The following is a 144,179-nucleotide window of genomic DNA, read 5'->3' as shown; positions in this document are numbered from 1 at the left end:
TAATGTTAGATTAGTTTTCAAGCTGGAATATTACAAATTTTCAGCTCGCGCTTCGCACTCTCAATTATTCGATTGGTGAAATTTTATTTTCATTTCTCATTTAAATGCCCTAAAGTTTTAGCTTGTGATTCACGCTCGCAACACCTCGTAATAATGCCATTTTAACAATAATTGACCCCCAAAAAAGAGTTTTACAACTTCAGCTTTGATTTTTTTTCTCCAAACCGCTCGCTCATTATACTCTCTCGCGAAAAATAAAGCCTAACTATACATCTTTACTTAATCAGAAGTCACATCAAAAAGGCTTTTCTCTACTTAATTACTATAAAACACACGAAGACTTCACGCAGATGATAATCTCAAGGTGAAAATATCACCAAAGTGCCCATTTTGACGTATAAGTTTCATTTTTGGCTTTGCCACCAAACGAAAATTCGTTCGGCCGCCCTTGCCTTCCCATCCTCACAACAATTGAACAGCAACGGTGTTTCTCTCCCCCTCTCCCCACTTGCCCCTGCCTCTGCTTTCCCGGTTTTCATTTTTCGGATTAACGAACCTTCGGAATAAAGAACCATATTTTGTTTTCGGATTAACGAACCTTCGGAATAACGAATCTTATTTTGTTTTCGGATTAACGAACATTCGGAGTAACGAATCTTATTTTGTTTTCAGGGTAAAGAACCATCGGAACAACGGATCTTATTTCGTTTTCGGATTAACGAACTTTCGGAATAACGAACCTTATTTAGTTTTCGAATTAACGAACCTTCGGAACAACGAACCTTATTTTGTTTTCGGATTAACGAACCTTCGGAACAACGAACCTTATTTCGTTTTCGGATTAACGAACCTTCGGAACAACGAACCTTATTTCATTTTCGGATTATCGAACCTTCGGAACAACGAACCTTATTTCGTTTTCGGATTATCGAACCTTCGGAATAACGCCACAAATGTTCGGATTAACGAACCCTTTTTCGTTTTCGGATTAACGAACATCGAGGTATAGGCAATCTACGTGTTTCGGAATAAAGAACCTTCGGAATTACGAAGTGTAACCGGTGGCCGGGGGGGGGGGGCAAGAGCCCAACATTTTTCGGTCATATTATCATGGTATGATCAGGCGTTATGGTGTAATGAGGCGACGATTTTGAGAGGGCCAGACATTGCGTAGGCAGAATTTATCTTAAAAAAAAAAAGTTGCGAGCGAGCAAAAATTTTGACATTTTAAATACAAAAATCAAATTTTGTGATAGATTTTGACATGATGTCCAGAGAATGATATATTTCACTCTTCTATCCTTCCATTCCTGTTTTTGTGTGGTCTGTACGCCACTGTGAACAGGGTTCTTTGCGGCAGTAGCGTGAAGAGTAGAAAATAAAAAACGAGGGGCGCAGTATAGCGCATGTGCTAAAAAGCTGCTTAATATAAGTCTCGAGCGAGCGAAGCGAGCGAGAAAAAAGTCACATTTTCATCAGAATCTAACTTTGAGATATTTTAGACATTATATTCAGTAAATAAATTCATATCCTATACTTTTCCTTTGCTTTTCTTTTCTTCTTTTTTTCTTGGTTGTAGAACTTTTGGGGACCATGGCCCAACCATTCCATACGGCAGTGTTTTGCGGTTAGGGTCCGGGGCGGAGCCCCCGGAACTTTTTGATATCAAAGCCATTTAAACCTCGCTGATTGCCATCTTTAATCAAATCGCGGGTATATACAGAATATAGCTTTTACACAACACATATATTTAACCCAGTTGAACCAAATATTTCGAGGGGGCAAAACATAGCATTGTGGGATAATTTGTAAAAAGTTTCCAGCGAGCAAAGCGAGCTGGAAAAAAAATTGCCTATTGAAATTAAATTCTAATTATGTGATAGATTTTTTCCATTATATTCAGCAAATAACACAGTTCATTTATATTTCCATTCAATTCATTATACGTTGTCTCCTATAATTTCTTTCTTGGGTGTGGAACCAAGACCCCCCCCCCCGCCTGTACGCCAGTGATTGAACGTAAAGCTTAATGTAGGAAGGGCCCCTACAGGGGGGGGCGTTATATGTAGAGCCATTTGAAAGTTATAGATGAAGAGCCTCTACTGCCTCAGTGGGGTCTGGGACATAGCCCCGGTAACTTTAGCTTATTTACATATAATTTAGCAAGCTTATAGCACAATGTTGTATGCAGTCGATTTTTCTTCCCGCTCTTTATTTTCAATCCTCGGCAGCCCGGTCGTGTTATTAATTTTTTTTCTCGTCCCTTTTCTTTGTTTTCCAATTTAGCTTTTCACTAATTCCATTCTACCTTTATTTCCCGCTATTGTTTGCCATTTTGTCATCTTTTAATTTACTTCCCATCATGCTATTGCATTACATAGGCCTATTTCGGAATGATTTGTTCTTTCTCAAATGTTCTTCTTTCGTTCCTTTTCCCGCTTTACTTCCTTTTCCATTCCGTTTTCCCCGTCTTTTTATTTTCCCGGTGAAATCCGACAAGGGGGGGGGGGGGGCAGCTTGCCCCCTGCCCCCCCCCCCCGCCTGTTACGCCAACGTCCCTGATATGTAATATAGAACCATCTAGGCAAAGGTCTTTCTGTCCGAAATGTATAAAATCTGACAATTTTTTCTTTATTACTGATTTAAAGCAAATTTAAATAATCGTGAGTGATATTCGTTACAAAACAAAATAACATTCCAGGCTATTAATGGCAATAGACTTTGAAAAAGCATTCGACTCTGTGTCCCATTCATTTTTACAAAATGTTCTACGTCATGTCGGTTTTGGAGTATCTGGTGTAGGTGGATTAAAACATTATAAGCCTCAAGCTGTGTTTTTAATGGAGGCATATCTACAGGGTATTTCTGCGTTGAAAAGGGTGTAAGGCAGGGGGACCCCCTCTCTCCCTATGTATTTATGATTATTATGTATCGAGGTCTTAGCTCATTCGATTCGTAAAAATTCCGATATAAGTGGAAATCACTTTGGTGATTTTGAAGTTAAACAAATACTTTATGCAGACGATATGACCCTTTTTGTAAAAGATCCATTATCAATAGATAACATAGAAAAATCCTTTGAAAATTTTGAAAAAATATCAGGTTTGAGAATAAAAGACAAAACTTTTATTTTGCTGTTAGGCCCCCTCTCAGAGGAAAACGTTAGAATGCCTTTGGTAAAATAGTAGAAGTCATGAAAATATTGGGTATAACTGTTTCATTGGATGTGGAGGTACAGGAAAGGATAAATTATAAAGAGATCTTATAGATAAGCAAAATTTAAAGTTTGTTGAATAATTGGTGGAAACGGAGAGATCTCACTCTAAAGGGAAAAATTCAATTGTTGAAAACATTTGCACTCTCGAAAATAATTTTTGTATCGTCACTCACCCCAGTACATGAGTACAACCTTGGGGTTTTCATGATATTGAAACGTTAGTGTTTGAATTTTTGTGGAATGGGAAAGACAAAATGAAATGAAACGTTATGATCATGGATTACGAAAAGGGAGGGCTTAGAATGATAGATTTTCACCGTTTTATTTGCACAAAGGATTATGTGGTTAAAGAGACTCATACTCGGAGATTCGAAAATAGGATGGAGACGATTTTTTATAAATAGGACACGTAAGAAGATAATGTGTGGAGTTCCGCAAGGGTCCTTGTTAGGGCCTTTGTTATTTATATTGTACATAAAGGATATTGCAAATGTTTCAAATATCCCATCATTCATACTATATGCTGATGATACAAATATATTGTTTAGTGGTAAAGATCTAACTTTCTTGCAAAGACAAGTAAATGATAATCTCTCTCAACTGTACATGTGGTTCCAGTCAAATAGGCTATCTGTCAATCCCCGTAAGTGTATAACTTCATTGTTTTCAGTAATCGTAACAAGCAATATGACACTGATTGTTTTAAATTACAAATGAATAGCATTGAGATTCCTAAAGTTGAAAAAACAAAATTTCTTGGTGTAACCATTGATTCAAAATTAACTTGGAAATTTCACATACAAAATATAGAAAAGAAATATCAAAGAATATTGGTATTATATCCAGATTAAGTTACTTTTTACCAGCTTATATATTGCGAATGTTGTATTCTACATATTGCCATATTTGTCTTACTGTAACTTAGTTTGGGGTAGTGACTTTTCCGTCTAAACTAAAGAAACTTGTTACAAAACAAAATAAAATAGTTAGAATCATAGCTGGAGCAAACCCAAGATCTAAAGTTGGTACATTATACTCGGAGTTTAAACTGCTTACTTTAGAAGAAATTACAACCTACCAACAATGTATTTTTATTTATCAATGTATCAATCGGCTTATGCCTGCTAATTTTTCTGAATTGTTTGATACAAATCACAATTTATATAAATACAATACACGCTCCTCTTCTTTAATTCATTTGCCAAGACACAGGACTTGTTCTTATCAATATAATATTCGTTTTATAGGCCCAAAAAAGTGGAACAATTTACCTACAGACATCAGAATGCAAGTCAACTTTAAATAACTTTAAGACAAAACTTTAAAAAAACTTACGTCTGGTCCCTAAATTGTGAGATTTGCCTTATATATTTAGTTGTGGGATGATTGGTTTGACGATTTATTTTCTGTTTCAGATGACATATTAGTATTTTATATAAAGTTGCCCTGCCCCCCCCCCCCCATTTTCCCCCTTGTTTTAGGCCTACTTTGTTTAGATAAGTTTCTTTCATGTGCTATGTATATTTATTGTTTTTGTCAAGGTGCACTCATCACAAGCTGTGCTTTCTGAGTTGCTACCTCCATTGTTTTGTTCAAGTTTATAAAATGTATTGTTGCTTTTATTATTGAAATGTACTTCATTCATTCATTCAAGTGTGGAGGTTTACTGATACTTTTTAGTAATGTAACGATCCCGCAACAAGGATCGTGACGTAAACAATCAGCCCTGCGCATGACTATTATTCATAGCTGTCGCGAGAATTTATTCAACCGTGAGTATTATGTCCTTCGGTTATTATTAGAAATTACTTAAGATTTCATATTCCAAAATGATTAATGTATTAGGTTTGTAAATGAGGCCTGAGTTTTTAATGAAGAAATGTTAGGAGATAAGTTGATTTGCAGTTTTATATGATCGAATTGGTGTAGATATAGATTGAATACTAGTAATTCATCACTGGCTGTGTTTATGAACGTACATAATTTGCATGAATGTGCTATCTGAAATCCGAACTCGCGCGCTCGGCGCACCGTTTTCACCTACGTCCGCAATTTGTCCATGGGGCTGGCACAACAACGGAAAATCTGACTGAAGAAGACTTGCCACGGGGAAGATGTTGGGAAGCATATATAGAAAAGACGCAAACAAAAATCAGGGAAATTATTTAGGAATAAGATGTTAATATAATTAAAGAGAACAGGGAAGGAGAGAGAGCGGGGGGGGGGGGGTTTCAAGAGGAACGATAGGAGAAATTGAAAGTAAAAAGAGCTGTGAGAAAAGTACAGAGGAAAAGAACTTGGAAGAATATCCAATTTATTTGAATGTGCTCTGTGTCTATCAGTGTGTGGGATGAGTGTGTGCGTTTCTATGCAAAATATGGTTAGGATATTTCTATTTAAAAAAAAATATTGAAATTTGCAACAGCCCACTTCGGATGCGGCGCCACTGTATTTGGTGTCATCAGTCTAATCGTTGTAACATTTTTTGGTTTCACCTTGGTTGTGTAGATTTCTTCAGAGACTATGGTATGATTTCGTTAGACCATAGAGCTATTACAGAGAGCTCTATGGTTAGACGATGACGTGAGAGGGGGGATGGGGTGTCCGATTTCGTAGCATTATGAAAAGCATTTTTGCAAACTATTTCCAGTCTAATAGTAATAATACTCCGGCAGAAGCTGAAATGCTATCTAAAAAATTGATAATGAATAGTTGAATGAATGAATGAACAAATTAAAAAAGGAACAATTATATTCATTAATTGATTATACCCTCGTAGCAAAAAATACAACAACAGACAAACGCCAACCCCCCCCCCCCCAAAAAAAGGGGGTGAACGTGAGCGAGAAAATAAAAAGGTATAGGAGAACGTAAGACGAGCGAGAGAAGACAAGGAATAAATCAAGGGATCGTCACAGCTTCTCTCTCCATGCATGATCCCCCCCCCCCGGGAAAATCTGAGTCACAAACCCCTGTGTCTTTCTTTACTGTGTACCCCCATAGTCATATATTTTGACGAAACGACCCTTAAATGCAAATAATCTATAGTGAGCCGCTCTAGCATTTTCTTCCACTCTTATAATAATTCTCTTGGAAACTGCATGCTCGGAAGGTATTGAGATAGACAAAATGGAAATAGACAAAAGCTCAGGTGATCCATCACAGACTGAACACTATCCTGACGTAGAGGTCGGAATGGAAGAAATAAGCGAGAGCGGCGGCCTCTATGTACAGTAACATATGTTTAAATTTGTGCAGATTGTCCCTACCAAGCTTTTACGTAAACATGTTGGAAATGTGGGGTGCTACGAAAGAAATATTGCTTAAAAAGGAAACGTCGAAAAGGAATGAGATATTCTTCAATAATAAGTTTATACGTTTGGACGGAAATATGCTATTTAAAGAAAGCTTATTTCTTAGAAATATTTATAAATTACATTTTAGTTGATGACAGGGGTAATTTTAAATCATCTGGAGCCTTCCTGAGGATGGGATTAAAAGAAGATGAGATAGAATATCTCCACAAAGTATATGAAAATATTCCACATGCAGGGACACAGCTTTAAATTTCGAATTTATGTTTTCATGGAAATGTGAACACCATAGCTAATATTACATAAAAGAAAATCTATAAAGCTTTGTTAAACATGAAATCTGAGAGGTCATGCGCTGTTAAAAACATTGAAAGAATATATGACTTTTCCGAAAAAGATACTGATACAATATTTTAAGACCCAGGGGAGTTTCAATTTAAGTTGTTATATGAACTTGTATATACTAAAATATATATATATATATATTTAATTATCAACACATAATCTATGTTCGTTCTGTGGTAAATGTGAAGAGACATTATGAGCACATATTCTTCACCTGTGAATACATAAAACTTTATGGAGAGACTGTGGTTATTTATTTAAATTAAACGTTAATTGGAAGGATATTCATATCGGAGTTAAGGTTTTTGATATAGGGAAGGAACAATTACTAAATCATATTATTTTTCTAATTAAATTTATGATCTTTGAGCACAGTAAGGCTAAAAGAAGACCCCAACCCCTCAAGAGATTAGGAAAAAAATATTGGAAAATGAAAAGGAGGAAAAAAGAATAGCAGAGGCACGTGGAAAATTATCCGGTCACCTGAGGAAGTGGGAAAACTTTTACACTTCATGACGACGAGGCACTCCGAATCCATTTGTTTTTTTTAATAAATGCATGACATGCAGTAATTTTCATGACAGTTGCCTTAACACTTATGCATGATGAAATACATTTGATCTGGTGGATGTATGTATGTGTGTGTGTGTAAGGGTGTGTGGCAGGGGGTGTTTGTGCTTGAATCCGTGTTGAGTGTGATGGGAGTGGGATGTGAGTGTGCGGGAAGGTCCGAAGATTATGAACAGTAAATCTTCTCTCATAAATCTCACTAGGATTTTAATAACTTAAGGTTTCTTTACAGAGTTTTTTTTTGTGATACAACCATCAAGAAATGGTGAATAATTTGATTTTAGGTTGTACTTTTTTTTCAATTAGACATATGTATTATGTATGTATAAAAATTTAAGAGAAAAGAATGTGTATATCAGATATTTTGACAACAAATTGCATTGATTTAGAATTTATTTATGACATTGTTTTACTTCATTTTTGTTAAGAATTGTCAAATGCATGGATGTGTTGATCACAATATTTGTACGCTCAAATCAAACTTTGTAATTATGGGTAATTTGATTTGATATCGCTTTTTAATTTATGATCATGAATGTTATATTTTACTATATGTTAAATTTTGTTTTATGAATGAAGAGAATAAAAGATTACTAAAAAAATATTAAAAAATGTTACGCTCTGGGCCGTTTTTAATTTGGGACTTTAATCCCCCCGACTGGATCAAAGCAAAAACATGTTCGTCAAATTACCGGTACCCTTACATAGTTACATAGGCCTTACAAGCTTAGATATATATATATATATGTATATATATATATATATATATATATATATATATTATATCCAATTATTAAATACTTATCAAACTAGCTGCCATTAATGGCAAGACATGTGCTAGGCTAGGGCTCGCTTAGGCTAGCGCATTAACTTTACCTCAAATCTGGACCTGTCTAATGCCTAGTACTAATCAGTGTTGTAGTGCCTTGATGCTCGGCCTTGGCCTTAAGGCGCCTTAAGGACGTTCCACAGTTATATTTGTGCGCATTATGATCTGCGCATATTTTACACTCTGCGCGCTGACGTCACAATGGATGAACATGTGATTAATTAGCTGTAGGTATGAGCTAATATTTCTCCTTATCTGCTCTAGCTGCAAATACGATGCGTTATTTTATGAAGCTAAAAAATTTGCATTATTCCATGGACCATTTTTAAAAATTATCTCTACAATTTCATAATACTTTACTTTGCAGTGCTGCAAAATGTGATGAATATGACCCCGAGTTTGAATAAATGGACGAGTGGTTTTTAATTTTTCTTCAGATGGATACAAAGCATTTGGCGCGTTTTTTGTGTTTTAAAAAGCACATTTGCTCTAATAAAAGTGCTGATAGTTTGAAAACAAGCACATGAACCCCTATTTTTCATTGTTTGCACCTCTTAAGTATACCTTCCTCTACAACTTTGCAAAGTTTGGTTAAACTGACATGGATTTTTAATAAAGTGCAGCATTTATTGCACTTTCTAGTTTGTTATTGAAACTTCACATTTTTTTAGATTAGGTTTTTGTTATCTTTTACGCTATTTTTTAAGAACTGATAGTGCTGTTAGACTTAAAACAGTCAACAAATAGCACTATAAATAGATTCCCAATCTTAAAGATACAATTATTAACTCTCTTGCGAAATTTGATGGGATTTTCATGGATTTTGACTGAGTAATAAAGGTTTAAACTCACTGTAGTGCATCTCGTGAGGTCTAAAAATGCCAAATTCTTTTGAATGCGCAATTCTTGAGAACATCCATTTCAGTGAACTTTGAAGCTCTATAGCAAAAAATCAAGCACATGGACCCATGTTAATTTATGCATATTTCGATTATTCAGGTTCTAAAGTATCTATGTGCAAAGTTTGGTGAAAATGACATGGATTTCACTTTAACTGTGGAACGTCCTTAAGGCCTACTTTTTCAAAGCATTGGCCTAGAACATTCAAGCCTTGGCCTTGAGGATTTTGAGCCTTGAAATTTCAAGGCATTTTCAAGGCCTTTTCAATGCATTTTGTATTTTGTTCTTTCATTGGTTTTTAATAAGTAATTATAAATGTTTCAATTTGTTTTTTTATATTTAATGACACTAATGGTCAATACTACCAGTCACCAGTAACATTAGCAGCAGCGGTAATAAGTGTACTAGCAGTGTCATTAATTGTAATTGTCACCATTATCAAGAATTTTCAAACAAAGAATACATCAGTTATGAAAAATAGCATTATGTATTGGTAATATGTTGTAATCATGACTAATGATAATAATGACAGTAAATAATAATGATCATGATCAAGATAATAGTGACAGTAAATATGACAAGAATAAATTTGACATCTGACTGCAATTTTGACAATTTTCATACGTTAAACATAGCTAACTCTAAAGAACGATAACAAGGTTGATTTCTATTCCATTAGGATTTTCCTTGTATTATTTTCTTTGGCCAACAAGAATGTTTTAAGTCTTAATGATATTCTGAAAAGATTTGGTAAACTTGAACAGTCTTCAATTTTGTCAAATCCAAATGGGTTATGTCAATGGCATGATGAGCCAGAAACGTTGAGGGGCCAAGCATGGCATATAGAGCAAAATTTCTGTCAAAAAAAGAAGAAAGCGATTGAAGCGAGCGAGTGAACAAAATTTGTCCCCCTCTTTCTATAGGAAAAGCTAATTTTGCGATAGATTGTTTAAAAAATAATATCACATTTACTCCATCTTTTCCTCCCCCCCCCCTTGTCTAAGTTTATTCTTGGTGGTGGAACTTCTTTTTCTCTCTATCTCTTTTCTTAATTGTATATTTGTTTTGGGTCAGATTGACAAAACAAAGGGGAAAAAATGTTTACTTCTTTTTAATCATATATCGTTCAACAGTGAATTTCAATCTCTACAGTTTCAAGGAAATAAACAACGTATTTGTTTTTGTGTCAATATGGTTTCAAGAAATAAAAATTAATAAAAAATAATAATAATTGAATAATTGATAATTATCAATAATATCAATAAGTATTAATAATTAATGATTGATTAACTGTTTAAAGAAATAATTAAGATTTACCCTCTCCCAACTAAGGGTATGGGGTGCGCCCTGTTTATTTTATATCCTTTTGAATATAACTTTATTTTGTTAGTATTCTTTATTCGGTTTTTTTTAAGGTAAAATAAGTGTAGAAGATACAAGAAATGAGAATTGAAATTTAAAAGTGGTTGTAAGCAGAAAAAATATGAAAACTGACAAGAGTCCTAAAAATGACTCATTTTCAGTTTAAGCATTTGAAAATTTTAGCTTGCGCTTTGTGTTCTCTTGCCCCCGCCCCCCCCAAAAAAAAATAAAAAAATTCCCTGTAGGATTTATTTTTTTCAAAATGAAATATGCCTTTAAAAAAAAAGAAATATACCTTCTTTAATAATAAAACATAATACATTTTAGGTTCGAAAATCACAGATTTTGAATCGTGCTTGCATCAATTATTGTTTAGTACAGTACTAATCCTGCTCATGGTTACAAAAATGTATAGAATGTTGCTTTATGGTTGGAATATCACACATTTTTGGCTCGCTTCCTGCACTCGCATCAATTATTGTACTCGTTCTCTTCCCGTTCACAAAAAAAATGCTTAGAATGTCCAGTTTTCAGGTTGAAATATCACAAATTTTTGAGCTCGCGCTTTGCGCTCGCATTATTTTTATTGGTGAGTTATGTATCATATTTAAAATGCAGTAATTAATTGCCTCCTTTACTGGTCAGTATATAAAAAAAAAATTAGCGGGCGTAAAGTTATTTTTTAGTTAGATACACATCTTTTTCATGATTACAAAACCAGCTCAGAATATTTAATTTTAATGTCTTATTACACGACATGTCAAGAAGTTTGAGCTGGTGGTTCGCGCTGGCAATATTGCGCAAGGATGCCCTTTTAACAATAATTAGCCCCATAATTGACCATAAGTTAAGTTTTACAACTTCAGAATTGATTTTTTTTTCAAAACCGCTTGCTCGCCATGCTTTGTCGCTGAGAAGTACAACCTAAATCAAAATATCTATCTAATAATTAAAAATCACTTTAGAAAGCCTTTGCTCAACTTAATTTCTACAAAACACACAATTACTTCACGCAGTTCATGATCTCATTTTGAAAATACATGTATCTGTTTGCACAAAAAAAAACTCATTTTGATAAATGAGTGCCCTTTTGGCGTTGACCCCCCCCCCCCCCAATAATGATTTTTCTGCTGCCCCGGTCCCAGGGAGTGGAGAAAAACATACGTTGAGAATGCTAGGATCAGATGACCGTGGTAATAATAATTAGTGCAATGTAAATCGCCTAGAAAAATTATGGATTATCTATACACAGGTAACTATATCATTATTTTAATATGTCTCTATCATGAAATTATTTTTGTTTTAAATGTACAAAGGTTAATTTTTTTCTCACTCAGTCCCCTCGCTCACATACATTTTACCATGTGTGATGTCTGCCGCATAAGTATTGTTAGTTCATTGTTCTGTATATCGTAAGTTTGAAATGCCTAATTGGCCTTGAGGTTTTTAGGCCTTGGCCTTGGGTTTCCATGCCTTGGCCTTGGCCTTTGGTATTGAAGCCTTGGCCTTTGCCTTGGAGGTTTGAGCCTTGACTACAATACTGAATAGCCGACTAATGCCATGGTTAACTTCGAACTGGTTAATTCCGAAGTTTACGTTTAATTAGGTTTAGACAAATGTTGGCTTATTTGCCATGGTTTGTCTAGTCCGTATACAAAACCAGTCCTAGATCTAAAATTTTTTTATCTTAGTTCGAGTCTAGTCTCTAGATCTAGACTCTGATCTACGCTGCATCAGCATGGAACCACTAGTGTACCAAAGGGGGGGGGGGGGGCAGACTGCCCCTCTGACGAGTCACAACTGATTCAGGGGACGTGCCCCCCCCCCCACTTTGTGAAGCCAAATTAATAGTTTGTAATGTAAAAATGCAATGAAAAAGACGTATGTCCCCTCTTTTGAACGTGAAGATCTTTTTTTTTTTTTTGGGGGGGGGGCTTGTCACATTTTTTCGCGGACGAAATATCCTCCAAAAATTTGCCCCCCTTTTGGAAAATCCTAGGTACGCCAGTGCATCAGTGGCGTAGCTACGGGGGGGGGGGTCTGGGGGGCATGTGCCCCCCCCCCTGAGATTTGGTGTGCCCCCGCAGAAAAAAATTGGCAGAGCAAAAAAAAGGGGAGAAAGAAGAAAAGGAAAGGAAAAGAAGAATAAAGACAGAAGAAAAAAAAAGAAGAGGAAAAAAGGGGAGGAAGGCGAGTGAATGAAATAATGTGAGGGGAAGACTTGAAAAAAAGAATCTTTCATATTACTATATAAAATTTTTGCTTGCAGTTCGCACCAGAATTGCCTGTTCGATGAGATTCATATCTTGCTCAATAGGCTGATATGGAGCAAGTTTTGAAGTCAATATACAAAACATATTTTAGCTCGGACTTCGTTCGAGCTTTCAATATTTTTTTTTTCATTTACAAATTTAAGTTCAAAATGTCTACGTGTATTCCACAATGTTCCATTAAACAAATGTATTCAGAATGCCCAGATTCTAGGTCTAAATCTAAAACATGCGCGATAGCCTGCATGTTCTTTATTTAAAAATGTACTTAAATTATCCAGTTTCACATCAGAATATCAATAATTGTCTGCTCACGCTTCACGATCCCATTATTAATGATACCCAATTAACTATATCCTATTTATGATTACAAAAATGAATAGAGAGTCCTACTTTTAGGTCTAAAATCTCAATTTTCTTCCTCTCGCGCTTCGCGCTCGCATCAATTGTTAAGTTACATACCTATCCCATTAATTAATACAAAAAGTGCTTAGAATGACCATTTTTTAGGTCGGAATGTCAAAAATTGCTCGCGCTTCGCGCTCGCTTTATTGAAATATATACCGTCTTCGTGGGTAACTGAAAGCAGTCCTTAACAGATCCCTTTTCGATAATGCTAGGACAGTTAATACAAATTTCTGCTCGTGCTTGGCGTTTGCAGTAACCATCTAGTTACATACAAAATCTTGTTCAGGATCACACATACCATTGCCCATAATATTTTTTAAAAAAGTGCTCGCGCTTCGCGCTCACATTTTTTATAAGGCTTATGAGATTATTTCATGTTTATGTTGTTTTATAAGAATAAAACTAAGAAGTGACTGATCGGGGAAAATATAGCTGAAGATAATTTCGGGCCCCGTCCCCTATAGGCGAAAGTCCGATCCGCCCTTGTGACACATACACACACACCAGAAAAAATGGCCGGTGCCCCCCCCCCCCTGAAAAAGCAAGGACCCCCCAGTGCCCCCCCAGGAAAGAAAATCCTAGCTACGCCACTGCAGTGCATGGAACGTATTCTAACGTCAGGCACAAACTAACGTCTATGATCTTGATCCCCGTCTTCACCCCAAATTAAGGATTTCTTAGCTGAAAAAAAAATTGACAAGCAAAAAAAAAAGATCTTCACGTTCAAAAGAGGGGACATAAATCTTTTTTTTTTGTTGCATTTGACATTACAAATTATTAATTTGGCTTCTCAAAGGGGGGGGCACGTCCCCTGGATCAGTTGTAAATCGTCAGGGGGGCAGTCTGCCCCCCCCCCCCCCCTTGGTACACTAGTTGTTCCATGCTGATACAGCGTAGATCAGAGTCTAGATCTAGAGACTAGACTAAGATATTTTTTTTTAGATCTAGGACTGGTTCTGTATACGGACTAGACATATTAAACCATGGTAAATAAAATCAAACGTAAAGTTCGGAATTGACCGGTTCGAAGTTAACCATGGCATTAGTCGGCTATTAGTATTAGGCATTAGACAGGTCTAGATTTGAGGTAAAGTTAATGCGCTAGCCTAAGCTAGCCCTTATAGCCTAGCACATGTCTTGCCATTAATGGCCGCTAGTTTGATAGGTGTTTAAGAATTTGATGTTTATATATATATATATATATATACAGTGGCGGATCCAGGGGGTGGCGCAGGGGGCGCGCCCCCCCCCCTAATATTTGAGCGGCGCCTAAAAAAAAAGTAATAGAAAGAAAAGGCGCTGCTTGAAAAAATAAAAATAAAGGAAAGAAAAGAAAAGGCGCCGCTTAAAAAGATTATACACTGATTAAATATTAGCAACAGTAAGGAAAGACTATCCCCCAGCAAAGCACAATCATATCATCTTCCTTATCTTTTCTTTTAACTACCCTTTTCCCAACAACTTCGCGGGTTAAAAATAATCAGCAGTGCGCTGCCTGCATATAACTGCTGCGCCACCTAAATCTAAATCGGCACCAGATAAAAATAATCGGCGCCATCTGGTTATAAATCGGCGCCGGTACAGAAAAATCGACGCTGCCTGAATTCTTAACCGGCGCCGATCAAGGATAATCAGCGCCACCTAAATCTAAATCGGGGCCGGCCAAGAATAATCAGTGCCATCTGGTTATAAATCGGCGCTGCCTGAGTCTTAACCGGCGCCGATCAAGAATAATCAGCTCCACCTAAATCTAAATCGGCGCCGGACAAGAATAATCAGCACCACCTGGTTAAATTTATGAAGATGATTCGATATTTTAGCCCAAAACTTTGCTAAAAGCCGTTGCTAGTACCGGGAGTGTATAATTACGCAACCAGTCGTATATTGAGATTGAGCTACACAACTCGTTTTTTTATTTAAAATCGTGCTTAAATTATCCGCTTCTCAGATTGGAATATAAACAATTTCAGGTCGCGCTTCGCGCTTGCATCATTTCTGTAGCAAAACCCCATACTTTTCATGATTAAATAGGTAAATAGAATGTCCCTTTTTTCAGGACTAAACGTCAAAAGAACTCCCGCTTCGATTTGCAATAATCTTTTGCTGGATATAATCTTGTTCTTTATTACAAACGTCCATTAAACTGTCATATTTTTTCAGATCGAAATATCAAAATTCGAGCATCTATTGTTTTTTTAGATACCCATCTTAATCATTGGTACCAAAAATGCATAGAATATCAAGCCTTCTGGTCAGAATATAAAGAAATTTCATCTCGCCCTTGGCACTCGCATTATCTGTGTAGTGAGATATGTATCCTCCTCATGAGTTACTACAAACACGCACCTTTTTCCTGTTTTCAGGTCAGTATACTAAAAAAATTTAGCTCGGGCTTCGCGCTCGCATTAATTTGTTGGTGAGATATTTGTTTCTATCTCATGAGTCATATAAATATATATATGCATATGTGTGTGTGTTTGTGTGAGTTTGTTTGTTTTTTGTGATATCGAGCGCCTTTGGAAAGTTGATTCATGATTTTGCCCCCCAAATCTTAAAAAAAGGATCGACGCCCCTGTGTTTATATATATATATACATATAGTAAAAAAAACTTGTATCTCTATTAATATACAAAAGTATTGGCCTCATTGCAATAAAAGGGTTAATACACGAGATTTTGAAATCGCACATAACATGCATAATTTGTGTTACTTTTTGCTTGTTTCTTTCTTAAATAAGTTTTTCAATCTCTCTCTATATATGTTTTAGAAAGATTATATGTTTAAATTGATGTATATTTCTGTTATAATGAGATGTGTTTAAGTGGACTTCAGGGAATGGTCGTACGCAGCAAGGGGGACGGGGGGGGCACATTCGCGATCTGCTGTTGTGAAAAACAATTTTTTTTCCTTAACATTTCATGAAAACTATGAAAAATGTGCAAATGTGAGATGTGCACCAAATTTTCGAGTCTTGTCCCCCCCCCCCCGGAAATATTATCTGCGTGTGGTCATGCAAAATGGCATGACTGGAAATCCTACATTTTGAAAAGAGCATTTGACAGGGTCAGACTTTACCCCTTTTTCAACATTTTCTTTTATGGCGCCGGTGAAGTGCAAAAATATGTGCGCCGCTCGGCAGTGCGCCCCCCCCCCCCTTTTCGCCAAAAGCTGGATCCGCCTATGAATACTGTGTATATAGTTTTCACCCAAAGCACATGCACATTATAGGTTTAAAATACCAAGAATTGGATAGAGTTTTAACCAATTATTGTTGTGTGGACAATATGTTGCCTAACATTTTTAAGAGTGTGATTATTTTTGCGGCATTACTCCAAATTAAAGGTTCGTCAATCCGGAATAATTTTGTTTAGCCTTTTGTCCAATTTTTAAACCAACAATACAATAAGACTCGCTATTTCGAAAGTTTGATTGGTTGAAAATTAAAAAAAGTATGGTTTGTATGAAAATAACTAATAACCGTTATTTCATTAACTGATTATCAGCTCTTCGGAATAACGAATCTTATCACGTTCCCGAAATAACTATGGGGCGCCAAGTGTCCGCCAGTATTTTCCGTCCAAATCACGCCATTCCGTACACAAAATATGTTTTTATTCAGACGAAAATCATTTCGTCATGACGCTGTTTTATTTCGTATACAAAATTTATTTTTTGTCACACGAAATCAATTTCGTCGAGACGAAATGTAATTGCGTCCACAAAATTAATTTCGTACCATACGAAATTAATTTCGTCGAGACGAAATGTAATTGCGTCCACAAAATATATTTTGTACCATACAAAATTAATTTTGTCGAGACGAAATGTAATTGTGTCCACAAAAATTTATTTCGTACTAACGAAATAAATTTTGATCAAACGAAATGGCGCACCAAGTGTCCGACGGTAAATTCTGTCCAATTCACGCCATTCCGTACACAAGAAAGTTGTTATTCAGACGAAAATCATTTCGTCAAAACGCAGTTTTATTTCGTATACGAAATCTATTTTTTGTCACACGAAATCAATTTCGTCAAGACGAAATGTAATTGCGTCTACAAAAATTATTTTGTACCAAACGAAATGAATTTCGTTGAGACGAAATGTAATTGCGTCTACAAAATTTATTTCGTACCATTCGAAATGAATTTCGTTGAGACGAAATGTAATTGCGTCGACAAAATTCATTTCGTACCATATGAAATGAATTTTGCTATAACGAAATAGATTGCGCCGACGAAATGAACTTCCTGTGATGGCAAAGAATCATAGTACATTTTCGGTATCACACACCTTCGGTTTGGCAAACCATCTGATTAATGATCTTTCCGAACATTGGAGTATTCGAATCTTTGGAACAATCCCCCAACGAAAACTCCTCACCAGCTCTCCCATGGATGAATAATCTCTCTCGCCCTCTCCCTCCTTCTCTCTCTCTCTCTTGCTACCCTTCTTTCTGTCTCTCTTCTTGTTCTCTCCCTCTATATCTCTATCTCTATCCATCTATCTCTCTCGAACACACACACCCCCACCCATACCCTCACCCAAACACACTACTACCACCCTCTTCCTTCTCTAATTCTAATTCGCCCAATCTCCTCTTCCATTTTCTTTTAAAAAATCTTATTTTATCTCCCTATTTCGTAAAACTTGTTTCACAAAATACATTGAATACGGCATATAATTGTTTTTTCGCATAAATTTATTAAATAATTCTATTTACAAGATATTATATTCATGATGTTTTATGACTTGATGAAGTAATCAATATCAAGAAAAATAATGTACAAACATAAAAACACTGAATTTATATTAGATCGGGATCCCGTTTCTTATGGACTTGTAGTAATAGCAAAATCATTAGCAAGTTTTATCAGTAGTCAAACAAATCGAATGATTGCAGTACCCATTATTTTGGCAATAACTCTAAATGTGTTATCATAACAAGTTTGGTGAAACAGGCTCCCGGGATTTTTCTAGCTGAGGATTAGTCTTTAGTTGGCGGTGAACCAGACCTCGTTGTGTCGGTTGAAGATTGTGAAAGGGCTGTCATAACCGGCAGTGTAAAAGTAAGAACTATCGTATGATTTAGAAGCGGCTTCCAAAGCCTGACCCAGTTCTGTACCGGCCTGGATCCAGTCGTTCTGGGAGGCGAAACCACCAAAAGATCTGAGTTTGGAAATTAAAAAAATTTAAAGGGAAGGATTAGTCAAGTTATCGAGATCACAAGAATGGTCCAGGACTCCAGGTCATTGCATAAAATAATGAAGCCTGCATACTTATATGTTACAATCTCAGCCATACAAAAATATACCGATACATTTCAATCCTAGTTAAAACAGAGGGTTAAAATCAATATAGGGGCAACCTGGGCCAATGATAGGGTCGGATAGGGCCCTATATAGATGGCGGTTTTATTTCAACTATTCAGGTTGCACGGCGGGGGTCATGAATGAGAAAGGGCCCCATATCGTTTTTTATGTGCATTGTTTTGGGTATATAGGGACTAAAGACGGGGTGGATCCGGGGTTTGATATGGGTAGGGTTGGCATATTCCAAGGATATGTACAGTATTTCCCTCCCAGGTGAATTTACTGGGAAAAACTAGCAAATTCTATGATATGTAAATTCTAGAATATGATTGAAAAAAAACCTGGACCACAACTGAAAATATCCAAAATGTGCACTCTTAAAAAAGTATTGGGTGAAAATGCCCCATGGGGGTGATTATGTGTCCGCACCAAAATTGGGCATTTCTTTGGGGCATTTTTATTTAGCCAGTGTGGTGAAAATTTTGCCCACTTATTAAGTAATTGCTGTTCATTTTTTAACCCTACTGGACAATATGCTTCCGTATTGGGTATAAACACTGCCCCAAATTGGTTTGACACTATTCACAACCGTAATGGATTTATAATAAACCCCATGTCATTTTAGAGTGTATAAAGTTTGACAGTATATTAACAATGAAAATATTAATCTTACTTGACGTATGCACGATGAGCTGGGATAGTACTAAAGAAGACATCGGAATCGCTTGGAATGGGTGGGTTGGCGCTGTGTTGAGCCGGGATGAAGAATGATACGGTGAAGTTGCTCTCACAAGCGGGGCCCTGTCCCGGGATGACACGGGTAGCGACTGGTGCAGTCATGGCAACCTTTTGCTCTGTAAATAAGAAAACAAAATTATTATTTGAATATTATCTTTAGCACCAGGAGTGTTTTAAAACTAATTTTTATAACACTATTTTTCAAGGATTGTGCATGTTAAATTATTTTGTTTCTTTATGATGTGAGACTATAATAACCTCTATAGTCTATCATATATTTTGTTCTTTCAGCTAGAGAGCTTCTGTTTTAGTGTTTTTGTTGATACATTAAGCCTATGCATACATACATCAATTAGATGATGGAAATCTGTTTTCGGTAGAATGATAAACCACAAAAGGTTAAATGGTTGATACTTTGTCCTAATTCCGTCAAAATGACAGAAACCCAAATTGAGCAATAGAGGTGTATCTACCCATCAATAAAACTTGGAGAAAAGTGGCCCATTTCAAAAAGACTTATGATCTTAGTTACTTTACCATTATGGTCATTACCATGGTAGTTTCCGCATACTTATACACAGTAAAAACGCTGTTTAAGATTTTATACAACGCTGTTTACTATAATTAACATTACAGTATTTGTTTAACCGTTTAAACAATCATGTTTAATTTATTGAAGATTAGATATTGAAAAAATCAACTTTGTTGCTTAAGATTTAAACACTTGTTTAAACTGTTTAAACAATTACTGTAAGGTTCATATAGTAAACAACGTTGTATAATTTTTTGTTTACTGTGTACGACAATCATTAGTTTTCTAGGAAAGAGCTGTTCAGGCTATATACACGAATACAGATACGAGGAAATTATACAAGGTAAAATAATTCTTAAGTCCGTTACTCTAACAACAATTAAGCTAATGTCACTCTAAACTTTTAAACAATAATCGTTTAAACTATTTTGACATTTATAAAACATTTTTTTAACAACTTGCTTTAAACCTTTTTAAAGAGTTTTTTTTTTAACAACTACAAGTTTAGATCCTTTCCAACAACTTGTTCAAATATTTTGTACAATAGTTGTTATAGTGACGGGCTTACTTCTTTTTTTCAAAAGTGATTTTAATTCAGGTGGGAAAAAGAGGGCGCTCTATACTTACTCTGGTCATTGTGACCGTCGATGTAGTTGAAAAGACGTTCGAATCCTTGGCTTGTCGCAGATTCGTAATCCATGCTCATAATTTCAGTGCTTACCCATTTTGATTCGCTGTACTGACGTTCATCGTACCCCTGCATAGGAGATCAAACATTGCATTAATCTACATTTTCCTTTACTTAATGTTTTTATTGTTTTATTTTTATTTCTGTGTTCACAATACTAATCCATAATGTATACAATATAAAGATAATGCATAATTAGACAAAAATGGTGTGGGCATAATACTTCACATTTTGATAATAATAAAGAGGAATATTAACAAATGAACGCAGGAGACCGCCATCGTGAGCGGTTAAGTTTGTAATTGATGACGGCTTTGTAATTTATGATATCATAGAAATTCATTCAAAATATTTTGTGAGAAGAATTATTATCACGATTGTTAATTATAATTTTTTTTTAATTAATTGAATAGAATTTATTTTCACATTATGTAAACATTTACATTAATTCTGTCCATTATTTTTCATAAATTTTGCTATTTCAATGTTTGTCGGACACAAAGTCATTATAAGCAGTTTGAATGATGTGACCATCCAAATGTGGTATGACACCAATTGGTGTCCCAATTAAGAGGAACACACTCTTTAGTGTTGAAGTAACACCCTACACAGCAAAAACTGCGGTGTTAACCGGTGTACATAGAGGACCACACCAGTTATTTTACACCGGTGTTAAATTGACAGCGTTAGTTTAGCACCTATAGGTGTTATTGTAACACCTTTGGTTGTTACATGTACACTCTTTGGTGTTATATTCAATCTCTAGGGTGTAATTTTAACACCAGAGGGTGTGGTCCTCTATTTACACCCACTGGTATCAGTTTTAACACCACAGTTTTTACAGTGTAGAGTTAAGCATAACAAGACTTACAGGTGCTGTGAATGCCATGGGGTGTTGAGTAAATCATACACCAACAAATAAACACCAGTGCAAAACGACTTGTGTATTCTTCGTACACCGGTTATACACCACAGTTTTTTGTTCAGTGTCGAACTGATCGAGGGAGATTATAATAAGGAATGAAATGAAATATGAAAACTTACCTCAGCTGAGTGGACAGTGGTGAACTCCGGACACTCCAAACCCCTACAAAACCCTGGTTTTGATTCGGTGCTTAGAGCACGTGCTTGCTGTGCCACCACCGTAGCTGAGAGAGACAGCTGGGCTGAAGAGACCAACATAAGAACTGCTTTTAAAAACTTAGCCATGTCTGTTGATGATGTCGTCGTTGAGGCCGAGGTTGAGATCGGTAGCTTGATTCGATAGCTAATCCTGGGTTCTCTGATGATGTGATGACGAGCTGGTACATCGCTCCGTTTTTATAGACTTGTCCGATTTGAGCAGTTATAAAAGCACCTATACATGTTTACTTAATTGCTTACTTTACGTAAATACCACGGACGCGTCATAATTATTTGTTTTATTTTATATATAAGATAGGATAAGATGCGTGTTATGAAATATTTGTTTATCCACACTGAGATGCAACAATCAGCATGATCAGTGTAGTAAGATTTTATTTGGATTTAGGATTTGTCTTAAGTCACGTTTAGAAACATGCTTCTTTTTAAATAGTTCATGTAATCGATTTCCTAATTAAATCGAGGGAACGTTTTTATGCTACGAGCTCGAGGGGATTGTATTTTGTTTGTTTGATTATGTTTTTTATGCAACCATTAAAATGATACTGAACAATTTGAAGCTTGATCCACATGTTCGTCTGCATTAAGACATAATATAGAAATAAGCCTAGTGGCAGTGGCGTTACGATTCGGGGGCACACAGCGGCGTAATAGGGGTTTTCTTCATAATCGCGAGTGAGCGAAGCAAGCAAACATTTAAAAAAAAGGAAGTGTAACATTGTGACAGAAAATCAAACGCATATTAATTACTGTGACTAGTTCCTCTCGGTTTTTTTCCACCTCTCGACCAAGGATTTTTTTTTTTGGGGGGTGGGCCACAAGTCATGCTCCCCCAAGTGCCATCTGCACGTCAATTCAATTTAATTCAATTCAATACGTATTGGTAATCATAAACAGAAAAGATATGGTCATTGGCTGAGCCAGGGAATTTCATGAGTTTGCAAGAATATCCAAAACGAAAACTCTGTGTGTGTGTAGGGGGGGGGGGGGTAATAGAAAATATATCTTTATGGGGTTAATATGTAATTAAAACGATCACTCATTGATGCTCATCCCTGATATTTCTTTTCCCTTTTCTCTTTCTTTATCATTCTATTAAAAAAAGATTTTAAGGCGATCGCGTCTATCACTTTTTCTCCCATATCTGCTTAAATATCTCAAGCTTTGTTAAAGGTTGAATAAAAAAATAGTATCATTTTACCAAGAAATTGACAAATAACCTTTATAATCAGGAGAGGTGATCCCGGGGGCGGGAACCCTCCGATTCGATTTTGTAATGGGGGGGGGGGAGCTGCCCCTAAAATTTAAAAGCATGCTATCTTTATCATAATTTCCTACACAGTAAAACCACTGTTTAAGATAACAACGCCGTTTACTTTATGAACCTTAAAGTAGTTGTTTAACAATCTAACCATTTTTTTCTATGTACGCTTAAGTTATTCAGAATTAAATCTGAAAAAAATAAGCTTTAAAGATTTTAAACACTTGTTAGAAGTAGTTTGATGGAAACTACTTTACGAACATGGAATATTTTTCAAGTTCAACTTCCTTTTCTTTTCTTCCCCTTTGTGACTGTTGTACCGTTTTTAGAAGGAATCGAAGTTTATATGTGTGATGTTCAACTAAAAATATGTCTGAATCATTATTATTCAAAGAATTCTCCTATATCCTTTTTTTTTTTTTTTTGGGGGGGGTCAAGTTCCCTCAGTATATCAATAATCTTGCCCCCTCAAGTTATGACTTGTAATCATCTGAAATTTTGCTTGGGTGTTTTTTTTTATATTATTAATAAACATGGTTTTATTTGGAGCTTTTATATTAACTCTGAAAATCTAAGCGTTTATGACTATCACGCAGGTCCCTAGGAACGATATTTTTTTTACTGGGGGTGCAAAGAATGAAGATCATTTTTTTTACATTTATCAATTTTTTCAGGGCCATGCTATCACGGTCTGAGGACTAACTAATTTTTCAATATGTTTGATTAACATCCTCTTTTGATTTGCTGAATACAATTTTGTATCTACCGTACGGACGCTTTGAAGTGCCTCGACTTGACGAGATGGCGAAATATCTTACGGTGCCATGAAAACATATAACTGCTTGTACGTCAAACTGCAGGGTAACGTACATTAAGCACAATAGATATAAGTTTGAAAGTCGACTTGGTGAGATAACGTTTCTTGTCATATTGGCATGATAAGGTTAATATATCGACATAATATATATAATATTTCGCCATCTTGTCAAGTCAAGTCGAGGGAACTTTAAAGCTTCCATATACCAACGTATAATAATTTACATAATTTATCCAGCAATGGTGCCAGGATGGGAAGGGGACACATACCCTCCCATGACCTATATCTTGCGCTTAAATGGGAAATTCACCCTGACAACAGTTTTCTTTTGTAAAAAGATCAGAAAAACGAATGAAAACATTGGTGAAGGTTGGATTGATTTTATTTTATTTTTTTTCATTTTTCCAACATAAATTATTAACAAAATAAATACAAATAGTAATTCAATGGCATAAAATGTATATAGATAGTATTAGTTTGCAATATTATAAGTTGTACATTGTTGAGTAGACAAAAAAAAATGCTGGAGACCGCTACCATAAGCAGTGCTTGACTAGGGTAGCGGCCTCAAACGTAATAGCGAAATAAACAAAAAAAGAAAACGAAGTCAATTACAAATCGGGCATTGACTTACATAACTCATAAACAGATATTATTAATACGATATTTACATGCAAGGACCTTGTATGCCTGATATTATGTGCACAGTTGACGTGTGTGCATGTGTTTGTGCATGTGCAAACGTGTGCGTGTGTGCAAATGTATATTTAAAATTGTGTGTGTATTGTATAAGTGTGTGTGTGTCGATATATGAGGGCGTGGGGGTAGTATTAATTAGGAATTATTGAATGGTTCCAGGATTACAGCTTGAAATGATAGAAAAGTTTGATACTATGACTATACTTTTTTCAATACATGAATTTTTCTGATGTAACAGTTTATGAGATCAGATAGAAATTAAAAATTGACCAAGAAAATTGAAAATTTACCAAGACCCGAAGAACTCTTTTTATATATATTTATGTATTAATCAGAATTGTATTTGCGTATCATAATTTTTTTAAAGGATGATTTTAATGAGTTAAGAGAGGTACACTGTTTTAAGTATTGTGGTAAGGAATTCCAGGTATCTGGTCCATGATGGCGAACTGATTTTTGAGCAAGAATAAGTTTGGGGTTGTGTAAATGATAATCGGAAGAATGGCGGGTTGGATATGCATGTATATTTGAATTTAAATTGAATAGATTTTGGAATAATGATGGAAGATTATTGTAAGTGTATCTAAACATAAATATACCTGTTTGTAGAGTGTGAATATCCTGTATTTTAAGTGCATTTAAACGCTGAAATAGAGGTTCTGTGTGGGAAAAATAATGTGTATGAGTAACGTTACGAATTGCTCGTTTTTGAAGAAGTAGAAGAGAGTTTATTTTCGTTATACTACAATTACCCCATACACTATTGCAATACATCATATGTGAAAGTACTAGGGAGTTATATAGAACCAATGATGATTTTTCAGAAAGAAAGTCTTTTAATTTGTAAATTATTCCTATGTTTCTTGATATAGATGTATGTACATTGTGTATGTGTTCATTCCACGTTAGATTGGAGTCAATTGTTACTCCCAAGAATTTGGTAGAGTGCTTTTCAGTAAGAGGTAAACCGTCAATTGATAAATTGGGAGCTGGTAAGTGTGGATTAGCTTCTCGAAAGTGTATAAAATTGATTTTGCTTATGTTAAGTGAAAGTTTGTTTGTTTTAAACCATTGGGATATTTTAGAGAGTTCTGAATTAAGAATATGAGATAGAGTATCTAAATTAGCATGGGAATATAAAATACTGGTATCGTCGGCAAAAATTATGAAATTTAGAATTGGGGATGAATTTATGATATCATTGATATAGATAATAAAAAGTAGGGGTCCCAGAATTGATACCTGTGGAACGCCGCACTTGATATTTTGTTTTGGTGAGTTTTGAGATTAGAAATGTACGTATTGTTGTCGATTATATAAATAGTCTTCAAACCAGGATAATGCTTGTCCCCTTATTCCATATGATTTTAATTTATGAATTAATATTTTGTGGTCGATTGTATCGAAAGCTTTCGAAAGATCCATGTAAATTCCAATCAAATGTTCCTTTCTGGTGAAAGCTTCAATAATTTTGTCGTACATATATAATAAGGCATAATCTGTTGAGTGTCCTTCTCTATAACCGAACTAATTAAGAATCAAAATATCATTGTTTTTCAGAAAAGTAAAGAGTCGTTTATAAATAATTTTTTTAATAAATTTACATATTGATGGTAGTAAAGATATGGGCCTATAATTGCTGATTAAGGAGGAATCTTCTTTTTTATAAATTGGTATTACTTTTGCGAGTTTCAGGGAATCCGGGCATTTGCCTGTTGAAAGAGAGAGATAAAATATATTGGATAGTGGATGAGCAATGTAATGAATAATTTGTTTAAGCAAATAAACGCCAATTCCGTCATGCCCACAAGACTTGCTAGATTTCAGTTGTTGAACAATACTAATTATTTTAAGTTCATTAGTTGGTCTTAAATAGAGTGAGTTTTCACATGCTGGAGATAGGAATTTAGTGAAATGTGAATCATTAACATGAATGTTTGAGGCCAGATTGGGACCTACATTAGTGAAATAATCATTAAATGCATTTGAAATTGTTTCTGGGTTAGTAATTTCTTGACCATCAACATTAAAACTATTTGCAATATCATGTTTTTTCTTACCTAAGAGATCGTTGACAGTTTTCCATTAAAAAGTAACATTATTTCCGTTTTCCATTATATTTTTTTAATAGTACAGTTTTCGAGATAGACGAATAATGGATGTCAATTTATTTCTATATTTTTTATATTTGTCAATTTTTTCCTTACATTGAGGTTTTAGAGCTTGCTTATAGAGTTTATTCCGTGTTGATATTGATCGTTTAATGCCCTTTGTGATCAATGGCTGTTTATTATTTTTTAAGGACCTTATCTTTTACAAGAGGTATGTTTTTGTTATAATAATGTAAGAGTTTTTGAATAAATATTTCATAAGCAACATCAGCCTTAGTTTCGTTCAAAACTTCATTCCAATCTTCTTCAGCTAAATCAGTTTTTAGTGCATCGATGTTGCGTTGGGTTTCTTTTCTGTGCATTTCTTTTTTGTTTTTATTTGTATGTTAATGAATATTAGCTTGATTAAAAATAACAAATATATTAAGTAAATGGTCCGAAATGTCAGAATAAATTATGCCATTTATGAAGTTTTTGTTAGTTACATTGGAAATGATATTGTCAATGAGGGTTTTAGACTTACTTGATATTCGTGTCGGATTACTAATGTGCAGGTGGAAAGAGTATGAAAGCAATGAGCTAGTAAATTTTAGAGTGTAATTATTGTCAGTATTAATAAGATTAATGTTATAATGGATGAGAATACATTGAACGGTTAAAGATTCAAAAAACGTATTAGAACTTTAATTCTTGGATTTGTGACGTCATATGCAAGAAGGTTTCCCAGATATCGTGTGGTAAAATATCAATGAAACGTCATTTTCTCAAAGAATTAAAAATCGTGGGCCTATTTATTGTACGTTGACTATGTCAACAGACAAATCATTTCACACCCGCTCCTGAAAGAAACAATATTTTAGTCATCATGAACGATTGCAAATTTAAATTTGTGCATTTTATATCACATGAGGGGGGGGGGGGCTACTCGTGTATGACGTCACAAATCAAAACTTAAAAACTGTCTTAATCTTTTATGGATTTACCTCAAACCTCCACCATTATTTATTTAATTTTTTAATGGTATTTTTACAACAGACTTTTCGTCAGAGTAAACTTCCCCGTTAATCATGTTAATAACTGCTTTAAAATGACTTGTAAATAAGAATAATTATCGCTTGGGTCCGTGTGTATAGTGTATTTAGTGTTTGTACATATGGTATTTTGTTTTGTTAACTAACTCTAAATAATATAGCTTGAGCTTGATGCTCCTGTTCTTAGCGACTATAATTATTATTAGTCAATTATGCCTGACTTGTTTTTACTCTTTCTTATGTGCCTATTTGTTATTATTATAGGAAAACATATATAATGCTTCCTTTTTAACATTGCTTATTTTCAATTTTATTGGTAGCCTGTGACTTCATCGACAAAACGTTGTGCTCATATGGAGAAATGTTGGCCTACATTGTAGAAAGAAAACTACATTGAAAGCGTACACTGTTAACGATAATTTAAACAACGCTGTTTACTACACAGTAAAAAATAAATTATACAAAGCTGTTTACTATATGAACCTTACATCAATTGTTTAAACAGTTTAAACAATTGTTTAAATCTTAAGCAACAAAGTTTCATTTTCAATATCTAATCTTCAATAAATTAAACATGATTGTTTAAACGGTTAAACAAACACTGTAAGGTTCATATAGCAAACAGCGTTGTATAAAATCTTAAACAGCGTTTTTACTGTGTATGTGAATCGCACAGTAGTTGTTTAAACGGTTTGAACAAGTGTTTTAAATCTTAAACAACCATGCTTAAATAATGATAATTAAATATTTGAATTTAAACTTTGTTTAAGATTTTGAACACTTGTTTAAAATGTTTAAACAACTACTGTGCGATTTACATAGTAAACAGCGTTGTTTAAATCATTTTTAACAGTGTACTATATAAAAAAAATAGATCATCGAGAGAAAAATGTTAGCACGAAACATGAATATGGAGCAACAGGGTAAATATTGCTAAGACAAACCTTATTGGGATCTTAATTTCCTCAAAAATTAGGCCGAGCTTCCACGAGGCTAAGGATTACCTTTGTCTAAATGAAAATTATATTCTGCTGAGCTAGCCTTGCTCTTGGTTTCAAATCATGCCCCGATGGTCGGGTGTATAGTCGCCTTCTGCTTGGTTGAAATGACTAAAGTGTTTTCGACAGTGCATATTTCCGTTAACATTGAAGTTTCGATTAATCAGAACATATTTTGATGTCGATAAATCGGATAAACTACATAACACTTGGCCTCGTGAATCCTAATTGGGCTCGTGACCTCTCCCCTCATAGCCTACGCATATTTCTGAGACCTCATGTATTATAGGCTTGTCAACGTATGTCTGTTTTACTTTTATTTGCAGTCCCGGGATAACTATTTTGAAAAACTGCTTATTCTAGTTACCAAATAGTTATATAAAAGTATTCAATGTGAGTAATTGTAAAGTACAGTTGTTCTTTCTTTTAACGATTTGATTGATGCAACCTGTCTTGTCAGAACCCCCACCCCCGTGGCAGAGCGAGGGGTAGGCGAAGCCCTTCCGTTGTTATAGGACCCAATTAACCTTTCTTACATATTGTGTTTTTTATATTAAAAATTTCTTTTGATAATTTATTTTGGGTGACCATTTATTTTCCAAAAGCAATAATACTATACAGTAATATACGTATATAATTACGAATGCAAAGTACTAAAATAGTGAGCTCATAATATAGATGTATTATCAAATTCATAAGTAAATGAGTTCTATGCAAATTGTGAAGTGTCTTTACAATTCAGATCCAAGTATTTAGTAATAAGATATCTAGTACAATTTGAAACGTAAAAAATAATGAAAACAATTTTTGATTGACGAAAAAATATTGTTTTTTTAGTTTCTAAGTACTAGTATATTGGATATTTAGTACTTCGATACATGTTGTTATGTATTTCGATTTAAACGTGTATGAAATCTGAATTTTCAGTTTGTACTGGACTATTTTGTAAATAAATATACATGTATACGATGTGATAATTGAATAATGAATAATGATATGACAGTTCTATGTGCTCAGTTTAGTTTTTGACTCGCAAAATGGTTGACTCCCCTCCCTTATTTACCCGTCTCTCCCCTTTCTTTTTTTTCCTTTTTTTTCTTCCTTTCTTTCATTTTCTTGTCCTTCACTCCATCCTTCCTTCCGTCCTTCCATCTCCTCCTTCTCCTCCTTTTTCTTCTTCTTCTTCTTTGTCTTCTTCTTCTTTCTCTTCTTCTTCTTCTTCTTCTTCTCCTTCTTCTTTTTATTTTTCTCCTTCTTCTTCTTCTTCCTATTGGTATATAATTAGATGTGCATTATAGGTAATTAGGTGTGCACTTGTCTTTAAAAATAGGGTCTTATACATGTTAGGTCAAGGGTTAGGTTTTGGATAGAGTTGCTTATTAAATTTGTGGTGGAATAAAGGGAACATGACATGTTTGTTGGGTAAAATTCATGATACCTTTGATACTGTATAAATCTTTAACCAATTTTGCTTTGCAATTAACCTAAGAAACATGCATTTTGCCCAATATGGGACAAAAACTTACTCAACAAATTTATAAGCATGTTCCTTTCCACCCAATATTTTTATTTTCATTTTTGATTTGTTTTTTTACTCAATCTTGCAAATCGCACACAAAGATGTCTGTTAGTAGTTTTATCTGAGCATTATTATTTTCGTAGCATTACTCCAAAGGTTCGTCAGTCCGGAATGAAAATAATATTTTGTTTGTCATTATGTTCAGTGTTTAAACCGACAATACAATAAGACTATTCCGAAGGTTTGATTGGCCGAAAATTTAAGAAGTATGGTTTGTGTGAAAGTAATTAATAACTGTTACTAGTGATTATCGGGTCTTCGGAATGACGAATCTTATCACGTTCCCGGAATAACGAATCATATTACATTTTCGGAATAACACACCTTCGGTTCATTGGCGAACCGTCTGATTAATGATCTTTCCGAACATTTAGAGTATTCAAATCTTCGGAACAATCCAGGGACCGCGGAACGGTTTTCAAGGGGGGGAGGCTGAGCCAAAAGTGGGGGGCTGACCATGCAAAAAATCACAATCTTATGGTCATTTTTGCGTTATTGTACAGTTTTGGAAAAAAGTGGGGGGGGGGGGCTCAAGCCCCCAGCCCCCCCCCCCCCCCACGGCCCCTGCAATCCCCTAACGAAATCTCCTCACCATGTTCACCAGCTCTCCCATGGATGAATAATCTCTCCCCCCCTCTATCTCCTTCTCTCTCCCTCTCTCTCTTCCTCCCCTTCTTTCTTTCTCTCTTCTTGTTCTCTTCCTCTATATCTCTTCTCTTTCTCTATCCATCTATCTCTCTCGAACACCCACACCCTCACCCACACACACCCTCACACAAATACACTTCTTCCACCCTCTCCCTTCTCTAATCCTATCTCCCAATCTCCTATTCCATTTTCTAAAAAAAAAATCTTATTTCATCTCCCTATTTCGTAAAACTTGTTTCACAAAATACATTGAGTACGGCCTATAATTGTTTTTTCGCATAAATTTATTAAATAATTCTATTTACAAGATATTATATTCATACTGTTTTATGACTTGTTGAAGTAATCAATATCAAGAAAAATAATGTACAAACATAAAAACACTTAATTTATATTAGATCATGCAGGATCCCGTTTCTTATAGACTTGTAATAATAACAAAATCATTAGCAAGTTTTATCAATCGAATGATTGCAGTACTCATTTGGCAAAAGCTTTAAATATGTTATCATGACAAGTTTGGTGAAACAGGCTCCCGGCATTTTTCTAGCTGAAGATTAGTCTTTAGTTGGCGGTGAACCAGACCTCGTTGTGTCGGTTGAAGATTGTGTAAGGGCCGTCATAACCGGCAGTGTAAAAGTAAGAACCATCGTATGTTTTAGAAGCGGTTTCCAAAGCCTGGCCGAGTTCTGTACCGGCCTGGATCCAGTCGTTCTGGGAGGCGAAACCACCAAAAGATCTGAGTTTGAAAATAAAATCAATTTAAAGGGAAGGATTAGTCAAGTTATCGAGATAACAAGAATGGTCCAGGTCATTGCATAAAAAAATAATGAAGCCGGCTTATAATTTATGTTACAATCTAAGCCATACAAACTATACCAATATATTTCAATCTTAGTTGATTTATACAGAGGGTTAAAAGCAAAGCGTTTCTTGTCATATTCAATGCACCCGGTAATAATAATATAGGGGCAGCCTTGGCCAATGATAGGGTCGGATATATATAGGACCCTAGATGGCGGTTTTATTTCAACCAACGAACTGCCGTGTGTTGCTGCCCTCTACGTTCGTTGATTTCAACAACTAGATATTCAGGTTGCACGGCGGGGGCACGGGGGCGGGGGGTCATGAATAGAAAGGGCCCCATTCCGGGTTTTTTTTTATGTGCATTTTTTGGGTATATAGGGCCTAAAGACGGGGTGGATCCGGGGTTAGATATGGGCAGGGTTGGCATATTCCAGGAAATGTACAGTATTTCCCTCCCAGGTGGGATTAATGGGAAAAACTGGTAAATTTTATACAGGTAAATGCTAAAATATGCTTGAGGAAAACCTGGACAATAACTGAAAATATCCAAAATGTGCACTCTTAAAAAAGTATTGGGTAAAAATGCCCCATGGGGGTAATTATGTGTCCGACCAACATTGGGCATTTCTTTCGGGCATTTTTATTTAGACAGTGTGGTGAAAATTTTGCCCACTTATTAAGTAATTGCTGTTCATTTTTTAACCCTACTGGACAATGCGCTTCCCGTATTGGGTAAAATACTGCCCCGAATTGGTTTGACACTATTCACAACCGTAATGGATTTATAATAAATCCCATGTCTTTTTAGAGTGTATATAGTTTGACAGTATATTAACAGTGAATAAATCAAACTTACTTGACGTATGCACGATGAGCTGGGATAGTACTAAAGAAGACATCGGAATCGCTTGGAATGGGTGGGTTGGCGCTGTGTTGAGCCGGGATGAAGAATGATACGGTGAAGTTGCTCTCACAAGCGGGGCCCTGGCCCGGGATGACACGGGTAGCGACTGGTGCAGTCATGGCAACCTTTTGCTCTGTAAATAAGAAAACAAAATTATTATTTGAATATTATCTTTAGCACCAGGAGTGTTTTAAAACTAATTTTGATAATACAATTTTTCAAGGATTGTGCATGTTAAATTATTTTGTTTGTTTATGATGTGAGACTATAATAGCCTCTATAGTCTATCATATATTTTGTTCTTTCAGCTAGAGAGCTTCTGTTTTAGTGTTTTTGTTGATACATTAGGCCTATGCATACATACATCAATTAGAAGATGGAAATCTGTTTTCGGTAGAATGATAAACCACAGAAGGTTAACGGGTTGATACCGGCTTTGACTTAATTCATTCAAAATGACAGAAACTCGTTACTTTACCATTATGGTTATTACCATGTTACTTGCCGCATAATACGACAATCATTAGTTTTCTAGGAAAGAGCTGTTCAGGCTATATACACGAATACAGATACGAGGAAATTATACACGGTAAAATAATTCTTCAGTCCATCATTCTAACAACAATTACGCTAATGTCACTCTAAACTTTTAAACAATAATCGTTTAAACTCTTTTGACATTTATAAAAACATTTTTTAAACAACTTGCTTTAAACCTTTTTAAAGAGTTTTTTTTTAAACAACTACAAGTTAAGATTCTTTCCAACAACTTGTTCAAATATTGTGGACAATAGTTGTTATAGTGACGGGCTTACTTTTTTTCAAAAGTGATTTTAATTCAGGTGGGAAAAAGAGGGCGCTCTATACTTACTCTGGTCATTGTGACCGTCGATGTAGTTGAAAAGCCGATCGAATCCTTGGCTTTTCGCGGATTCGTAATCCATGCTCATAATTTCAGTGCTAACCCATTTTGATTCGCTGTACTGACGTTCATCATATCCCTGTATAGAAAAATCAAACGTTGAGACATTGCATTAATCTGCATTTTCCTTTATGATATCATTGAAATTCATTAAAAAACATTTTGTGAGAAGAATTATTAGTCACGATTATTAATCTATTCATTTGATATTGAAATTGAACTTACTTGAATAGAATTAATTTTCACATTCAACGTTTATCCGGCACAAAGTCAATATAAGCAGTTTCAATAATATTTTGACCATCCAAATGGGGTATCTGATACCCGGCTGTTTTGGTGTCCTAATTAAGAGGAACACACTCTTTAGTGTTGAAATTACACCCTAGAGTTAAGCATAGGCCTAATACCAAAGACTGTTAAGAAAGCAACTATATAGGTGATGTAATAATGCTATGTGGTGTTGAGTAAATTATACACCAACAAAATACAGAGCAAAACTACTTGTGTCTTCTTCTTTGTACACCGGTTATACACTACATTTTTTCTGTGTCGAATTGATCGAGGGAATTATTATATGGAATAATATGAATAATAATATAATAATTGTATTTCATTTTAAGACTGTTCGCAGCAAGAGCTGAATTGTACAGATTCCACTTTTACATTAAAAAAACAATATAAAACATAACTACAGTAATACTTAATAAGAAATATCAAAGTACTATTATACAAATATACAAAGCATGACGAAATATAAAATCATTGATACTTTGGGGGTTAATATGAAGCAACAGAATATTATCAATGGGTCAATTGTAAAGACTATAAGTAATTGCAAAACTTTCAAAATTGGCTTAAACGATATTATACAGTTCGGCGGAATTCAGGGAAGGATTTGTGATGTGAATGAATTGGATGGGATAAATTTGTCTGTATAGATATCAACATTTTATAAGTGACGTATAAGAAAATTGAGAAGTGGAGATTATAATATGGGTAAATGAATTAGAATTGAATTTTAAAGACATAGAGTTTTATATGGTTATTTCATTCTACTGAAACATTACAGATAGTCGCTGATTAGTCAAAATGAAAAATGAAAACTTACCTCAGCTGAATGGACAGTGGTGAACTCCGGACACTCTAGACCCTTACAAAACGCTGGTCTTGATTGGGTGCTACGTGCTTGCTGTGCCACCACCGTAGCCGAGAGAGACAGCTGGGCTGAAGAGACCAACATAAGAACTGCTCTTAAAAACTTAGCCATGTCTGTTGATGATGTCGTCGTTGAGGCCGAGGTTGAGATCGGTAGCTTGATTCGATAGCTAATCCTGGGTTCTCTGATGATGTGATGACGAGCTGGTACATCGCTCCGTTTTTATAGATTTGTCCGGTTTGAGCAGTTATAAAATCACCTGCACATGTTTACTTTATTGCTTACTTTATGTAAATACCACGGACACGTCATAATTATTTGTTTTATTTTATAAATAAGATATAATAAGATGCGTGTTATAAAAGATTTCTTTATCCACATTGAGAGTGAGATGTAACAATCAGCATGATCAGTGTTTTGTAAGAGTATTAACTGAAGTAAGATTGTATTTGATTTTAGGATTTGTCTTTTAAGTCACGCTCAGAAACATGCTTCTTTTTAAATAGTTCATGTAATCGATTTCCAAATTAAATCGAGGGAACATTATTATGCTACGAGCTCGAGGGGATTGTATTTTGTTTGTTTGATTATGTTTTTTATGCAACCATTAAAATGATACTGAACAATTTGAAGCTTGATCCACATGTTCGTCTGCATTAAGACATATATAGAAATAAGCCTAGTGGCAGTGGTGTTGCGATTCGGGGGCACACAGCGGCATAATAAGGGGTTTTCTTTATAATCGCGAGTGAGCGAAGCAAGCAAACATTTTAAAAATTGGAAGTGTATCTTTGTGACAGAAAATCAAAACGCGTATTAGTTACTCTGACTGGTTCCTTTCGTTTTCTTTTTCCACCTCACGACCAAGGATTTTTTTTTATTATATATATTTTTTTATGGGGTTAATAATATGTAGTAAAACGATCACTCATTTATGCTCATTCCTGATATTTCTTTTCCCTTTATTCTTTCTTTATCATTCTATTAAAAAGATTTCAAGGCGATCGCGTCTATCAATTTTTCTCCCATAATAGACTTCAAAATCTGTTTAAATATCTAAAGCTTTGTTAAAGGTTGAAAAAAAAAGTATTATTTTACCATTCCAATTTTACCAAGAAATTGACAGATACTATAATCAGGAAAGGTAATTCGGGGGGCGTGGGGACCCGTCCCATTCGATTTTGTTATGGGGGGCGGGTGGAGTTACCCCTCAAATTTGAAAGCATGCTATCTTTATCATAATCTCCTTACGCAGTAAAGCCACTGTTTAATATAACAACGATGTTTACTTCATAATCATTAAAGTAGTTGTTTAACAATCTAAATAACCATAATTTGTTTTATGTACGATTATAAGTTATTTGGAATTAAATATGAAAAAATAAGCTCTGCTGTTTTTAAATATTTTAAAAAAATGTTAGAAGTAGTAGCTAGTAGTCCTTCAGAAGTCAATCATGAGTATGAGTTGCACAAGATGCTTATTCGGAACATTCTTCGAAAACAGAGGTTTTTATATAAAGAGGTTTTTTTTTTTTGCCTGCCCCGTATCAGGAACCTTAAAAGGTTCTGAATTACCTCCGACCAGTAACTTTGGAACCTCCTTAGGTTCTTTATCAATCAATTTACTTTCTTGAGTGCCCATAATATATAGACCCTCTTTGGTAATCCATAATTTTTCTCGAGGGTTCCAATAGGCATGGGGGCCTTCGGGGCAATTTAGTTCCAATTCCCACCTTGTTTTCCTCTAAGAGTTACACGTGCAGGAAATTGTGACAATATTTACACTTGAGATAAGCCATATGCCTAGATGTTAGGCTTATCTTTGCACGATGTGGACGAAGGCCTATTTAACGCAGTCCTGTACTTTTTGAACTACATGAATGCCAAAATAAAGTAGGATAATTAGATTAATTTTCTAAACAGATTGTTGATGAGATATTAAATCTAATGAGATATTCTAAAAATCATCCTGCCAAATTATGGATTTCTAACAATATACAATTATTTAATTTAGTGTTTATTTTTTATTTCTTTCCTTTTGCAATTCTTATGCATTTTCTCTTTATTCTGCGCTAGCTTTCCCTTTTTTTTTTTTTTGGGGGGGGGGGCGGGGGGGGGGGGGGGGTCGCAAATGGGTGGATGCGTCCACACGGCCCCCTGGATCTGCCTATATATTTTTCCATGTCTTATCCTAATCTATTAATTTTGGTACATTAGAGGAGGCAATGAATTTTCGGTTCCCATAAATTCAGAATTATATGTGAAAATAAACAATTTGTAGATTTCTTACACGCTCTGTAAATTGTTGTTTTCTTTTCTGCTTCCTCGTATTCACTTTTCCCTTTTCCTCCTTATTCGTTTTTTTTTCTTTTCGCATCTTCCGTTTATCTCCCTCTCCTATATTTTCCTTTCGATCTTTTCTTCCTTTCCTTTCTTTCTTTCTTCTGTCTTTCTTTCTTTCTGTCTTTCTTTCTTTCTTTCTTTCTTATACAATATTTCAGTTTTTTTATTTGACCATGAGGACCGACTTGACTGAACCATAAAATGTTGAAATAACGCGGTAATTCCAAATGTTCATAATGGAGGAATAAAACTTTGTTTCTATTAATGAGTAGAAAACAAGAATATTTCGTATTTTATACAATAGTATGCAAAGGAAATAGTGAGTGACATCATCAGTCCCCTCATTTGCATACCGACCAGGATGTGCATATAACTGTTTTGTGAAATTAAACTTAACTTAAAGCTGTCGTAACTTTCTAGTTTTACATCCACTTTTGATGAAATTTTCAGGGTTATAAAAAAGAAGAAAAAAAAGAAAAAATCCATATCAAGCATATTTATGCTTGATGGATTTTTTTCTTTTTGGGGTGAACTTGTCCTTTAAGAACCTATCCTTGATATCAACCAGCCTTCAAGGGAAGAGGTCGTCCCAATTTGCAATTTCAACTTTGATTCCCCTAAATTTAAAAACAAGATACAGGGAACACCTAAAAAAAGAACTCAAACACCCCCCCCCCCCCCTCCCACAAAAAAAAGTAGGCCTTTTTTTTCTTTCTTTTTTTCTTTTTTATTAACTTTTTAACTTCACCATATCATTCAGAGCTGTCCCCAATTCCCGACATTTTCGTCGCATTTCGATACAGTTTTTGACATATTTTTCATCCATTCCGGTGAGTAAGATAGAGTATGTTTAGTGCATTTCGTGTATATCATGGTTTTAATCATTTTATGTACCAATATCAATGAATTTGCACATTTATTTGAGAACAAATCGATTTTTAAAAGCTCCACTGCAATTGATGTGCCAGGGAAGTGATCTGCTGCCTGAGTGATGTGTGTGATGAGTGCTGTCTGTAATGTAACTGTACAGCTGTAAGCTACGCGTTTGGTCGGGTCGGGCGGGTGATGGGTTTTTATTTTGCAAAGCCAAAGGGCGATGCCGGTGCGATGGGAGCTTCCACTGTCAAGTGCTGCTCTTGGGGTATCAGGCCGCTGCGACCGTATCCAAACGAACCTCCCGTTTTTCGGCCAAATTGCAGTTTTGCAGTCTTGTGTGTAGGCTAGATGATAGATCATCATTCATACACAGTCAACAGAAACGCACGCCAGTTGTTACATGTAATTATTGTCACAACTAACATCGGAAATGACGGCGAAGCATAATCAACTTCTAAATTAAATAAATTTAGACTAAAGTCTAAGACAAAAGAGTAAACTGTAAAGTCCTAAACTTTCTTAAAATTTGCCCTTGGGCTTGGCTTTGAACTGAAAGTTTAACGTTAATAAAACATATTAGAATCTATTAAGACTATTGCTTAGACTAAGACGTAAGAGTAAGACTAAGTACGCGTGTACGTAAACTTTGTAAAGTGATCAAGACACAATACCTGACATGCCTGATTACCATAGACAAATGAGAAGGATTTCCTCAATGGCAACCATGGCAACGCCATTCCTAAAGGCTTTTGTCAGTCCAAAATCAATGAACCAAAAACTACAGAAGCATGTTTGTAATGTCGGCTTAACGTTAGCTATATAGACCAAAAGCTTCGGTCTCTGTTATGTTGGCTGTTCTGCCGAACTCTGTTGGCTCCACTCACCAAATACAGAGACCGAAGTTCTAGCTCGATCTGTACAGGGACTCAATGGCCATATGTTTATGTATACTATTAAGTTTGGATAAAACAGGGAAGTGAAGTTGTGCGACAGCCGAAGTTAGTCACTGTTTTTTCCCCGTTTTGGTGCATTTCAGGCCAAAACGGAATTTATTTTGGTAGTTCTTTTTATATATTTTTATGAAACAAAGAAAAAAAACGGGGGGATTTTGCATTGTTAACCCCCTAATGGTGGCTGCACGATAGCGAACCGTCTGTGTACGAGGAGAAAAAAAAAAAATGTTAAAAAACTCCTCGAAACAGACGGCTGCCAGCTGTCTATGTTAGCTAGTGCTATGCATGTAACGTTTCTACGAACGCCATGTACGAGGCATGTTTACATTTTCGCTAGCGATTGGAACGACAGTGGTGATAGTGATTGGCAAATTCCATGCTGAGGTATCTTGGCTGGTCTGAACACTAATTTTGCCGCTCAGTACTGTTGTACTTTTCGGCGGGTCGGGGGAATTAATTTCTCATGATTGAGGGACCCCCTGCTGAGATTTTACAGACGTTCCGTTCGACCGTTCCCATCGTGCTTGCAAAAACCTGCTTTTGCTGTGGCAGGCCCGCAGGCCAGGGTACCAGCCAACCCCCAAAATACTTTTAACGAGGGTTTTTGTCTCACCTGCATAGCAGAGTGAGACTATAGGCGCCGCTTTTCCGACGGCGGCGGCGACGGCGGCGGCGGCGGCGGCGGCGACGGCGGCGTCAACACCAAATCTTAACCTGAGGTTAAGTTTTTGAAATGACAGCATAACTTAGAAAGTATATGGACCTAGTTCATAAAACTTGGCCATAAGGTTAATCAAGTATTACTGAACATCCTGCCTGAGTTTCATGTCACATGACCAAGGTCAAAGGTCATTTAGGGTCAATGAACTTAGACCATGTTGGGGGAATCAACATCAAAATCTTAACCTAAGGTTAAGTTTTTGAAATGTCATCATAACTTAGAAAATATATGGACCTAGTTCATGAAACTTATACATAAGGTTAATCAAGTATCACTGAACATCCTGCTTGAGTTTCACGTCACATGACCAAGGTCAAAGGTCATTTAGGGTCAATGAACTTTGGCCGAATTGGGGGTATCTGTTGAATTACCATCATAACTTTGAAAGTTTATGGATCTGATTCATGAAACTTGGACATAATAGTAATCAAGTATTACTGAACATCCTGTGCAAGTTTCAGGTCACATGATCAAGGTCAAAGGTCATTTAGGGTCAATGAACTTTGGCCAAATTGGGGTATTTGTTGAATTACAGCCATAAATTTGAAAGTGTGTTGGTCTAGTTCATAAAACTTGGACATAATAGTAATCAAGTATCACTGAACATCCTGTGCGAGTTTCAGGTCACATGATCAAGGTCAAAGGTCATGTAAGGTCAAAGAACTTTGGCCACATTGGGGGTATTTGTTGAATTGCCATCATATCTCTATAAGTGTATTGGTCTAGTTCATAAAACATGGAAATAAGAGTAACCAAGTATCACTGAACGTCTTGTGCGAGTTATAGTAGTTTTCAAAATCAGCACTGCTGCTATATTGAATCGCGTGATGCAGGTGAGACGGCCAGAGGCATTCCACTTGTTTTTAATAGATATTCCCACTGATGAATAGCCACCGTTAATAATAATGTAATATGCAGTTGCTATTTGGAGCTCATGGGGGCTCTTTTTAAAAATTCTTATTTCTGTTCCACGAGTATTGCAGACATACAGAGTTTCAGACACTCATGGTTTATTTAATTTCACTTGTAACTAAAACTTATTAAATGCTACAAGAAAAATTAGTTTTCTCAAAAAAAAAAGAAAAATGATTTTTTTTTTTAGGGTGTCAGCGATGAAACAGAGGACGTGACCAAGGGGGGGGGGTGAAAGGACAGTAGGAAGGAAATGAAAAAAAAAAATAATAATAATGAATGACAGTAGGAAAGAAAAAAGCAAACAAGAGAAAGAAGGAAAGAAAGAAACTAAAGAAAGAATGTAAGAAGAATGAAGGAAAGTATGGAGAAAGACAACAAAAAGAAAGGAAAGAAAGAAAAGAGGAAGGAAAGATAGGAAGAAAGAGGAAAAGAAAAAGGAAAGAAAATAAAGAAAGAATGAAGGAAAGAAATACTGTAAGGAAAATAAATGAGAATGTACATGTAGAAAAGAAAAATAGTAAAGAAAGAAGGAAAGAAAGAAGGAAGGATTGAAGGAAAAATAACAAAGAAAGATACTAAAGAATAAAAGAAGAATGAAGGAAAGTATCAGAGTGAGACGAGACAAAACGGAAAGGCAGGAAAGAAAGAAAAGAAAAAAACAAAAGGAAGGAAAGAAAGGAAGAAAGAAAAGAAAAAGGACAGAAATAAAAGAAAGAAAGAATGAATGCAGAAAAGAAAAAAAAATGATGAAAAGAAGGAATAGGGGAGAAATAGAGGGGAAGAAAGGAAAGAGGAAAAGGAAAGAAAAAGAAGGAATAGCAAAGAAAGAATGAAGGAAAGAGATAAGGAAAATTATTAAGAGTGTAGAAAAGAAAAAAGTAGAAAAAGAACTTAGAAACGAAAGGAGGAAGGAATAAAAGAAGAAAAAAAAAAAAAGAAACAAAGGTAGATAGAAAGAAGATCAGCATTTATTTTATTAGTTTCATTGCATTACTTGTCTACAAAAACGTGACAAGAACATGTACACACTAAACACACATTAAAGTTATTACTAATATGTTCTCGGACACGCCCATATTTGGCTTATTTGAGCCCACGCCCACCCAGATCAGATTTTTGGGCAGCACCTCATTTTTTGGCGGATTTCAATAAAAATTGTACTGCATCAAATAAGCTGGTGCCATAGGAATTTGAAACGTCACCCTTTTCTTACCCCTGTATAGCCCACCTCTGCTAGATTAGAGATTTCACTTAAACTTTTAACAGGGAACATCAATTTATGACGGGGGCGATTTTTCAGTGTATGTAGTTTTTTTTTTGCCCTTGTCTTTTGTTACTACCGTGGCGATTTCAGGGGCCACCATCGCCATCGTGCATTTTTTTTTTGGGTACCAGCCCAAGTTGGTTTGTTGGTTGGTTTAGTGATGATGGTGTCAAGGGCCAAGGCCTAATGATTTGAATTTAGGAATTTAAAAAATATATGCATGTCCATCATCTTGAAAAAATAAATGACCCACCCATGGCCATGCAGGCATCAATTCATTATGTGATTCAATTTTTCCATGTTGGGTCTAACGGGAATAGGATTGTGGAAAATATATGGGACCCACCCAGCCACCCTGTCCTTTGTTTTTTTATTTCTGGAATATAATGTGTTTTTGTATTGTACTGAGCCTGCTATTCTGGTGGGTGTTTCATACATGTAAACTTCGTAAGTTAACAGCGACTTTAAGAATGAATGGGGATCCTTTCCTATGGTAAATGGTATATTCATTGGCGATGGTTTAGCGCGTAAGAAAGGATCACCAGTCGTTCTTAAAGTCGCTCTTAACTTACGAACAGCTTTATGAAACAGCCACCTGGATAAAGATTTGTAGTAAATACAAAATAAATAAAGACTTTTGAAAGCATGCAATTAATTGATTTTTCATTTTCTTGTTGTTTTCCAAAATAGCCTCCTGGGGTTTCATGTTGGGGAGGCAATGGACTACAACTACTTGAACCAGCCGGGCAACCCTAGCCAGCATCATCACCCTGTCACCGAGTACATGCACCCTTCAACCGCACACTCCCAGCATGTGTTGTACCAGCAGTCCTTGCTCCCGCACCAGATGCCCTACCCCGGTGGTATGCTGCCTCCTGAATTCAGGGGGGTCGGTGGTGGGCCCGATCAGTGCTCTCAGGTTGCGGAAGTCGCCAGGAATGAAAATGTTGTGACTATGGTGAGCGTATCAGGTAGGTTGGAGGTGGCGCGACACTTGCTCCTGCGACATTTGCCCTGGTCTTGAGTAATATCTCAGAGAGCTTTTTAATTTACATGTATTCATCTTAAAGTTTGTCTTATCATCATCATCATCAGTCATCATCTTCTTCATCATCACCATCATCATCTTCATCATTCATCATCATCACTATCATCTTCATCATCATCATCACCATCATCATTATCATCATCACCATCATCATCATCATTATCATCATCATTCTTCTTTTCATCACTTTATTCATTGTCCTATAAAACACTATCCTATATTGTCTACTAAGTGTGACTCACTTGTACATGTATTCTCTATTTCATTTACTCTGTTTTGGGCGTTCATAGTTTCAAGATTGCTTATAATATCAGTCCTTCTTTTGCATTTAAATGAAATATACTAATCTAATATTTTGAATTGTATCCTTACTGTTTGTACATGTATGATTATCAGTACGAAAATTAATATCCTGTCTTTGAGTTATTTTCAATCACAGCTTGAAAATAGTATAATTTTATGAATGCAGAAGATGAAAATATTGGCTGGTAGCCTGGTAAAGTTGCAAAATTAGAGATGGCATTGAGTTAGTTTTCAGGCACAAAAATCGTCGGATCATGGAAATGCCATCAGAGCTTTATGAGAATTTATAAATAGGTCATTAATGGTTGTATGTATTGATTTTCTTACTCAGAACAAGATGTCCACACGACACTCCTTCAGATGCAAAATGCTTTATCAGGCAACAGCACCATCGGATACAACACACAAACCAGTGCTGGACACCCCCACACTTCAAGGTCACCACCAAATAGACCCAGAACCCAACCAACTCAAGCCATGGGCACTGCTGCACAACGCACCGCAACCATCCAACCACAGGCAGCACCTGCAGAAGAGCAGTCAGCGCCGCAGAACCTGGTGGCATCTGAGCAACCCGAGGCACCGGTAGAGTCGCAGGGTACCGGCAATGAAGGGGAAGAACCGGAGGAGCCTCCGTTGGGTGGTCCTCTACCTGAGGGTTTGGCCTATAGGAAGCTTGGCCCAAAGACGATCTGCGTGGTGGCTGATAGGGAGATCCCTGCAGGGGTGCGCTTCGGTCCGTTCAAGGGTTCCTTTGGCAAGGGACCCATCCACTTCAATAACATCTTATCTTGGGAGGTAGGTGATGGTTACAGAGCTGGTAACTAATACTGATCTTCAGTAATTAGTACTGAGAAATGAGAATACCGATGTTTCAAGCAAAATACTGATGTCCAAAGTGTTATCTCATGGTGCTTCTTTGAAAAATACTTATTTCCTCACCAGAATACTGATTTTCAGCTTTTAAGATACTGATATGTTCTTGTTCAGGTTAGCAGCTCTTTGGTAGGAATTGACAAATACATGTGTTTCTCTTGTAGATTTTATACCTCCTTTCTTTTCTCACTTCCCCTTTCTTCTTTTGATCAGCTCTTGTTCTGTATTTTCTTTATTTTTTTTTCTCTCTATAGATCCACTTCTTTCACATCCTCATACACCTTCTCTCTTCCTGACTGCACTGTTCTCTTTACTTAACTTTCATCTAGGCTACCAATGCTCCAACTTTGTTTTTTCCATTTATCACCATCCATTTCTATTCAAGGCTTCATTGCATGCAGGTCTTGGGACCTTTTTAGGTGTGCCTCACGAGCAATTTATTTAAAGGTCAAGTCCACCTCAGAAAAATGTTGATTTGAATCTATAGAGAAAAATCAGACAAGCACAATGCTGATAATTTCATCAAAATCGGATGTAAAATAAGAAAGTTATGACATTTTAAAATTTTTCGTTATTTTTCACAAAATGGTTATATGAACGAGTCAGTTACATCCAAATGAGAGAGTCGATGATGTCACTCACTATTTCTTTTGTTTTTTATTGTTTGAATTATACAATATTTCAATTTTTACAAATTTGACAATTAGGACCTCCTTGCCTGAACCACAAAATGTTAAAATAATGGAATTCCACGTGTTCAGGGAGGAATGAAACTTCATTTCACATGGCAATGACGAGAAAATCAAAATATTTCATATTTCATACAATAAAATACAAAAGAAATAGTGAGTGAGTGATGTCATCAGTTCCCTCATTTGCATACCGACCGAGATGTGCATATAACTGTTTTGTGAAATGAAGCAAAACTTTAAAATTTCATAACTTTCTTATTTTACATCCGATTTTGATGAAATTTTCAGCATTATGCTTGTTGGATTTTTCTGTTTTTATTCGAATCAAGTTTTTGTTGGGGTGGACTTGTCCTTTAAAGTGGAACAAAATGTTGCCATGTTTTTGCTGTCAAAAAAAGTTTGTTTTTATTTGTGTATTCTTTTCATTACTTCAATGATTGAGCTTTTTTCATGCTCAACATGTACATAAGTCAACCTTCCAGGAGCCGAATAATGACCTTAGTCAAAGCAATCTTTTGACCAGATTCTGCAACATGTGGGTTATACCTGAAGTGGAATTTGAACAGATTTCTTTGGTCCCAAAATATTCAACATAAGCAAAGTTATAAATGATAATGATGATAGATGGGATTTATTATGCGCCAAATCCACTCTGCAGAGTACCCATGGAATGTACATGATTTTGTCTCACCTGTATAGCAGAGTGAGACTATAGGCGCCGCTTTTCCGAGGGTGACGGCGGTGTCGTCAACACCAAATCTTAACTGAAGTATCACTGACAAGTCTTAAGTTATAGTAGTGTTATGTGTGCTGCTATATTGACTCGCGTGATGCTGGTGAGACTGCCAGAGGCGCTCCACTTGTTTTTTTATAGTATGTGTAAGGAAGTTGAAATTGAAAAAAAACAAAAAACAAACAAACACTTGACTCTTTCCTTTATCTTCAGATGACCCTCGAGGGAAGAGTGGTCGGTTTCCTGAGTCCAGTCAAGGGTGACAAGGCTTGGACCACCAAAGTCAGAGCTGCCCAGCATCTCGGGGAGCTGACCGCCGAGGCTGACCAGTACAACGGACGTATCTACTTCACGACAATCAAGGAGCTGCAACCCGGGGAGGAATTCAAAGTGTTCTATAGTGCAGACTACAGGGAGAGCTGCGGGTTCAAGATTGGCCTCCATGACCTCAAATACAATCAAGGTATGATTTATTAGTCTTTTCTGAATTTATCAATGATATCAATAGGTTGATAGAGCTTCCATGCGCTCTTTTGAGACCACTGGAAAGGATAAAAGTACTCCGAAAGGTCAAGCGCGCACAAAGTTCGACACTTTTTTCTATTGGGTGTGCGTACATGGAGCACTTTACCTGTTGGTGTGGCCCCATATACTGTTTATTGTGTCATGGAGTAATTTTCCTCAGCCTCAAATGTCGTGTGTGGGAGCGTGCGTCACATTTGTGGTTTAAAAAAATGTACCTTTGAACAGTAGGGTGACGTCAGAATATAATCCAATTCATTGCGCTAGGTAAATGCAGGTAAATCATGGTTTCTTCATTTTCATAAAATACTGGAGGGAAAAACAATTTTCTATGTATTCATATTTTCATTAATAACTCTGCAAGCATTTTACAACTCAAATAGGGAATTCATTTTGTCCAATGGGAATTGAGATTTAGCATTCAGTGAAAGAGAGATGCTCTTTAACTCTGCTACACGTCATTTAGGTGGGCATCTTTCTGTCGTCTCATGTGAAATCTTGTACCATCGCACTTGTGCCTATTTGCAATTGTATACTATCACACCAACAAAATAGAATTAACAGACTCCAAACCTACAGATGGTATGCCATTGAAAACAATGTAATATCTGTGGTGAGGTTGGATTCGTGTAGCATTTCTATTTTACCAAAGTCATTTGTTTAGATTCCACCATTTACATCTCTAGATCCTGGTATATTTTGGCTACATGTATATTGATGATTAGATTGCTTTGTTATTGAACTTATACATGTACTTATAGGTACAATTATGTACTGTATTTAGTGCAAGGGCTAGGGTTAATTAACCCTTTGGTAGCACTCGTGTCCAGTTAAAACACCCCCCCCCCCCCCGAAGGTGCATTATTGACTAATAGTAATACTAGTAGACCCTGGCTGGATTTTGATATTCAACAAGGTCAAGTGAGGGTTGTGGCATTGCAAGGAAAAGCTTACAAAAAAGGTAAATTATCTTGCATTGTAACAGAGGTTTTCACATGTCATCACAGCAATCTGATGAACCTTTTTTTTTGGTTTATTTTCTTTTTCCATGTTTTGAACCTGTGGTATAATATTAGCCTTTCATCACTTAATATTCTGTTTTCTTTTGATACAGAATCCAAAGGTTTCGAGTGCATCTTCTGCCCGTGCCACTGCAGCAACCCAAAGAGCCTCTTGCGACACATGAAGCTCTTCCACCACAAAGACAAGCGACCGGAAATTGATGTTGAAGTACAACAGATGAATGAGGATAGAGATTCTTCAGAAGAGAGAGATGACAGGGATGTGCTGATCGGTGAAGGAGAGGAAGATGTCATTGGAGTGTCATCTGGAAAGCGGTTTCCAAGTGAGGGACCTCTGATCATACATGAGAATTTCCATCAGAAATTGGGCATTGGTGGAAATGCAGGCGGAGAGGCAGGCAACATGGAAGACTGCCTCACTTGTGAGAAATGTGGCTTCATTTGCCCCGACAAGGCAGCTCTAGAGAATCATGTACTTGGTCACAAGAAGGCACCCTTCGGATGTGACGAATGTGGACGTGTCTTCATGTCACATCAGGGCTTGACTGGCCACAAGAGGACAGATCATGGAACAGCCTCTAAAGACCGATTAAAAATCAAGCTGCGGGTACGGAGGAATGGTTCTGGCAGGAACTTCTGCAAGACCTGCGGCTACACCTGTGCTGGCCCAAAGGAGTATCAGAGCCATATCAATGGGCACAAGCAGTATCCCTTTGGGTGTCCCGAGTGTGGATGTCTCTATGAACAAAAAACTGCTCTCTTGGTCCACCTCAAGGAAAGGCATAGTACGACCAGCGGAAAAGGACAACCAATTCTGATGTCTCTGAAGACGAAAGGTGGTGACAAGCTAAGATGCTCTAAATGTGGGTTCAACTGCCCTAATGAAAACTCTTTCAACGTCCACATGAAGAATCATGATAAGGCTCCGTATGGATGTGACATCTGTGGGCTGATGTATACACAGAAGCAATTTGTCATGCGGCATAAACGTGCTAAACATGGTATACCCACCCCTGAGAAGCCTGTCTACATGAGGCTGTCGCCACCATTTTCTTGCACAGATTGCAACAAGACATATGTCAATCCGAAGAGCTTCATGAAGCACCAGAAAGAGAAGCATGGGTGGCCTGCTGATCCTCAAGATAAGTTAGGTAGTGCCAACGTACAAAGGCCTGGAGACTTTGAATGTGACCTTTGTCCAGAGACTTTCTCAACACCGACAGCCTTTAATTCACATCTTCAAGAAGCACATGGTATTGAGCCACATCCCAGTGACTTGAAGAAGGGAGGAGCCAAAAGGAGGAATTCAGCAGCCCAGCCACAAGGAACTAGTGGGTCTTCAAAGGACACACAGGGCAGTGTTCTCGGGTCAACAAGATGCTACATCTGTGGCAAGACATTCATCAAGTACAGCTTCCTGCATGATCATCTGAGGCAGCATCATGGCATTGAGCCTTTGACCAGAGGTGGTTCTCAGGGAGCAGAGACATCCCAGGCTAACCAGAATGAAGAACAGAATGGAGCACCCCTTGCAGAAGAACAAGATAAGGGAGAGCAGATTGACATGCTTGGGAAACCTATGGACTACTATAACCGCCCTCGTCCTTTCAAGTGCAAGCATTGCCCTCGAAGGTTTGTCTACCGCCATCGTCTCAGACGCCATGAGTACAAGGTCCATCTAGGAGGTGCCAAATTCAGCTGCAGCTTTTGCACCAAAGGCTTTGACATGGAAAGTCAACTCTTGGTCCACGTGCAGAAGCACACCAACAACCGACCATTCAAATGCACCCTGTGCACCAAATCCTTTGCCTCTCAGAGTGCTCTTGACAATCATCAGAAGGAACATACCGGGGAGAAACCTCACAAGTGCGATGTCTGCGAACGTGGCTTCGGCACCCGTAAACTAATGACCAAACACAAACTCCGCGTCCACAGCAACAAGGAGAAGAAGTTTGTCTGCTCTTTTTGCGGTAAGAGATTCTTGGCCGGTAAAGACCACAAGATTCATGAAAGGCGACACAAGGGTATCCGGCCCTTCGTGTGCCTATCCTGCGGCAGGGCTTTCAAGGACAAGCATTGCCGAGATGTTCATATGCGCATCCATACTGGTGAGAAGCCTTACGTCTGCAAGCAGTGTGGCAAGGCCTTTCCACTTCCTCACCGACTCACTGATCATATTGTCATGCACCAAAAGGAGAACATGGAGCAGCAGGCAGCAGCCGCGGCGGAGGCGGCCTCGACTTTAACCAACCTACCTGTACAGCCATAATGCGAAGCAATCAAGAATGATGTAGTAGTAACGTAGTTAGTTTCGATAGAGAATGTCTGAAATTTGACATTATAGAGGGAAGAAAATTGGCTTTTTTGTAGTGGGTTGATTTGTTGGAGAAGGGGATGGTGAGGAGGAGAAAGGGAGAGGAGAAGGGGAGGAAGAGGAGAAAAACAGCTCGAGGGGGAGGAGGAGCAGGAGAATAGGAGGGGAGAAGAATGAGAGGAGACAGAAGGAGAGAGGAGGGGAAGAAGAGAAGGGGAGGAAGAAATGATAGGACACACACAAAAAAGAAGAGGTATAAGTGGGAAAGGGAGGAAAAGACAAGGAAGTTTAGTGAAAATGAAGTTGCAAAATAAGAAGCAACGTAGCAGGATAACAACGGAAAGCAAAAGAATTGTACAGTTGATCCCTCATTCAGATGACACTGTGACAGAAGATGAGTATGACAATTTTCTATGGGCCTTTCAAGGCTATAATTCCACGTAGCTGTATCATAAATTCTATGCCTGAAACATCATTGTATTTTGTAATTTTCCTGTTGCATGTACATGTACATACAAGTAGAAAGGTATATATTCTGCTTTTGCAGCAAGTTAAATCTTGAAAATCAAGAATGGTATACCCTAAAATTTTTAACAAATTTTAATTTCTAAATTGGACCAATTTGCCTATTTGTTGTATTTTGCAATATTTTGTCCTGTTCATGTATTAAACCATTGAGGTTTCATGTAAAATATTGTTTCCCCAAAATTGCTTCAACACATGAATGTATCTATGCTTGTTCCTGAATGGCTTACATTCTTATCCCCCCTCAAGTTCTTGCTATTCAATCAAAAGATTGCAACGCAGGAAGTTGACACAACTCTATTGAGTATTCTAAAAAGATAACAGAATATTTTTATTCTACATTTTTTAATGAATTGTAGCTGTCAAATTCTGCAAGATCAAGTGAACAGATTGTATGTAGCTGTAGTTGTAAACATTCCTTTTCTTTACAAAATTGATTGCATGAATAATCATTGTAAATGATTTTAGTGTTTCAGGGAAATTCATTTTAAAGAAGATACTATATCCAGTGATAATATGAGGTGCTTGATGTCTTTGGGCCACGTTGCATAAAAGCTACCATTATAATTGAATAGCAGCAAAACCTTTATAATTTGCATTGAAAACTAGTAGTACAGTATTAATCAATAGGTGTCCACACTCCAGCATCAGCTATGACAAAGAAATGTACGGGTCCAATGGGCCGGCCCATAGACTATTGTCCCCAGACAGTTGGGCCCATGAAATGCTTTGTAGGATCTGATGCTGGATACACGCCTGATAATGTGCGTCTGTCCATTTCATTTTTACTCTTGCCCATCTACTGGTAATTGCGAACCAGTATGCCATAGATATAACCCTTATTAGTACAGACCTAAGGTCATTATTTTTGGAACAAAAAGGAGGCGCGTTAGCTCAGTCGGTAGAGCGGGGGACTCGTATTCCGGTGACCCCGGTTCGATTCCCACTTGGTGCGCTAGTGCCCTTTGGTAAGGCATTAATCCTCAGTACCAGGTCCTTCGGAGAGGACCTTAAGCCGTCAGTCCTCTGGTTGCTTGCTTACAAGCATTCATGCTTTCTTAGCAATCAGGTAAAAAATCACCACCACCAATACCAATCTCCATACAATGTTTTGACACATTTCAACTCTTGCAGGATCTGGGTTTGCTCTGAAAAAAAAAATGCATGTTGATATAAATTATTAAAACATTTTAAGTGTGTATCTTTCAATGTTGAATACAGTATGTATGTATTGAAAAAAAAAGAAATTGTTATGTAATTGTACCACAATAGTTTAAGAGTTGTCTTGCAAGTTTGTATATAGGCATGATGTATATCGTTCAAATTATTAATTTAGTTGCTGGATTTTAGCACTTATGTGTTTTTTTATTCTCTGACAGAAAATGATAAATGTCAATGTTAAGTGGCATTGAAGCTTTGGAATACCATATATCGTATCCACATTGGGGAGTTTTGCTTTCTTCTTCTTTTTCAGTATTATTCACTGACAAATTCATTCTCAGCCAATGGCATTCAAGCGAGCGTTTCAAAAGCTTATAACAGTCATAGGTGATTCTGGTTTATTGAAATACTCTTGTAGTTTCAAATGATGGAGTTTGAAGATTCTTATTTTGCTCATTTCTCGGCAGTTATGCATTTTCTTCTAGAGCTATTTGGCACATTTTATTTCATTTATACATAAAGATACTTTAGTGGTAATTTTATTGGATTCTGTTCGAACTCATTTTGATATCGTTACCACAACTGGTATTTATCTTTAAAGGTCCTATGACACAAAAACCATCTTATTTTGGATATATATCTATTCTTGGGTAGTTTTACTTGAAAAATACGAATTTGCCATCGGTTTCTGTGTACAACGAACCGGTGTTGAGTTATTCCATGGAAATGAACTTCAACGGGAACGCCCACTAAAATTTTCGAAAAGTCGGCCGATCGACCTGTCAATCATCGTGACGTCATCGAAAGATAGCTTTCTCAGCTGTGCAGCCGGACCCCTAGTTATTGCACATGTAAATCCACACGTGCAACCACAATAGGCACTTCACGCACCAAACGTCAGCAACAATCAGCAGATTCTTTCCCTGACGTCATAATTGTCACGTGATATACGAAACCAAATCGGGCTGAATTTTTTGTGGGCGTGGCGAATTTGGCTCAATTTTAATATAAAACTGCCTTTGAATCCGATGTGGGATGTTTTTCGGGTAAAATTTTGATGGAATCGTTATTAGTAACCACTAAGCTAACGAATAAATCAACATCTTTGCTGTATTTCATAGGACCTTTAAGCTGTTAATGCAATTTTATTAAACAAGTTTTACGAAATAGGCCCCTATTCCTTTTTAATGTATTTGTTAGTGTAAGACAAAATATAGATCATGTTCTTTATTCAGTGCCACATTCCAAAAATCTTTTTGTTCTATAAGCTACATGTATTGCTGAATCACCCATAGAGACTCTTGGATCTGGAATTGTTCACAGGAAAAAACCATTAGTAAACAAGGCCACTATGAAATAAACATGAACCTATTTATGTACAATGCGTCCTACAAAAAAGGAGACAAAGTTCTTTGGTAGTTTTCTCAGCACAAGCAAATGGTTTGATATACTAGTAATGTCTGTATAATATCGTCAAGTTCATTGTTTATTCATTATTTTGATACCTTATTTGACACACAGCTTACGCATCAGTGGGTTTTGGAGAGTTTGGAATTACGATTTCAGTATCAAGTTGTGCAGAAAATTGGTCAATATTTATATTTATGTATTATACAGGGGTTCTAAGTTAGAGAGGGATGGCTCAATAACGTTTCTTTGGTTCTTAGTTGTTTTTTTCACTGATTATGTTAATGAGGGAATGGAGATTCAAGCACAGATTCATTGTTGTCAGACCTGTTTATATTGGTCGTAACCTACCATAAGGGATCCTCAGAATTTTTTCTTGAATGAAAGAAGAGATTTTCTCAAGTGTTAAATTTGAAACCTGAACATATTTGAAAATAGGGATATTTATCCCTGAAAGAGGTTTTCCTTGATTCTAGGACGCAGTATATATATCAAAACTTTGCTTTTCTATATTGGTATGGAATAAGTGAAATTCAAATAGAAGAATGAAATAAATGAGGCATTTCATCACTTTCTTATTGTTTTGTTGGTTTTAATTTTTGTTTCAATGACATGTGCATAGTAATTTGTATATTATATATCAACTCTTAAGGTTTAAATTCTGCTTTGAAGGTAAAAAAAAAATCAATTTAGGTGTTTATGTTATGTCCTGCTAATATTGTATATTGCATCAACGATTATCAAATAAATGTATGATCTAGATGAAGGTAAAAAATATGTGAGTCTGCTTATTTTCTCGTCTTCAGATTCTACAGTTGATAGCCGTAGGGGGTATTCTGATTTGAGCATATTTTAGCATCCACTTTGCAGACGCTTTTTAGAACTATGAGAGTCTATTGAAAATGCCCGTCAAATCACAATGGACAAATTAGAGGTCATTGTCGAAAGTTGGTGGACCGGAACAGCACATCGTTTTAAGATTTGGACCAGACCAAAAATTTGAAACATGTTCGTTGTCCAGAGTCAAGGACGACACTGCTGTTATTATTCACTGATTTCCGGCAAAGGCCGCTTTACTATGAAGGGCTTTTGACGAAGATTATCAGTGTTGTAGAAAGTGTCTGGAAAGTGATTGCTAAAATTCCCTAATGAAACACATCTTTAATACAAGAGCAAACAATTTTACACTTCTATGTGCCGAGACAACCTTTCATTTTTTGTTGTATAAAATTTCTGGGATTCCCCTGAAATCGCTGTCGATGGAATATTTGTTAACATAGCAACAACAGATACCAAATTGTTATGGATTGCTAGATGAAAACTCATTTCCCAAGCAGAAATAATTTTAAATCTGCAGTAAAAGGATACCCCCAATTTTTTTTTCTCCACAGACAAAAAAATGTAATATTGAGGAATGTCATGTAAGCATGATAAATTGCAGCCTTATGGATGCCATATGTGTGCACTTAAAATAAATACCAATTTGTAATAGTATTGAACTGGGAGGAAAGGATACATGAGAATGGAATAAATTTCAATTCACTATCTCGTCATGAATAATGAAGAAAGAATATCACAGACTAGCATTTCAGAAAAGTGCTGGTGATTGAAATCTTACAAGTAGATCCCTAATCTGAAGTCCAGTTCAACTAAGACTGCTAAAATTATGCGAAGCCAAAATGCCTAAATTTTGTTTGTATTTCTTGCATTCAATGTAGTCTTTATTCATGCTTTAATGGTGAGGACAATGGTATTGAACCTCTCTATTGGCTGTTCAGGCTTACCCACAACCTGTAGATCAGAGTGTAAATCAAACCTGAGTTCAGAATACGGGCCTTAGTGTTGAAACACTGGGGCCCGAATTCACAAAGGTGGTTTTGAAAACCCACGGTTGAGTCTATGGTTTATGCAGATTTCATGTATAAATTACGCTTATTTTACCGCGTATATTAAAAAATGTCCAATGCTGATGCGCGCTTTTGTCACAGAGCGCCAAATTGACGCCTGTTGCCGTGGTTATCCACGCTATTTTATTCATGAGTCCACTGTTTTGAATTAATGAGTCCACTCTTCAAACAGCAGACTCATGAATACAATAGCGTATCTAACCATGGTAACAGGCAACAAATTGGCGCACTGTGACAAAAGCGCACATCAGATCGGCATTGGACATTTTTTTATACACTCGCCCGATGCGCTAAATTAAGCGTAATTTATACAGGAAATCTGCATAAACCATGGTTTCAACCGTGAGTTTTCAAAACCACCTTAATTCAGGCCTGGGTGTTTCACAAAGCTTTTTGTAAGTTACGTGTGACTTTACAAACGACTGGTGACCCTATCCTGTGGTAATCATCAATGATTCACTGGTGGTTTAATTCCTAAGAAAGGGTCACCAGTTGTTTGTTAAGTAACTCATAACTTACGAACAGCATTGTGAAACACACACCTTGAGGCAGTTTCATAAAGCTGCTTGTATGTTATGCAGAACGTAAATCTCCACTGGTGACCCTTCCTTGTAGTAAATGACATACCAAATGTAACCAACTTGTCACCCAGGAAAATGTACCAGTCTTGCGAAAAGTCATGCGCAACTTTACGAACAGCTTTATGAAACGGGCCACAGTGCCCAATGAAAGGGTCTTTGCATTGACAGTCTTTCGTGTTGCTGATTTACTATGCTGCAGCTTGCAAGATGCCTTTTCTAAATTCTTTACAAATCTATTACATAATGTCAAAGTAAGTATTTTTCTAAAGAATTGTTTCTGTCCACTTTTGTGGATAACATGGTTTGCAAATAATTTCTTAATGTGTCTCATATGGCACATCATAATAAATCAACAACGTGGAAAACGGTCCTTTGCAAGGCCATGTCGTGCAATCGGCCCCTGAATTCTACCTGGAGTGTGCTTAAAAAGTAACAATTTAGGAAAAAAAATCAACTTGCTTCAGGTTATTTTTTTTATTAACCATATTATATAAGATGACATCTTTATTTATAAATACAATGCAAATACTGTCCATCTGCAACGGGACAGACATGATCATTTGGCTTTTTGACAGGTTATGTAAGATCTTATTAGAACATTACACATGCTAAAAAAATTGCTATAGATAAGATACAATATAGTTAAATATACGACATGATCCTCTATAATTTCACTAGTCTTGGCACAAAACAATAACTGTTGTAGTTAAAAGTTCAATTTTCTAGTCCCACAGGGTAAAAATAATACTACAAATTTTCTATTCCATAGCCCTACTGTTTTATCTATATTTTCATCAACATTTGGGTTTCTTTTTGGCATATCAACAACTCATAGGTATTTTTGTAGCATTTTAAGCAATGCTTCATCAATTGATATAAAGGATTTTACAATTAAAAAAAATCCTTCATATCACAACGGCAAGAAGAATGCAAGGTATAGAGATAGATGTATATTGCATAAATATCTTTGAGAGTTGGTAAATGTCTAAGTTTGTACACACAGGAGCAGTACAGGATATTTTGATGGGGGGGGGGGGGGGGGGCGGCAGGAGGTGAAAAGACAACCTAAATGTCACATTTTTACCAATGATGTTATAAAGTATTTTCGGAGTTATTCCACCCAAGGATAAACCTTTCCTTTTTTTTGTTTTTTTGTTTCGTCTTCCTTCTTTCTTCCTTTTTCTCCTCTCATTTTTTCACCCCCCGTGAGTTACTCGAAAAATCACAGGGGGGAGATGTCAGTGGGCAACTTCACCCCCCCTGGCACTGGCCCTGTGTATGCAACTATTAACACTTATCAATAAAGTGATAATAGAAACATCAATGCATAAAATGACACTGAAAGGTGAAATTAATCCTGGCATGAAATTGGATAAACAAATGGAAGAAAAAAAATGAATGTTTGGCAAAATGCGTCAAGGAATATAACAGAGTTATTAATGCTTTAAGCATATTGTGATGCCACATGACATCAATTCAATATTTGGTCATAGGATAAATGGCAAGCTAAAACAAGTGGAATGCCTCTGGCCGTCTCACCTGGATCACGCGATTCAATATAGCAGCAGTGCTGATTTTGAAAACTACTATAACTTGCACAAGATGTTCAGTGATACTTGGTTACTCTTATTTCCACGTGCTATGAACTAGACCAATACACTTATAGAGATATGATGGCAATTCAACAAAAACCCCCAACGTGGCCAAAGTTCTTTGACCTTACATGACCTTTGACCTTGATCATGTGACCTGAAACTCGCACAGGATGTTCAGTGATACTTGATTAGTCTTATATCCAAGTTTCAAGAGTCAGATCCATCAACTTTCAAAGTTATGATGGTAATTCAACAGATACTCCCATTGTGCCCAAAGTTCATTGACCTTTGACCTTGGTCATGTGACCTAAAATGTGCACAGGATGTTCAGTGATACTTGATTACTCTTATATCCAAGTTTTATGAACTAGACCAACGCACTTTCAAATTTATGGCTGTAATTCAACAAATACCCCAATTTGGCCAAAGTTCATTGACCCTAAATGACCTTTGACCTTGATCATGTGACCTGAAACTTGCACAGGATGTTCAGTAATACTTGATTACTATTATGTCCAAGTTTCATGAATCAGATCCATAAACTTTCAAAGTTATGATGGTAATTCAACAGATACCCCCAATTCGGCCAAAGTTCATTGACCCTAAATGACCTTTGACCTTGGTCATGTGATGTCAAACTCTTGCAGGATGTTCAGTGATACTTGATTAACCTTATGTATAAGTTTCATGAACTAGGTCCATATATTTTCTAAGTTATGATGACATTTCAAAAACTTAACCTTAGGTTAAGATTTTGATGTTGATTCCCCCAACATGGTCTAAGTTCATTGACCCTAAATGACCTTTGACCTTGGTCATGTAACATGAAACTCAGGCAGGATGTTCAGTAATACTTGATTAACCTTATGGCCAAGTTTCATGAACTAGGTCCATATACTTTCTAAGTTATGCTGTCATTTCAAAAACTTAACCTCAGGTTAAGATTTGGTGTTGACGCCGCCGCCGCCGCCGTCGGAAAAGCGGCGCCTATAGTCTCACTCTGCTATGCAGGTGAGACAAAAACCTTGAATATCAAGATATTTCTGTATGAATATATGACATAAAACTATATTATAAAAAAAAAAACAAATACAAATAGAATAGTGCTTTCAGAGACTATAGCAATTTACCTATAAAAATGCCATGTTCTCTCTCTCAAGCTCTAAATCAAAAGCAAAAATATTATACGTATTGTTTATATACAATATCCCTGTAAATCTCTAAGAAACACAGGATTGTTTCATGCATAGTTAAAAAATGAAATAACAAGAGCCACAAATGGGGCATGGCAAGATTCACAGTTGATAAAATTTTGTTCTGGTTTGACTTATAGGCAAGTGTATTGGAGTTATTGTGAAAGGCTGTTTATATAAATGATCTAAGAACTTCACTGAAAAGCAATGGAGTCATGAAATAATAAATTAGTCAATTCTTATGGAGGTCACACGCACAATACATGGATAAGCGTGTATCGGCCCAAAAGTTTCAGCCATTATTCAGAATATTTTCAATATACTTGTAAAAAGTAGACATTGGATGAGCAACCATACTCCTATATTCTTTTAAAATATCATAAGAATTTGATAGCTCACAATGAACATTTCCAATGAGGCAACAACTTCTGTTTTCAGTTGTCATAATTTTGTTTTTTCATACTTCACTATCCTACGATGGAGATTGGAAGCAGAGTGAAGTGACATTTTTCAGGGGAAAAGAAAAAAAATTCAAAGGAAATTGAACATCTAGGAGCTCTGTCATATATACATGCCCCGAGCAATAAGACAGCATTTGGAATACATGTATACCCTTTCATAAAACAATCAGAAAAAAAGCTTAAATATTGATCACAATGATGGCGAATCAATCTTTATTAGGAGCAATTTAGAATTGCTTGGAAGCATACTATAAACATATTTGTTTCTTGAAAATATTATGATAAGAACGTTGAAAAGAGCAGTGGATTTTTGTTCTCATCAGCATATATTCAAACTTTTCAAAGACTATGTTTTATCATGTTGCATTCTAGGTATTAAGAACCCGGGAACAGGGTTATTAATGTCTAAGGTACAGAATGGGTTGAACAAGTACGACCCAAATTTGGTAATGTCACTCGATTGGTTCCACCAATGCAAGGAAGTGACCATTCTTTCTTTTCTTATTGTGTTCAAATTTCTGACATCCATCTATAAGTATAGGAATACCAGTTTGTAACTGGTACTATGAAATTGGAATCTGGATGGAACATTTTTAAAAATAACTCAGCCCTGCAAGGAAGAATGGGAAGTTTACTGAGTTTTTACTGCAGACCCATAGATCTCATCAGTTTCCTGTTACAACCTAACGATTAATTTCGATAGGTTTAATCCATTCCTCAAACATCAACTGGGTCTTTATCTGAAGGAGCAGCTAAAGCTTTGCGATCATGGCGAATCATGTGGGTGGACAGATGGTGGCTTAGGGCAAATTTCTGTTGACACACTGGACATTCGAATGGCTTCTCACCGGTATGTATGTGCATGTGAGACTGCAGTGAGCACTTGGTCCCAAAGGCACGTCCACACGTCAGGCAAACATGGGGTCGGATTCCTTTGTGGCACTTCTCGTGTCGCGACAGCGCTGTCTTATGCTTGAATGTCTTGTCGCAGAAGCTACAGTTAAGGAATACTGTCGGTGCCATGTGAACACGTCTCTTGTGTGTTGTCATGTATTTCCGTGTTCGGAATCCCTTGCCACAGATGTCACACTGGTAGGGTCGTTCACCGCGGTGTTCTGGAAGGTGGTTCTTGAGGGCGCTCTCTGAAGAGAAGGAACGTGGGCACTCCTCGCACTTGAAGGGGCGATCCAATGTGTGTTTTCGCCTGTGCACCATAAACCTGGTCTTTTCGATAAACGTCTGGGGACAAAACTCACACTTGTAACGACCACTGTTCGTATGCACAGTCATTTCGTGCTTGTACACCAAGTTGTGGGCAGAAAACTTCTTTGGACAGTACTTACATTTGAAGACCTTTGGTTTCTTGCTGGTAATTAGTATTCGCTTTCCAAGCATGTCCTTGGGGAGTTCTGGATGGAAAGGTTGAGGAGATTCCTCAGTCTCCTCTTCAGGTCCGACATACCTTGTCATCTGATCCTCAATGCTTCCTCTCATCCAACGAGTCCCAACAAAGATCTTATGGTCGTGTCGAAGGTGGTAAACATAACATCCTTTCCGCTTGAAGAACTTGTGGCACTTCTGACACTGGAATGATGACGAATCATGAGATAGCATGTGCTGTTTGAGAGCCCTTTGGTGCTTACACTCCAGTCCACACACCTCACAGATTGGTTTGATGTCTTTGGTCTCTTGGTGGAATGCTGAATGTTCTCTGAGGTGTCCTTCCGATGGGAATAGCTTACCGCATCTCTTACAAGAGAATCTCTTCATAAGGTCTCTTTTCTTACTTCTGTTAGCTCGACTGTCCCCAGCAGTGCTCTGTTTCCCGGTTTTCAAAGGAACATACTTCACTTGCAGGAACTTCTTGCTCTTCTCTTCTGTCAAGTTTTTCTTTGGTGTGTCCTCAGCAACAGGTTCCTCTGCTGCTGCATTCCCAGTTCTTGCCTCCTTCTTGCGGAAGGAAGTGATAAACTCGAGCCTCGGTGATGTGAAGATTTGAGATTGAACATTGACCTTCAAGTCGGCCACATTCCGTAAGTTCTCCTTGTCATGCTCAAACTTGAGATGTCTAGAGAGGCTCTTGGCGTTGGTGTAACGGCACTTACAATCTTGACATTGGAACATTTGGTTATCTGTTTGCAGAAAAAAGAGAAAAAGAGTATAGACGAATATGAACAGATAAAAAAATAAAAACAGAACAAAAACAATTAGTCAGCGGGACATCACCTTAGGGCTACATCCTTACTTATGGATCCTGCTGAGTATTGTCATAGAAGTAGGAGTGCATGTGTAGATGCAATCCAATATAAGAACCAAACACTTTGTACATGCATGTACGACAAACATTTTTCTCCATGTATCCTTCATTTTATGAACTTGCGAATAATAGTATACAAATAGCGAATAGGCATGAGTGCGATGGCGTAAGATTTCGCATGAGGTAAAAGAAAGATGAATAGAGTGTTTCTTTCTTTCACCGAATGCAAAATCTTGCACCATTGCAAGAATAAGAATATTCGCTATTATTTGTGTTGTACAACGCCTCGGAATCTAGCGAAAATATGCAAAAACAAGAGTTTTTCCCTGCAGTAATCTATGAAAAGGGAGCAAAAATATTGATAGCGAAAAGCCAAATCCCACAAGAGCACATGACCTATCCTAGTGCAGCATTGCGCATTTAGCCAGCAGGCTATGTACGCATATTTCATCTTCATTTTTTACTGAGCACAATGAATTGAATCGCATTATGTCATCACCTCCTAAAGCCGTGCAACGGTACATGTTGGACTGTACATTTTGGATGGTACGTCGTGTGTGCAACGGTACAAATGTTTGACATTCAGTCTCCCATTTGCTCGCGTACAACGAGCTAAGTAGGCGTTGTACAATGAGAAATGACCCATGATAACTGTCAAATATTATACAGAAACAAGAAAGAAGAAACAAATTGAGATGAGTCATTAGAGGAAGATCATCAAGGTAGGTCAGACATAAATATTCATGGGATTGCTCGCATACCCAAATCTACAAGAACATATGACATGTCACTCACTTCATGTGTAAGAGGAAAGATTTTCAGACTAGAACTGAATTATTAATATACACTTCCCTACACCTTCCTAAATGACAGTAGTCATTAGAACATCTATTTCATACTGCAACATCCATTAAATGAAGATTTTGAATATAGAAACTTTCATGAATTTCAGACCGGTTTAATGCAAACATATGTTTACAAGAATACAGAAAGGAAGTTGATATAAAATCATTGAGATATGAAAATTGCTTTATTCCTCCAAAATCTGAAATCTTAATTGAGGCATTTATCCAGCCAGATTTTACCTTGGTCTACCTGAAGTTCATCCAGACTGGTCTGGAATCCAACCCTCTTCCTGTACTCTGGACTATAGAAGACTCTAAGCTCTGTTCCTGATTTGATAGGTTTGGTGATACGGAAGTAGATATCCCCATAGGACTGAAAAGCTTCCATGTTCAGTTCCTTGGTGTTCCTGGCATACTGGACATGGTGCATCCAATTATCAGGGTCCATGGATCCGTCAAGATAGAACCAAGCTCTGCCTCGTACACATACCTGAGAGAAAAAGAATATGAGCAATGACTCTAAATGGCATAACCTAACCGATATCTACAATACTGCACTTCCGAGCAAGGCTGTAACTCAACTTCTCAAAAGGCTGGGCTGACTCAACCTAGTAGTCTATCCTTCCGATATACCGACCTGACCAATAAACTATCAGAATAACAAACCTGACTAATGAAAGAGACAGATTTGAACAAGAATAAAACAGTACAAGGGAGGTTGCTGTGCGATTGGATTTCAGTGTTACATATGAAACAATGCAGTATCACAGCTTCACAATCATGCTTCATAGTAGCATCCCCATTTGCTAAATGGAAAGGGGTACCACATGGCTCAGTTTTTGTACCTTTGCTATTCAATAAGGAAATTGTGATAGAATTGCTGTGATGAACTGATGGCAAAAGATGTTGATATGCACATGAGACAGGCACTCTCAATCCTTCTTGTATCCCATATTTTCATAGGATGCTGCCAAGGGCACTTTCATCTAAAAGTTCATCTTCACGAATTGTAGAGGTTTGCAAACATGACACGTATAAAAAAAAGGGGAGCACCAGTCACTTAGATAGCAAGTCACAGAAGTTGTATTGCAAATCCAATGCTGCTTATCATCTATAAAGTGACATACTGTGTAGAGCTTTACAACAGTATGGCTATACATATGATGGAGCACTGATTTACACAGAGACGTACTGGGCAAAATGGAGAATACATTTACTGCTGACACACGAGTCAATTGCACATTTATGATCTAGGACTTACTTCCCACGTTGATGGGTTGTAACAGCCTAAACCTTCTTTCACAAACTCTCCAGTGTACGGCCCAAACGTTTCTCCTTCTTCCAAGTCCTTTTGAGAAGTCACACCCTTTATCTTATTCTCCTCGCCCACCGATTGGATGAATGCCAGACCCGAAGGAAGACTCGATGGCTCTGCCCTCACACCTTCGGATTTCCAAATCTCGTCAAACAAAGGTTCTGTTTGACAGTACTTGGTGAAACTTGGGACATATTCCTTACGCCTGTGGTGCTGAACCTGAGGTTCAACAATCTGAACCATCGGTTGTGGAAGACTGTCCCTCTTTGTTCTTGTTCGAGGAGGACCCTTCTTCTTGCTGATGAGAGTTGTTGGTGAGACAGGATTTATATTGCTCACAGCAGGGTTGCAGTGAGGTGGTGTGGCATGCATGGTGCTTTGGGTTGCAGCAACACTGTTGCGTGTTGAGTTGGAGAGGTCTTCAATGAGGTAGCTTGGATCTTGTGAGGAGTTGAGAGTTGATGGCGGTTGCAGGGATGGTGGGGTTGCAACAGTGGCAGGCAGTGTTGTTGGAACCTGCTGGGGTTGTACAGCACCACTGGAAAGAGCTGCCTGGTAGTGAAGTGATGTGCTGTCCACTGATAATACAAACAGAATCAATGACTAGTGTAAGGTACAACTCCTCATTAATTACATGTATGTGTAAAATCTGAAGATTTCCTGAGATTTTACATCCAATGTTTACTTTAAAATTGTGCAGTTCATGGGCGAAGGCATTACTTCTGGTACATATAATTTCTCTTTTAATGTGAGGATCTCAAATTTTATAAGTTTTGTCCCCTGTTTTTCAGGTTTCCAAAAGTTTACCTTGCATAGCAGCTGCAAGGACATGATCATAGTTATGTCCTCTTTGTCCGGGGCTTTCCCTGTTGGTGATGGTCGTTGATCCCGAGGTGACAGAACTTCGAGACAGGTGAAGGCCTTCTGAACTGGGCACCTGTCCCGCCAGAGAAACTGGAGCTTGAAGAGAGTTGATGTATGGGGCCAATCTAGAATTAATGAAAGAGAGATAGAGAGATGAGAGACGGGAAATGTGAAGGACGAATGCCCGCGTCGAAGTGACCGAAGTTCTTCTCTGCAAATAAACTGAAATTCATCAGAACTCATGTGTGGAATAGTAATTGATTTCACATATAAAAAAAACAAGGTGGACCAGTGACTTAATCTACATGTCGGAAAGAAATAGTGCCAGGGGCAAGAGCTAAAACTTGCGGTGCCCCTTTTAACATCTGCCATTGGGAGCAAGCACTGTGAAACTTTCACCTTTTGATATTCGTAACTTCCTGGCCTGGTTGTTCATGACTATTTCAAGGAATTCTTTTTTGAATTAAAATCCTCTTTCTATCATTTTTTGGGGTTATCCCTCAATTTTTGCACCTCAAAGTTATGTCACCAAGGTAGGCAATCGACAGACATTTGTTTGTTCTAGCTAACCGGAGTCCATGGTACCCTGTCTGTATAGCATGGTGTGTTGGAGGGTACTGCTGGTGATGATAGTGTATACTGAGTCCATGGTATCCTGTCTGTATAGTATGGTGTGTTGGAGGGTACTGCTGGTGATGGTATAGTATACTACCCCACGTCAATGGTACCTTGTCAGTATAGCATGGTGTGTTGGAGGGTACTGCTGGTGATGGTAATGTTTAATAACGTGAGTCTATATTTATGGTACCCTGACTGGATAGCATGGTGTGTTGGAGGGTACTGCTGGTGTAGGTAAGGTATAGCCTACCCGAATCCATGGCACCCTGTCATTATAGAATGGTTTTATAGAGGGTACTGCTGGTGATGGTATTGTATACTAACCTAAGTCCATGGTACCCTGACTGGATAGCATGGTGTGGTGGTGGAGGATACTGCTGGTGATGATGGTACTGAAGTGGAGGCTGAATCTGAGGTTGCCCTTGGCCGCTTTCTTGGTTCGAACGGGTTTCCTGCTGGTCATGAATGTAATTGTACTCCATTGCCCAAACAGAGACCCTGCCTCTGCTGTTTTAAACTGAAAAATAAAGAGAGAATAGAAATAATTATGTGGGGTGTAATAATAATAACAATCCTTACTATAATTTGGCTAATCTTGTGTGTCCTTCCGTTTGTTTGACGGCGCTTTTCTACGTGGATTTCCACTCCATCGAGCAGGAATTTTTTTCTAAACATGGTTAAATTGTTCGCAGATTGTCATGAGGGGTTTGTTTGTGGTATTTTGGTCGCATTATTTAATTTTTTTTTAATTCATAACTATTTTGCATTCCTATTCGCAGCCCTGAGTAGAGCTTCAAAGTTCCCAGTCCCTTTTACCTCTCTCGGGTCAGCGAAATACAAAGCATGCATGGAATCATGCCGACCGTTGATTATCCAGGATTTCAAAAATTCTAATTGGAAAGGCTTGATTAAAGCACAACTTGTTGAAAGTAGAGGGCAGCAACACACGGCTGCCATTTTTTCCTCTCCGGCAGAAATTTTTTTTAAAGGAATAAATCGTCGGTAATGTATATTTTAGATATTTTCTTAGAATATGTATAGTATCAAAAGCAAGATTGGAGTCTAACAAAAATGTCAGAAGTTGTTAAATAAATCCCCTGGGGGGGCCACTTACATTGACGAGGGGATACCATGCGCGACCAAAAAAAACACGTAAAAAGGATGTCTTTTTCAAGATATGGCACGTTACGTACGTAACGTGATAAGGGTGTCAAAAACACAAAAATAATGAAAAAAAAATCTATTTCGCTAGGAAAGCTACCTGTTTAGGGTCAAATTTGCGGGGATGATAAAACAAAATTAAAATGTTTTATAAAGGATGTCCTTTTTGCACCAACACTACGTGTGTAGAGTCCGATTTGCGCGAGGTGTGGAAGCTGGGGCCGTACTAAACCAAATGGTGTGTAAACTGTAAAGGTAAAACTGACGACCGACGGACCCGTGACATAACAATAAAATATCGCTGTACTTGTTTAGGGGTTCACTTCAGGGAATACTTGCCAAGATTATCGGTTTGTTTCCAATACTTGTTAAGGGTAGGGTTTCAGACGCCAATACTTGTTAAGGGGTGCATTTTCAGAATATGGAAAATACGTGTTTTGGGTACTTTTCGAGACCCCTTGGTTGCGCATGGTATCCACCCGTCAATGGAAGTGGTCCCCCCCCCCCCCCCCCGGATAAATCCCCAGAAATGACGGAAATTCCTGTCTAGGCCGAGAGAACTTAACGTTACTGAAAAGATTCTAGATCTAGAAATCTATATTATAGCCTAGCCCTAGCCTAGGCTACTTAAAAAAACATTTAAAAGGCCCATGGAAGCCTAGACAGGAATAACTGTCATTTCTGGGGATTTATTAAACAATTTCTGACATTTTACTTTAATTGGTGAGTGGAGCCAAAGCAGTTCAGCGGAACCAAAATACAGAGACTTAACTAAAGAAGTGAAGCTAATGGAAGCCATACAATGCAAATCTTAATCTTTTAATTTTATCACAATTAACATCTCGCTCTTCGTATTCTTTATAATTTCTCGAGATCTATCTGTCTCTGATTTTCCCACAGTCTCTCTCATTTTTCCCACTGTCTGTCTCTCTTTACTCACTTTAGTTTCATTTTCCCCACTGACACTGTTCGTCTGTCTCTCTCTCATTCATTTTCCTGTGTGGGTCTCTTTCTTTCCCCTCCCTCTCTCATTTTCATCACTGTCTGTCTGACTCATTTTTCCCACCACTGTTTCTGTCTCACTCATTTTATCACCCCCCCCCCACCCTTTCTCTCACTCACTTCTTTTCGACATCCCGCTGTACACTGTCCCACATATGCTTTTTTGTGTTATTATTGATCATCAGACTGATTAGGCCCATCGGTTTTCAGCTAAATTTCATGATTTCACGAAGACAACTTTATTTCAAGATCTAGATCTATAACAATATGGTGGCAATTGACCTTGATTTTGAAGACTTTCTCACGAAATAACTGTTAGTGTTGCAACTACTTTCTTTTACCTTTAATCACTTGCTCACTTTAACAATTGTTCACTGCTGCAATCAGGCTGTGCCTTTAATAGTGTATGCATGACGTTCCAGTGCAGTGGACCCGTGTACTTGTCTGTGGACGGACGTAACGTACCGCACAAAAATTGAAGCCGTGGAAAAATAAACAGCGCAAAACAAAAACGAAAAAAGTAGACTCTTTCAGTCTTTGTCTATTCATTTTTTGTTGGTTTGTGATTGTTATTGCAAATCCATCAAATTATGACTATTATTGTTTTCTTCTATTATAACAATTATATGTAATTTTTGTTGCTTTTTTAAATAAAAAAAAAATTGCTCCTTTTTTTTTTGGGAGGGGGGGGGGGTGGACTTGGAGCCCTTAAATAATATAGAGCTGGTATCCGATATGAATAATTTTGCCTTTTTATTGTTTTCGTTTGTTCTGTTTTTATTGTTCAATCTCCTCGGACTGAGGCAACTTGCACCCCCCTTTGAGATCAAGAGAGAACATATACTTCGTTACTAGAAATGTTAACAATATTGATAACGTCACCGCACTGTGCCACAAACAATAATCCTCCATGGACTGCATGGTAAGGGTGGGGGGGGGGGGTGGGGACCAACAGGTAGGCGACATAATGTTATTTCATTGAAAGGGGGATTATATATGCAAGTACACCAGTAAAATATATATCTTTTAATTTTATCATCTTTCTGCTTCTTTCTTGCATAAATTATTCCTCTTTTTCTTCTTCTCCTCTATTTTCTAGTTGAAACATTATTTCGAGTCTCAAAGTCCAGGAAAGTTAACACTTTAGGAGGGGGGGATGTTGAACTAGAAATATACAGGTACCATCATCTTCATTCCATCTTGCATCGACAATCTCATCAGGATCTAATTATATAACAATATCCGAATTGTCATGCCGTTTCTTCAATGTTCATATGATTCATTAGTACGATCTACAATGATTATATTCATTAAAGGATCGAAAAGTTCACCCCAACAAAAAGTCGATTTGAATAAAAAGATAAAAATCCAACAGGCATAAAACTGAAAATTTCAACAAAATCGGATGTAAAATAAGAAAGATAGATTTTAAAATTTTGCTTAATTTCACAAAACAGTTATATGCACATCGCGGTCGGTATGCAAATGAGGGGACTGATGACATCACTCACTCTTTCCTTTGTATTGTATTACATGAAATATTCTAATTTTCTCTCATTGTTTTGTGAAACAAAGTTTTATTTCTCCCTGAACATGTGGAATTAACATTGTTTAACATTTTATGGTTGAGTCAAGTTGGTCCTTTTTTCAAATATGTGAAAATTGAAATATTGTATAATTCAAACTATAAAAAAAACAAAATAGTGAGGGACATGTGACTAAATTTTGCATATAGCTATTTTGTGAAAAATAAGTGAAACTTAAAAATGTCATAACTTTCTTGTTTTACATCCGATTTTAATAAAATTGTCAGCATTATGCTTGTATGATTTTTCTCAATTGATTCAAATTAACAATTTTCTGGGGTGGACTTGACCTTAAATTGGTATATGACATACCTGGGCAAAACAAAAAGCAAAAAAAAATCTTGTTTTGGATGTTGACTACAATCAGTTCAAGACAATCAAGTAAACAAATAAAATGGGGGGAAAAGGGCAATTTTTGTAGAACTCGACATCACTAGTCACAGGACAGGTTAACTTTCTACCAGAGGTACACTCTAAATTCCAAGGATTTAAACCTTGTTGATTTAAATATAAATCTAAAAGATTTGAATTTTAAATCTTTTGAAATTTAAAAGTTAATCCTCAAGGATTAAAATAAATTCAAAATTCTACTGGTCACTATTCACAGCTGATCTGGATTTATTTTAAATCCTTGAAATTTATTAGAGTGTATGTTATCAAAGATCATTATCTGTGAATTCACTGAAATAACCCGGCCTCAGTCCAATTGTAATAACTTTCCAAGATTGTTATAATGAGGAAGAGCACAAATGAAGGGCATACTCCAGGGGCCTCGGCAGAAAAAGTTGAACTGAAATAAGCCTGCATTTTGACCTTGGGAGAGGGGGGCTTCAGCCCCCTAACTTTTTTCAAAAACCACGTACAAAACGTAAAAGTGACCATAGGATTGTGATTTTTTGCTTGGTCAGCCCTCCCCCCTCTCCCCACTTTGAAAAACGTTCCGCTGCCCCTGAATTATGAAAAGTTAATCACTATTAATTGACCATTTTGCTGCTTTGTAGTGCTTTTAACCAACTTAGAACTATGTAAGTTGGTACCCAAATGACGGCTTTTCATGGACAATCACCGATGAAAGCTTTACTTTCATTTTCGGAATTGCAGCTGATAATGAACATATGTAATCAATTTTCAGACTCAGCGGTAATCTACTAACATTTAAATCAATATCAATCAATATTTAAAATATCGACCAGCAATACAAGATCCAGTATTACAAGATCAATCTATTTTTAGCCCAATATGGTTTATTTTCATTAAATCATGGTAAATATTAACCCTATAAAAATTAATAATCACAATAAAAAAAAATCCCCGCCCGTTGATAGATTTTACAAGACTTGCAAAGAATCCATTTAAAGTTTCATGTGGATTTTAATTACAACATACATGTTTTATAACATGATACTGAATTTACAAAATAAGTATGAATACATTCAAAATCCAAAATATACTCTAGTACAATGAATGTACTACATTCACATCTACGGCCCGAATTCACAAAGGTGGTTTTGAAAACCCACGGTTGAGTCCATGGTTTATGCATATTTCCTGTATAAATTACGCTTATTTTACCGCGTATATTAAAAAATGTCCAATGCTGATGCGCGCTTTTGTCGCAGTGCGCCAAATTGACGCCTGTTGCCATGGTTATCCACGCTATTTTATTCATGAATCCACTGTTTTGAATTAATGAGTCCACTCTTCAAACAGTGGACTCATTAATAAAATAGCGTATCTAACCATGGTAACAGGCGTCAATTTGGCGCACTGTGACAAAATCGCGCATCAGCATTGGACATTTGTTATCCACGCGCCCGTTACGCGCTAAATTAAGCGTAATTTATACAGGAAATCTGCATAAACCATGGATTCAACCGTTGGTTTTCAAAACCACCTTTCTGAATTCGGGCCTATATGTCCATATTCTACTGTATAGGTAATCTGCATGCAAGCAATACTACATTAACCGTATCATCAAATGAGGGGGAGGGGGGGGGGGGCTATTTCCTTTACCCTGACCCCCAAGATTTTTCGAAACTGTCGACAGTGGGATAGATATATAACGGTATATTGCACTGAAAATAAGCAAGAACATGGCATGTGATATCCCCAGGACGGTATCATATTAAAGTTATCAAAAAATAAAACATTTTAAAGTTAATAAGTTGGTAATAACTGTCCCAATATGATTCACAGAATTTGGACAATTACTTTCTCAGCAATGATTTCACACAAAAATCAGGACAGCTCATATAAAAATGTTTTTAAATTGTGCGATTTGCTACTAGAACTTTCACTTGTGTGTGTGTTACTGAGACATTGTACCGACTCGAACAATTGGGTCAGACAGTGAAGAAGGCAAGACTAGTCATCGAATGGGTATATTATATGATCAGAAATGTACATGCATGTACATGCATCCTGACTACACACCTGTAATACAAATGACTTGTACAATGTGCATGTGCATCGAGATTGTTGAGCGTAATAGGCCAGTTTTAGTGATTTCAAATTTATGCGCATTTCTTTCCTGGAGACCTATAGCAACCAGGGCCCCATCTTACAAAGAGTTACGATTGATCCAATCAATCGTAACTCTATGGAAATCCATCAGGGTCATAATTTTTTCTACATTAAATTAGCAAAATGTTGTTTGTAAACAAAGGAGAACACACTAGATTGTCAAGAAATCAATGAATTTATAGATATATATTCATATGTAGAGAAATTTTTTAGCGAACATGCAGTTTATATGTTGACTTTGCTGGCTTTCCATAGTTGCGATTGATCAGATCAATCACAACTCTTTGTAAGACGGGCCCCAGGTATTCCTTTGAACTGTACTGTATGTTGATATGAATATATATATTACAATAACAAGATAATTATTGAGTGTTTTCATGGAGGAAATATAATGGCCTGCATTATTATAACTAAATTTAGCCTTAGCAGGAAAAATTTTGCTTTAAAAATTTGAATTGCATTTACAATGTAAGGTTAGTTAAGAGAAAAGCTCTTAACTAAGTAATGTACAGTCCTCTGTAAAAATATGCTATACAAAATGCGATGCGATACCAGGAAAATTATTCCCTGCTTAGTGTAAACTAGAATTTTAGACAATGCTTCTATCGAATACCAAGTTTCACAATACTTCTTCCATATTCATGGCAAAGATGATGTACCAATTAATTCATTGACATTCATTGTATTCTCATCTCCTTATTTTTATTACAAAACAATTTTTGGGGCAACTTTTTCCTGCAGGATTAGAATTATTTTTACTTGGTGAATGAGTTGACATACAGGAGTCCATAAAAGTGTGCTCTAAGTTGACCTAGGTTAAAGGTATTGTTTAACTTTGTGAGCAGCCGATTAAAAAAATTCTCAAACCAAGATGAAACATGTGTACAAGTGCATGTATTAGAACTAATAAACCCTGAAAACAACCATTATTGAGAATGAAAAGCTAAAACTACAAGGCAAACCCCGATTTTGTAAATAGGCATCTTATAGATGCCTAAATAGTACACATAAGCGTATGGGATGATATTAAGATGGTGTTTTTGGTCACTTTATATTTCAATTTTTGAAGCACTAAATAATTATTTTCGAACGCAATTTTTTCTGGGCTTCATCTTTGTAACATATCACAGACACAGGTGACAAGTGTGACCTTCCAGCTCAGATTTTTTAAAAGTCAAACCAATGTTAACCAATCACTTTACATAACTTAAATCAAACTCAAAACACCACCCAATCGCCTGTATTCTGAAGTCTGGTTTAACTTAGGCCATGGTCTACATGTAACTATCTTCTAAAAGTATGGGAAGCCAAATTGGTCAACATTTTGTTTACATCACGTTTCTTATGCTTACTGTGCTCTTTCATAGTTCTTTAATGGTAAAGACAGATCATTTAACCTTTCCCACACAATTAAGAATGGCTTGAAAGTCTGATAGCCTGAACCTTATAATGGTTAGAGATTTATGTCACAGCTGGCTATCCATAGATAAACCATAACTTAAGACCAGAGTTTGAATTAAACCTGATGTTGACCACACCAAACTTAGTGGAAACATCAATAACATTTTCTAAACACATACATGTAAGTTAATATTGCAATGTCTGGCAAATCTACCTGTATAGCAAATTCGGGGGCCCGTAATAGGTGACACATTTGCTCCTGCATCAATTGCTCTGGGCTGTATTTCATCAAAGATAAAGGGTAAGGGTTGCAATAGCGCTTTATATTAGGTTTAGGATAGGGTATAGTGTTAAATCCAGGGTTGAAGTTGGTCATTCCATTAATTTGCAGTGGAGCAATTGTCACCAGAGCAAATGTCATGGAAACCCGTAACACAAAGCTTAGCATTCATCATAGAACATTTGTTTATGATTAATTGCTTTGACTTCAGAGTATACTTAACCATGAAGATCAGGCAAAAGATTAATCACTAGCCTTTGTGTTCCTGGACCCAGATTAGTTTTCAGGGTATCAAGGTCAAAGTTCATGAAGGGCATTTAATACATGAAAATATATTGTTCTCACGATAGTCTTGAACAACCTTTTAAAGAGGATTCATAATATATGATTAAGGTAGTAATCAGGCCTGTTTGTCCCATGTGCAATGTTGGATCCATAATGTTACCTAACCCTTTTCTTGACCAAGGTTACCAGTTGATCCTTTGTCATCATGACATACCATATGGGTGGAAAGGTGATGCCTTTGGCTAAACTTTTTCTTACACACTGGACATTCAAATGGCTTTTCCCCCGTATGTATCCGCATGTGAGATTGCAGCGTATACTTTGCGCCAAAGGCAGATCCACAGGTTAAACAAACGTGGGGCCGGATCCCCTTGTGGCGCTGTTCGTGTCGTGAAAGTCCGGCTTTGTCCTTGAATGTCTTATCGCAGAAGCTGCATTTAAGCACCACGGTCGGTGGCACGTGCATGCGCCGCCTGTGGTTAGTCATGTTCAATCGGGTCCGGAACCCCTTTCCGCAGACATCGCACTTATGGGGTCGTTCACCCCGGTGTTCTGGAAGGTGGTTCTTGAGGGCGCTCTCTGAAGAGAAGGAGCGTGGGCACTCCTCACACTTGAAAGGGCGATCTAAGGTGTGTTTTCGCCTGTGAACCATAAACCTGTCCTTGTGGGTAAACGTCTGGCTACAGAACTCGCACTTGAATTGACCACTGTTTTTATGTACAGTCAATTCATGTCTGTTGACTTGCGTGAAGGAGGTAAACTTTTGAGGGCAGTACTTACACTTGAACACCTTTGCTTTCTTGGTGGTTAACAGTATTCGCTTTCCGAGCATGTCCTTGGAGAGTTCAGGATGGAAAGCCTCAGCCTGTTCCTCAGTATCCTTCTCAGGTCCAACATACCTTGCTTTCTTATCCTCCATTTTGGCTGTCGTCTCTGTCCTAACAACCATGTTATGTTTCCTCCTAAGATGCCGAACGAAGTCTTTCTTCGCTTTTAGAAACCTCTGGCATTTGGGGCATTGGAATGATGAGGAATCGTGCGAAAGCAGGTGCTGCTTGAGTGCTGTCTCATGCTTACACTCCAGTCCACACACCTTGCATATGGGTTTGATTTTCTTCATCTCCCGGTGAAAAGCAAGGTGCTGTCTCAGGAGTCCTTCTGATGGGAACAACTTCCTGCATCTCTTACAACGAAACGGCTTCATGTCTGTCTCTGCTCTTGCATTGTCCTGATTGGCACCTGTTGTGTCCTTGTTCCCTGTACTCAAAGGCTGAAGTTTTACCTGCAGGAATTGTTTGTTCTTATTGTCCTTGGCAATAAGCTTCTCTGCTGCCACCTTGGCAGTCGTTGCTTGCTTCTTCAGTCCGGAAGCGATGATTTCAATCCTTGATGTCGTAGAGGGCTGAGATTGGATACTGACCCTAGAGTCAACCCGACTGCGGAAGTTCTCCTTGTCATGCTCAAACTTGAGATGTCTTGAGAGGCTCTTGGCATTGGTGTAACGGTACTTACAGTCTTGACACTGGAACATTTGGTTATCTATTGGCAAGAGAATGAAGGAATGACACAGGAAAATAAAACCTCTGCAAATACAATGGCAGTTGATATACAGTAGTGCTCAAAAGTTAGTGAACCCCACCACAAAATGCAATCCTTCATGCTGAGTGTTGAATGTAGGCAACAACATGCCAATGTTCGGCGAACCAAGATGAATAAACTTCATTGAATGTAATATTTTATCTCCTGAATACTTGAAATATGTTCATTTTCTGGTTGGGTTCAATAGCTTTTGAGCACCACAATAGTGCAGGGTGATATTTCATTATCAAAATTTTTCGATAGAAAAGTATTGAAATTTTTGTGATTATGTTGATATATCGCAGTAACACAATACGATCGAATTGTTGTCAATTATGAGAAGTAAGTCACTATTTTGTTGATCAAAATACTGCTCTGTATTGCTTTATCAATGGGGTGTTGCAAGAAACTTGCGATCAATTACAAGTCTATTTTCATTCCCGAAATCAAGCATATGCCGTGTAATTAATATTGCAAATTTGCAATTGATTGCTAATCCGCTCCATTAAACAAGGAGTGTAATCTGATTTGCTATAGCTTAAAGTGATCAATCAATTGTAAAATTAAAACACAATATTTGCGATTGATTGCAAATACTTTCTTGCAACACCCCCTTAGACTAACTCAGAACGTTGTAAGTTGGTAAGTTTTCATGGAAAAACACCAATGTAAGCCATCCTTTCAATAACCCCTCCCCAAGACCCCAACTCTCATGGAATTGCATCTCCTAACGGAGGTACATGTATATAATGAATTTTCAGACTTGGCAGTATAATGTCTTATTGGTGGCATTTTGCTGGCGGTAATCGACTAACACTGAAATAAAAATATCGACCAACACTATATGGAACTTTTGGAATAACACCAAGGAAAACATTGCTTTTTCAATTTCAGGGGCTACTAGTACTTTTCATAACCTACTGCTAATATCTGCAACATTGTATAAGCTCTACAACTTTGTAGCAAATAGAGATTTATCAGAGGCGAAATCGTCCCAAGCCCGTGTGTAATTTCCCCCTGAATAACATCAGACATGGGTAAAGACACAATATTTTTCAAATAATACTTCTGGCAGTTCTAGCTCAGCACAATCTAATCAGATCATTGCCCCTCCAATACGTACTTGTGTATGAGACAGTTCTGAAACTGTACTAGGCACTTTTTTATTTTTGGGGGCCACTTTTCACAGCTTACTTCCTAAATCTGCAACATTGGATAAGCTTCATTGCAATAGAGGGGATTTTTCTAGGCTCCTTTTTGAGTTTCCAGGTGGGTGTTTCATAAAGCTCTTCGTAAGTTAAGAGCGACTTTAAGAACGACTGGTGATCATTTCTTGTGGTAAATAGTATATACCAAAATGTTCATTGGCGATGGTTTAGCGCATAAGTTTCACCAGTCGTTCTTAAAGTAACTCTTAACTTTATACGAACAGCTTCATGAAACGGCCCCCAGGGCTCTTTTGAGCATTACAGGGACTAAATAATTTTTTTGTCAATGAATTGTACCATCAGATGGTTCTTTTACTGGTTACCGCGAGAACAATATATTTTCGGGTATATAATGTCCTCAATTACCTTTGACATTGATATCCCGAAAACTAATCTGGGTCTGGTAACACAAAGATTTGCGATTATTCGTTCGCTTGAATTTCACGATTGATTGTACATTGGGTGATTTCAATTCCGGTGTTGGTGTTGGAAGCACAATTTGGATTATCATTCATGACGAAAAACCTCCATTTGAGAACACTATACCCCAGTTTTTCTCAATGAATTCTCTTCTCCAAGTACGAAAACCCTACTGCCCCAGGCATGCAATGTAAGTATCAAAACACCTGTTTCTTGACCTCGGTCTGAAGATAACGCAACAGCCCGAGTGCGGTCCGGGAAAACATGTCGCCATTTTTTATTCACTTACTTTCCTTATTTCGAGGTTGATTTTCTTCGTTCGAAATTGAAAATGGGCTAGCATTGAATTTCTGAATACAATATGCCTTTGAAAACGTGATTAAATATCGAATACAATAATTTAATTCCGAAGGTCCTTCTACAGGCAGAGAAGACTTACGTAATAGCACAGCTGTTGTTTATAATTTCGTCCTTGGCTCAACGCTCATAATCTGGCCTGTGGGGGATTACCTGGCCAAGCGGGGTTGATCAGGCGGGTGTTTCATAAAGCTGTTTGTAAGTTAAGAGCGACTGGTGATCCTGTCTTGCGGTAAATGGTACAAACCATTGGCGATGATCACCAGTCGTTGTTAAAGTCGCTCTTAACTTACGAACAGCTTTATGAAACGACCCCAGGGCTTGGAAATGATTTTTTAGATTTCAAATGCAAAATGGGGTCTAATACCGCAGTTTGCAATCTGAACTGCGGTATTTCTGCAAATGGGGGTCTGACGTAATGATTATTTGTTATTATTTGTTTGGCTTCACCTGTGCCTGGGAGGCGAAAAGCGAACTGAATCACTATGACCCGCAGGTCTCTCCTCCCGATATAACTAATTGGGGGAATGCAGGTGGACCACTACACCGGGGTTTCCCCCTACTCTTATACGAATAGTGCAGTGGGTTCTTAACGTGCAAAGGTGGTGACTCTCCTCTACACGGGGCCTCCATTTAACGTCCTATCCGAGGGACAGAGTGTTTTCCATTGTAACATAGCCTGCATCTATGAAACATGGGAGAGACGTTTACACACAACGCACTGGCTTCAGTCATCCGCCCGGGGTGGACTCGAACCCACGATCTTTGGTTCGACGGGCAGACGCGTTACCGACTGAGCCAACACCGCTCTCAGCCAACACCGCTTCCCCTAGCTCCAAAATCTATTCTGAGTTTGTAAAACTGATCGAGATCACATTATTGACACCTCAACAACTAATGAGTGACTTTTCAGGACCATCTTCATTTTGTTTGGTGATATACTCATGTAAAAAATGACCTAACACCAACACCAATAGGTCAACACTGAACTTGAAATCACCCATTGTAGTCAGTGCAATCGATAGTTAAAAAATGTTCTACCATGATCTATGTGTAACTATGGGCCCCATCACTGTCCCTCCTCTGTGCAAACTTGGACCAAGTTTGAAGTTGACCCACCAGACTGTTCTTCAGTTATTGAAACTAGAAATATCACAGAAGGAAAGGGTGATGCAATATACTGTACCCACGGCAACATTATTCCCGAAACATGACAAATGTGTAATGCACATCTTTACCCCAACGTGTTCCAAATTTCATGAAGAGTGGTTTAAAAAAACCAAGGAAATACTTTGAACCACAAGATTTGCAATGGACCACCCAACAATTCCTATACCCCCTTTAAACTTTGTTTGGTGGGGGTATGATAAAGAAAATGGGTCAAATGGATGGTCAACTCCCAAAACATAACACAACATAACAACTTGGGATTGTCCAAAGTTTGTCGGTCCATTTACCTTGGTCCATATGAAGTTCATCTAGACTTGTCTTGAATCCAACCCTCTTCCGGTATTCTGGACTATAGAAGACTCTAAGCTCTGTTCCCGACTTGATAGGTTTGGTGATACGGAAGAAGATATCCCCATAGGACTGGAAGGCTTCCATGTTCTGTTCTTGAGTGTTCCTGGCATACTGGACATGGTGCATCCAATTATCAAGGTCAGTGGATCCGTCGAGATAGAACCAGGTTCTGCCTCGTACACATACCTGTTGAAAATAAGAGAAAATGATGTCACATTATAAATGCAATTTTATGTAAACTAATAATTGGGTTCCAGTCTGTCAGCTTCTCCATGTCTTCAGGAGCACTCCACTTTATGCATTCTAGTACTTGGTCTATACTGCCCAACTTTGGCAAATGGAAGCAAGTGACACATCAGTCAAATTTGAGTTATCATTGTTTCTGAAACGCCCTTCGTATGTTGCACATTCATGCAAAATTTGGGGAAGAAATTATCGTTCTATGGAAAGATATTGAAGAAAATATGCTGTTAAATTGCATTGACGCCGACGTAAATGACAAACACACATTGCTCATTTACAACAAATGATACTTTTGTAACTTGCTTCCTTTTGCCAAAGTACGGCAGTATAATAGACCAAATAGGTCAGAGTTAGGGTTCACATGTAGGTCAGGCTTAGGGTTAGAGTTGGGGTTTAGGGTTGGGATTAGACGGGTAATATGGTTTAGCGTTTAGATTGGTGGATTCATAATCTAAAGGATGTGAATTATAATCCCCGCCCTGCCACTGTCTCCACTTTGAGAAAAAGACCCGAGAGCAATTTCTGTCATCTGTAAGGCCAGCCACTACGCCTGATTAACTTAGACAAAAAATGTTTCCTGTGTAGTTGGTTATATACCAGCTCCGCATTATACCATCAAACAGCTGTCCTGCCGAGATCTTACGGGAGTTACCATAACAGAGACACTGATCCGATTATATTCTCCAACATATTCATACTTTAGCTACATTTAAACCAGATTCTTCAAGTATTAACAGTTTTCTTCCTATGTAAATATTGAGAAAGAATGAATTTTGGGTGCCTATCAAATCAGGGAATCGACTTCAGCGGAGGGGGGGGGGGTAGTAGAGCGATGACCTTTCTTCTTTCTTGTAAAAATATAAATTGATGAAAAAAGTAAAATACCATCGGTCATCAGTTTTTTTATTTTGGAGGGGGGCCTATATAGACCCTCCAGACTGTGTTGAGGTTGCACATTTTGAAGATAAAACATTTAATCTATAAGGATTTACCTCCCAAGTTGACGGATTGCAACCGCCAATAACTTCTTTCACAAACTCTCCCGTGTATGGCCCAAACTTCTTTCCCTCTAGCAGGTCTTTAGTTGAGATCACACCCTTGATCTTGCACTCTGATGTTCTGATGAATGCCAGGCCCGAAGGAAGACCGGACGGTTCTGCCCTCATCCCTTCCGCTCTCCAAGTCTCATCGAACAAGGATTCCGTCTGACAGTATTTCATGACAGTTTGAACTTTCTCATGCTGACATTGAGCCACAGGCAGCGGCTGCGGAAGACTTCCCTTCTTTGCTTTGGCATGAGGACCCTTCTTCTTCGCGGTCACAGTCGTTAGACCGTCAGCATCAATATTGCTTGAGGCAGGAGTGCAGAGAGACAGTGTTGCACGGCCCATGCTCGGAGTTGCAGCAACATTGTTGTTGGTTGAGTTGGAGAGGTCTTCAATGAGGTAGTTGGGACCTTGTAGGGAGTTGAGAGTTGTCGGTTGTTGTTGAGGCCGAGTTGCTTCTGTGCTTGACAGTGAAGTGGACACCTGTTGGATTTCTGCCACATGGCGAAGCAATGGGAAATTAAAGATAAATTCCAGTTGTGGGGACGATCTCAAAATGACTTTTTACAGAATTTAATATAATGATCACCAAAGTGTCTGTTTGTATGAATAAAAAATATGTGCCAAAGTATTCTGGAAGAAATTGTGTAATTGCCGAGAAATAAGCAAAATAAGCGCGGATTCTGTCACTTCAGTCGGGTCTTTATTCCAGCAATAATAATACACTGTCCAACGTGTGCCTATCTGTGTTAACGATCTTCAGTGTGATCGTTTTTTAGCTTAGATATTATGATTTCACAAAGTTCAGTTTATGTAACTGTACCAGATCTAGATCCACGATGATATAGTAATACTTAACCTTGGTTTTACAGACTTTCTAACGAAATCAGTATTTCACTGCAACTACTGTCATTTAGCTTTAAAATAGAAAAAAAATGATATCACAATGAGAAATACGACAAAACGAACAGAATATAAAAAACAACAATGTGTTGCACCCATATTGTACTAAATTATAACTTAAAGTTAAAAAAAATAATATAAATATCGGTGACAATTTGAGGAAATTCCATTTAAGATTAAATTATTTGAATTTGAATTCTTTATAACGTCATATACAAGCAGTTGCTCCATTTGTTATGTATTAAAAATATGAATGCATTAATTTCAATTTTTCAATAGTTCATGACTAAAAATGTTCATCTTTCATGAGCAGGTGTGAAATAACTTGTCTGTTGATATACTGAAGGTAAAATAAACCCCATTTTCAATGTTTGGAGAAAATGACATTTCACTGATTTTTTTTTTTAATTCATGATACATGGGAATAAATAAAGCCCATTTTCAATGTTTGGAGAAAATTACATTTCAATGATTTTTTGTAATTCACGATACATGGGAGGCTGCTCGCATACGACATCACAAATAAAAAAAATTATGATGGATTTTCCTCCAAATTTCGCCAATATCATTTTTTTGCTATTTACCTTGCATAGCAGCGGTAAGGACGTGATCATAGTCGTGTCCTGTCTGTCCTGGACTCTCACTGTTGGTGATGCGAGCTGATCCAGAGCTAATGGGTACCCTTGGAGGGAGGAGTCCTACCAAGCTCTGTGCCGGACCAGGGGCAGTACACGCTACGTTACTTGGAGCTTGCAGAGAGTTGATGTCTTGGGAAAATCTAGGGTATGTAAGGTAGAGTGAGGACAAGGGGGAAATACTCTCATGAATACTTCTAAACTGATTCAGATGTTTGAAAGACTAATAAAAGTAACTTTGTTGTTGCAATAATAGAGGAGCCATATTCTATAAAAGTACAAGGTACAAATGTAACGGGTCAGATTCCTGTTTCACAGAGACTTGTTATAATGACACAATTTCTATAACAAGCTCATCAACAGCCAATCAAATCAAATGATTTCAGTAGCTTAAAACTGTTATTGCAAATTTGTTATCATACCAAGTTTCATGAAATGGGCCCAAGATTCCTTCTCTTCTGGAGCACATCTCTCTGGGAGGGGAACCCCCATGAGTATGTGTCTCCCAAGATAACACATCACCCAAATGCTACATCTTCTCAATACAAATACACATGTATCACTGACAAATTTGTCCCAGGAAATGGTAGGCAGAAGTGTACACTGACATGGTCAAGTTGAAAGCGACACAGCGAAGCGACCAAGCTTGTCATTTGGGCACTTTTTGGAGTTTTAAAAGTGAAATACGAAGGCTTTCGTGCACACTTTTGGTGAATTTTGTGATAATTTTCAATAGAAAAATAAGTTTTTAAAAATTTAGGGGTCATCATGCCCCCGTATTGTCGTTGCGAGCATTTTGGGGCCAGGGTGAAATCGCCCCAAACGCCTCAAACAGACACTCCAAAATGTATTTGAAGTGCATTATTAGAACTGAAACTTATCTCTACACCAGGAAAAATTAACTTAACAAAAAAAGCAACAAGAAATATTTATAAAAAGTAGAAGGGCCTGTACAAGTACACTGATATTTCACTCTCTCAGCTCATATGCACTTGATCGACTTCCATCGAGGATTCTGGCTAAATTCCGCCCGCCACTTCCGGGGACCAACCAACGTAGTATTTCGATGAAGAGCACTCCGTCGATTCACCGGTTGTCCCTACGATACACGCGCGCCTATGGGGATTGTGAACTGTAGGAAAAATCGTATAAAATTACACTTTTTGATATTTCTACGAAGACGAAGTTATATAGAAAATGAAGAATATTACAATCAGACCATATCCCTAGAAAATTGCTTCAAGAAATGTCATTATGAAGAGGAAATGGACAAAAATTTGTGAAGAAAAATCACGAAAAAGGAAATCGCATCATGAATATTCATATCATGGGCGGTCCCACATTTGCATGTTATAGCGAGTTTTCCATTATTTAATAAATAATGGCATTATTTAATAAATAATGGTTATTTGTATATAAATAATGATTATTTGTATATAATGGCAAACTGTAAAAATTGTTTATAAATAATGATTATTTATAAATAATGGGATATTGAAACAAAATTATTATTTATAAATAATGAAGTAGATATTTCATTATTTAACAAATAATCTTTATTTATAAATAATGGAAAACTCGAACATTAAATAATTATTATTTATAAATAATGAGAATAATGGTGCACTCGAAAAAATTATTTATAAATAATGAAGTAGACGTTTTCATTATTTAACAAATAATCATTATTTATAAATAATGGAAAACTCAACAAATTATTTATAAATAATGAAAAACAAATAATCATTATTTATAAATAATGAAAAACAAATAATCATTATTTGTAAATAATGAAAAACAAATAATCATTATTTATAAATAATGAAAAACAAATAATCATTATTTGTAAATAATGAAAAACAAATAATCATTATTTATAAATAATGAAAAACAAATAATCATTATTTATAAATAATGAAAAACAAATAATTATTTGTAAATAATGAAAAACAAATAATCATTATTTATAAATAATGAAAAACAAATAATCATTATTTGTAAATAATGAAAAACAAATAATCATTATTTATAAATAATGAAAAACAAATAATCATTATTTATAAATAATGAAAAACAAATAATCATTATTTATAAATAATGGAATGTCGAACTATTATTATTTACAAATAATGAAGTATTACTTGGAATTATATATAAATAATTAGAAATGATACTTTATATAATAGTAGTTATTTACAAATAAAATGTAAATTATATATAAATAATAGTTATTATTTAATAAATAATGATTATATAACAAATAATTGTTCTATATAATATTGGTACATTCGGTGCCTCATAGGCTGATGTCATATCCCCACAGTTTGTTCTTCTGTTTTTTATTTTATGAAATAAGGTTTATTCAAAAAATTTCTACCAAGAACTAAAACAATTCTCTCTACCCCAAATAGGAACAAAAATCTCATAATGCGCGGGACGAGATAATTTTCACTCCGTCGGGTCGTCATCACCACTTCCGGGTCAGAGTCATGCTCACGCGAGGTTCGCGATACTGAGTTTTCCACCACGCTGAAATCGATGCCAATCAGCGTATTATGTACAGATTATAATACTTTTCATTTAATTTGGTCAGTTTTGATTCCATTTGAATTATAAATAAAAATTATAAATAAATTTTACGTGAAAATAATTTTTATTCATGTTTTTATTTTGTTATAAAAAAATTAAACAAAAAATGAATATCTTAAAATTTTGCATTTAGCGACCGGCCTGACATGACGATCGTATTCGACTAGACGCTAAATATATACAGCATTCATTCCGTTCAATTTTTAGTCGACCACAAAATTGATAAAAAATCAGTTTTGGAACTTATAAAAATCTTAACTGACAGAGGAATATCGGGCAGAATTAGTGACTATAGCAAAAAAGGCCGTTAAACTGTATCGTGAAAGAGAGGGTTGTTATCACGAACTTTCCGAGCGAAAGCGACGTTGTGTTGTGCATGACGGCACTGTTGATCTGAATGGCAAAACAGTGCATTGGACTTCCGAACAGGAAGTTGTAATACCGAAAAGCTATCCCATAATGCAATGCGCGTTAAAGGGATTTTCCCGGATCTCGGCGAAATCGCTATTTGGGGTAGCGAGAATTGGGATTGACAAATGATTAAGTGCATTTAGTTATTTCTTGCTGCAACTTATTTTATCATAATGGAGACACATTTACACATTTATGAAAAAATGAAACAATTGATTGCTTGTAATAACATGAGAATAAGGAAAGTGGAGATGTGACATCGTCAGCCCACCTAATGAATATTCATAAAGACATGCCTCGAACTATTTCATTGGAATAATGCAAATCTTTAAAATCCAATAACTTCGTTATTTGTATTCCGATTTTGATGAAATTTTCAGCATTTTGTTCTGTAAATTTTACTCCATTTAAATATTTTCAGCCCAGAATATCCCTTTAAAATTAAAGGTCAAGTCCACCCCAGAATATTGTTGATTTGAATCGATAGAGAAAAATCAAACACACATAATGCTGCAAATTTCATTGAAATCGGATATAAAATAAGAAAGTTATGAAATTTTTAAGTTTCGCTCATTTTTCACAAAACAGTTAAATGCACAACTATGCAAATGGGAGAGTCGATGATGTCCATCACTCACTATTTCTTTTGTTTTTTATTGTTTGAATAATACAATATTTCAATTTTTACAGATTTGACAACAAGGACCAATAACTTAAACCAAAAACTGTTAAAATAATGGTAATTCCACATGTTCAGGGAGAAATAAAACTTTGTTGCACTTGACGAGAAAATTAAAATATTTCATATTTCATATAATAAAATACAAAAGAAATTGTGAGTGGGTGACATCATCAGTCTGCCAATTTGCATACAGACCAGAATGTGCATATAACTGTTTTGTGAAATTAGGCAAAACTTTAAAATTTCATAACTTTCTTATTTTACATCAAATTTTGATGAAATTTTCAGTTTTTTGCTTGTTGGATTTTTCTCCTTTTTTTTCAAATCAACATTTTGTTGGGGTGGACTTGTCCTTTAACTAGAGTCAGAACCACTACACCACAGCCCTTCTTATCTGTGATGCTTTAATACTTTCCCTAGTCTGTGGTATCTCGTCTGAATGGCATGGTGTGTGATAGGATACTGCAGGTGATGGTATATACTAACCTTGTTCCATGGTACCCTGTTGGCATAGCATGGTGTGCTCGTGGAGGATATTGCTGGTGCTCAAAATGTAGTGGCGGCTGGATCTGAGACTGTCCCTGGCTGTTTGCTTGGTTAGAGCGATTCCCCTGTCGATCATGGACATAATTGTACTCCATTGTCTTGACCGTACAGGTGCGCCAGCCAGTTTCCTGCATTAACCCGATATAGGAAATGTTACATCAACATAATTATGGACAATATTCAAAAGAAATAGCAGTAGGACTACACAATTGGCAGAGCTGCCAACATTGTGCAATTAAAGAATGAATCATAATGGCAAAACAAGGTGGGTGTGACCCATGATCAATAAAATGAGCAATATAATATTTTGACCCCTAGATGACCTTTGACCTTTTCACCCTCAGGAATACACATGCAGTACCCAAGGATCATTTGTACCCAGTGTGATCAAATTTGATGAAGAAATAAAGAAATGAGAGCAAATTGATAAGCTTAAAAAAAGGGTGAACATTACCGCACAGGCAGCTCACAGTGCTGATGTACTGTAACTGAGTGTGATTCTTCAAACATGAATATTCGAACAGTGTAAATTTTGCTAATCGATTAGCGATCGGCGGCAAGCCATTCAATCAATCGATGTTTGTCAAGTTTTTCCCACAAGCCAATCTACTGGCGCGCGCGTCCATATGCTCAGCTGTAGCTGACGGCAATCAAAGAACCTGGCTGGTTCCTGATCCGTTTGTCATAAAAATTCGCTATTTTCCAGCATATTTTTCGGAAAGGTGCTAAGCTGATTGTATTTAATATCTTTATCATTTCTTCCTTTGTCACACGTCAAAAAGCAAAATTTAGGATTACTGTATAGGCTGTTATTTTTGCAGGGGTTTTATTTTCGCGGATTTTGCAAATTGCCGATCGGCTGCGAATATAACAACATGCGAAAATATTGACACATGTATTAGGTCAGTGCCAATATCCCTAACAGCAAAGTTTTGCTATTGAAAACGTCCGAATGAATAAATTTAGATATGCACCTCTATGTGTACAAAACATAAGGTTTAGAAAGTAGTTAGTGATTCAAAAAGTTCGCTAGAATTTCACTTTTTTATTTCTCAAACAAAATCAGAGCCTAAACTATTTTCTAACATAATTCTATCGATATTTATTCACTCACTGTAATATTACAATGTATTTTCCATGAAATAATTTGATTTTATTGTCATCTGATTGACTACATACACACGTATTGGCAGCTATTTGCATACTCATTAATATTCATAAGTCACATGACCAGAGCTTTTAAAAGTGTAAGATTCTGTTCACAAAATGCAACATTTTTGCACTGAAACCAACTTTTTACAAAGTGAATTTAACAAAACACAAAGTTCTTCAAAAGATTACTCTTACAGATCAAACCGTGACATGATGAATTTTCAGATCTAAAGGTACAAAAAAAGTTAAATTTAAGCCACTTATTTCTACACTTAAAGTTTGTAACTGTCTTTACCGGGACATATTTATGTATAAAGCACACATCAGCTTGGCATCTTTGAGAAGCATAGTTTTGCACATGGTTTGCTTCTCTGAAATGATTCGTTCATCTTCCGATCGCGAATTTAACAACCCGCGATGATGTCGAAACCCCCGCAATTCACGAAAAATTCTGTACGCGAAAATAACAGCTTGTACAGTAATCAAGGCGGGTGCAAAATCGCACCTTTTTTCCATAGATGCAGTAGTAAGGTGTCGGTTCGTGGGCCGGTCGGAGCCCAGGACTCTTCCGTGTAATATCAGGCAGACATGGGTACTCTCCAGAATGGGGTCCTGACATCGAGGCACAAACTGGACCCTCAAAAAAAAAAGGATGTTAGACCTCTATGTCGCGTTCGTTCTCTGCATCGATCGGCCATTTTGTTTTCAATTTTGAAAGGAGAACGAGACAGAACTTTTCCGTTTTTTGAGGGTCCAGTTTGTGCCTCTATGCAGCTATGTCAGGATTCTGTGTCATGATAGACCTTCATCCATATAATGGAGGTACATAATTTATTTTTCCCCTTTTATTTGGGGTGCTATTCATGCTAAATTGCAACCCCATTCTACACTATTTTGGAGAGTACCCTCTGCCTAATATTACACGGACGACTCCTGGGCCCTGTCTTTAAAAGAGTCATGATTGATCCAATCAATCGTAACTCTATGGAAATCCATTAGTGTCATAATTTTTTCTACAGGAAATTTGCAAAATGTCCTTTGTAAACAAAGGAAAACACACAAAATTTTCCGCTTTGTGGGCCAAGGCCCAAGCTCCCTGGGTTAGTGTCGGTGGAGCTCCACCATGCACCACTACGAGCCCAATGGCCGCCAGGCTGGGCCAGGCGCCATCCACGTCGGAGGGGATGCCGCCTATGCGTGCCATAGCGAGTCGAATTTACCGTAAGTCTCAACAGAGCCAGAGAGAGGAGCTAGAGCATATCCCTGACAGAAATAGATCATCTAGTAGTAGGGTGTCTGGAGAAAAATATTATTTTTCTTATTTCAAGAAAATATCACATTTTCTTTGTGAATTTGAAGAGAAATGACCTTCAGACTGACAGAAATGTAACATTTTTGAAAAAAATCTGATTATTGGCTGCAAAAAAGAAGAATGAAATTAGGTCAATTTTCAGCATTTCTCTGCCATAGACTGTGTAGTTAAGAAATGGACACACACAAATCCAAATTTTTAGCTTCAGAGAGCTGTTATAAATTTATTATTAATGCCAAAAACTTGTCCATAAAGAGTCCAATAGGATTTTTTATGCTCTTTCTGATGGTGTGATTTTTATAACGATTTGGAAACCAGATCACAATGAAAAATTGCGACAAAGTGAAAAAATTGTGCAAAACAGAAATTTCATTTTCCCATAGAAAACGCATGGGGAAATGGCAATCTCAACACACACAAAAATAAGGGTTTGCAATTTATCTCTAAACTCCTAAATCCTTATTTAAAATGATCATATAAACTTGTCCTTACTGTCAAAAGAAGCCCCTGAATTTTCTCTTTCCATACATGCCAAACACAAGTTAATAATCAATTCAGATCACATTCTTCTAGTAGCCTGAACTTCCCGAAAAAAATGTGCCATATTTCCCCCTAAATCAGCCTGTCTTATGCTGACACTTTTCAGTGTGGCTTCAGCCTATCCCGTAATATAGCCGAGTGCTAGACCCAACGTTAGAATGAATCATTACGTTATTTATCGGTCTCTAGTAATAGTATAGATCTAACTTAATAAGTTAATTTATAATTATTTTTGCACACAGCACGTAGACGTGGTAATGACGTACACTTGTCTTGACTTGATAATTTTGACGGAATAAAGCCATTCTTTTATTCTTTGTTATCTAGGCCTAATCTAAAGTTACATGGTCTATCCAACTTTTACTTCCAAAATCTTGATCTTTAGACTTAAGTTTGATATACCGCCCGGTATGTTTATTTATATATGTCCATCCACTAAAATTGAAAAAAAAAATATGGAGAATGTCTATCGATAGGGTGTCTGGAGAAAAAAATTATTTTTCTTATTTCAAGAAAATATCACATTTTCTTTGTGAATTTGAAGAGAAATGACCTTCAGACTGACAGAAATGTAACATTTTTGAAAAAAATCAAATTATTGGCTGCAAAAAAGAAGAATGAAATTAGGTAAATTTTCAGCATTTCTCTGCCATAGACTGTGTAGTTAAGAAATGGACACACACAAATCCAAATTTTTAGCTTCCGAGAGCTGTTATAAATTTATTATTAATGCCAAAAACTTGTCCATAAAGAGTCCAATAGGATTTTTTATGCTCTATCTGATGGTACAATTTTTATAAAGATTTGGAAACCAGATCACAATGAAAAATTGCGACAAAGTGAAAAAAATTGTGCAAAACAGAAACTTCATTTTCCCATAGAAAACGCATGGAGAAATGGCAATCTCAACACACACAAAAATAAGGGTTTGCAATTTATCTCTAAATCCGTATTTAAAATAATCATAAACTTGTCCTTACCGTCAAAAGAAGCCCCTGAATTTTCTCTTTCCATACATGCCAAACAAAAGTTAATAATCAATTCAGATCACATTTTTCTAGTAGCCTGAACTTCCCCGAAAAAATGTGCCATATTTTCCCCTAAATCAGCCTGTTTTATGCTGACACTTTTCAGTGTGGCTTCAGACACCCTACTAACTATCGAACTCAAGACTAAGTTTCAAGTCAAAGATATAATCATGATAATAATATATTAATAATAATATTTATTATCTGATAGACATTCTCCATATTTTTTTTCTCCAGTTTTAGTGGAGAGACATAGCAATCGACTGGACACCCATTTCATTGTGATCCTGGCAATACCAATTGAATGTGGCCCGCGCGCGATTTGGCTCATATCATCCACCCCCATGCTCATAGTCATATGAAATGAGGACGACCGTATCACGAAAACGTGATGGCACCCGTACTAATTGCATGCATTGAGATCGCATTAATTCTGCATTGAGAGTACGGTACCGTACCGGTACTACAGCTGCAAAACCGGAAAAGATCTCGCGATAAAAGACCTGACCAAATTATACATATTCTCTTCTGAATACTAAACTTCAACAGCTGTCATTGTCTTTTTACGGAACATTCATTCACATTTTGTTATTTTTAAAGTAGGTTTTTAAATGTAAATCAAGTAGGAGTTGATCTATTCACCGAGTTTCACCTTTCTCGCCTGCTCTTTCTTTTTCACGCCTAACCTTGACGTAGAGGGCGGCAACTTTGTTTCTGTTTGCCGGACGTCCGGCCGCCGGCCTTCCTATTCATGCTATATCTCTCCTCTCCATCAAATTAAGCTGGACTAACCTCTTTTTTCCCCTCCCATTTCTTTCTTTCTCCTTTCCTTCCTTCCTGTCTTCATTTCGTGCTTTCCTTCCTTCTATCTATTTTCTTTCCTTTCCTTTCCTTTATATCTTTCTTTTGATCTACCCTTTTCTACTTTTCTCTCTATCATCGGAATCATCCCCCCTCTCTTTTCACTTTTCAATAAAGATTCTCTACGTATGAAACCAATTAGATACGGTGTACAAAGAAAAGGGAAACTAAATTTATAAAGTTGATGCTGTATTTTGGTACGACATACACTTACTCTGCATAAAGTGATATTCAATATGAACCCATGATATGCGGGAAACAAAATTGAAAGCCACAATATTCAAAGTACTCATATACTTGTTTTCAGATATCTTTCAGGTTTATTATCACTACTAACTAGTAATATGCTTATACATAGTAAGCTGAAAAAAAGAACAATGAAAAGAACTGGAAATAAAATCTACAAAGGAGCCAGAAACTTGCCGTCTAAACAAACAATATTATGCTGTATATCACATAACTTTGTTTGTCACAAAAATTGGGGAATAAGCATCAAAATGTTAAAAATCCCCCCATGAAAGCTAACAAATAATATCGTAACACAATGTGGAAATATCTCAACCTAAAACAAAAGAAAAAGGAAATGTACATCAGATGTACTTCAATATCTTCTTTATGATCTAATTGTAAGCATTATCGATTTCTATACCTGTCAAGTACAGACTCCTGTTGGCATATTATCATACTAGAGGAAATTATGAATTTGAATAATGCAATATAACAAAATTGAATTTTAGAAAGCAATCATTCTATCCAGCATGGTAGGATACATGGAGTTATCAAGATTGCTTGAATTATACTTCATAATTTTGTTTTACCTAATTCTTGACATTTGTAGAATGAGTAAAAAGAGAAATTTCATTTTAATGATTAAATTCAATATATTTATTCATTTATATCAATGAATTTCAATTTACACCATTATCATGTTCATGAATCATGAAAGAAAATCATTTTAAATGATTCATGCAATGAGTCAAGTGATTCTATTAATATACAAGACAAATTTACACAATTTACAGAGAGGATACAGTTGTGAGATCCATGTCATGTACACATCATTGATTGTAGAACTGTCAAAATACTTTCTTGTTAGTGTTTGTAAATCGATTTCATCTGTAAACATTCACCTTTTGTTTACCATGCAAATAATTAAACAAGAAACCTATCTATACATCGATGTCATCTACACAGTGCATCCCAGAAAGAAGGGAAACTAGATTTCTTTTTCTTCAAAGGCAAATTAATTACGGTAAGCTATAGCATTTACATCACCATACGATATTTATTCCTCTATATTTTAATACCTAATGCAAGACAAACACTTCCTGCATTAATGAGCAAGACTAGTTTGCAATTTTAATGTCAAAATCAGGTTGCGCAGAAAGTTTGGACAAGATTGGTTCGTAATACGATGACGATGCTTATTCGATGATTGGCTCTATACCATTCTTTTGTATTCTTTGTTAAGTTTCTCTCACCGATCCCAGAAATGAGAGTGTATTCAGATTCACACATAAATTTCTGCGCAAATGATTTCTTATATGCCTCAATATTTATTGCTTGTAATCTGCCATGCGAGAATAACTTGCTAAGCTCCTGGTTTCAAATTAAAGAAAAGATTCCGCTCTTACCATAAATATCAAATTCATTTTTAAAAAATGATTTTAATAATTGTTACAAATTTATCTCTGAAAACAGGTTTCCTTTTTTTGTGGGATGCACTGTACATGGGCTGTTAAAAAAAAATCTTGGACCTCAAAATGTAAGTTCTGAAGACAGCTGAGAAAAGCTAAATATTAGACTTATGACTTAAATGGTAATATTGTCTTGATTCAAAAGAGTTCTATACAGGAATAAGGAGACTGATTTGAAGCAATATGAGGTTTGCACCATTGCAATATTTCTAAATATAGTATTTTTTTAAGGTGTCCTCATTTTACAAACATTTTGAGATGTGAACTTTGAACACCCCAGTGACAATATGCTATCTACCTGTCTACAGTATCTACCTATCTTACATAAAAAGCTAACTTCTGACTACATTACTAAAAAATAAAACATAGATAAACAGATGGAATAAATAAGAAATCGTGACAAGTCAATATACAGTATTCGCCATGATGTAATGTGAGGGTCATCAATAAAAACATACATGCAGGAATCCTGCTGTAATATGTAGCCTTACCTTCAGTCAAAGTGGCTAATTAGTAATTTCATATCTAAATCAAAGGAAAACTAAAAAACAAGTATAATGCTAAAATCTTAGTGTGAATACAACACATTATTTTGTTTAAAAATGAAAGGATAATCATTTTAATAAATACAACAAATAATAATCTCAGACCAACATTTATTTGATCAAATTCCAGCGAGAAAAGAAATGAGATCAACCAAAAGATTATATTTTAGCATCGTCCAGGGAACATGGTGATTCCAGAATGATCATGATATGACTTTAATGGAATCAATCAAGTAGCTAATCAGCAAGAATAGAAGAGGTAATGGCAAGATAATGAAAATGAGGAGCACGTTTAGGCACCTGAATAAAAAAAGTCTGCACTGTGCCTTTCAGCAAGAATCCCACTGATAAGGGAAGACTTTGATGTTTTGACACGACTACATGGTGCTTCAGTAGTATATAATTTGATGTGGACTAGCGGACTCCTTGGCCTACCTATACATGTAGGACAAACACATTTATGTAGTAGTAACCCTGCCCCAAATTCCAAAATAATACAATTAATCTTATTGGATGTTGTTTTAATTCTCATGAACCACCATATTTGTCTATACATGTGTGTATGTGCAAACACGTCAAAACATCAAAGGCTCGCCTATGACTACCTCAAGCGATGTTCGTGCAGGCTCCACTCCACTTCATTACCGCTACACTATGCTCCACCTACCCGAACATCGAGCCCCAAAACTGGCAAAACTGGAGCATGTCATGAAAAGTTTTGTCAGCGATTTCCACTGACTGTGTTTCCGTGAGCCAATCAGATGAAAGGATTTCAGCAGCTTGTAACAGTTGTCAGTAACAAATTGTTTCATGATAGTCACTCAAGCATTGAGTCAAGTTTGAAGTTCATTGAATGATTTAAAGTTCTCACAAGAGCGAAAATGAGACAGATGAAGTTGTGGAGAGACCAAAGAAAGCATGCATACATCAATATGCCCCATGTACCACTCTTGGCGAAGAGATGCATCTACATGTACATAAATATCATATTACAATACATTGTTAACTAAAGCCATTAAATGTCTAATAAATGTTACTATTTAGTCCATATGACCTTGTTTCATTCACCCAAACCTCTAAACCAAGTCTTCCTCGGAAGATGCAGCCAACTCCTTCTGATGACGCGTCATGTGTCTGGCAAGATGATGATTCAGGGCAAACTTCTGATGACACACTCGACATTCAAACGGCTTCTCGCCTGTGTGTATGCGCATGTGAGATTGCAGAGTGAACTTCGTCCCAAAGGCACGTCCACAGGTTAAACAAACGTGGGGCCGGATTCCCTTATGGCGCTGCTCGTGTTGCGCCAGTGCCGTCTTGTGCTTAAATGTCTTCTCGCAGAAGCTACAGTTAAAGAATGCGGTCGGAGCCATGTGGACACGTCTCTTATGGCAAGTCATGTTCTTCCTTGTGCCAAAACCCTTGCCGCAGACGTCACAGATGTAGGGTCGTTCACCGCGGTGTTCTGGAAGGTGGTTCTTGAGGGCGCTCTCTGAAGAGAAGGAACGTGGGCACTCCTCGCACTTGAAGGGGCGATCCATCGTGTGCTTTTGCCTGTGCAACAAGAGTGCGGCCATTCTTGTATATGTAGCGGGACAGTACTCACACTTGTATTGACCATTGTTTGTATGCACTGTATCTTCGTGCCTGATCACGTTCTTGTTGGTTGAAAATCTCTTTGGGCAGTACTTACATTTGAAAACCTTTGGATTCTTACTGGTTATCAGTATTTGCTTTCCAAGCATGTCCTTCGGTAGATCTGGATGGAAAGGTTCTTTAGGTTCCTCTGTTTCCTCTTCAGGTCCGACATACCTTTCAAACTTTTCCATTCTACGACCTTTGTCTGGCATAATATAGATCTTATGCACCCGCCGCAGGTGGTAGGCAAAGAGGTTCTTTTGATTGAAGAACCTGTCGCAATTTGGACACTGGAATGAAGATGAATCATGCGATGGCATATGCTGCTTGAGTGCTCTTTGGTGTTTACATTCCAATCCACAGATCTTACACACAGGCTTGGTGTCCTTGGCCTCTTCGTGAAACCTTTCATGTTGTCTGAGGCGTCCTCCTGATGAAAACAGCTTCCCGCATCTCTTGCAGGTGAACCTCCTCTTCCTTTTCTTACTTCCTTTGGCCTCATTGTCATCAGAGTTCTTCAATGGAACAAACTTCACTTGCATGTATTTCTTGCCTTTCTCTTCTTTTGCATTTTTCTTTGGTATTCCTTTGGGGGCAGGTTTTTCTGCAGCTCCAGTCGTAGTCTTGGCACGTTTCGTCAGCAAAGAAGTGATGAACTCGAGCTTTGTTGGGGTGGAGTTTTCAGACTGAAAATCGACCTTTGAGTTGTTTGGACTGCGTTGGTTCTCTTTGTCATGCTCAAATTTCAGATGTCTCATGAGGCTCTTTGGGTTGTTGTAACGGTGCTTACAGTCTAGACATTGGAACATCTTGTTGTCTGTGTATACAAGGACGGGAAAAGGACAAGAAAGCTATGTCATAAGAATAGTAAAAACAGCAAGCAGTTCAAATTTATAGGTTATAGAGGAAATATTTAGTGACACTTGGTTGGTGGTACTTCAATCAGAGCTAGTTTTAACCCAAGGAATTACATTGGGTGCCCACTTAAACTGCCTTCCTACCCTAAAAACCACCTAAATACCAAAAGTGGTTCTCATGTGATTTTTTATTTTAAGTATTGCTGATTGCTTGCTGTGAAGGCCAGCTGACAAAAAGTATAATTTCTCTAAGTTGGGACAATAATCTGTCAAACATCTGGCAAAATGGCAGGTCCATTCACCTTGGTCCACATGAAGTTCATCTAGACTGGTCTTGAATCCAACCCTCTTCCGGTATTCTGGACTATAGAAGACTCTAAGCTCTGTTCCTGACTGGATAGGTTTGGTGATACGGAAGTAGATATCCCCATAGGACTGAAAGGCTTCCATGTTCTGTTCCTTGGTGCACCTGGCATACTGGACATGGTGCATCCAATTATCAGGGTCTGTGGATCCGTCAAGATAGAACCATGCTCTGCCTCGTACACATACCTGCAAAAAATAAAAAGTGCTGATACAACTACTTCGAAAGACAAGAAACCAATGCATATTCATCTATTAGAATACTAGTTTCTTGCTGCCAGCTGAATTGTATTACACTTTTCGGAATCCAAAGAGAAATATTTCCGACATGACTTGGCTCTAGATGTGACTTAACAAATCAAATTCTCAAAATGTTGATTCCCATCAGTTAAATCAAATCCTTGTAAATGAAAATTCTACTTGTTAACAAGCATCTACATGTAGACGCGAAGTCTATTGCTTTATAAGGGTCATAGGAAATCCACTCTTTTAAACATAGGACTTACCTCCCATGTTGATGGGTTGTAACAGCCTAAACCTTCTTTCACAAACTCTCCAGTGTACGGCCCAAACGTTTCCCCTTCTTCCAAGTCCTTTGTAGATGTCACACCAACTATCTTACTCTCCTCACCCGCTGCTTGGATGAATTCCAGACTCGATGGAAGACTAGATGGCTCAGCCCTTGTACTCTCAAGTTTCCAGATGTCCTCAAACATAGGTTCCGTCTGGCAGCATTTGGTGACACTTTGCACTTTCTGAGGCTGAAACTGAACAACTGGCTGCGGAAGACTAGCCCTCTTTGCTCTGGGTTTAGGACTCTTCTTCTTCTTGTCGGTCAGAGTTGTTGGACGAACAGTATTTACAATGTTCCCAGAAGGATTGGGGCAAGAAAGAGTCGCATGAACCGAGTGGGGTGCGGAAACATTGCTGTGTGTCGAGTTGGAGAGGTCTTCGATAAGGTAGCTGGGATCCTGCGAGGAGTTGAGAGTTGGAGCAGGTTGTAGAGGTGGTGGATTTGCAACTGTGGCTGGCAGCGAAGTAGGAACCTGCTGGAGTTGTATAGCGCCACTGGAAAGATCTGGTCTATAGTGAAGTGGTGCAGAGTTCACTGGAAAGAGAGAATAAAAGTGAACTATAATGATCCTTCTGCTAAAGTTCCATTGAATGACTAAATCCCTTGAATGACTAAAGACTACCGGACACACCTTACGATTGGCCTGCGACTCGATTTCGGAATAAAACGTAGTAAAATTTGATGTGAATATTGAGACATGGTACATCTATAAAGTTCTGTATCATCGTACAAATACTAACGTTCAAATCTGTGAATGTGCTACCATCCTTATTAGAATAAAAGCTAGTTGAATATCTAGTCATAATTACATCATAACAATCTTACGTCTGGCTACAAACTTAAATCAAATTCGGCGTTTACTTTAAAAAAAGGCTTGCTCTCATCAACAAGTTGGTTCACTAACCATGAGTCTCACATGATCTTATAATCAATAAAATATGCAGAGATCTTTTGACCCCTAGATGACCTTTGAACTTATCACCCTTATAAACACATGTGGTATTACCAAAGGATCATTAGTAGACAATGTTATCATAACTGAGGCAGAAATAAAGAAATGAGAGCAAGTTGACAACCATTTGACCCCCAGATGACCTTTGAACCCATAATCCCCATGGACACACAAGTTGTATTACCCTAGGATCATGTACCAAGTGTGAACTTAACTGGTGCAGAAGAAATTAAATTATTTTTGTAACAGACCAACAGGAAAAGTGATTGTTAGTATTCTTGCAGTTAAATTGAACCTCAAATAAAAAGATACATACATATACTTTTCATTCACATTTTCAGAAAACTAAGCAACATGAAATATTTTTACCACAACATGCGCAGCCTTTTGTTTTGAGTCCATTTCCCATTGATCACTTCTCCAATGATGAATGAATGGGAATAGAGAATTTCTCTCAAGATTATTAAGATTAGAATATAAAAAGTGCTTGCTAATGGGAGAGATTTGAAACAGTCACAAATCTATTCTAAAATACTGTACTCTCTATTAAACCACAAAGGTGTCCATAATTTACGAATGACTTTACGCACGACGGGTGACCCTTTCTAAGTGTATGATATATCCCTATGTAACTGACTTACATGTAGCATCTAAGGTCATGTTCCAGTCGTGAGTAGAGTCATGCGTAACTTTACAAACAGCTTTATGAAACAGCCATCTGGGGCCCGTTTCATAAAGCTGTTTGTAAGTTAAGAGTGACTTTAAGAACGACTGGTGATCCTTTCTTGTGATAAATGATATTTACCATTAATGTTCATTGGTGATTGTTTGGCGCGTAAGAAATGATCACTAGTCGTTCTTACAGTTGCTCTTAACTTTATGAAACACTCCCCTGGGATGTCTGCAAAGTCAAACTGAACCCCATGACTGCCCAATGACCCAGATTTTGTGTAGGCTTTGAACACCGATTCCAGAAGGCAACGAGATAAAGGAATTGTGAAACAATGCCCCGTGCTTCACGCTCCAAACTACTAATTACCTTGCATAGCAGCTGCGAGGCCTAGGACATGATCATAGAAATGTCCCTTCTGGCCGTGGCTCTCCCTGTTGGTGATGCTAGTAGACCCTGATGTGATGGGTAATCTAGGAGGGTGCACCCCTGTGGGAATGGGTACCTGTCCTGGGGCAGTACCTGCGTCAGAGACTGAAGTCTGCATGGAGTTGATGTCCGATGCAAATCTAAAGTGTGAGTTAGAGAGAAAATGACGTAAGTTGAAATACCCCAAGTGAACCAGTCAACACATTGGTAGAGGAGTACTTTTTTTAGTCCAGAATTGTAAAATTCCTGTTTTCGAAATCGAGAGGCTTGAACGCCGTTTACATACAACATGCTAGCATTAAAACAAGCACTGACTCAACGTTCCGAGTAGTAAACTACCCCACGTCCATGGTACCGTCTGTATAGCATGGTTTGTTGGAGGGTACAGCTGGTGACAGTAATGTATACTAACCTGAGTCCAGTACCCTGTCTGTATAGCATGGTGTGTTGGAGGGTACTGCTGGTGACGGTAATGTATATTAACCTGAGTCCGTGGAACCCTGTCTGTATAGCATGGTGTGCTGGAGGGTACAGCTGGTGACAGTAATGTATACTAACCTGAGTCCATGGTACCCTGTCTGTATAGCATGGTGTGCTGGAGGGTACAGCTGGTGACAGTAATGTATACTAACCTGAGTCCATGGTACCCTGTCTGTATAGCATGGTGTGGTGGTGGAGGATACTGCTGGTGATAATGTAGGGGAGGTTGAATATGGGGCTGTCCTTGGGTGCTTTCTTGGTTTGTGCTCGTCTCCTGTCGTTCATGAATGTAATTGTCATCCATGGCACCAACAAACTTTCTGGATGGTTTGAGGCATATATTTCTGAAGAGAAAAGAAATGATAGAGGGTTAAATTCACCGTCTACTTTTGTTTCGATAAGGATTTTTGTTGTCATCCACACACAAAACAAATGGGCTTCTGGCCTCAGTGAGACAAAATTTTGGGTGGGAAAAATTACTCTTTTGTATTGTTTCTTGTTCTTTTACAAAGTCTCCCATATTGGAGAGAGTCTCCCTTATTGGTTGTTCCGCTGAACTCTGTTGGCTCCACTCACCAAATACAGAGACCAAAGTTCTAGCTCGATCTGCACAGGGGACTCAATGGCCATATTTTTATGTATTAAGTTCGGATAAAACAGGGAAGTGAAGTTGCTCGACAGCCGAAGTAAGTCTCTGTTTTTTGCCCTTTTAAGTTTATTTTTCACCGTTTTGGTGCATTTAAGGCCAAAACGGAATAATAATCTATGTTTTGGTACAGTTCTCTTTATATATTTTTATGAAATAAAGGCAAAAATCGACGAGCCCAGTCAGGGGGATTTTGTATTGTTAACCCCCTAATGCCGCCATGGCATGGACATGGTGGCTGCACGATAGCGAGCCGTCTGTGTACGAGGATAGCCAGTCGGCCTCTTGAGAGTAAAAATCATTTACTAACGTAGGCTTACTCTAAACAAAGCCAGGGAGTCCTTCCTATTCATCTGCGTGTAAAGCCAGGGAGTCCTTCCTATTCATCTGCGTGTACCGCAAAAAACCCTGAAACTTTCGCCCCCGAGATTTCTACTTTCCTTCTAAAAGGTCTAGCTCTAAATCATGTACATGGGATAAAACTTCATTTCCGACATTTCTACGCTCTCGTTGTTATTTTTAAACAAGAATTCATAAAAAAAATGAAAAAATATTGTGAAAAGACGGAAGAGACTTGCCCGATGTTACGCGACGCTCGCGTCCGTAACATTGGGGAAGTACAATAAGAAATAAGATGGCGGCGTAAACATCAGGCAAGTCTCTTCCATCTTTTCACAATATTTTTTCATTTTTTTTAATGAATTCTTGTTTAAAAATAACGAGCGTAGAAATGTCGGAAATGAAGTTTTATCCCATGTACATGATTTAGAGCTAGATCTTTTGTTTTAGAAGGAAAGTAGAAATCTCGGGGGCGAAAGTTTCAGGGTTTTTTGCGGTCCACGCAGATGAATAGGAAGGACTTCCTGGCTTCGTTTAGAGTAAGCCTACGTTAGTAAATGATTTTTACTCTCAACTCAAGAAGCCGCCTTACTAATAGTATACGAGGAGAAATAAAAATTTAAAAAATCCTTGAAACAGACGGCTGCCAGCAGTAGAGTAGAGGCGCACGGCCAATATGGGAGACTCTCTCCAATAGGGGAGACAATCTCCCACATTGGAGACTTGCTTTGCAAAAGGACAAAAGAAACAACACCAACAAAAGCACGATTTTTTCCACCCAAAATTTTGTCTCACTGAGATCAGAAGCCCATTTGTTTTGTGTGTGATTGACAACAAAAATCCTTATCAAAACAAAAGTAGACGGTGAATTTTTAAAGTAGACGGTGAAAAGGGGTAATATTTTTCATGAGGAATCTGCTTATCACAGTTTTATTTGCCGCCAAGGTAATCCTTTTGCAGCAAATGTAAACAAAGGAAATTGGTCTCCAAAACTGGAGACTGTCTCTGAAATTTTTTTACCCAAATTCTTTACAAAAGTCTCCGACTCTGATTAATATTGGAGATAATCTCCCACATTGGAGACAGTCTCCAATATTGGCTTCTAGAGAGTAAAAATCATTTACTAACGTAAGGTCACTCTCATGAAGCCAGGGCTTCCGTCATATACTTTTGCGTGTACCACCAAAAAACCTGAAACTTTCGCCCCCGAAATTTCTACTTTCTTTCTAAAAGATCTAGCTCTAAATCATGTACATGGGATAAAACTTCATTTCCGACATTTCTACGCTCTCGTTGTTATTTTTGAACAAGAATTCATCCAAAAAATGAGAGAAATATTGTGTAAAGACGGAAGAGACTTGCCCGATGTTTACGCCGCCATCTTGTTTCCTATTGTTCTTCGCCAACGTTACAGACGCGTGCGTCGGGTAACGTTGGGGAAGAACAATAGAAAACAAGATGGCGGCGTAAACATCGGGCGAGTCTCTTCCGTCTTTACACAATATTTCTCTCATTTTTTTGATGAATTCTTGTTAAAAAATAACGAGAGCGTAGAAATGTCGGAAATGAAGTTTTATCCCATGTACATGATTAGGGCTAGATCTTTTAGAAAGAAAGTAGAAATCTCGGGGGTGAAAGTTTCAGGTTTTGGCTTCCATTGTGTGGGTCTATGGGATAGAAGGCCTGGCTTCATGAGAGTGACCTTACGTTAGTAAATGATTTTTACTCTCTAGAAGCCGCCTGGCTAAGTGCGCCTCTACTGGCTAGGCCAGCTGTCTAGCAGACATTAATAACAGGCCTTGACATGATAAGCAGATAAGGTAAACTCCCGGACAATATATGCAATGTAGCCTGTGATTTAGGTCATGTGTTATTCAAACACGTAATCAGGGAAGAGTGGAATACCGGTACACTCAACACTGATACATTATTAGCGTGCAAAAGAAATGCACACATATTATCGATATCGGCGATGTCTCCCGTGGCCGACCCCTCTGCGCCTGTATACCGTGCATTGTCTCATTGACATTGCGATCCCTTTTTCCTTCTCGGTACATTTTTCGAGCCCCTAAAACATATAAAAAAGAAACATATATGAATTGAACATACAATTGAGAAATAACGTAATAAGCTATATCGGTCCATCTCGTATAGCAAATCTATTTACAAATTGATAATGATATGAAATCAGAATTTAAATCATTAACTCACATTTCTCTTCGATGTTTTAGACGAGGCTTATCGGGTGCGGTTTTTTCGCTGCTAGATATGAAAAAGAGCCTGCGCTAGCTGCACGCGCACGCACACAAGCTGTGATCTCCAACGCTAAAATTTCAGTTGTTAATATTGATATTGCCGGTGGATATCCTAATTGCTTTTTTTCTCGATGAAGCCTGAATTTTTCTTTTATATAATTCTTAAAAATACCGGAATATCTATATTCAAGAAGAATAAAGCAAGTATACATATATTTTTTTATTATTTTACTCCAAGCCAATCGCTTTTCCCCGAAATCCCTGGACTTTCCCTTGATCCCTTTTCTCTACCTGGAGCCGAGACGTTTCGTGGCATCGCATCAGAAGTTTCCCCACAACACCCCCTCCATCATCATCATCATCATCATCATCATCACCATCATCATTTATAATTGATTCATCATCATCATTAATAATTGATTCATCATCATCATCACCATCATTTATAATTGATTCGTCATCATCATTAATAATTGATTCATCATCATCATCATTAATAATTGATTCATCATCATCATCATCACCATCAATTCATCATCATGAACCATCATTATCATCATCATTACATCATCATTATCATCACTATCGATCATTATCACCATTTATAAAATAGCTGTATTATTTCAAGCATCGCGATTGGTCAATACGCGTCACATGACATCCAACTTTTTTTGTGCACTGCACGGTAGTGCAAAAGGTGTGCAACGAAAATTGACATTGCACGCTCGAGCAAACCAGTGCGGTAGAAGTCCAACAAAACTGTACTGTGACTTTTTAAAAATTGTTCCTGTGTTGCTATTTTATAAAACAAATAATGCACTTGCTCTGTCGTGCGTAAAAGTAAATGCAGAGAAAGCTCGGTTTCTTCAGATGGAGCACACTGGGCACTCGCCGCAAGCGGCTCGTGCACAGTGCGACTCCTATCTAAAGAAACCTCGCGTGCTCTGCATTTCCACTAACGCACTCGGCTGCATGCATTATTTGTATACAATTCATCATCATCATCATTAATAATTGAAGTTCATCACATCATCATCATTTATTGATTCATCATCATCATCATTAATAATTGATTCATCATCATTATCATCATCATCACCAACACCATCATCATCATCATAATTTATAATTGATTCATCATCATCATTAATAATTGATTCATCATCATCATCACCATCAATTCATCATCATGCACCATCATTATCATCATCATTACATCATCATCATCACCATATGTGGTCGTGGTCTAGTGGTTATAAGACCCGGGGGGGGGGGGGGCCACTTACATTGACGAGTGGATACCATGCGCGACCAAAAAAACACGTAAAAAGGATGTCTTTTTCAAGATAGGGCACGTTACGTACGTAACGTGATAAGGGTGTCAAAAACACAAAAATAATGAAAAAAGGGTATCTATTTCGCTAGGAAAGTTACGTGTTTAGGGTCAAATTTGCGGGGATGATAAAACAAAATTAAAATGTTGTATAAAGGATGTCCTTTTTGCCCCAACACTACGTGTTTAGAGTCCGATTTGCGCGAGGTGTGGAAGGTGGGGTCGTACTTAAACCAAATGAAAACTGACGATCAAAGGACCCGTGACATAACAATAAAATATTCCTGTACTTGTTTAGGGGCTCATTTCAGGAAATATTTGCCAAGAGTATCGTTTTGTTCCCAATACTTGTTAAGGGTAGGGTTCCACGCGCCAATACTTGTTAAGGGGTACATTTTCAGGATATGGAAATTACGTGTTTAGGGTGCTTTTCGAGACCCCATGGTCGCGCATGGTATCCACTCGTCAATGGAAGTGGCCCCCCCGGGTTATAAGACTTGTCTTTCAATCTGAGGGTGTGGGTTCGATTCCAAGCCATGCCGCGTTTTCCTTCAGCAAGAAATTTACCCATATTGTGCTGCACTCGACCCAGGGGAGGTAAATGGGTACCGGCAGGAAGTAATTGCTTAAAAAGCTATCAGCACTGACCTGAATCGGTAGAGTACATAGCTTAGCCGGGATAATAGGAACAGTACCTAACAAGGTGGATACATACATTATATCATCTGGCAATCAAAAGGCAAATAGAAAAATAGATATACTTCTCAAAAGAAAATAAAAAATTCTCTTTGATAAGTTGCATCTATTCCCCCCCTCCCTTTTGCTTGCCAGATTTTGTTTTTAGTGGCTTTTTTAAGGATTCATCAGAGAGAGAGAGAGAGAGAGAGATTTCTGTGGCCCTGCTTTCATGAATTAATCTTGGATACCTGCCTGGAGGGACACCTCATTCACCCCCATCCGCTCGCCACCAGGGAAGGAAATACATCTTACTTTATTAGGGGCAATTTTTTGTGTGCAATAAGCAATCATGCATGCGGTAAATGCAAAATCATTCACCTATAATTATGTAAAAACTATAATATTGATTTTCTAAATATTCTTGAAAGATTGTTTGCAGATGGCAGATCTTGAGGCGACTCTTGAAAAGATGGTCGCCCCAAACCATGCAATTTGGGAGAATTTCAGGAGCAATATGGTGTGTGCAAGAGGGTAAAATCACCCGTTGCCCCATGTATTGATAAGCATATATACATGCTTACCAATTGTGATTTTTTTCTAATAACCATTGACTTATTGTGTTTTTAAGTTCTATTACGAATAATTTTACCAATCTCTCATATGCATTCTCTTGTTATTTATTCATCTTTATCAATAATTTACTGTGCAAATGTATGTGAATAATTTTAACTGTCTCTGTATTTTTCGTACCATTTTTTTAAATTGATACCCTGTAAAGCATGTGTAATTCAGTTTTTACTGCGATACATGTCTATTTAATAAACCATTAAATAAATGAATGAATGAATGTATTTCATATGCCGCACCCACCCATACAACTCAATACAACCATGAGGCATGACCACACTCAAATGAAACAAGTTGGAGGCATTCTTTTGACTGTTCCACAGACAAATACTATGACATGATTTAATCTTGCACAAACAAAGAGCAACATAAGTAGGGTAGGAAACTAGGCAAGCTAAAAACGATTTTAGGCACGGCCGTTCATGACCTGAACCTCATCAAGGTGACTAAAAGGAAACAATGTTTAAAAATATCTTCTCTTGATAATTATACACAAGAAATTCCTACAAAACGCGATCACATCAGACAATACATGGAAGCAACAAACATGATGGAAGTCCTACATGACTAATACAGAATTAAGTTCAATGAAATTATCCTTTACAGGCTAAAATTCAACGTTTTTTTTTTTTGCTTTCTGGTACATATAGGTAAATTGTCAATTTGTCTACTGCAAACTCGTCCACTCACCACATAGAGTACCTTCATTTAGTCTAATGCCATTCCGTCCATCAACATTTCATCTAACAACTATTTGATCCAATAACCATTTGGTCTAATCATCACTTTGTCTAATCACCAGTTCGTCTATGACCATTTCGTCTCATATACCAGTTGGTCTAATATCCATTTTATTTGCATTCATTTTACCCAATAAACACATACCGGTAGTCCAATTAGACCAAATGACATAGAGACTATAAAATGGCTACTAGATCAACTGGTTATTAGACGAAATGGCAATTAGACCATGGGGATAGTGGATGAACTGATGGTAGACCAAATGATAGTAGAAGAGTTGGTAATTGGACAAATTGGCATTAGATCAATAAAAAAAAAACACTGATATATATATATACATATATATAAAACCATATGATAGAATGATTGTACAGGGATTGCTAGGGTGCATTTAATCATATCATTCCTATTCTGCTTCTTTTCTCATAAAGCCCATCTCAACAAATATACCTAAAGATATTAATATTCAGAATAGTTAAAAAGGGCAACACACTGGAAGATAGATCATACCATTTTTGGTTATGTAACTGGAATATTGCTTTAACCAATCTATAAAACCAGCATTAGTGTATTAAACAAGACTGCGATGTCTAAAATTTACCTCTACAAATTTTATACTAGATGATATATTATATGATATTGACTGGCTTTTGGGGAGATATACATGTGTATATACATTTTCCCCCGAGTCTTGACGAGGGCAATAGGTCTACTGAGGGAAATAGTATACAAATATTGCCTTCCTCGAGTTTGAATATAATGAAGATATTGCCTAACCAGAATTTGAATATAACATCAATTTCTCTGACGGAGTTATATTTTTCCCTAAGGGATTATATTTTATCTGAAGTGTGCGGCGCTGATGGAAAATAATCTCCAGAGGGAAAAACTAGCTTCGGAAAGTAGTTGAAATGTTGTTTATGAAAAAGAAAGACCAGGCAATAACGAGGACCTGTCTTACAAAGAGTTACGATTAATCCATCCATACCATATTTTTTTTCTCCTGAAAATTTGCACAATCTCCTTTATAGTAAACAAAGACAATCAAACTGATATTTCAAAAGAATAATGAATGTATGCATTTACATCATATCTAGAAAATATATTGAACAAACATACATTTTAAATGTTGATGTTGCTGGCCGTCCATATTGTGATAGGATCAATCGGGGCCGTTATAGTGTATAGTCTACATTGATAAAATAGCTTTATGATAAACTTGCAATGCTTACTGCACCAGCAGACCAGGGCCCCCGTCTTACAAAGAGTTGCGATTGATGCGATCAACCACAACTATGGACGGCCAGCAACATCAATATCTAAAATGCAAATTTGGTCAAAATATTTTCTAGATATGATGTATATACATACATTCATCGTTCGCTTGAAGATTCAGTGTGATTGTCTGTGTTTACGAAGGAGATTGTCCAAATTTCCTGCAGAAAAAAATATGGTATGGATGGATTTCCATAGAGTTGAGAGTGATTGGATAAATCAAAACTCTTTGTAAGACGGGGCCCTGATCCATCTATAGATGTCAGCATTTTCCATGCAATCTGCGTATACACACTAGCACGTAAATTAAGTTAACTACCTGAGTACGCAGAATATACCACCGCCGTTTACACTACAACGCAGTTATGTTTTTTATTGAAGTGACGTCAAAACCTAGAATTGAAAAAAAGGAAAGCCTTGCAGCTATGATTACATGATGGCGTATTGACCAATCACTGATTCAAATCTACTTATAATGTGGTATCTCCCGAAAATTAAAGCCAGTCAATATTATCACTATTACTTATAGGTCCACAGGTGCATAATGTGTTATTTAAGCTATTGCTTGTATTACTATTACCTATAGGCCCACAGGTGCACAATGTGTAATTCAAGCTATTGCTTGTATTAATATTACCTATAGGCCCACAGGTGCACAATGTGTAATTCAAGCTATTGCTTGTATTACTATTACCTATAGGCCCACAGGTGCACAATGTGTAATTCAAGCTATTGCTTGTATTACTATTACCTATAGGCCCACAGGTGCACAATGTGTAATTCAAGCTATTGCTTGTATTACTATTACCTATAGGCCCACAGGTGCACAATGTGTAATTCAAGCTATTGCTTGTATTACTATTACCTATAGGCCCACAGGTGCACAATGTGTAATTCAAGCTATTGCTTGTATTACTATTACCTATAGGCCCATAGGTGCACTATGTGTAATTCAAGCTATTGCTTGTATTACTATTACCTATAGGCCCACAGATGCATAATAGGTAATTCAAGCTATTGCTTGTAGCCATTTTGCTGCTTGGTACCTTTGAATTCTTGTTATTCATGAACGTGATGAAGTAAAGTAAACCTGGCCATGTAATTGTGATGTAAAGAATATACAGCGCAGGCAGGCACACATCATGTATGGTGTGCAAATACACTAATAACGTGTACACAAGACATGAACTTGCGTTTGATGAATTGAGAATATGGATACGAAAGACCCATAATTTACTACAAGTATAGGCACAACAGGAAAAGGACAAATTCGCGGAGGGGTGTATGAATATTATGGTCCCTTGTCATAAGGCTGAACCTTTGCTCGGCCATTGTGACATATTTTGTGTCGAGTTAATCAAATAAGACAGACAAAATACATTTTTACATCTTGTCTCCAAAATGTCGCATTCAGGTACTAACTGAGTATATTTGATTGTCTATTCGGAAATGAGAGCGATTCTTGTGGGTGAATCAATAGCGACGTCCATTTTTAAATAAACCCTTGTTAGGTTATAACTGACCACATCTACTGTAGTGCATACTGAGAATGTAAAATCACTTGTAAGTACCCTACGATGTACAATCTTGTTACATGTACTCCATACATGTACATCAGTACAGGCTGCAGAGACAGAAACGTTGCAAGCGCTAACAATGCGCTAACAGAGGCCCTGTTACAACAGGTGATGTGGCAGCGATGCCTTATGTTACATCAATGCATTACTGACACATTCAAATAAATGTTTTGACTTCACAATCCAAAGGATGTGACTGGGCTTACTGTTAGCGCTCTGTTAGGCTAACAACCTTTCTGTGTGGCCGGCCCGGGGGGGCCAGTCAAATATATTGCTGTACACATGCTTGACCAAGGAATTTCCAAACAACTCCCAAAACGAGTTTTTCTCTGCGTGCAAAATAACCCCCTAAACGAGTTTTTCGCAGGCTTTATTTACACATTTTGGCCCCTAAACAAGTTGTCGCCAAAATATGACCTCGGGGAAAAAGTTTGGGGGAAAAAAATACCCTAAACACGTTTGGCTAGTCTTAAAAAAAAAACTTTGGGGGAAAAAAAAAACAACCCTAAATACGTTTGACCCTGCGATTGACCATTGACCAGTCTTTCAAAACCACCCTTTTCCCTGAAAATCTGTGTTTTTGATACCCTTAACGAGTCCACGCGCGGACCGCGTCCAAAACTGAAAAAAAAAACACCCCTTTAAACGCGTTTTTTTGGTCACGCATGTGTACAGCAATATAGTTGACTGGCCCCCCCGGGGCAGCCGGTGCGGGTGTATATTCAAATGTAAAAAAAAAAAAAAGAATTTCTCACAGAAGTTAAAAGGATAGCTACTTTAGTGTTACATGACAAATACATGTATCTTAAGGGATATTCCAAATGGAGCCTGACATAAAACATATCCATATGGATCACTTTCACATTATTATCAACATTAAAACATTACATTACATTGCATGGAATCAATTTGGAGATAAAGCCTACAAAAGGAGTACAAAAACAAATACAGCCTGTAGACACACAACGTCCTTCAAACATTCCAAAATTCTAGAAACAAGGGGCTTGTAAGAAAGCAACTAGGTTTGCATAGAACTATGTTAACTGGCCTTATAACAAAATGAATACACTTCCTACAATGTTTAAGTAGTAACGGCTCATTATTCCGAAGGTTCGTTAGTGTGAAGGTTTATGTCTCCCTCTGAAAATGAAATAAGTAATGCTGTGGCTTGAAATCTGAAACCATACCGTTTAAGAGCTGAAGTCGCTTTTGAAATAACGGGCTTAAGAACAGTTAAGGTGTGTAGGAACTGGGATTTCACATGAAATTTGATGTGAAATTCGAGAACTGATGCCCGAAATGAGGGGCTTAGGAATGGGTTGGTCAATGAAAAATAAGGGTGAAAATAATATGCATACTGGCATCATATGTGAGTGCCTTCTCCACCCTTTGGGCTAATCCGAAGGTTCAATAGTCCTAAAATGAAGTAAGGTTCATACAGTCATTTTTGTACTCACAAACTTTTTTAAATGTTTTGGACTATCGAACCATTGTGATAACAGACTTTTTTTTTCATTTTTAGGACAATCCAACCTACTTGAATAAAAAAAAATCTTTTTGAATTAACAAGCATTTAGAATTTTTGAATGCTTTTTTGATAATGCTAGAAAAGTCACAAATGTTTGGATATTAGCTTAGCAAAACTAATTTTATATTTAGACTTTTGGATTAATGAACCTTTAGAATGACAAACCCTACTTTCTTTCTTAATCAAAAACATTCAGAACTATGCCTCAAATGACTGGATTAACCAACATTTTTTTCATTCTCGGAATAACAAACCTTAGGAATAAAGAGCATATATCGTTTATGTACATTTAGAACAAACAATCAATTTAACATCAAATATGCTACAATATTACAAAATATGCATGGCAAATTTCCATTATTCTAGAACAGTAAACATCACTTTAATCCTTAAATATTTCGATTTCAAGCCTTGATGCATCAATACTGTTTTCAATAATCAATGTCTACTGAACACTATACCTGTGATACCCACTGATATTGCCATATTTTTGTGACTAAAAATGTGTGTATTCAATGAAAAGCCATCAGCTTTTCTTCAATAAACCAGCATTTGCGTTTTTGGTATCAAAGTATTAGGGCTAAAAAGTATGAAAACATGAACAGGAATATCTGTTTGCATCTCTGCTATTTAAAGTTTCTCCTGCAAAATAACTTTAAATAGTTATTCTTTATCTAATATCTCAATGTACAATACTTAAGTCAGATGTTCTCAATCATCATTAAAAATAAAAATAAATTTTTACTGTTAATGTGAACGTCCTGTATTAAAGGTAAACCTATTTTATAGTATAGCTAGAATATTTGACTTGGGACCACAAATTAACGGACCACAGGATGGCAGCGCTACAAAACGATCTTTGGTCAATGTTAGCAACATGAATATAGTAATATACACAAAACATAAATCATCTACGAATGTAAACAATCCTATGGCACGCCTAGTCTCTAGGGGAAAGAGTAGTCTACAGGCACAGACCTTGGTTTCCACACAGTGCATATTGCAGAGTCTGAAGTAGTGAGACTAGATTCACTCATACATGTATATACTAAGCAGGGAATAATTTTCCTGGTATCCAGACCTGCCAACCTCTGGGAATGAAAAATTGTATTCTGTGATAAAAAAAAAATTATTTTCCCCCAAAAAAAGTGTATTTCATAATAAAATGAATGCGCACTGCTCTTGCAGATGAAAAAAAAAATTGAAACATGTGTATATCTCACCCTGGTTTTAACAAAATGATTGAAAAAAATAAAACAAGTTACCTAAAATTACAATGATCTTATAACCATATTTGTGTAAGTTTTATGAAATAGAGACATTTTTATTAAAAAAAAAAACAATATCATATTTTTAAAAGAAAAAACGTACTGTCGTATTTTGGTTGCAAAAACGTACTAAATACGCCAAAAAACGTACTGGTTGGCAGGTCTGGGTATCGCATCGCAATTTTCTCCACATCGTTGAAAGACCGCCATGCATAAAGTCTTTTGTATAGCATATTTTTACATTGGACTATACATTATTATTAGTTGCAAGCTTTTCTCTTATGACCAAAAATGCCATTCAAATTTGTAAAGCAAAATTATTCCCTGCTAAGGTTGCACAGACAGCTTTTAAGAGTCTAGTCTTCACTTAAGACATGGTACAATTCGTTTAAATGTTAGTCTGTGCTTACAGACTATTGTCAGGGCTTCTTTGAATCCTGATTGCCAGATTGATTCACTTTTGAAAGCAAATAAGAGTGCTTTCAACCTGAATGTTTTATATATTCATTTTCCTATCAGATGACAGATAATGGTAGCATGCAGGGACTCCCGGCATACATTTTCCTATTTTGTTTCATGTTTTCTCCTTTTCAGAAAAAAGATGTAACTAATGATGCATGATCCCTCAAAGGTAACAGGCATATGACTTTGTATCATTCATAGCTTCAGAAATCTCTTTAGACAAAGTAGTTCTGCGATGGGTTACTTCAGGTCAGGCAGTAAAAGTATAAATACATTTTTTAATGACAGTTAAAGGGATGCTCCAGGCTGAAAATATAATGATTTAAACAGATAAAGATAAATCAGACAAACAAAACACTGAAAATTTGATCAAAATTGGACAAGGAATAACAAAGTTATGGCATTTTAAAGATTTGCATTATTCCGGTGAAACAGTTCTAGGCATGTCTTCATGAATATTCAATGAGCAAGTTGATGATGTCATATCCCCACTTGTGATTTTGTATTTTATTACATGAAATTATATTTATCTAAAGTTTTTCTACCAAGAACTGAAAATCAGATTGACAACTAATTTAGTGCAAAAGATGTTAATATTTCATGTATGGAAAATGAAACAATTATGATTTCATGTAATAACATAAGAAAATGGAAAGTGGGGATGTGACATCATCAGTCCACCTCATGAATATTCATGACATGCATTTTCACATGTTAACAACAAAACTTTAAAATTCAATAAATTTGTTATTTGCTATCCGATTTTGAAGAAATTATTAGTATTTTGCTCTGTGAATTTTACTCTATTTTAATATTTTTAGCCAGGGGTACCCCCTTAAAGGGGCTGTCACAAATGAACGCTTTAAGCTAGTGTATGCCAATGCACAGGCAGGGAAAAAGTTAGATGAGGGCATGGGGAAATTCATCCCCAATATGCCCAGAAGAGCCATGGAACTAAACGGTCCAATGTAAATTGTAATATAACAAACTCTGGTTGGTGAGCTCAAGCACTAGCCCTTAAACTTTTGGCATTATTATTTTTTGCCTGGTTCATGGCAAGCAATTTCATCCTAATCCTTGATGAAGAATCAAATTATTGATATCAAGAAATCTAAATCTTGCTAAAACATCTAAAAGTGACAGCCCCTTTAAATAAATAAAAATAATAATAAAAAAACATCAACAAAGCTCTATGATATTCCTTTGGTTCAGCAATTACAAAATCCTGATATACATAATTAATTATCAAAATATCAATAACCATTATAGGGGAAATTGATCCTGAAGAAAAGTTTGTTGTAAAAATAGCAGAAAAAAATAATACAAAAAATTGGTGAAGAATTGAGGAAAATCTATTAAATATTTAGAAAGTTATTGGAATATTAAGTTTTGAATTTGTGACGTCACATACAAGCAGGAATGTTGCTTGCATATGATTCACAAATTAAATAATTAAAATTCTGATAACATTTTTGTTCTTTGATGGATTTTCCTCAAACATTCAGCAATATTTTCTATTATTTTTGCGATATTTTTACATCAAACATTTGTCAGTGTGAACTTAAAGCTAGTCCCATACTAAACAAAACATGTGCTGCTCACTTTTCTTTGAACCTAGTCCCATACATAACAAAATATGTAGTTTCTACAGGGCTTCACCTCATTTCTGTTTCACAGGGGTACCTTCAAGGGGGACCATCGGGAGCACTGGCTGAGTAATGAAATGATCTGATAAAGCGAATACAAAAAATAGAATAAAAACATAATTGTACGTAGTAAACAAACACAGGTCTTCTATAAATCAGCAAATAATGTAATAAATAAGAAAAAAACAAGATGATTAATTGGGCAAGTTTAGGTGACTAAAAAATCATAAAAAATGAAATAAATGATCTTTAGATTAAAAAAAAAATGTCTCTGAATTGAAAGAGATGATGATTCAGAGTCTGTGTCATGTAACATAAAAGATAAAACAGGTGTTTGTTCTGTGTACCTGCTGCAAACTTCAGAGAAAACATGTACAACAAAAAAATCAAAATCAAATAACAGTGGTACTAAAGAATGGATCTTAACAACACGATCCCAGTGACATCGAGAGATAAAAAAAAGAGTTGCATGTTCATGGAATACTTCCAATTGAAATTTCTTGCAAAAGTTCCCAAAATACTGATGGGAGTTGTCAATAAGTTTGCTTATTTTGAGCTTTCTTTCTTAGCTAGGCATAAAAACAACAAGAAAATACAAAACAATAGCAACAATAATAAATACACTACATCGTGTAGCTTTTTAAACAATGACTTATAAAGTCCCAACGTTCTGTAGTAAATACATATGCGCATCTTGCGTAACAACTTTCATCATTATACTGCATATTTTGTGTATTAATTTTCTTCATCATACTGGCTATAGGTAAAAATCAAGCATTTCAATTTACAAAAATAAAAACTTGGATTTCTACAAGGTTGTCATCATGACCACTCAACATGATTCTTTCATAAAAACAATACTGGTAGTCACACTACACATATTTCATACAGAGAAAGATGATTTAATCATAGCTTCTAGTTCAGTATCTACAACAACCATTTGAATGTATTCATCAAAGTAGTGAACTCATGGGAATTTGCTTGACAAATAGTCAACTGTTTACCAACTCTTCTTGGATAATGAATATTAAGATTGTTTGAACCATAGCAGAAGAGCAGCCAAGACGGTTTATAAAATTTGTGAATTTCTTATTTCTATGTTAAAGATGAAATCTTTGAAGGGGAAGTTCACCCTGAAGAAAACTTTGTTGTAAAAATAGCAGAAAAAATAGTAAAAAATATTGGTGAAGGTTTGATGAAAATTCGTTAAAGAGTAAGAAAGTTATTAGAGTTCAAAGTTTTGGATTTGTGACGTCATAAACGAGCAGCTGCCCCATGTGTTATGTAATATAAAATGCATGAATTTCAAATTTTGTATGGTTCCTGATGACTTAATTTTTTTTCTATTCATGATCGGATGTGAAATGATTTGTCTATTGATATACAAAAGGTACAGTGAAAACCATTTTCAATTTTCTGAGAAAATGACATTTCATTGATTTTTTACCATTCGCTATGTAGGAATGCTGCTCGCACATGACGTCACAAATCAAATAATTGAAATTCTAATAACTTTTTAATTATTTGATGAATTTTTCTCAAACCTTCGGCAATATTTTTTATTATTTTTTCTGCTATTTTTACAATAAACTTTTTGTCGGGGTGAACTTCCCCTTTAAGAGGGAAGCTAAGCCTTTTCAGAGTTGTGGTTAATCACAAGCACAGCTGAAACACATTGCTATGTTACGATCATATGATCCATTCCTAGGCTACGGTATGATAAATTATACAACGATATCTGGCAGTTATACAAGCAGAAGCTTATCAGGGCCCTGTCTTACAAAGAGTTGTGATTGATCCAATCAGGCAAACTATGGAAATCCATCAATGTCATAATTCTTCATATAGCGAATGTCCACCAATCCATTTTGGAAATGTGGATAAGTAGACTGACTTATTTAGAATAGAAGGTCTGAGACAAATGCATTCTAAATGATGGTGTTGCTGGCTTTCCATAGTTATGCTTGATTGGATCGATCGCAACTCTTTGGGAGGTGGGGCTACGTCCAAGTTTTACAAACTTGTTATCAGTAGCAAGAAATGCAAATCTAATGATAACCGATCCGAAATAAGCTTTTAATACCCTATGAAAATGATAAATTAAGAAAATGTTTCTGGCAGTAATAAAGACAGAAGCTCATCAGGTCCCAGTTTCACTAAACTTTAAACTTGCAATCTATCTCAAACCAATCCTATGTGCTAAATGAATCATAAGCAATTAATTGTATATTTGTCCTTGATTGCTGGTTTGCTTTTTGCAAAAGGAAATGATCATCAATCTTGCTCTAGTTACAATAGACATTTCAATTGGAAGTTGGTAACAGAAATTTTGAATTTTCTTGCAACACCACCATAATCAAGCAACACAGATATTTAGGATATCTGATGATAGCCAATCTAGGCCCCATCTTACAAAGAGTTACGATTGATCCAATCAATCAAAACTGTATGGAAATCCATCCATACCATAATTGTTTCTACAGTAAATCAGCTCAATCTCCTTTACAGTAGTAAACAAAGAGAATCACACTGGACTTTCAAGAGAAGGATGAATGCATGAATATACATCATATCTAGAAGATATTTTGAACAAATTTGCAGTTTAGATGTTGATGTGGCTTGTCATTCATAGTTGTGTTTGATCAGATCAATCGTAACCCTTTGTAAGACGAGACCCAGATATAAACATTTCAATGGCCTATAATAATGATTATATCTGTAATACAAGTATCATAATTATTATATTGATCAGAGTGTAATCAGAGACCTCAGGGTCACTATCGATGAACGAGCTCATGAAAAAATCATCCACAATAAGAAAATGGGACTGCTTCCTGGAGAACAGAACATTAACCTGACAAAATGAGTTGTTAATTCTCAACAACGGCAAGTTTTTACAATGTTTTTAGGCCAATGCATCTTCGTGAGAATGTTGAGACTTTGACAAACAGATGATATCAACCTGAAAATTCATGGTGCCTTTGGGATAGATGTAGCATGACTTTACAAGAGTCCATAGGGTAAGCTTCATCTAAGACTGCCATATTTTTATCATGTCTGGCCTGCTCTTTTCGGCACCTTCATGTCCTGGGCACCTACTACGGTCAAACCTTACATACCCATGTATTTCAAAAAGAATGATGGCATTGCTCTCTACCTTTTGAATATGAGTTGTCTGTGCATTCGCTTTGCTTCGTTGTTTAGTTTCGTCCTGATGGCATCTTTGACCGCTCTAGCCGGGACACCGGTCACTCGCTGCACATAATCTGTCGTTTAAATCAAAGAGGAAATAAATTGTCAGTGCATATTCTTGACTATATTTGTTGGAACGGCATTCTATAGGGAGTGTATATGACAAGATCCTGTCAAAGATTAAGCAAACATTGCTTCTAATTTCTTAAGAGTCTAATCCAGGGCACACTTCATATTTCACAATTGCAGGGACAAGACCCTGTAGCCAATTGCATGACAAGTTTACCATTAACGGAAGTCCCTGAAAACAGGTCTTGTTGATAGGTAGTCTGAAAGGAACTGCTCTCCAGGGATGTAACATGTGTACCCAACAGAATCCCATCAAGGACTAAGCAAAGTATTGCTTCAACTTTCTCTGGGTCTGAATAGGTCTTGTTCGTGGGTTGTTCATAACTACTCCGGAGGGGTGAAAAATGTGCCTCCAACATAATCCCATCAAGAATTGCTTCAACTTTCTCTGGGTCTAAATAGGTCTTGTTTGTGGGTAGTTCATAAGTACTCAAGAGGGGTGAAAAATGTGTACACAACAAAATTCCATCAATGATTTATCAGATATTGCTTCAACTTTCTCTGGGTCTAAATAGGTCTTGTTCGTGGGTAGTTCACACATGCAAGTACTCCAGAGGGGTGAAAATGTGCCCCCAACAAAATCCCGTCAAGGATTTATCAGATATTGCTTCAACTTTCTCTGGGTATAAATAGGTCTTGTTCATGGAAAGTTCATAAGTACTCCAGAGGGGTGAAAAATGTGTACCCAACAAAATCCCATCAAGGATTTATTAGATATTGCTTCAACATTCTCTGGGTCTAAATAGGTCTTGTTCGTGGGTAGTTCATACGTACTCGGGAAGGGTGAAAAATGTGTACCCAACAAAATCCCATCAAGGATTTATCAGATATTGCTTCAACATTCTCTGGGTCTAAATAGGTCTTGTTCGTGGGTAGTTCATACGTACTCGGGAGGGGTGAAAAATGTGTATCCAACAGAATCCTATCAAGTACTTACCAAGTATTGCTTCAACTTTCTCTGGGTCTAATCTAGTCTTGTTTGTGGGAAGTCCTGTTGTCCTGGAGATGGTGTTACTGGTCCCACCCAGAGTGGATCTACTTAGGACCTTCCGCGGGAAGAGACACATCAGCAGGTCAGAGGTCAGTTTACGGAAGTTGGTATGGTTGCATCGGTCGAGGAGTCTCTTGTCGACCTTCACGTTGTTGCTTAGACTGATCTCAACCTGAAAATGTTAAAGAAATAAACACGTTGAGTGGTATTCTAATAGCCATAATTTATGGAATATGGATTGCCAGATATCAACTCATTCACCAATCAAAAATTCTCATCCTGATGCAAGAAGTTGTCAAAAAATTAATTGAGTTGTCAAATGGGAACAATACGAAAATAAAAAAATATTATATAAAGCCCCGCATTCCATAGAAGTGCAGTTTAATCTTTACTTTAGACTAGGGTTAAACCTAGGATTAATTATCAGAATACCACCTATCGCTCTTATTTCTTTAAAAAAAAAGTTCAGGGCTCCGTAACACAAAGGTTAGCGATGGATTGCAAATATGAGAGAACCGCACTGATATTGGTTCCCGGTCAGTATTTTAAACAAGAGTGCTCATGCAACAATGATCTTGATTGGTCATTGGTATTTAGTGATTGATTGCAAATCCTTTGTGCTATGGAGCCCTGAACTCTGATGTGTTGTATTTAACATTTTTTAATTGGATGAAAAAACAAACAAAAACAAAACACAGGAAGAAGATATCAAATCCGTCCAATCACATTACAGATACCTGTGACTGAAAACACATTATTTTATTTTCACCTGGAGTGTCTTTATTGCAGCATTGCTTTATTTTTTCACCTTTTGAGGATACTTTTTTAAGCAATTCTTTTTTCGGGCTTCATTTTTACAACCTATCACAGACACAGCCCTGTGACAAATGGGACCTTACAGCTCAGATTTTTTTTAGAGTCAAATCATTGGTAACCAAGGCCTTCTGCAACTACATAAGAGCAGAAATTTATTAGTACTTTTACCATTATATCAAATAGAAATGTTAAATGGTCAAAAGATCTCTGATTTCTTTGATGTCAAAAGCTAGTTGAAAACTTACCGAATCCTCTGTCTGTTTGCCTCCAGGTCGCACTAAGAGCTTCCCCCGATCCCGTATCCTAACCGGCACCAGGTTGCCGCCAGCCATGTGGGAGACATGCTGGAGCACCGTCTGAGGGGTGGACTGTGGTACCGGGTTGGGTAGACTCTGCTGTATCATTGCAAGCTGTGAAGGTGCACCAGGCGGGACCATCGGTGGCTGACCTGTTAAACCCATTTGAATACTTGGTGCAAGGACGGGAAGAACAGGTGCTCGTGGAATATTCACCTGTAAAGAGAAAGTGAACATTTGTCCAATGGAACTACACTAAGATCTCTACTAAGTGTAATATGTATCATAATCTTTTCTTATTCTATTTTTTCGATTTTCACTCGCTACTAAAATTATCAACATCATACCAAGATCATCTGCAATAATTATAAAAAAAGGGGGGGGGGGTATTTTTTTAAATACAATAATTGGGTGATGAAACCAGGTGATTGTTTCATGTATTTTATACATGACTGGTGAATTATTCCAACTGAAATGTTTTCCGTGCGAATAAAATTGGAGTGAATTTCCTATTTCCCTCATCAAACTTTGACAAATTATAAGAAAGTTTGGGTTCGGCTGTTTGTTATTCAACAAGAAGAATTTTAATCTTCAAAGGTTGGATGTCAACTTTAGCTGATGAATCATCATCACTGAGATTGAGAATCTGATTTCAGGTCCAAGGACATGACATCTGTTGGTTGTATCTCACAATAAGCTCGATAAAACACCATTAGTTGGGCGTTGTGCACCTGCAATCCAAGCTAAATGGGGCAAGCTGTGATTCGATGCAGTGGTCACGGTTCCTGCCTTTGGGTGGTGACGTTAGAAGTCGGTCCCAGATGTAAAATAATTATATCTTCTTGGTGCATGTCTGTAAAAACTCATGAACACACCATCCAGGTTTCCCGTGGTATATTGCAAATTGGATACAGACTTTGATAGGGTAGGGTAGGGTATCTGTCTCATCGGATGAAGACTATACAAGACCCACTTTGACCCACGTTGTGAGCAACATTGCCCAAAGAAGTTAAAGATTAGGCAACACAACACTTGCTCCTATGTCAATAGCTCCGGAATTTATTTTGTTGAAGATGTAGGGTTTGGGTTAAGGTTAGAATAGGGTTTTCCATGACGTTTAGGGATAGGTTTAAGATAGAGCATAGTGTTAAATCCAGGGTTGAAGTTAGCTATTCAATTAGTGTGTGGAATTTATAGCGGAGCAAGTGCCATGGAAGCAAAGAATCACCTGTTGTTGCGATTGATGTGGTAGCAGATCTTGATCCATAGCTGCAGCAAGTTGTGGCAAGGAGACCTGCGACAGCGGTATGTGCGGTAACGTTACAGCGTGCGGTAACGTTACAGCATGCGATGATGCGGAGGGCGTGGTCACCACCTGTCCTAGAGCCACGCCCATGTCCGATACCGGTATCACGACGTTTTGGGTGGAAGAGGGAGGAGGGTTGGAGGAAGGGTCGTCGTTGGCAAGGCTTTGGCAGCGTGAGATTGTGAGGCCCTGTGGAGATGCGGAGGTGGACGGTACAGCGCCCTCTTCCGGCAGGTTGTTTTCAGTGGAGGTGCTGAGGTTTTGGGAGGTACCCCCCGCCGTGGGTGCCCCTCGTAGAGTTGCAAGTAAATTTGGAAGAGCTGTGGAATAGAATAGGTCATGAAACAAAGAAGTAACCAAAAGAGCCCATTATAAGGTCTTGTACGTGTACATGTATGTCATTGTTTTCTGTGATTAATTTTGGGAGCTTACTATATCTTCATGGGTAATTTGGCCTTGGGTTATTTTCTCCTATTTTCCTGGAAAATTTGATGACCCGGTAGCTTCTTTAATCACATAACTGCCCTTAATTTTGTTGTATATTACACTCCAAATACAGTAGCTTTAAATCAATGTGTGGAAATAAAAAGACTCGATTTGAAGGGACCGAAAACTACAATTCAGTACTAAATAAATATATTTCAGATTGAGTTGAACTTTGATACATTATGGGACAGTGCTGCACATTGTTGTTTTAAACTTCAAATTGAATAAAAAATATTTTGGCTTCATCAGAGATGAGCCAACTTTTGAAAACTAGAATTTCAGAGGAATTTCAAGTGACATCAAATTATGTGCGCCGAGCACAGAGTGCTCGACCTTTGTGGCCAGGTCACTAGATGCTCTTTCATGCAAGCTGAGCCTATTTTGCAGTAGTTAACATGTGTATTAAGAAGAACAACAGTTCCACTGTTAAAAAAAAGAGAAAACTTTACAGAAATAAAAATGCATTTTTACATGCTTTTTGTTATATTAAAGAGAAAAGATTCCTCTCCTTCATTTTTACGAGAGGATATGGTGATCATAAGAGTGGGACTTGGGGGCCACTTTTTGGAAGCCTTACATTAAACTCGAGAGGGTTGCCAACCATGCTTCATGTGCAAAAAATGTAAATGATATTGTCTGATACAGCAAAACCTGCTTTAGCAAGCACCTGCATAGAGGGACCATCTGTCTATTAACACAATGGCTCGTATTCTGAAGTCGGGTTTAACTTAAACTCAGGTTTAAAGTTGTGGTTTAAGTATGGAGAGCCAATTGATACATAAATCACTAACAGTAGAGATATCATACTTCAGTTAATTTGGCTCTAAAATCATCCACAATTGTCTAGGAAGTATAAATAGATGATTTTCTTCACCATCGATGAATCAGGAAAGAGCACGGTAAACATAAGAAAAATACAATGTAATAAAAATTGTGACACTTTTGGCTTCCCATAATTTCAGCACAGAGTTAGACCATGGTCTAGGTTAAACCTGACTTTAGTATACGGGCCACTAAGTTTGGTTTCCCCTTCAACAGTATTCCACACTGAAACATGTATTACAAGAACTTGGCCATAAAGACCATCTGTTCACAAAGACCGATTTTCTGTCTTCACACGTGGCTGGTCTTTATACACAGGTCTTACTGTATCAGGCAGGCGTTTTATAAAGCTGTTCATAACTTATGAGCCATTTTACGAACAACTGGTGATCCTTTCTTTGGTTCTGTATCAACATCAATAAAAATTTGGTGTGTATCATTAGTCACAAGAAAGGATCACTGGTTATACGTAAAGTTGCTTGTAACTATTGTACAAAAGGCTTTATGAAGAAACACCTGCCAGGGGGCCTTTTCTAAAAGCTGTTCATTAGTTACCCTTAAAGGACTGGGCTATTTGAGATGTATTGAGAACTGGGGGGGGGGGGGCGTGGGACATATTGTGCGAAGTGTCGAGGGGGGGGGGCGGCCATCATGGCCCTCCAGTCCTTTTAGTGTTAAGAGTGACTTTAAGAACGACTGGTAATCCTTTCTTGTGGTAATCGATATTCACCATTAAATGTTCATTGGCGGTGGTTTAGCGAGTAAGAAAGGATCACCAGTCGTTCTTAGAGTCGCTCTTGACTTACGAACAGCTTCATGAAACACCCACCAGGAATATGAACTGACTCACCGTCGTTGAGTGCAATGGTTTCCACCAATCTATCCACCTTCTTGCGTAACTCACTGTTCTCTTTTCTAAGAGCATCGTTTTCCTCTCTCAGCACGGAAAGCTCATCATCAGGGAACTGTGAGATCAAAGATATGTTACAGGAAAAAAATTATAATATCAAGGATGTAATATGAGAGCCTATGATATCAAAGATATGTTACAGGAAAAAAATTATAATATCAAGGATGTAATATGAGAGCCTATGATATCAAAGATATGTTACAGGAAAAAAATTATAATATCAAGGATGTAATATGAGAGCCTATGATATCAAAGATATGTTACAGGAAAAAAATTATAATATCAAGGATGTAATATGAGAGCCTATGATATCAAAGATATGTTACAGGAAAAAAATTATAATATCAAGGATGTAATATGAGAGCCTATGATATCAAAGATATGTTACAGGAAAAAAATTATAATATCAAGGATGTAATATGAGAGCCTATGATATCAAAGATATGTTACAGGAAAGAAATTATAATATCAAGGATGTAATATGAGAGCCTATGATATCAAAGATATGTTACAGGAAAGAAATTATAATATCAAGGATGTAATATGAGAGCCTATGATATCAAAGATATGTTACAGGAAAAAAATTATAATATCAAGGATGTAATATGAGAGCCTATGATATCAAAGATATGTTACAGGAAAAAAATTATAATATCAAGGATGTAATATGAGAGCCTATGATATCAAAGATATGTTACAGGAAAAAAATTATAATATCAAGGATGTAATATGAGAGCCTATGATATCAAAGATATGTTACAGGAAAAAAATTATAATATCAAGGATGTAATATGAGAGCCTATGATATCAAAGATATGTTACAGGAAAAAAATTATAATATCAAGGATGTAATATGAGAGCCTATGAGATCAAAGATATGTTACAGGAAAAAAATTATAATATCAAGGATGTAATATGAGAGCCTATGATATCAAAGATATGTTACAGGAAAAAAATTATAATATCAAGGATGTAATATGAGAGCCTATGATATCAAAGATATGTTACAGGAAAAAAATTATAATATCAAGGATGTAATATGAGAGCCTATGATATCAAAGATATGTTACAGGAAAAAAATTATAATATCAAGGATGTAATATGAGAGCCTATGATATCAAAGATATGTTACAGGAAAAAAATTATAATATCAAGGATGTAATATGAGAGCCTATGATATCAAAGATATGTTACAGGAAAAAAATTATAATATCAAGGATGTAATATGAGAGCCTATGATATCAAAGATATGTTACAGGAAAAAAATTATAATATCAAGGATGTAATATGAGAGCCTATGATATCAAAGATATGTTACAGGAAAAAAATTATAATATCAAGGATGTAATATGAGAGCCTATGATATCAAAGATATGTTACAGGAAAAAAATTATAATATCAAGGATGTAATATGAGAGCCTATGATATCAAAGATATGTTACAGGAAAAAAATTATAATATCAAGGATGTAATATGAGAGCCTATGATATCAAAGATATGTTACAGGAAAAAAATTATAATATCAAGGATGTAATATGAGAGCCTATGATATCAAAGATATGTTACAGGAAAAAAATTATAATATCAAGGATGTAATATGAGAGCCTATGATATCAAAGATATGTTACAGGAAAAAAATTATAATATCAAGGATGTAATATGAGAGCCTATGATATCAAAGATATGTTACAGGAAAAAAATTATAATATCAAGGATGTAATATGAGAGCCTATGATATCAAAGATATGTTACAGGAAAAAAATTATAATATCAAGGATGTAATATGAGAGCCTATGATATCAAAGATATGTTACAGGAAAAAAATTATAATATCAAGGATGTAATATGAGAGCCTATGATATCAAAGATATGTTACAGGAAAAAAATTATAATATCAAGGATGTAATATGAGAGCCTATGATATCAAAGATATGTTACAGGAAAAAAATTATAATATCAAGGATGTAATATGAGAGCCTATGATATCAAAGATATGTTACAGGAAAAAAATTATAATATCTAAGATGTAATATGAGAGCCTATGATATCAAAGATATGTTACAGGAAAAAAATTATAATATCTAAGATGTAATATGAGAGCCTATGATATCAAAGATATGTTACAGGAAAAAAATTATAATATCTAAGATGTAATATGAGAGCCTATGATATCAAAGATATGTTACAGGAAAAAAATTATAATATCTAAGATGTAATATGAGAGCCTATGATATCAAAGATATGTTACAGGAAAAAAATTATAATATCAAGGATGTAATATGAGAGCCTATGATATCAAAGATATGTTACAGGAAAAAAATTATAATATCAAGGATGTAATATGAGAGCCTATGATATCAAAGATATGTTACAGGAAAAAAATTATAATATCAAGGATGTAATATGAGAGCCTATGATATCAAAGATATGTTACAGGAAAAAAATTATAATATCAAGGATGTAATATGAGAGCCTATGATATCAAAGATATGTTACAGGAAAAAAATTATAATATCAAGGATGTAATATGAGAGCCTATGATATCAAAGATATGTTACAGGAAAAAAATTATAATATCAAGGATGTAATATGAGAGCCTATGATATCAAAGATATGTTACAGGAAAAAAATTATAATATCAAGGATGTAATATGAGAGCCTATGATATCAAAGATATGTTACAGGAAAAAAATATCAAGGATGTAATATGAGAGCCTATGATATCAAAGATATGTTACAGGAAAAAAATTATAATATCAAGGATGTAATATGAGAGCCTATGATATCAAAGATATGTTACAGGAAAAAAATTATAATATCAAGGATGTAATATGAGAGCCTATGATATCAAAGATATGTTACAGGAAAAAAATTATAATATCAAGGATGTAATATGAGAGCCTATGATATCAAAGATATGTTACAGGAAAAAAATTATAATATCAAGGATGTAATATGAGAGCCTATGATATCAAAGATATGTTACAGGAAAAAAATTATAATATCTAAGATGTAATATGAGAGCCTATGATATCAAAGATATGTTACAGGAAAAAAATTATAATATCAAGGATGTAATATGAGAGCCTATGATATCAAAGATATGTTACAGGAAAAAAAATTATAATATCTAAGATGTAATATGAGAGCCTATGATATCAAAGATATGTTACATGGGGGGTGTTTCACAAAGATTTCAGTACGACTTAAATCGCACTTAAATACCGACGCGTATCTGAAATGCAACGCGCAATGTAATTGATCAATACGCAGTAGTGCGTGTCCTCTTTGCATGATCTGACCAATGCGGTCATGGCTTTTATACCGTGCGCAAGTAGGCATTTAAGTGCGACTCTAGGTCATACTTAAATCTTTGTGAAACACCCCCAGGGACAAGTATTATCAGATCATGTAGTATAAAAGATGTGTTGAATGAAAGTGGAATACACTCTATCCCTCGGATAGGATGTTAAATGGAGGCCCCTTGTTGAGAAGAGTCACCACCCGTGCACGTTCAGAACCTGCTGCAATGTTCATATAAGAGTTTGGGGGAACCTCGGTGTAGTGGTCCGCCTGCACCACCCCCCATCAATTATGTATTGGGAGGAGAGATCTGTGGGCAATAGTGATTCAGTTAGCTTTTCAACTCCCAGGCACAGGTGGCACGAAACAAATGATAATAATAATTCAGGCATATTTTGGGGGTCAAATGGGTGCCCTGCGAATGCGGTGTTTTGGAAGCTTACCTGCATACTTGCATCTTTCTTCCCTGAACTTGATGTGGTCCGGCAAACAAATGGCTCAACTGCTCTCTGCTGCCTTCGTACCTAAACAAAGAACATAGGGAACACGGACATATTTTTCTGCTTTGGAGGGGGTGACATTAAAAATAAAAATATTGAGCAGAAAAATGTTGATTTGAATAAATAGAGAAAAACCAAACTAGCATAATGCTGAAAATTTCATCAAAATTGGATGTAAAATAAGAAAGTTATGACATTTTAAAGTTTCGCTTATGCATATTCTGGTAGGTATGCAAATGAGGAGACTGTTGACATCATCCACTCACTATTTCTTTTGTATTTTATCATATGAAATATGGAATGAAGTAATTTTCTCCTCATTGTCCAGTGAAACAATGATTAATTCCTCTATGAACATGTGGAGTTGCATTGTTTAATACAATATGGTTCAGTCAAGTTGGTCATTATCATAAAATCTGTAAAAAATGAAATATTGTATACCGGTAATCCAAACGATAGAAAACAAAAGCAATAGCGAGTGAGAGACATCTTCGACCATCTCATTTGCATGTAACTGAGTTGTGCATATCACTGTTTTGTGAAAAATAAGCAAAACTTTACACTGTCATAACTTTCTTATTTTACATCCGATTTTGATGAAATTGTCAGCGTTATGCTAGTTTGATTTTCTCTATTTATTCAAATCAACATTTTTTGGGGGGTGGACTTGACCTTTACGGAAAAAGTACCGAGAAGCATTTAAAGAGACACCTACACCTAGAAAGATTTATCCTAGGTCCGGCTTCATTTTAAGTTTGAGCTGATTTTGGTCCCGAAACGCTCAGAAGGAGCCCTGGAAACTCATCCGATGCAATGTCAAAGGTGCCATGGTGTAGTGGTTCGGTCACTTGGGACTCTTCAACCAAGGGTCGAGGGTTTGAATCCCACCTGGCGCTAATGTCCTTCGGCAAGGCACTTGTCCGTGTATGTCCCTCTCCACCCAGGTGTTAAATGAGTACCCGGTGTGACGTGAACATCAATGTGATTTGATTGGCATGTGTGTATCGACAAACAATTGCCTGGCAAGGATACTCCCTTGGGGAGTGGAGATGGTGCACTTTATGTGTGAAAGAGAGATGGCTTGGGGGGGGGGGGGGGCACTTCCATTGACGAGTGGATACCATGAGCGACCGTGGGGTCTCGAAAAGCACCCTAAACACGTATTTTCCATATTCTGAAAATGCACCCCTTAACCCTAACTAGGCCGGGCTTTTTTGGCTGTTCTGTGGCCGGGGAGGGGTTGATTCAACCCCCCCCTGAGATCTCGGCCGTCAATCGCGCGAGCACCGCAAAAATTTGCACGCTGGTAGTGTGCGATGTAATCTACAAGGCTGTATGGTAAAATTTTCCAAAATAATGAGATTTTATTTTATATGAATTAATTATGCTAATTAATGCATAAATCATACTTTTTGCTCTAATTCACTAAATAAAGCTCCTAGAATGCTAATTTTTGGTAAAAATATTCTTTGTAGCATTCTTAACAATGGCAATTGAAAAAAACTTCGGTTTGGAAATCAATTTCTTATGTATTTTATTGTTTTATGAATTTCTTATGTATTTCTTTGTTTTTCAACCTTTTGTTTTTCTTTGTTTTTTTCACCAGATTTATTGCACAACCTTTTTGAAGCATAATTATGCTAAAATCAATTGCTTTCAGCTGTTTAAAGTAAAAATAATCATATCTTTATGAATAAGATGAGAAAACTCAATTTGAATTGACTTTGTACACAAAATCACGTTTTGGAACAATTTTTGGTCTGACATGCACTTACAAAATGTTGCGTAATTTCGGAACCGCGTACCCGGGCGTCGTAAATTTTGTCTCAAAAGATGCGCAAGACTTAAAAGTATAAACTCTGCGAGTGGCGCGGTCAAAAAATTTCGTGCGGCGAAATGATCGCAGAAAATGTAGAGGGGGGGGTTGATTCAACCCCCCCCCCGGCCATTTTAGGGTTAACAAGTATTGGAAACAAAACGATACTCTTGGCAAGTATTCCCTGAATTGACCCCCTAAACAAGTACAACAAATATTTTTATTGTTAGGTCACTGTCGTCGGTTTTACCTTTTACCTGATTGGGATTAGTACAGCCCCACCTCCCACATCTCGCGCAAAATCGTACTCTTAACACGTAGTGTTGACTCTTGGGGCAAAAAGTACACCCTTTATGAAACATTTTAGTCTTAATTGTTTACACCTTCGAAAATTTGACCCTAAACACGTAGCTTTCCTAGCGAAAATAGATACCCTTTTTTCATTATTTTAGTGTTTTTGACACCCTTATTACGTTACGTACGTAACGTGCCCTATCTTGAAAAAGACATCCTTTTTACGTGTTTTTTTGGTCGCGCATGGTATCCACTCATCAATGTAAGTGCCCCCCCCCCCCCCCCCCGGGAGATGGATACTGTGACCGGGTAATAATAATTACAATGAAAAGCGCTTAGAAACCAAATTATGCAGCGCTTTATAAATGTAACTATAATTATCATTATCCAATGCTGCAGACAGTAAGTTGTAAAAAGTGGGGGCGTCATGATCTAGTGGTTAAGACTCATCTTTCAATCTGAAGGACGTGGGTTCGAATCCAAGCCATGGCATGTTTTCCTTCAGCAAGAAATTTATCCACAATGTGCTGCACTCAACCCAGGTGAGGTAAATGGGTACCGGCAGGAAGTAATTCCTCAAAAATTTGTGCGCACCTGAATCGGTAGACTAGCTTAGCCGGGGTAATAAACATGTAGGAGCGCCTTGAGCAACTAGCACGGTGGATACGTGCGCTATATAAATCCTATATTATTATTGAAAGAAGCCCCCAAAATAAAAAAAAATCCCTCTGTACCTGACTGCTATCGCCATCTGGTGGGTAAACCTGGTCGCTATCGTAACTGACTCCCATAAACTGACGAGATCTGTTGAAGCTACTCCCAATCTGCTTCCTTGGCTTGAGAGATCGGCTCCCATGGAGGATGGAATGAGCTGTAATACACAAAGACCATACAACATAAATCTGGGAACAACAAAGCTACTTTAACCCTATCTAGGCCGGGGGGGGGGGGGGGCCTCGGAGGCCCCCCTCAACGAGTCACGCGATATTTTTGCCGCGCAAATTTTTTTGACTGTGCTGCTCGCTGACTTTTTACTTTCAAGTCTTGCGCAACTTTTGAGACCAATTATGCGTCACCCGGGTACGCGGTTCCGAAATTACGCAAAGTCATGTAAGTGCATGTCGGACCAAAAATTGCTCAAAAACGTGATTTCGTGTACAAAGTCAATGTAAATTGTGTTTTCAACCAAAAACCATATATGTATGATTAGTTTTAGTTTTGCTGGTCTAAATGTATGTATTTTATGCTGTTTATGATCTTAGAAGAGTCCCCAAAGAATATCATTGGAAAAACAATGAAAAACAAAGGGTCCAAAAAACAAAGAAATACATAAGAAATTGCAAAAAACAATATAATACATAAGAAATTGATCTGATTTCACAATTTTTTTCATGTAAACTTGCTAAGAATACCACAAAGAGTTTCTATGCCAAAAATTAGAACATTTGGATCTTTATTTATGGAGTTGGAGGAAAAAGTATGATTTCGCATACTAATTACGCATAAATTAGCATAATTACTTAATAACAATTCGCATGAAATAAATTACAATACAATTTTGTAGATTATATCCCAGACAACCTGCGTGCCAATTTTCGGCGCGATCGCGTGGTCGATGGCCGAGATCTCAAGGGGGGGCCTGGGAGGCCCCCCCCCCTGCCATATGAACTCCCAAAATACCCCAGCCAAGATAGGGTTAGAACAGATACGAACCAATAGCGCCATCTCGAATCAACTACTCAAACCTGGCCAGTTTCCTGACCCATAATGCTAGTGTAGTCTAGTATTATACAGACCCACTTGAATGATAACATGCTTTCTACTCAATTCATTTTATACCGCTATGATTATGTTACCAAGTATAGGGACAGTGATTTTCCACGATCGCGGAAAACGTACGGAATTCACGGAAAGGGCCTTTTGAAACGGAAAATCACGGAAAACGTATTTTCCCTCAAATACACAGAATAGCAACAGAAATTACTCCAAAATCACAACAAAATGAGAATATTAAATGGCCACAAAACCCCAGAAAACACGATCTCACTTCGCTACTATCATGACAATTCACACATCGTGACTGCACTCGACATCAGCACACTCGATTGTACCCCGCACCCGTACCCGGCGCCAGCCGGGTTGGGCTTCACATGCACACATATCGTTCAACTACACGGTCGTGTGTTGCTGCCCTCTACGTTTGAAGATGTAACAGCACGATATCGTGGTCTTAAAATCCAAGATGGCGGATTGGCAAAAGCCGTTGACTGATGATAACGATGTCCAAAAAACCCCAAAATTATCGATGAAATATCATTTCACCGTGAAATAATGCTAATAATGTGAAAGGTGAGGATGTATGCATGCTAAATGGGTTTGTAAAAATATTTTATGCACCCGCATAGATCCGATTAGAACGGATTCTATTGTGTTGTTGGTACAGTAGCAGATACAAATTTTGACCAGTGCGAGTGTACGTGTTGTGATTTTGATATTCTATGTGTAAACGGAATTGTCACTTTTCCGTGTGTACAAAGTCTATGGGGAAACGGAATTTCCGTTTTCTGACATGCTGAAACGGAATTTGAGATTTTCTTAAACTGAAAAGGCAATTTTTTTAAACGGAAAATCACTGTCCCTACAAGTAGCAAAATAATTACTTTTCCTCTCAAATCATTTTAGTCTCTCTATACAAATATAATTATACATGTAGGTCAATTTATTCTCTGTAGTATTTATAGTACAAATTCAAATAATTGAAATTCTTACAACTTTTTTATTCTTTGACACATTTTTCTCAAACCTTTGGCAAGATTCTTTTATTATTTTTTCAGCTATTTTTACAATAACATTTTTGTCAGTGTGAACTTCCCCTTTAACAGATTGATTTTGGTTATAGAGAAAATCTATTCAAGTTCTGTACAGTACTGTCTAGAAATCTCCTATTCCTTTGTGAAGGCTTTGGAGAAAGTGGAGCAAATCGTGATGCGATACCAGGGAAATAATTCCATGGAATCACCAAAATGATTACAAATGAGTCAATACTATTGAAGAACACGTGGACCTCACACAGATAGGTATACTTGGGACTCTACCCTTGTATTTTATACATGTATCACAGGCATTTGAAGAGCAATCCTTTGCAGTGGATCATGTTTTTCATAATGTTCATTCTTAATATGATGATGATGATGATTAAGATGATGACAATGATGTTGATGACGATGATAATTATGATGATGAAGTTGATGATCACAATGATGACGATGATGATGATGATGTTAATGATGAAGATGATGTTGACGATGTCAATGTTGATGATAATGATGATGATGAAGATGATGATGACGATGATGATGACGATGCTGATGATGAAGATGATGAAGATTTATGATGATGAAGATGATGATGATGAAAATTTATGATGATGAAGGTGATGATGATGATGATGATAGTGATGATGATGAAGATGATGATGATTTATAATAATAATACACCAAGGGAGCCTTTCATCAGCATTTTCATCTGAAAAGTTGTCAGATCTGACAACTTTTCTGGATTTTGATTGGATGAGAAGCACAGTTCTTATGATAAATTGTCGGACAAAGTAGGACTTGTGGCATAAAAGCTCTGACAAGTCCTTCCATGAAACGCTTTCCAGAACGTCCTCCCTATAAAGCAATCTACAGATAAACAATTATGCAATTATTCCCCATGGGGTTTTACATAGCTCACAGTGAATATTTTCATCTTTCCCGATGAAAAAAAAAAAATCCTTACTTATTTCTCCCTACATCTCACCTGAACCTCTGCCTTGTATCTCGGTATCCATGCCCTCATTGATCCCCACTGGAAGTTCCATATCACTCGTCAAGACCACCACGTTATCAGTGACTTCATTGGAGCTGAAGACAAATCCTCTCCCACCATCCTCGGCCTCTTCCTCCTCCCTGCCTCCTCCCGATGGTTGCGACTGGTACCAATCCTTTGAATCATCATCCCCGTCATCGTCAGGGATATCAAGGATGTCTGTCTCTGCTGATGAAAGTAGTGGGAAAGAACAAATTTGTTAAAGCGAAGTTTGATTTCAGACGAGGGTAGCGTGACTGAACAAATTTGTTAAAGCCAAGTTTAAGTTCTGACGAATGTACATGTATATGTAGTGTGAGAGAACAAATTTGTTAAGGCTAAGCTTAAGTTCAGATATTGAAATCTTATTTCAATAAATGTTTGGAAGCGTTCGTAAGCCAGAATGCTTATTCCTTGGGGGGGGGGGGATTAGGGTTAGTGCTATGTATTATCTGGTGGGTGTTTCATAAAGCTGTTCATAAGTTATGAGCAACTTTACGAATGACCGGTTTTCCTTTCCTGTGGTAAGTGACACACCAGATTCACATCAATTGGTGTTGATTTGGTTCCTAAGAAAGGATCACCAGTCATTTTTAAAGTCCCTCGTAAATTACGAACAGCTTCATGAAACACCCACCATCATCATTGTCAATTTCAGTTTACTTTACTTGAAATTACTAAGAGCTATTTTACTTCCATCTCACTTATTCATTTAGCTTCTTATACAGTGCGTATCAAAAAAAAGTTTACACTTAGAAATAATCCTGTAAATTTATACATTTGTAATATCCTGAAGATTTTTCCACATTTTAACATTGGTACAGATCCATTTAAGCAAATGACGATATAACTGTCAAAAAATATTTCCGCTTGAATGAGCACCACTTACTTTTGAAAAGTTAGTGAAAAATGATATGCGCAGAACTTTGAAATGGTTATGCGAATAAAAGTAGACCTTTATCACGAAGAACACATGGAATTTAGCTAGTAAAATTGATTTGAAGATATCTTTTACCTTTTTTAACTTGTTTCCTTGCCCAAAACACTTTGGAGGGTGCATTGCGCCCCACCCCACTCCCCCACAAACCGATGCCATCGTGACAATATTTGCTTACACTGAACTGTGATTTACATGAAATGGCTTAGGCTTGAATTTCATTTTGTTAATCATTGTCAAGCTTGGAAAAAGTGTGGAGAAACAAGTATTGAATGAAAAATGATATGTAAACCCACTTTAAATGATAAAAACTTAGTGAAAAATGCTGGAAATGTCTGATATAAACTTTTGTTCAGATTCAGTTATGTCCTCAGATCCAGCTGGCACAAAAAGGGTAAAGGTTGTGCTTACTAAGTGTTGACATTTCAGTTTGGGTGGAAAAATTGTTACAGAATGCTTGAATGTATCCACTTTATTTCAATTGACTAAAAGTGCAAGGGAAATGTATGAGAAATGTTGTGCAGGGTAAGTTTGATTTCGCCCTTTCCCCTTGACACAGCGTGAAAACTAGCATTTCTGCGCAAACAGATTTCTGCGGGCTTTACAAAAACGGACAGTGCTCACTCAAGTGTAACATTCTGTCAAAACTTTTACTTTCATTGGATAGATGAGACCCAAACCCAAGATTATATGTGAACAAATTACCCACATGTTGGTTATTTTTTAATTCCCATGGCTTTTTCAAAGTGTAAACTTTTTTTTGATACGCACTGTACAGCCTGTTTTTTTGTACAAACTCATTTCCTAAAGAATGGTCTTTATAATTAAAGATCGAAAATATGAACTCCAACAACACAACTCAAGTCAGAGTTTCTGTCAGTCACTTTATTAATGCAAGGTTCCGCTCTAACTTTTTTCTTAATGGCCCGATCAGTCCACGAAAATCATCAATTTCATATTTTTGGTGGCCCTAAAACAATAGAAAACATTACATTTGATCAAAACTTTGGTAGCCAAACTGGGCCATCAAGTGTGGGCTTGTACAGAATGTTGGTGGCCCGACTCAAATTTCTGGTTGACAGAGGCCACTGCTAATTTCGAGCCCTGAATAATGAAATTTTATACTTTTTACAGTGCGTATCAAAAAAAGTTTACACTTAGAAAAAATCCTGTAAAATTATACATTTGTAATATCCTAAAGATTCTTCCACATTTTTCATTTGGTACAGATCCATTTAAGCAAATTACGATATAACTGTCAAAAAATATTTCCACTTGAGTGAGCACCACTTCCTTTTGAAAAGTTAGTGAAAAATGATTTGCACAGAACTTTGACATAGTTATGCGAATAAAAGTAGACCTTAATCATGAAGTACACATGGAATTTAGTTAATAAAATTGATTTGAAGATATCTTTTACCTTTTTAAATTTGTTTCCTTGCCCAAAACACTTCGCCCCACCCAACTCCCCCACAAACCGAGGCCATTGTGACGATATTTGCTTTACACTGAGCCGTGATTTACATGAAATGCAGAGATGCCAACCTAAAGGGATGGTTGTCAGGAATATTTACCATATTTGTCAGGAACAAATGGGAGTTTCTCAGGAACATCCCGCGAAGTAGCATCGTTTATACAGGGATGCCACTAGGTGTCCTCCAAAAATACTGAAACTCATCGCGGGCCGGGACAGTGTCCAAGAAAAAAAAATTTAGGGGGGTCCACCTTTAATTTTGGGATGGACACATGTCACAGGTAAAAAATTGGACAAGCAAAAAAAAAAAAAAAAAAAAAAAAAAAAAAAAAAAAAAAGGAGGGGGGGTCTGCCCCCACCTCAAATTTAGGGGAGGGGGGGGGGGGGAGGACCAAGTGGCTTCTTACCTTGTTGTGATCGATGACTTTGAAGTCAATTAGGTTTGAAAAACTGACGGTAGTTAGTTGTGTGTTTCTCATAGAACGCTAGACCAAAAGCTTCAGTCTCTGTATTTTGGTTGTTCAGCTGAACCGCGTTGGCTCCACTCACCAATACATAGACTGAAGAGTTGTTGGCCCGTACATTAAGACAACGTATCAGCTAACCCAGGGAGCTCTGGGCTAGCCGATACGTACGTAACCCAAGGAGCTCCGGCCCGCTTTTCGGGCCGGAGCTCCCTGAGTTCCGTATCAGCATGCAGCAGTAACGTTAGATCTAACATTCGGCGGAAACCCGATTTTCGGATCGTTTTTGGTACATCAAATGTCACATTATGAAAAAATAATTACATCCAAACTTACGAGAAAATATATAAAATTCAGAAACATCGTACCTTAGACCGCAGTTACCGCTAATTCCTTTCAAATGATGATCAAAACTTAGTCATCCTCGATTCCTTCGTTGGTCATCGTAAGTTGCCATCTTGGATGACGTCATAATTTTTACAGTCGTATTTACCAGTCGCTATTATACCGCGATTCGTGCCGCTGATTTGTGCTTGTCTATGTGCGTGCGTTCGGAACTTGTCGCTCGCATTGATTGGCCAGGATATCGATAATTCTAATCAGAAAGCCTTGATAAAAGCATAACTCAATGAACGTAGTAGGCAGTGCGCGCGTTTATAAATTATAGTAGAGAAACTCCCGTTGGTTTACCGTTGGCCACACACACGCTGCATGCACGATACATGTATACACAATACACGCATATACATGCACAATACACAATACACGCATATATACACATGCACAGCAAAGCAATACACAATACACATGTATTGTAGTTGTTTTTTCCGTAACCTTTTTATTGTTGCCGTAACACCGTAATTGGAGGAATAAAATCGGAACAAATACGGCGAATCCGTAACGGTTGGCATCTCTGGAAATGGCTTAGGCTAGATTTTCATTTTGTTAATCATTATCAGGCTTGAGAAAAGTGTGGATAAACAAGTATTAAATGAAAAATGAAATGTAAACCCACCTTAAATGATAAAAACTTAGTGAAAAAATGCTGGAAATGTCTGATATAAACTTTTGTTCAGATTTAGTTATGTCCTCAGATCCAGCTGGTACCAAAAAGTACAAAATGCTTGAATGTATCCGTTTTATTTCAATTGACTAAAAGCGCAAACAGATTTCTGCGAGCTTTACAAAAATGGACAGTGCTCACTCAAGTGTAACATTCTGTCAAAACTTTTACTTTCATTGGATAGATGAGACCTAAACCCAAGAATATATGTGAAAAAATTACCCATATGTTGCATATTTTTAAATTCCCAGGGCTTTTTCAAAGTGTAAACTTTTTTTTGATACGCACAGTATAATAGTGACAATTTTTTTTCTTTAAAAAAAAAAAGGATTTTACCATTAAATTCCTGATTACTCTGCTCTTCATCCCCTGTTTCCGTGGTTTGTAAGACTCGGCTGGGATTGTTACTCTTCCTTCTTGAAGAATCCTCCGCCATTTTTAATCTGTAAGGAAAGCAATGAAGTGAGTTGAAGCATGCACATGTATCAGATCATACTGTAGAGACAGGATTTATTAAACTGCGATATTAAGAAATAGTGTGATATTTTGACGCAAAATATGGTCATTTAGGGAAGAAAATTTCACTTTTTGTTTGAGATTTTGTCCATAGTATGTTAGTGAGCCAGTGAATGTGTGGTGTACATGTACATAAGAGGTATGGTCCGGGTGTTTAAGTCTGGTGTTGGTGTTGTAACTACACCAACACCAGCCACAACACCGTACTTGAAATGATTGGTGTTGGAATTGACCTCGGAAAATATGACATATTTCTGGCAGTTTGTGTTGAGCGTTGGTGTCGAATGTTGTCTGCTGAACAGAGCATCACAGCTGATGTCGAGGATCTATTAATTCCTCATTCACCAACACCAATCCCCAGGGATTGGGAAAAATCATGATTTAAAGTTCGGTGTTGGTGATTTGAAGCCCACGAACAGGCGGTGAACAGGATGAAACATCCCGTAAAACTAGATTTTTATAGATAAGTGCAAATTATCAGAACCTTATGCAATTCAATGGACAATAATATTTACTCTTTCTGATTCTTGAAGTAAATTTAGCCTTGGCTTTGCATTCTGTACAATGAGATTTTACCATAATTTCTCCCTGATATCAGACCTGCCAACCTCTGGGAATGAAAAATTGTATTGCGTGATAAAAAAACTGTATTTTTCCCCCAAAAAGTGTATTTCATAATAAAATGCGTGGCGCACTCGCTCATCGCGGAGCTTAAGCTGCATGCAAGCTAAAATATGCACTGCTCTTGCAGATGAAAAAAAAAAAAACATTAAAACATGTGTATATCTCACCTGGTTTTAACAAAATGATTGAAAAAAAAACAAGTTACCTCAAATTACATTGATCTAATAACCATATTTGTGTAAGTTTTATGAAATAGAGACATATAGAGATGATTTTTCTCAATAAATAACGGTTTTGTTAAAAAACAACAACATATTTTTAAAAGAAAAAACGTACTGCCGTATTTTGGTTGCAAAAACGTACTAAATACGCCCAAAACGTACTGGTTGGCAGGTCTGCGATATCACTTTTATTGTTGAGAAGTTCTGGCATAAAGCTAAGATGATCAGCAACACAGAGGTCTGATGTCATAGGCTATCGATAATGCGATCTCTATCATTCTCCCAGCTCGGCTGGTGTTCTGTGTTGAGTGTCTCTCACACCAGACAACTAGTGTGAGGTTACCTCGCACACAGAACCGCATGTGGCAGTGAATTTTTAACTTGTGGATTGCGCGTGCTGCAACGCCATTTCTGGCATCCACAACAAACAACTTCTACATGTATGGCTTTACGGCGGCATGAAATGAACCCATGAGTGGTTGAGTGTTGGAGCTCGGTTTAGGTTCATCAGCATTTTCACGCTCGACAATACCAACAACAAACTTGAAACCCAGTGTGTTGGTGAGTTCTGTGGTATACTACCGAGTCTCCTGTAGACCAAAAGTTTCGGTCTCTCTTATATTGGTTGTTCCATTGAACTCCGTTGGCTCTACTCATCAACTAGTACAGAGACCAAAGTTCTTACTTGATTGATCTGTACAAGGACTCGATGGCAGAAATAGCAAAGTTAAAAAGAACACCCAAAAACAAGTTCAATCTTATAATAATTACCAAAGTACATAACCTATTGCGACAGCCATATTTATATCGACCCTTGGACTAATTTCTTACCCTATATTCCTGCCTGGAAAATGGTTAACATCAATTTTTTCATGAGATTCCAATTGTTCATTGTAACCTGTAACTGTAAGCTGTAAGTGTCATCTTGGTTCTGAATATTCATGAAAGTGACGACAGACTCCACCCCTTGTCACTTACAGTGCCCGGATGTTTCCATGAGTTGAACGTACCGCTTGCGTACGATCGACAAGCAATCCAACCCGATCGATAGAGAAGGGATGATCTGATTGGCCAATGGTTTTGACCCGAAGTTTTTTGCACGGTCAACTCCTGGGCTCCGGCCTGCTTTGCGGGCTGGAGCCCAGGAGTCGACCATGCAAAATGAGGTAGACACAGGACTGGGGTAGATTAGGGTCTAATCTTCTAAGCATCGTATCTGCGAAAATATTCATCAATTTTACCTAGTTTTCGTCTCATTTGTGCAGAAAATTGAGCAGATCAGATTCCCATGTTTCGCTCGGCGACTCCGATTCAATCCGCATATATATCGACGAACAACGAATACGACGATTTTACACTTGCTCATTTGCACCCGTCTTTTGAAACCGACCACCCACGATACACTAAGTTTACGGCCGATTCTTGTCCCGGTGGCGAAATATTTTTATTCTTCCAAATCAGTTCTATGATGTCAACATGCTAAATGATCGTCTCACTTCTTCCACTGCATGCTCCGGCACATGATTCGACGATTGACGACGGGTATTTGTTCTAAAGCCGTTTCCTATCGGATTTCTTGGTTTTTCAGCGGGGTTTGGGTTTGGTCAATACAATTTTGATTAATTCTACTAATTTTTTACTTTTTGTTGCTTCTTTTTTTTCTCATAAAATCGATTCATACCGTTTCTATGGACACTGCGCCTACTCTCCCGCGCGTATCGTTTGTAATACGCAATAATTTTAACGCGCGCAAGGTGGTCGGTTTCAAAAGAGGTGGTCAATATGTGGTAGTCTTACCAATACCATACAAGTTAGTAATCTTAAATGTGGAAACAGAAATTATGCACTTACCACGATTATGGATGAAGCCTGGCCCTGGTCTATCGTGACACACAATCCTGACATTGAGCCTTTGAGGCACAGACTCGAACCTCAAAAAAAAAATATAGCCTCGTTCTCGATCGGCCATTTTGTTTTGAATTTTGAAAGGAGAGAGGTATCGCGACAGTCAAAACTTTGCGTTTTTTTTTTTTAGGTTCCACTTCCAATCTGTGCCTCGATGTCAGGATTTGTGTGTCACGATATAGACGGTTAGACCTTCATCCATATAATCGTGGTAAGTGTAAATTTCTGTTTCCACATTTTATTAAGATTACTGCTGAGACCCCCAATCTACCCCAGTGTCTCCCTCGTTTTGCACGGTCGACTCCTCGATTCCTGGGCTCCGGCCCGCGAAGCGGGCCGGAGCCTGGGTTATGGTGGGTTAACAACAAACACGATGACTGAACAGTGAACTTCTGAAGTCAAGTCAAGATTATTTAATTTAATACTATAAAAAATCATTTGAGTTTTCCCATACCATAAAAAATATAGAACATTAAGGATGACACGAAATAGATGACAGAATTCCCAGAAAATGTATTTAAATTAGTAGAAATACCTAAATATTTACCAATTATTTCCTCTGGCTCTGCTTTCATCAAATACCTCGAACTCTTCGTCCATTATTATTATTTTTTCAGTGTAGATATAGATGTGCACGAGAGAGGGCGCTCTTAACAAAAAGCACACCTATCCCACAATTGTGATACTTACAAAACTTACATAGTCAACCAAGATGACCCAACATGTAAGACTCCCTCTAAATTTCTAACCTTATGTGTTTCTAATAAGTCACTGATGGAAAGTATAGTCCGTAGTGGGTGACATGCTGCTTGGTTCTTCAAATTGATATCACAGAATTTTGAGTTATAAGGTGCTGAATACTGCTGATGATCCGTTGATGATTTCCTGCATGAGAGTAAAAGAGAATAGGCATATGCATTGGAATATAGAAGGAAATAATGCCTAAATGTAAATTTAATTAAAATAATTCCTGCACAAACTAGGGACAGCAACATTTTGTTTAGCAGTAAATAAAGATGGAAAATGCGTTAATAGCTTTTAATTTTCATGTGAATTTCATCAAATTTACAGAACATTTGCAAAATGAAATTTATCTTGCTGTGACCATTTTCTTTCATGACATTTAAGATCAAATTTATGAAGAGAATCACAGCTGTTAAGAAATATGACCTTGGTCCCGTAACACAAAGGTTAGCGATTAATCGTTTACTCAATTTTTACGATTGATCGTACATTGTAGTCAATGGCATCAATCGTAGATTTTAAAAATTCTGTAAAAAGTTTGCATGTAATAGCCTTGGCAATTTCTGAATAGTTAAGTGTTTTTTTACACCGAAAAACATTTGCTTCTGGAGCAATTGCTCTGCGAATCCCTCACCCCACTGGCGGATCCAGGGGGGGGGGGGGCACAGCCGGGCTGTGTTCTCCTTTTGAGAAGCATCAACATTTGTAAAGCCGTAAAAATGCCGTTAAAACAGGAGTGTGCCCCCTTTGAGGGTGAAGACTTCTTTTTTCAATCTTTAATTGTCAATTTTTATTGGAGGGGACGAAATTCCTGGATCCACCCCTGCCCCACACTAGACTAACCAGTCAAAAATTAACTTCAACCCTGGAATTAACTTCTCCACCGGCGGTTCCGGGGGGGACATGCGGCCCGTATCCCGTCGCCCACCCCCCCCCCCCCCCCATTGAGAGCCATGTGGGGGAACTGAACATGCAAAAATTCACAAATCAGATGGTCGTTTTTTTTTCAAAATAAGTTGTGTTGGGACGCTGAATGCCCCCCCTCCCCCGGTTCTGTGGGCCCCTGTAAAAGTTCTACAGAATAGATTGGTCCAATGCCGACTCCAGCCCCTTTCCACATCCCACTTTTTTTTTCCAATAAACATTTACAAAACATAAGAATGGCCAACTGACTGCGAATTTGCGTGTCGAGCTACCCCCATCGGCTCTCATTTTCGAATTCATTCTGCAGACCCTTATGTATTTATTCGGTATGAATTAGTGAAAAAGAATTAATCTGTAGGCACTCACAGATATAATTTGCAGGAAGTAACTGGACGGTATTTGTGGTACTAGAAAAGGAAGTTATGAGGAACCTGAGCATATCTCTCTTCTCCTTTTCCAAAGTGAGCCGTTCTGCCGCTAGCTCCTCCATTCTTGTGTTGTGTCTAACTTGTTCATCAATCTCCTGTCGCTTCAGGGAAAGCCTCTCCTTTTCAGCCTCGAGCCACTCAGCCATTGCTTTCGTCTCTGGCTTGCATGGTGACTTTCTTGATGGTAATTTATCTGGAGTAGATGACTTAGATTTGGATGAAGATGCAGATTGAGAAGAAGCAGTCTCTTCATATTCGATGCACATATCCGACATGGACTTGGGATCTGGCAAAAATACAAAAAGAATAGTACAAATGCACTTGTACAATTGAAAAATGAAATCATTATGCTTTTAGGATATATGCATAATCCTTCCCCAGAACCCCTTCCCCTCTTTCTCGCCATCTCTCCCTCCCCCGAATCTCTCTCTCTCCCCGTCTTTTCTGACTTCCCCCGTCAAATGCAGGGGGGAAAAAACCTATTTAGACGCTCCCGGTGAGGTAAAAGCGTCACTGTGTCGGGAAGGGTTTCCCCAAAATTTCGGCTTGCTTCGACTCTGGTGGAAGTCACGGTGGGGAAGAGAACAACGTTTCAAAAAGCTTTTAAAAAAAATTCTCCCCTCTTGAGCTCTCCCATTACTTTCTCCAAATCTTTCCATTCTATTTTCAACGTTTTTTCTCTCCTCTCTCTTTATCTCATTTCCCCTACTTTCCTTTCTCTCACTTCTCCTTTTCTGTTTTCTTTTTATTTCTCCTCTCCCTTTCCTTCTTGTTTTCTTTCTCCTTCCCTCTTCCAGTGATTATTTTGTTGTTTCTCTTCCCTTTCCTTATCTCTCCCATCTTTCATTTCTCTAATTCATTTCTACTCACCTTTCCCTTGCCATTTTCTTTCTGTTCTTCTTTTACTCTCCCCTCTCCTATATCTATTTTTCCCTTTCTTCCCCTTGCTTTTCTCTCTTCTACTTTTCTCTCTCTTCCCCTCTCCTCTCCCTCCACACTCTTTTCTTTCCCCTCTCCCTTTCTTTTATTTTATTTTCTTTCATTTTCTTATCTTTTTTTTTTCCTCTTTCCCCTCTCCTCTCCCTCTCTTGTTATCCTTCTCCTTTCCTCTATCTTTTTTTCTCCCCTTTCTTTTCTTTCCCATCTGCCATCTCCTTTTCCTTTTATCCTCTCCCTTCAATTTTTTCAGCTCCTACTTTTTCTTATTCCCCTCCTTTCTCTTCCTTCACCTTTTCTCTCTTTTTCATCTTCCCTTCCCCCTCTCGTTCTTTCTTTTCTTATTCCTTTCTTTTCTGTCTGTCTTTTTTTTTTTTTTTTGGGGGGGGGGGGGGACATGCATCCGTTACTACGTTAGGATTTCAGTGAATGTCTGTTAAGAAGGAGCACGGAGGCTCCCATCCGTGGTTTTATTGTCTCATCGAGGAATTTCACCCACTTTATTTCTACCCGCCCTCTAAGATATATTCCCCTCCATTCTTATCAACTCTCTCATCGTTCTTTCCGCACCCCGCAAAATATAATAAATATGTTACATAATCAGGAAACCACTTTAGACACCATTTTGAATGATGAGTTTTCCTTACATTTTTAAGCCACAAAATACAATGTATTTAGATTTACGGTTGAGTAACTTACCATATGACATCTTCTTTCTGCCCGTTGCTAGGCTGGCTAAAGTCGTAAGGGCCCCTAATTCACATGCTTTATTTGAACTTGAAGTGTCTGCTGCCATCTCTGAGAACCCTGTCGGTGTCTCGACTCCACCTAACACTCCATCAAGCGCTTCCTCACCTATGAAATCGATTAACAACTCTTGCCACTGCTCGAGAGGAGCGGGTGGTGGTCCACCTCCAGTACCCCCCATCAATCTCTTCCTGTGGTTGTAGGCTTTCTTGACAGAGGATTTTAGGTTGCTAAGTTTAACCCTTAGCTCCTCGACGGATCGCTGGTTTCCTGCAGCGTAGCTAACCGCCTCTGAAATATTTTTCCAAGCTTGCATTTTCATATTGTGTGTCAAATTTGCACTAAGAGGGTCACAAAGAGTCCCTTTTCTTGATATGCACTCTCTGATTAGGATATCAATCTCATCTTGAGTGAAATTCTCACTTCTCCTGTTGGTTTTCACTGATTTTGCCTTCGGCATAACTGTGATCGACACCGTGTAAAATAAGTTTTTCTTGAAACACTGTGTAAGTCGACGGAGAATGCGGCGGAAAGAAGAGAGAGATGACGATAGGTCATACCCGTGAGTGTAATAGATAATACTCGTGTATGTTGTTCTACGCGTTTTGTACACAGTACAACAACAGCAGGGTAGCCGCACCGCGGTGTCTGTACACGGGAAAGACGCAGCGCGTAAAGCAGACGATTCTACATTGTAAGAGCGCGTCTGATTGGTCAAATCAGTTTGAGTGGGGAGTGGCCTAAAGGGAGTTAATTGAGCGCTAATAGAGTTTTCAGAATACGAATTTGGAGGTCTATTAGCGCTCCATTAAATGGGTAACTTATGAGGATATTTAAGTGGAAACTTATGAGACTTTTCAGAATACCCCCCCTATACTGTATATAGGGCCTTGCAAAAAGTCAACGATGCATGATGATCGTTTGTATAATTATCTCTTTATGATTTTTGTTTGTTTTATGGTGAACTCCCTTAATTAGTTCAAAATGCACCGACAAAGAAAAACAAATGTGTTTGATAGATTGCAATCTTCTTTTCTTCTTCCATTCTTTGAGAATTTTTCTTCTATATACCTCTTCAGAAGTTGGTAATTTTATTTCCCCCTTCCGTGATCTCTTATAAAATAAATATAATTAAAGTAATTTTTCTCACCTGTCTATTTTAAGCCCCAATGGACATTACAATGTAGAACTTTAAGAATAAACAAAGGGCTGCACAATTTTGTTTATAGAATTAACCGCTCCATAACAATGGAGATTCACAAAGAAATACATAATATCATAGGCTGCAGCAACCAGTGGCGGATCCAGGGGGTGGCGCAGGGGGCGCGCCCCCACCCCCCCTAATATTTGAGCGGCGCCGAAGGCGCCGCTCAAAAAAAAATAAAAGAAAGTAAAAGAAAGAAAAGGCGCTGCTTGAAAAAATAAAAATAAAGGAAAGAAAAGGAAAGGCGCCGCTTGAAAAATTATACACTGATATAATATTAGCAACAGTAAGGAAAGACTATCCCCCAGCAAAGCACAATCATATCATCTCCCTTATCTTTTCTTTTAACTACCCTTTTCCCAACAACTTCGCCGGTTAAAAACAATCAGCAGTGCGCTGCCTGCATATAACTGGCGCCAATCAAGAATAATCAGCGCCACCTTAATCCAAATCGGCGCCGGACAAGAATAATCAGCGCCATATAAACCGGCGCCAGTCGAGAAAAATCGGCACTGTGCCAGAGTCTTAATCGGCGCCGATCAAGGATAATCTGCGCCACCTAAATCTAAATCGGCACCAGATAAAAATAATCGGCGCCATCTGGTTATAAATCGGCGCCGGTACAGAAAAATCGACGCTGCCTGAATTCTTAACAGGCGCCGATCAAGGATAATCAGCGCCACCTTAATCTAAATCGGGGCCGGACAAGAATAATCAGCGCCATCTGGGTCCCGTAACACAAAGGTTAGCAATTAATCGTAAGCTTGATTTTCACGATTGATTGTACATTGTGGTCAATGGAATCAATCGTAGAAAAATGTTCTACGATCATTGCTAAGTTTTGTGTTACGGGCCCCTGGTTATAAATCAGCGCTGCCAGAGTCTTAACTGGCGCCGATCAAGGATAATCAGCTCCACCTAAATCTAAATCGGCGCCGGGCAACAATAAACGGCGCCATCTGGTTATAAATCGGCGCCGGTAAAGAAAAATCGGCGTTGCCTGAGTTCGTAACCGGCGCCGATCAAGGATAATCAGCGCCACCTATATCTAAATCGGGGCTGGTCAAGAATAATCAGCGCCATCTGGTTATAAATCGGCGCTGCCTGAGTCTTAACCGGCGCCGATCAAGAATAATCAGCTCCACCTAAATCTAAATCGGCGCCGGACAAGAATAATCAGCACCACCTGGTTAAAAATCGGCGCCAGTCAAGAATAATCGGCGCCTCCTGGTTCTAAAACGGCGCCAGTCAATTATGAATTGCCGCTGCCTGAATCTTACGTGACGTCGGTAAAAATAATCAGCACTACTTGTTCTAAATCGGCGCCGGTCAAGAATAATCAGCGTCCCCTAGTTCCAATAAATAGGCGCCGGTAGAATAATGAAGAAGGGCCTATTGCCAACTAAATCTAGATCGGCGCCGGTCAAGAATGATCAGCGACACCTGGTTATACATTTTATTGTTGAATGGTCATAACAAAGCTTATCGCATGCCCTTACAGAGTGGACTGGGGCGGGGCAGTTGCCCACAGAATGACAGATGTCATGAAATCTTAATTTT

The 144,179-nt window shown here is 37.2% G+C and overlaps 8 protein-coding genes across 17 annotated transcripts; 1 reads left to right on the top strand and 7 right to left on the bottom strand.

Moving 5' to 3' along the window:
- Positions 1-17,899: 17,899 nt before the first annotated feature.
- On the bottom strand, positions 17,900-21,965 carry LOC129266748 (heme-binding protein 2-like). The gene is made up of 4 exons (XM_064103112.1): positions 21,530-21,965; positions 20,425-20,554; positions 19,201-19,381; positions 17,900-18,384 (listed from the first exon to the last, which is right to left on the bottom strand). Exons 1-4 carry the CDS (start codon positions 21,692-21,694, stop codon positions 18,210-18,212), a joined length of 651 nt encoding a protein of 216 aa, XP_063959182.1. The 5' UTR covers positions 21,695-21,965; the 3' UTR covers positions 17,900-18,209.
- A 9,073-nt stretch (positions 21,966-31,038) lies between these two features.
- Positions 31,039-34,972, bottom strand: LOC129266749 (heme-binding protein 2-like). The gene is made up of 4 exons (XM_054904562.2): positions 34,514-34,972; positions 33,355-33,484; positions 32,436-32,616; positions 31,039-31,511 (listed from the first exon to the last, which is right to left on the bottom strand). The coding sequence occupies exons 1-4, from the start codon at positions 34,670-34,672 to the stop codon at positions 31,337-31,339; spliced, it is 645 nt and encodes a 214-aa protein (XP_054760537.2). The 5' UTR covers positions 34,673-34,972; the 3' UTR covers positions 31,039-31,336.
- A 2,678-nt stretch (positions 34,973-37,650) lies between these two features.
- LOC129266265 (zinc finger protein 271-like) lies at positions 37,651-53,013 on the top strand. Of its 2 annotated transcripts, XR_010294436.1 has the most exons (6): positions 37,651-37,734; positions 42,324-42,604; positions 43,316-43,782; positions 45,499-45,748; positions 46,922-49,274; positions 49,331-53,013. XR_010294436.1 is itself a non-coding variant. In XM_054904104.2 (5 exons), exons 2-5 carry the CDS (start codon positions 42,352-42,354, stop codon positions 49,096-49,098), a joined length of 3,147 nt encoding a protein of 1,048 aa, XP_054760079.2. In that variant the 5' UTR covers positions 37,651-37,734; positions 42,324-42,351; the 3' UTR covers positions 49,099-53,013. The 2 variants fall into 2 exon arrangements, 1 of the variants encoding a protein (XP_054760079.2); XM_054904104.2 differs by having other exon boundaries at positions 46,922-53,013.
- A 2,168-nt stretch (positions 53,014-55,181) lies between these two features.
- On the bottom strand, positions 55,182-66,473 carry LOC129266266 (zinc finger protein 569-like). Its single transcript, XM_064103694.1, has 6 exons — positions 66,377-66,473; positions 64,197-64,389; positions 63,198-63,379; positions 62,337-62,968; positions 61,316-61,565; positions 55,182-60,105 (listed from the first exon to the last, which is right to left on the bottom strand). The coding sequence occupies exons 2-6, from the start codon at positions 64,352-64,354 to the stop codon at positions 58,691-58,693; spliced, it is 2,637 nt and encodes an 878-aa protein (XP_063959764.1). The 5' UTR covers positions 64,355-64,389; positions 66,377-66,473; the 3' UTR covers positions 55,182-58,690.
- Positions 66,474-68,972: 2,499 nt separating this feature from the next.
- Positions 68,973-88,980, bottom strand: LOC129266267 (zinc finger protein 58-like). 6 transcript variants are annotated; one of them, XR_010294434.1, is made up of 9 exons: positions 88,934-88,976; positions 84,190-84,377; positions 79,971-80,164; positions 78,430-78,977; positions 77,131-77,380; positions 71,542-73,649; positions 70,466-70,565; positions 69,532-70,151; positions 68,973-69,102 (listed from the first exon to the last, which is right to left on the bottom strand). XR_010294434.1 is itself a non-coding variant. In XM_064103692.1 (7 exons), the coding sequence occupies exons 4-7, from the start codon at positions 79,975-79,977 to the stop codon at positions 72,271-72,273; spliced, it is 2,184 nt and encodes a 727-aa protein (XP_063959762.1). In that variant the 5' UTR covers positions 79,978-80,164; positions 80,982-81,153; positions 84,190-84,377; positions 88,934-88,973; the 3' UTR covers positions 68,973-72,270. The 6 variants fall into 6 exon arrangements, 4 of the variants coding, with proteins under 4 accessions (XP_063959762.1, XP_063959763.1, XP_063959761.1 ...); XR_010294433.1 differs by having other exon boundaries at positions 68,973-69,169; positions 69,551-73,649; positions 88,924-88,980; XM_064103692.1 differs by adding an exon at positions 80,982-81,153 and having other exon boundaries at positions 68,973-73,649; positions 88,934-88,973.
- A 330-nt stretch (positions 88,981-89,310) lies between these two features.
- Positions 89,311-100,671, bottom strand: LOC129266268 (zinc finger protein 84-like). The gene is made up of 6 exons (XM_064103689.1): positions 100,544-100,671; positions 97,500-97,691; positions 96,808-97,007; positions 94,749-95,350; positions 94,182-94,431; positions 89,311-93,839 (listed from the first exon to the last, which is right to left on the bottom strand). The coding sequence occupies exons 2-6, from the start codon at positions 97,649-97,651 to the stop codon at positions 92,461-92,463; spliced, it is 2,583 nt and encodes an 860-aa protein (XP_063959759.1). The 5' UTR covers positions 97,652-97,691; positions 100,544-100,671; the 3' UTR covers positions 89,311-92,460.
- Positions 100,672-103,874: 3,203 nt separating this feature from the next.
- LOC129267088 (uncharacterized) lies at positions 103,875-138,258 on the bottom strand. 4 transcript variants are annotated; one of them, XM_064103686.1, is made up of 12 exons: positions 138,184-138,258; positions 134,707-134,813; positions 130,385-130,621; positions 127,318-127,454; positions 124,417-124,497; positions 120,611-120,725; positions 118,375-118,772; positions 117,096-117,362; positions 115,981-116,206; positions 114,880-114,988; positions 111,736-111,804; positions 110,320-110,382 (listed from the first exon to the last, which is right to left on the bottom strand). In XM_064103686.1, the coding sequence occupies exons 2-11, from the start codon at positions 134,804-134,806 to the stop codon at positions 111,762-111,764; spliced, it is 1,713 nt and encodes a 570-aa protein (XP_063959756.1). In that variant the 5' UTR covers positions 134,807-134,813; positions 138,184-138,258; the 3' UTR covers positions 110,320-110,382; positions 111,736-111,761. The 4 variants fall into 4 exon arrangements, 3 of the variants coding, with proteins under 3 accessions (XP_063959755.1, XP_063959757.1, XP_063959756.1); XR_010294432.1 differs by lacking the exons at positions 110,320-110,382; positions 111,736-111,804 and adding an exon at positions 103,875-105,104 and having other exon boundaries at positions 114,342-114,988; positions 130,385-130,618; positions 138,184-138,244; XM_064103685.1 differs by having other exon boundaries at positions 109,981-111,804.
- A 201-nt stretch (positions 138,259-138,459) lies between these two features.
- LOC135155085 (uncharacterized) lies at positions 138,460-142,282 on the bottom strand. Its single transcript, XM_064103688.1, has 3 exons — positions 141,368-142,282; positions 139,671-140,018; positions 138,460-138,521 (listed from the first exon to the last, which is right to left on the bottom strand). Coding segments are annotated over exons 1-3 (858 nt in total). The 5' UTR covers positions 141,876-142,282; the 3' UTR covers positions 138,460-138,519.
- Positions 142,283-144,179: the final 1,897 nt, after the last annotated feature.

The sequence above is a fragment of the Lytechinus pictus genome, chromosome 8 (assembly GCF_037042905.1).
Source record: "Lytechinus pictus isolate F3 Inbred chromosome 8, Lp3.0, whole genome shotgun sequence".
Lineage (NCBI taxonomy): Eukaryota > Metazoa > Echinodermata > Echinoidea > Temnopleuroida > Toxopneustidae > Lytechinus > Lytechinus pictus.
This window is presented reverse-complemented; position numbering and strand designations above follow the sequence as displayed.

Bases quoted from the DNA above. Each gene is read 5' to 3' on its own strand.
- LOC135155085 (XM_064103688.1), bottom strand. From the start codon at position 141,875: ATGCCGAAGGCAAAATCAGTGAAAACCAACAGGAGAAGTGAGAATTTC. The intron at 140,019-141,367 runs GTAAGTTACTCA...TATTTTTGCCAG, and splicing joins CAGAAAGAAGATGTCATATG to ATCCCAAGTCCATGTCGGAT.
- LOC129266265 (XM_054904104.2), top strand. From the start codon at position 42,352: ATGGACTACAACTACTTGAACCAGCCGGGCAACCCTAGCCAGCATCAT. The intron at 42,605-43,315 runs GTAGGTTGGAGG...TTTCTTACTCAG, and splicing joins GACTATGGTGAGCGTATCAG to AACAAGATGTCCACACGACA. The intron at 45,749-46,921 runs GTATGATTTATT...CTTTTGATACAG, and splicing joins TGACCTCAAATACAATCAAG to AATCCAAAGGTTTCGAGTGC.
- LOC129266268 (XM_064103689.1), bottom strand. From the start codon at position 97,651: ATGGATGACAATTACATTCATGAACGACAGGAGACGAGCACAAACCAA. The intron at 95,351-96,807 runs GTAATTAGTAGT...CTCTCTTTCCAG, and splicing joins CCTCGCAGCTGCTATGCAAG to TGAACTCTGCACCACTTCAC. The intron at 93,840-94,181 runs GTGAATGGACCT...TTGTATACACAG, and splicing joins TGAACTTCATGTGGACCAAG to ACAACAAGATGTTCCAATGT.
- LOC129266748 (XM_064103112.1), bottom strand. From the start codon at position 21,694: ATGGCTAAGTTTTTAAAAGCAGTTCTTATGTTGGTCTCTTCAGCCCAG. The intron at 20,555-21,529 runs GTAAGTTTTCAT...TCTCCTATGCAG, and splicing joins CCACTGTCCACTCAGCTGAG to GGGTACGATGAACGTCAGTA. The intron at 19,382-20,424 runs GTAAGTATAGAG...TCTTATTTACAG, and splicing joins CGACGGTCACAATGACCAGA to AGCAAAAGGTTGCCATGACT.
- LOC129266266 (XM_064103694.1), bottom strand. From the start codon at position 64,354: ATGGAGTACAATTACATTCATGACCAGCAGGAAACCCGTTCGAACCAA. The intron at 63,380-64,196 runs GTTAGTATACAA...CATTAATTCTAG, and splicing joins TCAGGGTACCATGGACTTAG to ATTGGCCCCATACATCAACT. The intron at 62,969-63,197 runs GTAAACTTTTGG...TTGTATTATCAG, and splicing joins CCTTGCAGCTGCTATGCAAG to TGGACAGCACATCACTTCAC.
- LOC129266267 (XM_064103691.1), bottom strand. From the start codon at position 84,344: ATGGAGTACAATTATGTCCATGATCGACAGGGGAATCGCTCTAACCAA. The intron at 78,978-79,970 runs GTAAATAGCAAA...GCCATGTGGCAG, and splicing joins CCTTACCGCTGCTATGCAAG to AAATCCAACAGGTGTCCACT. The intron at 77,381-78,429 runs GTAAATCCTTAT...TATTTTCAACAG, and splicing joins GCAATCCGTCAACTTGGGAG to GTATGTGTACGAGGCAGAAC.
- LOC129267088 (XM_064103685.1), bottom strand. From the start codon at position 134,806: ATGGCGGAGGATTCTTCAAGAAGGAAGAGTAACAATCCCAGCCGAGTC. The intron at 127,455-130,384 runs GTGAGATGTAGG...TGTGTATTACAG, and splicing joins GATACAAGGCAGAGGTTCAG to CTCATTCCATCCTCCATGGG. The intron at 124,498-127,317 runs GTACAGAGGGAT...TTCTTTGTTTAG, and splicing joins CAGATGGCGATAGCAGTCAG to GTACGAAGGCAGCAGAGAGC.
- LOC129266749 (XM_054904562.2), bottom strand. From the start codon at position 34,672: ATGGCTAAGTTTTTAAGAGCAGTTCTTATGTTGGTCTCTTCAGCCCAG. The intron at 33,485-34,513 runs GTAAGTTTTCAT...TTTTCTATACAG, and splicing joins CCACTGTCCATTCAGCTGAG to GGATATGATGAACGTCAGTA. The intron at 31,512-32,435 runs GTAAGTTTGATT...TTTCAAACTCAG, and splicing joins GCTCATCGTGCATACGTCAA to ATCTTTTGGTGGTTTCGCCT.